We start from the raw sequence: 144,179 nt of genomic DNA on the forward strand, positions 1-144,179 counted from the left end.
ATGATGGTAATGCGAAAGCTGCTATTGCCGAATATCACCTTCGGTATCCTAATCGTAGGATTCAGTGCCAAAACATTTAGTTAAACATATCGAACATTGCCAGAAACTGGTACTCTTCCCAGTATTCGTATCCACTCTGAAACGCATCGTGACGTTCAAGAAGAGGAAATCTTTCTTAATAGATTTCCGGAAGGCTTTCGACACTGTTCCTCACAAGCGTCTTCTAACCAAACTGCGTGCCCACGGAGTATCGCCTCAGTTGTGCGACTGGATTCGTGATTTCCTGTCAGAAAGGTCACATTTCGTAGTAATAGACGGAAAGTCATCGAGTAAAACAGAAGTAATATCCGGCGTTCCCCAAGGAAGTGTTATAGGCCCTCTATCGTTCCTTATCTATATTAACGACGTAGGAGAAAATCTGAGTAGCCGTCTTAGATTGTTTGCAGATGATGCTGTCATTTACCGTCTTGTGAAGTCATCAGATGGCCAAGACGACTTGCAAAATGATTTCCATAAGATACCTGTATGGCGCGAAAAGTGGCAATTGACCCAGAATACGGAAAAGTGTGATGTTATTCACATGAATACTATAAAGAAATCAGCTAAATTTCGATTACGCGATAAGACACACAAATCTGAAGGCTGTAAATTTAACTAAATACTTAGGGATTACAATTACAAGTAACCTAAATGGGAATGATTACATAGATAATATTGTGGGTAGAGCAAACCAAAGACTGCGATTCATTGGCAGAACACTTAGAAGGTGCAACAGGTCTACCAAAGAGACTGCTTACACCACACTTGTCCACCCTATTCTATTGATGTGCGGTGTTGGATCCGCATTTGGTGGGATTGACGGATGGCACCGAAAAAGTACAAAGAAGGGCAGCTCGTTTTGTATTATCGCGAAATAGGAGAGATAGTGTCACAGACATAATACGTGGATTGGAGTGGCAATCATTAAAATAAAGGCGTTTTTCGTTGCGACGGGATCTCCTCATGAAATTTTAATCACCAGTTTTCTCCTCAGATTGCGAAAACATTCTGCTGTCACCCGCCTATATAGAGAGAAATGATCATCACCATAAAATAAGAGAAATCAGGGTTCGCACAGAAAAATTTAAGTGCTCGTTTTTCCAACGCGCCGTTCGAGAGTGCAACGGTAGAGAGACAGCTTGAAGGTGGTTCATTGAACCCTCTGCCAGACACATTATTGTGAATAGCAGAGTAGTCACGTAGATGTAGATGTAATTCGGTAGAGCGCAGTCCTCGCTCAAGTACAAGACGCCTAGCTACCCGACTGAACATTTCACAATCTAAAGTATGTAGGATTCGTCATGAGAGTGTACTGTATCCTTTTCATGTGCAGAATGTTCACCATTTAGAGCCACATGATTGTGCCAACCGTTCGCACTTTAAATGGAAAACGGCAGCTCTATCGCTTCATAATGTTCAGTGATGAGGCAACCTGTACAAGAGATGGCATCAACAACATGCATAACATGCACGAAGGCCGGCCGGTGTGGCCATGCGGTTCTACGCGCTTCAGTCTGGAACCGCGTACCGCTACGGTCGCAGGTTCGAATCCCACCTAGAGCATGGATGTGTGTGATGTCCTTAGGTTAGTTAGGTTTAAGTAGTTCTAATTTATAGGGGACTGATGACCACAGCAGTTGAGTCCCATAGTGCTCAGAGCCATTTGAACCACTTTTTTTGGACAGACGAAAATCCCGATGCCACGGTAGTATCTCAGTTTCAATACAGATTCAGTCTCAATGTGTGGTGTGGTGTTGTGTGTGCCCAGTTACTGGGGCCGTTTATTCTCCCGGGAAATTTAAATGGTGAGATGTACGGTAACTTTTCACGAGAAGACTTACCGCAACTTCTTGAAAATGTTCCTCTGGAAATAAGACGCCACATGTGCGTCCCACGTAGCGGGACACCTGCACACTTCCAGCATGTGGTAACGGCTTATCTTAATCAGCAATTCCCACATCGATGGACAGGTTGCGGGGGCCATATCAACTGGCCTGCCAGATTGCCAGATTCAACACCCCTAGATTACTCCATTTGGGGGTGGATGAAAGACATCGCGTACGAAGGTGGGAACACGAGAAGAAATGACACAACGCATTTTCAATGCTACGTCGTCAAAAAGGAACGAGCATGTGAATTTACGGAATGCTACTCGAGCGTTCACTCCAGTGCGAATATTTGCCTTCAAATGCAGGGAGGAAATTTTGAACACTTCCTTTATACCCACTCTAAATGCAAGTGGCTGCTACAAAATCGTTTAAATTAACTATCATGTGCATAATGCAGATGAATAGGAAAGAGAATCCTGTAATGTTTGAATACTCAATTAGTAGTGTTGTGCTTGACACAGCCACTTCGACTAAATTTTTGTGCGTAACATTTCAGAGCGATATGAAGTGGGACAATCATGTAACGGCAGTTGTGGGGAAGGCGGATAGTCGTCTTCGGTTCATTGGTAGAATTTTGGGAAGATGTGCTTCATCTGTAACGAAGACCGCTTATAAAACACTAATACGACCTATTCTTGAGTACTGCTCGAGCGTTTGGGATTGAGTGAAGACATGGAAGCAGTTCAGAGGCAGGCTGCTAGAATTGTTACTGGTAGGTTTGATCATCACGCGAGTGTTACGGAAAAGCTTCAGGAGCTCGGCTGGGAGTCTCTGGAGGAAAGGAGGCGTTCTTTTCGTGAGTCGCTACTGAGGAAATTTAGAGAAGCAGCATTTGAGGCTGACTGCAGTACAATTTTACTGCCGCCAACTTACATTTCGCGGAAAGACCACAAAGATAAGAGAGATTAGGGCTCGTACAAAGGCATATAGGCAGTCATTTTTCCCTCGTTCTGTTTGGGAGTGGAACAGGGAGAGAAGAGGCTAGTTGTGGGACGAGGTACCCTCCGCCACGCACCGTATGGTGGATTGCGGAGTATGTATGTAGATGTAGATGTGGTAGATGTAGAATTCTATCGTATAAACATTTTTGATAGTGAAATCCTACAATAAAAGCTTTGCTGCCATTTTCTTGAGTTTTTCAATTACTGTAGGTCCATAAATATGGACCTGATCCCATTACTTTATTTACATTTTTTGTTCCACCGTGTACAGTGCTTCTCAGTTGACAGTGCGAGGCCTGTTTCAGTTTTGGTTGAGGAATCTGGAGGAGAAAGGCGGATGGAAATTGGACCCCCTAGTGGCTTGACCAGTTGGACACCTCGCCCAGACTCCTCACCAACGACGCGCCGCGGTCAGCAACAACGCCTCGACAGGCACGCTTTGGTGTCGCTGTCAGCGTCTAATCAGAGCTGATAATCGCGCGTCGCGTGAGGTGCTCCTCCAGAGCAGATAAGATGGCAGGAGGTGTACCTCTCCAACCGATAAGACGGCACGTACAGTCAGAATCGGTGGACATCGTTTGCGTAAGTGTCCGTCAGGTTGAAGTGGCACCAGAGACTGACAGAGAGGGGGCGCGGAGGGGCGGGGGGGGGGGGGAGGTGGGGGGGAGGCGGTAGCATTTGGGGGCAGGTGCCGGGGGCTCCAGCACAAGGCCAACGGCGGCGCCACAGATAGCCCGTGGGCCGGCCACAGTCTCGCAGACACCGGTCTGGGCTACAGCTGGTCCAGCGTGACTACTCCGCTCTCCGGGGAATCCAACGACTCTGCAGGTGAGCCTCTAAACGCCACGACACACCCCCAGCTCGTTCTGTTCGGCCCTTGACATTGCGCCGTACACAACAGATCCTGAGCTGATGGCGTGTTCTTTGACTTGTGGGTGGCGTTCGGCGCAATTCCCGCGTCTGCTTCTACACTGCTACTGTGCAAATCATAATTAAGTACCTGACAGTGGGTTCATCGAACCTCCTTCACAATAAGTTTCTGTACGTCCATCCTTGTGTCGAGATGTGTGCGGGGCTACGGTAGTTCACTATTGTAAGAAAATGAAACACCTACAGCCGTCCTTATGATTCCATTGTGTAGCTACCTGTTTTGACGGTTCATTGCACCATCTTCAAGTCTTAGTTGATGATGCAAACGATCCATATTACGATGCGTCACTGGCCAACAACTGGTTTACGCAGTCTAGCTGTAACTGTGATGTCGTCTCTCGAACCACAACTGTCAACTGAGTACCAAGCTCGTGGTCCAGAGGCTAGCGTTGCCGCCTCTGGATCACGGGGTCCCGGGTTCGATTCCCGGCCTGGTTGGGGATTTGTCTCTACCCCAGGACAGGGTATTTGTGTTGTCCGCATCATTTCATCACCATCGTCATCATTTGTGGCAGTGGCTACATTGTTTAACAACGCTACCACAACAAAGATCAAAAATTAATTATGATTGTAGTGTTGCCCACGCTGCTAAATATTGCATTTTCGGGCAACAACAAAATTATATTATGTGGCAGGTGTCATTAGAGCACAGTTAATAAAGTCATTTCATGAAATAATGGATAAACTAGGCACTCATCTTTTCGTGTTTCCCACGCTGGTCTCGTTGTGAACTCATGGCTCAGTCGTCGAAAATCTAGGTTGTTATGATTCCAAGGCACAACTTAGTCATAGGTAACACTTGGTTTAAGAATCATGAAAGAAGGTTGTATACGTGGAAGAACCCTGGAGATACTAAAAGGTATCAGATAGATTATATAATGGTCAGACAGAGATTTAGGAACCAGGTTTTAAGTTGTAAGACATTTCCAGGGGCAGATGTGGACTCTGACCACAATCTATTGGTTATGACCTGTAGATTAAAACTGAAGAAACTGCAAAAATGTGGGAAATTAAGGAGATGGGACCTGGATAAACTGAAAGAACCAGAGGTTGTACAGAGTTTCAGGGAGAGCATAAGGGAACAATTGACAGGAATAGGGGAAAGAAATACAGTAGAAGAAGAATGGGTAGCTCTGAGGGATGAAGTAGTGAAGGCAGCAGAGGATAAAGTAGGTAAAAAGACGAGGGCTGCTAGAAATCCTTGGGTAACAGAAGAAATATTGAATTTAATTGATGAAAGGAGAAAATATAAAAATGCAGTAAATGAAGCAGGCAAAAAGGAATACAAACGTCTCAAAAATGAGATCGAGAGGAAGTGCAAAATGGCTAAACAGGGATGGCTAGAGGATAAATGTAAGGATGTAGAGGCTTATCTCACTAGGGGTAAGATAGATACTGCCTACAGGAAAATTAAAGAGACCTTTGGAGAGAAGAGAACCACGTGTATGAATATCAAGAGCTCAGATGGCAACCCAGTTCTAAGCAAAGAAGGGAAGGCAGAAAGGTGGAAGGAGTATATAGAAGGTTTATACAAGGGTGATGTACTTGAGGACAATATTATGGAAATGGAAGAGGATGTAGATGAAGACGAAATGGGTGATACGATATTGCGTGAAGAGTTTGACAGAGCACTGAAAGACCTGAGTCGGAACAAGGCCCCCGGAGTAGACAACATTCCATTAGAACTACTGACGGCCTTGGGAGAGCCAGTCATGACAAAACTCTACCAGCTGGTGAGCAAGATGTATGAGACAGGCGAAATACCCTCAGACTTCAAGAAGAATATAATAATTCCAATCCCAAAGAAAGCAGGTGCTGACAGATGTGAAAATTACCGAACTATCAGTTTAATAAGTCACAGCTGCAAAATACTAACGCGAATTCTTTACAGACGAATGGAAAAACTGGTAGATGCGGACCTCGGGGAGGATCAGTTTGGATTCCGTCGAAATGTTGGAACACGTGAGGCAATACTGACCTTACGACTTATCTTAGAAGAAAGATTAAGAAAAGGCAAACCTACGTTTCTAGCATTTGTAGACTTAGAGAAAGCTTTTGACAATGTTGACTGGAATACTCTTTTTCAAATTCTAAAGGTGGCAGGGGTAAAATACAGGGAGCGAAAGGCTATTTACAATTTGTACAGAAACCAGATGGCAGTCATAAGAGTCGAGGGGCATGAAAGGGAAGCAGTGGTTGGGAAAGGAGTGAGACAGGGTTGTAGCCTCTCCCCGATGTTATTCAATCTGTATATTGAGCAAGCAGTAAAGGAAACAAAAGAAAAATTTGGAGTAGGTATTAAAATTCATGGAGACGAAGTAAAAACTTTGAGGTTCGCCGATGACATTGTAATTCTGTCAGAGACGGCAAAGGACTTGGAAGAGCAGTTGAACGGAATGGACAGTGTCTTGAAAGGAGGATATAAGATGAACATCAACAAAAGCAAAACGAGGATAATGGAATGTAGTCAAATTAAATCGGGTGATGCTGAGGGAATTAGATTAGGAAATGAGACACTTAAAGTAGTAAAGGAGTTTTGCTATTTAGGAAGTAAAATAACTGATGATGGTCGAAGTAGAGAGGATATAAAATGTAGACTGGCAATGGCAAGGAAAGCGTTTCTGAAGAAGAGAAATTTGTTAACATCGAATATAGATTTAAGTGTCAGGAAGTCATTTCTGAAAATATTTGTTTGGAGTGTAGCCATGTATGGAAGTGAAACATGGACGATAACTAGTTTGGACAAGAAGAGAATAGAAGCTTTCGAAATGTGGTGCTACAGAAGAATACTGAAGATAAGGTGGATAGATCACGTAACTAATGAGGAGGTATTGAATAGGATTGGGGAGAAGAGAAGTTTGTGGCACAACTTGACTAGAAGAAGGGATCGGTTGGTAGGACATGTTTTGAGGCATCAAGGGATCACAAATTTAGCATTGGAGGGCAGTGTGGAGGGTAAAAATCGTAGAGGGAGACCGAGAGATGAGTACACTAAGCAGATTCAGAAGGATGTAGGTTGTAGTAGGTACTGGGAGATGAAGAAGCTTGCACAGGATAGAGTAGCATGGAGAGCTGCATCAAACCAGTCTCAGGACTGAAGACCACAACAACAACAACATGATTCCAAGCTCGGGTGCAAAGAGGCCTAGGTGTTATTCTGCGATATTCAAAAGTATTATAAATGTGTTTCATAAATCATTCTTTAAGATTATACTTTTGCAAGTTATCACAATGGTGACGTAAAAAAGTAATCAGCACTCCGAATTTAAGTTACACTTCTTTTTTATTACTTTTGTTGCAATATCACGTAACTCACAAAACATCACTTCACATTATAAAACATACTTTAAAATATCTTCCTCACTGTCAAAGTTCAAATTTCATAAACTGACTACAATTTACGTCTTTTCAACATGACGACCAAGACTTGACTCTCTCATAGCCGCTTACGCGCCGAAAAATCAGAGTTACAATACGTCAAAGATCATAGTGACAAAAGAAAGAATACACATAAGAATAATATCATTGCAATATAAACATATCGATATATCAAAGTACGTCTATATTAATGAAATCAAATCTGAATGTTGTCACAGAAAAATGTTAACTATTTTACAGGAACACAGCAGAATATTGCTGGTATCGAGAGGCTGAGGTGAGGTGCAGTAATGGTTACGTAATTCAAGTACCATTACAGTACGCAGCTTGTGGTCTTGTGGCTAGCGTTACCGCCTCTGGATCATGGGGTCCCGGGTCCGATTCCCGGCGTGGTTGGGGAGTTGTCTCTACCTGAGGACTGGCTATTTGTGCTGTCCTCATCATTGCATCATGATCATCATCATTATTTGTGGCAGTGGCTATAGTGGACTGTGAAAAAATTGGGCAGTGTAAGAATTTGGACTTTCACGGGCTCTGATAAACGCGCAGTTGAGCGCCCCACAAACCAAACATTATCATTGTTGTAACTGAGTAGGTCAACTGTCAACTGGCTGTAGGTGTTTCATTTTCTAACAACCTTCACAATAATTCTGTCATTCCACTCTCGAACAGCGCGCGGGGAAAACGAACACCTCTATCTTTCCGTGCGAAGTCTCATTTCCCTTACTTTATTAAGATGATCGTCTCTCCCTATCTCGCTCGGCGTCAAAAAAAAAAAAAAATTTCATTCGGTGGAGAAAGTTGGTGACTCACATTTAGTGAGACAAGCCGGCCGTTGTGACCGAACGGTTCTAGGCGCTTCAGTCTGGAACCGCGTGGCCGCTACGGTCGCAGGTTCGAATCCTGCCTCGGGCATGGACGTGTGTGATGTCCTTAGGTTAGTTAGGTTTAAATAGTTCTAAGTTCTAGGGGACTAATGACCTCAGATGTTAAGTCCCATAGTGCTCAGAGCCATTTGAGTCATTAGTGAGACGTTCCCGCCGCAACGAACACGTCTTTGTTTCAGTTATGTACACCCCAAATCCTGTTTCATGTCCGTGACACTCACTCTCCTAATTCTCGATAATACAAAACGTGCTGCCCAACTTTGAACTTTCTGGATGTACTACGTTCACCCTGTTCGTAAAGATCCCACATCGCGCAGCAGTACTCCAAAAGTAGTCTAGGCGGTCTCTTTAATAGATCTGTTGCATCTTCCAAGTGCTCGTCCAATAAAACGCAGTCTTTTGTTCTGCTTCCCCACAACATGATCTACGTGTTCTTCCCAATTTAAGTTGTTCGTAATAGTAATTCCTAGGCATTTAGTTGTTCAAATCAAATGGCTCTGAGCACTGTGGGACTTTAACTTCTAAGGTCATCAGTCCCCTAGAACTACTTAAACCTAACTAACATAAGGATATCACATAAATCCATGCCGGAGGCAGGATTCGAACCTGCGATCGTAGCGGCCGCGTGGTTCCAGGCTGTAGCGCCTAGAACCGCTCGGCCGGCTATTTAGTCATATTTACTCCTTTAGTTTTTATAGATTTATTGTGTAAGTGTAGTTTAACGGATTCCATTTAGCATTCATGTGGATGACCTCACACTTTTCATTATTTAGAGTCAATTGCCAAATTCGCGCTCTACAGGTATCTTACCTGTATCGTTTTGCAAATTGTTGCCGGCCACAGTGGTCGAGCGGTTCTAGGCGCTTCAGTCCGGAACCGCGCGACTGCTACGGTCGCAGGTTCGAATCTTGCCTCTTGCATGGATGTGTGTGATGTCCTTAGGTTAGTTAAGTTTAAGTAGTCCTAAATTCTAGGGGACTGATGACCACAGCTGTTAAGTCCCATAGTGCTCAGAGCCATTTGAACCATTTGTAAAAATCGTAGAGGGAGACCAAGAGATGAATACACTAAGCAGATTCAGAACCATGTAGGCTGCAGTAGGTACTGGGGGATGAAGAAGCTTGCACAGGATAGAGTAGCATGGAGAGCTGCATCAAACCAGTCTCACGACTGAAGACCACAACAACAAGTGCTCAGAGCCATTTGAACCACTTTTTTTTTTTTTTGCAAATTGTTTTGATCTTCTGATGACTTTACTAAGCGATACATGACAGTATTATCTGCAAACAACCTAAGATGGCTGCTAAGATTGTCTCCTAAATCGTTTATCCAGATAACTAACAACAACAACAAAAAAAGTGTTCAAATGGCTCTGAGCACTATGGGACTTAACATCTGAAGTCATCAGTCCCCTAGAACTTAGAACTACTTAAACCTAACTAACCTTAGGACATCACACACATCCATGCCCGAGGCAGGATTCGAACCTGCGACAGTAGCCGTCGCGCGATTCCAGACTGAAGCGCCTCTTATCGCTCGGCCACCAGCGGCCGGCTAGAGGGCCTACAACACTACTTTCGGGAACGGTAGAAGTCACTTCTGTTTTACTCGAACTGTTACCTCTCTTCCATCAGCACGCAGTTTCATTACAAGCCGCTTCTCACATACAGTGTCAGAACCCTTCTGGAAATCAAGAAATACGGAATCAATTAGTTGTCAATAGCACTCTGCACGTCGTGTGAATAAAAGAGCTAGCTATGTTTCACAAAAATGATGTTTTCTAAATCCGTGTTGACTTTGTGTCAATGGACCGTTCTCTCGTTTAGTGAGCAATATACGAGGTTAGCGAGTATAGGACCGGACTTGTGACTGGATTCGGGACCTCCCTGAGAACCCCACGCATCATTCGTAAACAAACCAAACACAGGCAGATCTAATTTTAGGAGTACCCCAAGGCACCATTCTAGACCATTCATTGTTTACATTAAGATAAGAGGCCCTGATAGCGTGCCTGCTTCTAATTTCGTGTCCCTGTCCGTCCCCGGTAGCTGAGTGGTCAGCGCGACAGACTGTCAATCTTAAGGGCCCGGGTTCGATTCCCGGCTGGATTATTATTTCGTGTCCCTAGGAATTTCTGGTTTCCACAATTGGTAACGTATATTTAGCTGCGAGTACTTCCGTGACCTCAGTCCATTGTTCTGCTGAGAGAGTCTGTTGTGTCCAGCACGTTTAGCTTCCGTGTCGCTGGGACTTTCCTGCTTTAGGTTGTCCCTAAATCGCTTCAGGCAAATGCTGAGGTGGTTCCTTTGAAAGGGCACGCCCGACTTCCCTAATCCGATGGGGGCATCACCTCTCTGTTTGGGCCACTCCCCCAAATAAAACAACCAACCTTCCTTCCCTGAGGTATGTTACTGCAGTAGTCAAATTCCCAGTGTGAGCACTGATTTGTTTTCAAATAGAGTGGTATTCACTTCAGCCGATATGTAATCGCTGAAGTCAAAGGTCCGGCCTATATTACAGTAGGGGCCAGTACAATTAACCTGGGGATTTTCGTAATTTCGTCCACCTTACAGTTCCTATTTTCGTCACGAATATAAAATTTTGAACAGTTACTGAACACTTGTTTATTTTAAAGGTTGTTTTACGTTTCTCATACGGGGAAACGCAAGCGAACAAGAAACGCTTGGTTTTCTTTATGACGAAAGATGCTATTCATACATACAGTCATATAAATTCATACTGTACACACGCTTAAAGGGCTGAAAATGACTTCAAAACATTGTTCATTCACGGCCTTCAAGCGATTTATAGTAGTGACAGTGTTTGGCAATGTTAGAATGGAGAACTACATTTAAATGAATTGTATCTTTGCAAACTTTTGTGGCAGACGAAATTACGAACTTCTTTATTTCTCTTTTTGAAATGTTAACATTTGCGTCGAATACTGGCTTCAGTATATTATAACAATTTAACTGTAACTTGCCTTCAAGTAGATAATAAATTCATATAGATACGCTATGTGATCAAAAGTATCCGGATACATGGCTGAAAACGATTTAAAAGTTCGTGAAGCCCTCCATCGGTAATGCTGGAAGTCAATATGGTGTTGATCCACCCTTAGCCTTGATGACAGCTTCCACTCTCGCAGGCATACGTTCAATCAGGTGCTGGAAGGTTTCTTGGGGAACGGCAGCCCATTCTTCACGGAATGCTGCACTGAGGAGAGGTATCGATGTCGGTCGTTGAGGCTAGGCACGAGGTTGGCCTTCCAAATCATCCCACAGATGTTCCAACGGTTTCAGGTCAGGACTGTGCAGGCCAGTCCATTACAGTGGTGTTACTGTCGTGTAACCACTCCGCCACAGGCCGTGCATTATGAACAGGTGCTCGATCGCGTTGAAAGAGGCAAATCGCCATCCCCAAATTGCTCTTCAATAGTGGGAAGCAAGAAGTTGCTTAAAAAATCAATGTACGCCTGTGCTGTGATAGTGACACGCGAAACAAGAAGGGGTGCAAGCCCCCTCCATGGAAAACACGACCATACCATAACACCACCGCCTCCGAATTTTACTGTTGGCACTACACACGTTGGCAGATGACGTTCACCGGGCATTCGCCATACCCACGACCTGCTATCGGATCGTACATTGTGTACCGTTATTCATCACTCCACACAACGTTGTTCCACTGTTCAACCGTCCAGTGTTTACGCTCCTTACATCTACATCTACATCTTCATCCATACTCCGCAAGCCACCTGACGGTGTGTGGCGGAGGTACCTTGAACACCTCTATCGGCTCTCCTATTTCAGTCTCGTATTGTTCGTGGAAAGAAGGATTGTCGGTATGCCTCTGTGTGCGCTCTAATCTCTCTGATTTTATCCTCATGGTCTCTTCGCGAGATATACGTAGGGGGCAGCAATATACTGCTTGACTCCTCGGTGAAGGTATGTTCTCGAAACTTCAACAACAGCCCGTACCCAGCTACTGCGCGTCTCTCCTGCAGAGTCTTCCACTGGAGTTTATCTATCGCGCCGTAACGCTTTCGCGTTTACTAAATGATCCTGTAACGAAGCGCGCTGCTCTCCGCTGGATCTTCTCTCTCTTCTGTCAAACCTATCTGGTACGGATCCCACACTCCTGAGCAGTATTCAAGCAGTGGGCGAACAAGTGTACTGTAACCTACTTCCTTTGTTTTCGGATTTCATTTCCTTAGGATTCTTCCAATGAATCTCAGTCTGGCATCTGCTTTACCGACGATCAACTTTATATGATCATTCCGTTTTAAATCACTCCTAATGCGTACTCCCAGATAATTTATGGAATTAACTGCTTCCAGTTGCTGACCTGCAATATTGTAGCTAAATGATAAGGGATCTTTCTTTCTATGTATTCGTAGCACATTACACTTGTCTAGATTGAGATTCAATTGCCATTCCCTGCACCATGCGTCAATTCGATGCAGATCCTCCTGCATTTCAGTACTCTTTTCCGTTGTTACAACCTCTCGATATACCACAGCATCATCCGCAAAAAGCCTCAGTGAACTTCCGATGTCATCCACAAGGTCATTTATGTATATTGTGAATAGCAATGGTCCTACGACACTCCCCTGCGGCACACCTGAAATCACTCTTACTTCGGAAGACTTCTCTCCATTGAGAATGACATGCTGCGTTCTGTTATCTAGGAACTCTTCTATCCAATCACACAATTGGTCTGATAGCCCATATGCTTTTACTTTGTTCATTAAACGACTGTGGGGAACTGTATCGAACGCTTTGGGGAAGTCAAGAAACCTGGGAACCCGTGTCTATGGCCCTCTGAGTCTCGTGGACGAATAGCGCAAGCTGGGTTTCACACGACCGTCTTTTTCGACACCCAAGGTGACTCCTACAGGGTAGATTTCTAGTCTCCAGAAAAGTCATTATACTCGAACATAATACGTGTTCCAAAATTCTACAAGCAAGGTTTCGTTTGGCATTTACCAGCGTGTGGCTTATGAGCAGCCGCTTGACCATGAAATCCAAGTTTTCTCACCTCCCGCCTAACTGTCATAGTACTTGCAGTGGATCTTTATGCAGTTTGGAATTCCTGTGTGATGGTCTGGATAGATGTCTGCCTATTACACATTACGACCCTCTTCAACTGTCGGCAGTCTCTGTCAGTCAACAGACGAGGTCGGGCTTTACGCTTTTGTGCTGTACGTGTCACTTCACGTTTCCACTTCACTATCACATCGGAAACAGTGGACCTAGGGATGTTTAGGTGTGCGGGAATCTCGCGGTTCTGAAAGATGATTTGTATTCAACTTTCTCTCCAGTCGCATAGGAGTGATACTAGCAGCTCCACTATGCGGATGCAAAGCAGGTTCAAAAATGGCTCTGAGCACTATGGGACTTAACTTCGGAGGTCACCAGTCCCCTAGAACTTAGAACTACTTAAACCTAACTAACCTAAGGACATCACACACATCCATGCCCGAGGCAGGATTCGAACCTGCGACCGTAGCGGTCGCGCGCCTCCAGACTGTAGTGCCTAGAACCGCCCCGCCATGCAAACCAGGTTTGCTTCAAATTCACACTGTAACGGTCGCGAGCGTTACCTTCGAGACTGGAGGTGGCGACTTGATTTTAGTCAAGAATGCTTTGACGGCACAACGAGGTTGTGTAACAGGGCTACGAGAGACTCAGTATTCCTTCTGCAATATTGCAGAAAGGCTTTGCAGGATGTGGCCACTGCACATGACTCTTGGCAGCGGTGGTGACGAAAATGTACAGTGGCAAGATGAACGGGCTGCGGGCGTCCACGTGGCATTTTCGCGAGGGAAGACCATCGTGTTTGGCGTATGGCTCTGGCACATCGTCTTGCAGCAATTCGAGCAGCAATTGGCACCACACTGTTACAAATCGGTTACTTCAAAAACAGCTTCGAGCCATACTCCCTTTTGCGTACATTCCACTGACCCAAAACAGCCCCCATTTGCGACTTCAGTGGTCTCAAGCGAGAGCTAACTGGAGGGTAGGGTGGAGGTCTGTTATGTTTTATGATGAAAGCTGCTTCTGCCTCGGTACCAGTGATGGCCGTGTGTTGGTCAGAAGGGGGCGAGTTGAGGGCCTGCAACCAACCTGACTGCATGGTACTCACACTGGACCTACACCTGGAGGTACGATCTGGAGTGCGATTTCGTATAACAGCAGGAGCACTCTCTAGTGGTTATCCCATGCACCCTGAATGCAAATTTGCTCATTAATCTGATGATTCAAAATCTTGTGCTGGCATTCGTGGACAGCATTCCAGGAGGTGTTTTCCAACAGGATAACGCTCGTGCACATAACGGTGCTGTAACCCAACGTACTCTACGGAGTGTCGACATATTGCCTTGGCCTACTCCATCACCAGATCTGTCTCCAATCGAGCACATATGGGACGTTATCGGACTACAGCTCCAGCGACATCCCCAACCAACATTAACCGTCTTTGTCTTGACTGACAATGTGCAACAGACATGCAACTTCATCCCACAAACTGACATCCGGCACCTACACACCATGCTCGTTTTCATGTTTGCATTCAATATTATGGCCATCACGCCAGTATTTCGCATATGCTATGGCTTATCTCGAGCTTACGTCAACCTGACATCTTTCAATGTCAAACACTTACATGCGTTACCTAGACAAATGTATTCCTGAGATTTCATTACTCTATAGTAATTATTTTTTCGGTGTTGGAATTTTTTTCTCATGAGTGTAAATGATGCCACTTTAAGTTTTAATACTAAACTGGAATCTTCATTCGTGAGAACTCGATATCTCGGCGTGATAACGTGCAGGAGAAACCGATGTGCGCAAATCGAAGGTTCAAGTGCCAGATTTCAGTTTCCAAGGTGAGCGCTAGCGATAAAACCGGCGTCTAAGACGCTGCTGCCCTCTCCCGCGATCCGATGTCGGCCACCACGACTTTTCCTGGGCATATATATATATATATATATATATATATATATATATATATATATATATATATATATATATATATATATATGGACAGAAGAAATAAGAGACGAACAAAGGGAAAGAATGAGAAATTACTGGAAAGAAAGAAAGGAGAAAACAAAGCATACTTAAGTTATTTCGTGGAATTCTTAGTAGGCCAAAATATATACTGGTATGTTAAATTCTTTTTGTTATCTTGTTTTTATCTGTACATAGAGTGTAACTCTTCTCTTTTATTTATACACTGGTTTGACCTTGTAAGAACTCCAAGAAATAACTTAAGTACGCTTTCTTTTCTCCTTTCTTTCTTTCCTGTAATTTGTCATTCTTTGCCTTTTCTCGTCTCTTATTTCTTCTGTCCATGTTGCACCTTTTTCCTTTGATTTCTCCTGGAAACCCTTGAAACGTTCTACTATTGCTCTAGACCTTTATCTTTCTCCTATTTATTCCTCCATTATTTCCATTTCCTTCATGCATGTTTAACTTCTTTTATCCACATCATTGATGTTTTGAGTTTCTGTCAAACAAGTTAAAAATTCTTTTTGTTATCTTGTTTTTATCCGTCCATAGAATACAACTCTTCTCTTCCTCGTCGTCTCTGATATCCCCTCTAATTTTTCATAAACTTCTTTATTACTTCTTAACTTCCATTTCCAATTCTCATATTTTGGCCCCAATATTTTCCTTTCCTTCTTTTCTATTTCACCTGATTGTTTGGCTATATTTAATGAAAGGCTTTCTGATGCATAAAGGCATTATAGTATAATGACAGTACTGTAGTGCCGAAGTCTTGCATTTATCGAAATAGATTTCTTGTTGTACAGTTTTTTTCCTTGCCCTTGCTAGGTTAGCTTCTTCGTCTAAACCATTTATTTGTACCATTTCACCTAGATATTTAAATTTTGTAGCCTTTTTTATTCTGCCATATGTACTAGTAATAAATTTGTGAAAGTGTCCTGTTTGAAACCGCTTCTCCAAAACTACTAGACGAATTTTCAAAGGAGTTTCGCAGGTTGAGGGCACCGAATAAGATTTAGTTCATAAAAATAGAATCACGGAAAAATATTCTGTCATTTAAATTTTCGCTTCAGTCTCTTTGCCTCTTAGAGGACGATAATATCTTTTATTGTGTTTTCATAGGTAACATGAGCATAGCTTGTTCACTGTATAGGCTTTATTTCATAAGACCGGATCACGAAAGAAAAAGGTATCGCGATTAAAAATTTTCGTATATGTCTGTGTGTTTCAGCACCCTAATCTCTTTCATGGTGTTTCCACAAGTAACTCGAGTATAACCTTGAAACACCGTATAGGCTTTTTGTCGATAACAACACACACAAAACACTGAAAGGAAGAAAGTTTGTGGCTTAATAAACTTTCATTATTGATGTAGTAAAACTTGAGCGTCAGGTATAGCGTTGCTAGTAACTCTACTGGAAACACAGATTACAGACAGTATCTACAAATGACACGCACAGTGGCCGCCTCCCTGCACATTTGTCTGCCTGAAAGGATCCATGATCACAAAAACGCCCAAAAAGGGCTTGAAATTTTGTGAGATATGACCTCCTATCCACGCAAAATTATGTCCCTGTACGACACACATTTCGGGAAATATGGCGTCTCAAAGACAAAGACAAAGAAAATTGCGTGAAAAGCTACATTTTGCTTACTAGGGGACGTATGAGAAAATACAGGGGTACGTATAAGATAGTTTAGCTTTTGCTGTTTGAGATATAATTAAACCAAATTGTGCACATATTGTCACTATGTTATTTGATATAATGAGGAATTTCTTCGTATTTTTTTGTTTCTATTAATACGATTAAAACGTTTGTGGATACTTTTAGAAGACATAGTATCACATGACGAACATTATCTCAAAGATTAATTTCCTTATCCCTTTCACAATGTGGCAGGTTATTCTTAGTAAACTGATAAAGAAATCTGTGCACCAGTTTCTTTAATATCAGTCTTAAGAGACTCGTAACGATTTTTTGAACTTGAGTGTATGATACACAGCAATTTTTATTTCACACAAATTTAGTTAACTTTGGCAGTAATGTACCTTGAAATATTTCGCACCGCAGGAAGTCAGTTACAGTGTATACAACGACTGTACAAATTTCACCGTTTTCTCTACAGTGATCCAGTAGAAAATGTTCCTTATATACTCAAAAATGAAAACTGAGGGAAAGGTAAAAAGGAGATAGTACTATCAATCTTCTTGGATAGTATTTCAGTGAAGCAAAGTGCATCAAATCCTAGTCCCGTACTGGTCCTGATGATTCCATTGTCGCCGTCATTGAACACCAGGCAAGCATAATATGAGGAAGTATTCACAGCAGTAGATGAGCAATATCTTTTGTTTGGGAATCTCTTCTACATGGGATTATTAAAGCTTTGTTTCGGGTTCTGTGTTCCAACGTATGTGTATTCCTTTAATAAACGTATCGCGAACAGGCTCACAGCCTTCTACATTCTTCAGGTGTTTCTGTGACGACAGGAAACAATAAACACAGAAAAGGAGGCATTGCACTGGGCATTGGTGGAAACAATATGGCTCACACCATTTATAGCACGAATTAAAATTTTAAAATCGGAAACAATATTTTTAGCATGATACAGAACTATCATTTCACCATTTTTACGTACATTCCTCTTTAAAAGGAGGATAAGTACTCATCGACTGTTTGACATTGAGACTACTTAGCGACTTGTAACAAACTTGAAACACAACTTCAAACGTTTTCTTTACTTTTTTCGGTGTTTTATACTTGGGAGTTTGATTCATGAAAGAAGGGCGAGGGATTACTGGCATCACTAAATTAAATCTTGCACGAAATTTCTACTTGACCGCGAGGTAGCGTAACTAGAAACGTGTCCCACCAAGATAACACAGCAGGCCGCGGTCAGCTGCTTTGGTCTTTCAATCGTGTCTTGTCCTGTCGGGACTACAGTAAACACTTGTGCGGAAATTATCCGAACGTAAATCTGCAGTTTGGTGCCAACTGTGATAGCGCATTATTTCCCAGACTGCTCAACTGTGTACTCGCCGTTTCACAGTGACAAGACCTTGCCCCCTCTCAAGTGTTTACATTTCAAAGCAGACACGCAAACATCTCTCGTCTTCCTACTGTATTATCTCCAACTACAAGGTAAACAATAACCACACGTGCTCTGTTATTGTGAATAATCCCAAACCGGCTGCGCAAAAATATATTTCGTCAGGAACGGCAACAAAGAAAATGTAATCCTTGAAAGGACATTGTAAATAATGTTCCGCTTAAAACGTTTATTGATTATTACAACAGCTGTTTCGAAAGAGCGAAAGAGTGGATACAAATGCTGGAGATGCCTAAAGACATAATCTCTGACCAAATTCTGGTCTAACATAAACTTAAAGCTTCTTTGGGTCAATTGTCATGAATTACGCTAAACATGTTACATTTGTACATTAAAATGTCACGTCCTGCTGTGTAAAACCTAACAGCATGAAATGAACGTGACACCGAAATTTCTTGAATTTCATATGAAATGTGGCAAGAACAATCACACTATATATTATTTATACATCAGAAGAACGGTTATGTAAGTTGAGAGCCAAAGACAGTTTACACATGCTTGACATATCTAAAGGCATAATCACCTCCGACTGTCAAAAAAATTACAGTAAATATTTACAAAATTATAACAACATATTACGCCACACTGTATAAAACAATACAAAATCGAAATGAAATCGATATTTTAAAATGTCATGTGAAATATAGCAAGAGCAGTCACCACACACACAATCACACAAGATGTTATATATACGTCGGGACAATGTAGATGTAAGTCTCCCTCTTACGTACGTAATTTAGATGTATAAAAATTAATTACAGCATGGTTTTTGTAATGCTCGATAATGAAATTTATGACCACAATATCAGTTATACCTCAATAATTCACAAAATTAAAAAAAGTCTAAAACTCCTATAGAACTTAGCACATTGCAAGTATCAAACTTTGTACACGCAGGTACTTGAAAATGGAAATCTTCCGAAACGGCTGTCGTAAATAATCATTAAATCTTCTAAGTGGTGATATTGGAACCTTACTTACAACGTCCTTTCAGGAGATATGTTTCAATATAGGCCCAATCATCAAGAAAAATATAAACCGTTTCTTGTTTTTTTCTGTAACCGGTCCAACGATACATTCGTGCTATTAAGATTACGGTTGCGCTCAACTGAATAAATACAAATAAATGCATATTTTTCCTTGGAAATTTCCTCTGCATTGATTAGGCTTGCAAAGCATATTCAATGGGCTGAGATATTTATTTTATTTACAGATTTTCGTGTTGTAATTTTCGATTATGAACAATGTTGTGGAACTCCCCGCGTTAAGCTTACATTCATTACTTACGAAACCGATATCGGGCATGGCGCTTCGATTTATTACCTCTCTCTTACTACCATCTCTATTCGAAACCCAAGTCGCAGACACTGTGCACATATAACACTGAATGTAGCTGCAGAATTGTATCGTTGTACCACTTGTAGCTTGTTCAGGAATTGTTGTGGAGCTACAACACATGTTGGATTAAGTTTATTGGAAAACACTTCCTGCCGATCTCATCGTGATATGCTTCTCACGTACGCAGTTATTTCAGTTTTTAAGTCACAAAGCGTGCGTAGTCGATTGCGATTGGTACTATAGGTTTTGCTGCTCCCCTAAAGAAAAAGTCTTGTAGAGTAATTGGCGAGAGAGAGGGCCATAGATTGTTTGATATGACACTTTCTCCAAAAACTCTTCCTAAGGACGCGTAGTGTTAAGTGAGGGCACAGTAGCGCAAACTTGATGAAACCATGAGGCTTGGCATAATCTTCAGTTGGCAGGAGAAATAGTGGATCATTAAAGAATAATTTTTACTGTTGTTCGTTTCTTCAAAAAATAAAGTTCCAATTATGCGCCGTCCAGGTATTGCTGCGCGTGATCCAGTTTTCTGATCGCGAATTAGTATTTCAAGGACAGTATGAGGGTCCTCCGTCGACCATAATCATACGTTTGGTGTGTTAAAATGACGAGAGGGCTGGAACCAAGCCTCGTCTGTGTAGAAGATGACACAAAGAACAACAGTTATATTTCTCCCAATAACAGATGTAAACCATTTACAGTAACGGATTCACTTCTCTTTGTTCGCGTCATCCGATTTTTTATTATTATAATTACCGAATCTTGTAAAGCGAATCTTTTTTTTTTCAGTGGTAACAGAATGCTCAAGGTTGGACATTCAAATATGGCAGAATTGATAGACAATTAGATTGTGAAAAACTGTTTGATATATGGGAGTTTGATTCGTTAATGAGTCGCTGGTGGGAGGGGGAACGGTGGCAGGGTTATTTTTCGCTTACCAGATTATCGCAGTTCGCATTTTGACTTTTTCAATAAACAATGAAACCGACAAATTACGGTTCTGCTTCTTACTCTTGAACTTTTCACATGCCTAACGTCAAATTTTAACTCATCTGTAAAATAATCTTACATTTGAAGGTGTTTCATGCGTGGGAATGAGTAGTCACTGCTGAACAGAGGTTTTCGATGAATCAACAACCCAGGTAGCACACAAGAAAGATTGAAACAGTCATATCTGCTGATACAGTTCTATCAACTAATGGAGCAGAAGTATTGCCTTTATTTATGGGCTCTTTCACATAATACCAACTCGGCTGCTATGAAATACACTCCTGGAAATGGAAAAAAGAACACATTGACACCGGTGTGTCAGACCCACCATACTTGCTCCGGACACTGCGAAAGGGCTGTACAAGCAATGATCACACTCACGGCACAGCCGACACACCAGGAACCGCGGTGTTGGCCGTCGAATGGCGCTAGCTGCGCACCATTTGTGCACCGCCGCCGTCAGTTTGAGCCAGTTTGCCGTGGCATACGGAGCTCCATCGCAGTCTTTAACACTGGTAGCATGCCGCGACAGCGTGGACGTGAACCGTATGTGCAGTTGACGGACTTTGAGCGAGGGCGTATAGTGGGCATGCGGGAGGCCAGGTGGACGTACCGCCGAATTGCTCAACACGTGGGGCGTGAGGTCTCCACAGTACATCGATGTTGTCGCCAGTGGTCGGCGGAAGGTGCACGTGCCCGTCGGCCTGGGACCGGACCGCAGCGACGCACGGATGCACGCCAAGACCATAGGATCCTACGCAGTGCCGTAGGGGACCGCACCGCCACTTCCCAGCAAATTAGGGACACTGTTGCTCCTGGGGTATCGGCGAGGACCATTCGCAACCGTCTCCATGAAGCTGGGCTACGGTCCCGCCATCCGTTAGGCCGTCTTCCGCTCACGCCCCAACATCGTGCAGCCCGCCTGCAGTGGTGTCGCGACAGGCGTGAATGGAGGGACGAATGGAGACGTGTCGTCTTCAGCGATGAGAGTCGCTTCTGCCTTGGTGCCAATGATGGTCGTATGCGTGTTTGGCGCCGTGCAGGTGAGCGCCACAATCAGGACTCCATACGACCGAGGCACACAGGGCCAACACCCGGCATCATGGTGTGGGGATCAATCTCCTACACTGGCCGTACACCTCTGGTGATCGTCGAGGGGACACTGAATAGTGCACGGTACATCCAAACCGTCATCGAACCCATCGTTCTACCATTCCTAGACCAGCAAGGGAACTTGCTGTTCCAACAGGACAATGCACGTCCGCATGTATCCCGTGCCACCCAACGTGCTCTAGAAGGTGTAAGTCAACTACCCCGGCCAGCAAGATCTCCGGATCTGTCCCCCATTGAGCATGTTTTGGACTGGATTAAGCGTCGTCTCACGCGGTCTGCACGTCCAGCACGAACGCTGGTCCAACTGAGGCGCCAGGTGGAAATGGCATGGCAAGCCGTTCCATAGGACTACATCCAGCATCTCTACGATCGTCTCCATGGGAGAACAGCAGCCTGCATTGCTGCGAAAGGTGGATATACACTGTACTAGTGCCGACATTGTGCATGCTCTGTTGCCTGTGTCTATGTGCCTGTGGTTCTGTCAGTGTGATCATGTGATGTATCTGACCCCAGGAATGTGTCAATAAAGTTTCCCCTTCCTGGGACAATGAATTCACGGTGTTCTTATTTCAATTTCCAGGAGTGTATATTACTACAGCACTGTAAAGTATTCTTATCTTACTGCTGGAAAACTGCCGCTGAGTTTGCAGCACTACAAACACACAGCACCTACGGAGCGTACCAACTTACATGGTCAAAACCACGGATACAGGAGAATTTTCTTAACTGGGTTCTTTCAGTTAAGGAAGTAGTGGTGAAAAAAGTTATTTGTGGTTTAATTAGTATTGAGAATCTTGCACACCAGTTGTGAAATGTGTAATGTATTTACCATAACATGTATCAGAACTACGTTATCCCAGAATCAAGTACTGGAAATTTCTATGCCTTTAGGCACACTCAGAAGTATAAGGCCTGCGGAAAACACGGACTGTCAAAAATGATACTATTCTCGGAACAGCCGGCCGTTGTGGCCGAGCGGTTCTAGGCGCTTCAGTCTGGAACGGTACTGCTGCTACGGTCGCAGGTTCAAATCCTGCCTCGGGCATGGATGTGTGTGATGCCTTTAGGTTAGTTAGGTTTAAGTAGTTCTAAGTCTAGGGGCTGATGATCTCAGATGTTAAGTCCCATAGTGATTAGAGCCATTTGAACCATTTTTTTCTCGGAACACCTCATAATATTCTCACAAGGCTCAATAATGTAATCTTAAGTTTAGCAGGGACATTTAAACCATTAGAGAAATAGTTTTTCTGATACATATTGTCAAAAAAGGCTAAAGAATTCAGCACTCAGTCTCGAATCCTATCTGTATTAAATTTCAGCTTCTGAATAACGGTCTTCAGTGAGTATAAATTGAGAATACGCACTGAAGTCAACGATTCAGTTGCTGAAATCTAGATACGCAACAAAATACAGATTGGATTTGCGGCTGATTGTTGGATACTTTTTATTAATGTACCGTAGTACAATCGCTGTACGCATATGTTCCACTAGAATCAAATTTAATTGGTATATATTATTTCCTCGTGTACATAATTTTAAACATCAATTGTACACGTAGCAATGTGCTGTTTTGTTTTCTGTCTCGCAGTTGTTTTCATCAGAAAACCGGTATATTTCCAAAATTATAATAAATGAAATGTATTTAGCGATTCAATGTTTTCTGTAGTTGTAACAGAACGCTTAAGGTTGGGCGTTCAAACATGGCAGAATTGGTGGACAGGCAGAACTTTCTCATTGTGGGAAATTTTATATGTTGTTTTACAGGTAATAAAGAAAGCTATTTCGTACACTTACCTTAAACTATTCAAAAAAACGAAAAATGTTGACTTAGAAGCTTTGTAATTGTAGGGAGTTCAAAAATTAATGATACCTCAAACACAATAAATTAAAACGAAGGGGTCTTCCTCATTCATGTTCTATATGACTTACTATATTTTCGAGTTGTGTGCCTTCAAGGACACCCCAGATTAGGACGTGTAACCAATTGCCCCACATATATTTAGCAACTGCGAAGCACTGCCGAGTTTGCTAGTATCAAATATAAATTTACGTGTTGCGAATTATTTTCTACAGGTATTTGTCTGAAGTGTAGTCTTGTACATAGTTGAAACATGGATAACAAGCAGTTCAGACAAGAAGAGAATAGAAGTTTTCGAAATGTGGTGCTATAGGGGAATAAGTAATGAGGAGCTACTGACTAGAACTGGAGAGAAAATAAATTTTTGATGTAGCTTGACTAAAAGAAGAGATCAGTTTCTAGGACACATCCTGAGACATCATGGAATCATCAATATTTTAATGGGGGAAGTGTGCGGAGGGGTTAAAGATTGTAGGATAATCTCAAGCTCTGATACGGTAATAAGGGTGAAACGGATGTAGGTTGCAGTAGTTATGTAAGGAGAAAGAGGAGTGCATAGTATAGGCTAGTATGGCGAATCGTGAATGAGAGACCACAACACAAAAGCAACACACCTGCTCTGCTATGCAATTTTTGTTTTGTTTTAGGAACTGGTCATACACCAAGATTTGATGATTTCCTAACCGTTATACTTTGTTGCAGGTCGTATAACCTATTACGCCATCACCTTCCACTAACTACATCAAGAGGCGAGAGCTCAACACAACACAGTTATCGAACCTCCGATTACCAGGAAACCTCCTCGGCTATAGCAGAGTCCTAGAGTCATAGGATAACAGAAAGGACGTGGAGGCTACTGTTTGAGACAATCATCAGTGAGTGTCACAGACTGCGTGATTAGAAGCAGAAAATTTGGGACACATCGAGTGACTGACGTATGTGAAAACTGCTTTCTGCTGCAAAGATACTGAAAAAAACTCTTGGAGCTACAGTTAATGCAGCTCAGTGTAACAACAGGTTCCCCTCCCTACTCTGAAACAGTTTGTCAGTTTGCAACAAGACGACAACCTCTGGTTGGGTGTGTGGTGAACACACAGAGTATTTGCTTGCGTGTAAAACACATCCAACAACAACGCTGAGAGATCAAATTTAAGAAGCAGTGTGGTATTCCTTACATTATTTCTTCGTACCTTGTACGTCACCTGAAGTACTCAACTGACAGTGCGGAACGGAAATACACAGCTAACAACGAATCAACTGAGTATAAGCAATTAGGCACTCCTTCGATTACTTCTGCATCCTTCATCATTTACAGGGGAAGTACCGAACTGAGACTTTTTTTTTAGATTTCAAGGAAGAACCAGCAGCTCTGGAAAGGAGGATCAGCTTTATCCTTAGCAAAGATCAAGGGTGCTTGGAATTCGATTTGTTATCTGGGCTGTTTCCAGGTGGGTAGGTGGCATCAGTTTTCATATATATATATATACACACCAGTAGAGGTTCATATCTTGGGACACTTAGTCTTGTTGAGAGTCAGCAGTACTGCATTGTGAAGCTGTCGTTAGGGCTGTGTTCTCCACGTGTGGTCTCCTTCAGTTGGACTAATGCCAGACGATAACTGAACCAGGTGGCAGGTGGTCTCCAGATTGTGGGACGTCGGTCGTCAGTGCGACATAGTTGACTATGGGGGACTACATGGTGCAGTGTGAGATGTACCACCAGCGGCCACTGCAGACTGGAGAAATCCTGTGGGGGTCGTCTGGAGATCAGCTGCAGACTCCAGTTCCAGTTGGCGAGCTCACAGAGGCTCCACCATCCAACAGCCTCAGCCAGCCGGTGACCTCCTCGGAGCTGAGCGCCATAGAGCTGATGCCCAAGAGGGACTGCGACCCCATAGCGGGCTACGAGACACCAGTGACCACTCCCGATGCCAACAGCAGCTCGCCCGATGCTCTCAGGTATGTACTGTCTTTGCTCAGATAGTTGTTGTTGTGGTCTTCAATCCCGAGACAGGTTTGATGCAGCTTCTTCATCTCTCAGTAGTTAATGCAGCCTACATCCTTCTGAATCTGCTTAGTGTATTCATCTCTTGGTCTCCCTCTACGATTTTTACCCTCCACGCTGCCCCCAATCCTAAATTTGTGATGCCTCAGAACATGCCCTACCAACCGGTCCCTTCTTCTTGTCAAGTTGTGCCACAAACTCCTCTTCTCCCCAATTCTATTCAATACCTCCTCATTAGTTATGTGATCTACCCATCTAATGTTCAGCATTCTTCTGTAGCACCACATTTCGAAAGCTTCTATTCTCTTCTTGTCCAAACTATTTATCGTCCATGTTTCACTTCCATACATGGCTACACTCCATACAAATACTTTCAGAACCGACTTCCTGACACTTAAATCTATACTCGATGTTAACAATTCTCTCTTCTTCAGAAACACTTTCCTTGCCATTGCTAGTCTGCATTTTATATCCTCTCTACTTCGACCATCATAAGTTATTTTGCTCCCCAAATAGCAAAACTCCTTTACTATTTTAGGTGTCTCATTTCCTAACCTAATACCCTCAGCATCACCTGATTTCATTCGACTGCATTTCATTATCGTCGTTCTGCTTTTGTTGATGTTCATCTTATATCTCCTTTCAAGACACTGTCCATTCCATTCAACTGCTCTTCCAAGTCCTTTGCTGACAGAATTACAATGTCATCGGCGAACCACAAAGTTTTTATTTCTTCTTGTATGCAGCACATTCTAAAGCCGTTTACATAGGAAATGAAGTACCCAGAACCATAGGGGCCCAAAGCACAGACATCAGTTTTGGGAAAAATAGCTGTTTGTGAAAATCACTTTTGTAGACAAACCACCAGTCTCATGTTTGACTTATTTCTCACCCAACATCCTATATTTCCTAATTAATAATGTTAATCCACAAAATTTTCATGTGTATGTTTTAGTTTAATTTTTGGTGTTGTGTAGGAAATATTAAATTGTGGTCTTCCTCTAAGTGACTCGAAGACAGTGGTGGCCTCCCACAACCCCAGTGAAAAATATGTTACTTTAAACAACAGTTCATGAGAACCTGTTGAACACTTCATTGTTGTAAAACTTCTGAAATGTTCCTTTTCACCACGAATATTTGGTTCAGTAGCGAGGTCGTTATACCTTAATAGTTCTTAAATCCTCAGCTTCTATTTATAGACTGAAATACTGAAACCATGGTACTTGAGGTTACAGTGGAGCATTTCTTCATAAGCTTCCAGAGTTTATTTAGAAATGAGCATCTGTGCAGCTAGTGACCGTTCTTACAGCAATTAAAATTCGTGCTTTGAACCGATACAGAAGTGAGTATGAGAGAAATGGGAGAGACAGCTTTCTGCAAATGTTTATATATTAAATGTAGGGGTACAGTACTGATAAAACTGGTTCACCCTAACATGAACAGATGCCAGAAGCCTGTATAGATGCTAAAATCTCAAATCGCCGTCGGTGTGCTTTGGCCCTTATGGTTCTCAGCATCTTAAACGTACTGACAGGAAGAGAAAGTGTTGCACCATGACACACGAGTCCGAAATTAGTAGAACTTTCAGGAAATGTTCTTCTCATAACCGGTACTAAATGAGCTGCATTTATCCATTACGAGAGAACTGGAAGCTATTTTCCTGCATTTACTCTGATGCCTCAGTTCAGGATGATTCACATCGTACTTTAGATATACAAAGGTCGATCGTTCTGCAATAAATGAAATGTAATGTGCCATCGGAGGTTGCCACAGATATCGTCACATTATTATCTTGGGGTGTGAGGACGCGCTTCCCACGAATCGTCAAGTAGAGCTGCACATATATATCCGTAAAGAGACGCCAGTTCATGTGTCTTGAAATCAAAGAAACGAGGAAGAGCTAATGAGGACTGAACTTTAACGTGCTGTTGACAACAGAGGCGTTAGAGAAGGAACAGAAACTGTATTGGGGAAAAACGAGGAAAGATACCAGCCATGTTGTTTTGAAAGGCACAGTCCCCGAACTTAACTCAGCAATTTAGGGAAACGACGTAGAACCTAGTCTGGATGGCCACATCGCAATTTTAAGCACCATCCAATGCTTTCCCAACTGTCACTAAACTTCCGTTATCTACTAATTGCCCAAGAATATTTTGATGCTACATTCAATCCCTGCTCATTCATCTGAACGAAAATCTCGCAACACAATTACTTTAAAATATTAACACATTTGTTTCGCAAATAACTTTGACATTCGACTTGCAGCATTACGCAGTTTATACCAAAAGACAAAAATAAAAACTTTGTGGAGGTTAGCACCAGCTCTGTATCCGGATGCTGACAGCTGTTCACCCAGCGTTGGCACCTTGTAACCCGGTCTGGGTTTCGGCATGCTCTTGGTCGTCATCTTCAGCAGAAACTGGTTGAATGTCTGCAGGTTCAACCAGGGCAGCTCGTCGGCATACTGGTCACAGGAGGGACCAGCGTCCCCGGCATCGGTGAGCACCGTAACCCTGGGTTCGCCGAGCATCGATCACCTGTACCTCGGCATCGGAGCCCCTACTACTCTGCTGCCGCCTTTTGCAGATCCACAGGTAAGCTCTGTCCAAAGACTTATTGAAGGGATACAAAACAGAAAAATTGTCATAATTATGCATCGTACCAATTTACTTCATTTTAAGGTTCTAAATACGGGACAAGGAAGTTATTTATGGATTATTAATGTGAATCATTTGGGAAAACGAAGAGAAACCCAAATCGAGATAGGTCTATCTGGTAAACAAACCCTGTATCATCTCAAACTAGCATCTTTCCAAAGTTCACAGTACGTATCTGTGACTTACAGTTGACAGTAATTAGCAAACGTCTTCTATATTATCTTCATGCATTCTACCCCGTGCAGACCGCGAAGGTGTTTACACTGCTGGCCTACAACATCAACGAGATTCTCTTCAAAGTGCGCATCCCTTGTTCATAGAACAATTCCTTTGAGCCATGAATCTTGGTATCGCCATGTTAGGTAATGGATCGACCAATGGAGGTAGCTTGAGGACCTTTGAAAGCAGTCATACCAATCATCAGCCATATGACTGAAACATCACTTAAGCCATGATAAGGTATTGAAATGTTAACACTACAGTTTCAGTAAATCGCTATTCAATAGTTTAATTAAATGAATCTCATGTATTCAAGTAGGATATGGAGGTAGTTCTGGATGTGACAAGTTTGCAAGTTGTGTTCATAAACCTGCTGGTTTGCCACTAATAGCATTCAGCTCATACTGAGCCCTATCAAAAACCTGTTCTGTAGCGCTGTGGTCACTGTTTTGTCAATATGTCATTGAAAGACTCCTCAGTAAGTTAACTGGAGTGCCATACTACCTTCGTGAAATGAGATCAAGTAAGACACTGACTATCAATTTTGGCCCAAAATTTTCTTGCCACTTGCATTAAAGTGCCTCAAAGGATAACTGTATAAAGCTCGTGTATAAATGACGCTAATTGTGGTCAATTTTCTATTCGTCAAAGTAGATGCTTCATTTTCTTCAGGTTGCAAGGAAGTTGCCATCTAAGCACAGTCCCAGGAACTTCGTAATTTTTCCTCTCTCATCGTACCACCATTGCAACAAGGTGGATTGTCAGTGGGAACACAATTATACATATCAGACACATTATTACCTGTGAACCAAAACATGACTACTCTCCAAAATACGAGGTGCTACGTTATTCATTTCCTATTCTATAATTATAAAAAATTATGCTTGTCATTTGAGAGAAAGGAGCATTAGAGCTAAATCTTATGGTGCTATGCAAGCTTGTAACCTACATAAAAAAAAGTGGTCGTTAAACGGAACCCTGAGGAACAGCACATGTTACAGTACCCTTGGATCGAAGCATGTATCGCACAAAGGAATGTAGGCTCGCTCGGCGAATTTCATTGATGATATCTCCTCGAGTTATCAGCTGAGCTGTGGCGCCATGTTGCAGCAACATTTCTAGCGTTTCTTACCTGTCATTTACGGTTGGGTGCCAGGCTCAGGTCCAGTTTGTTCCCTCGTAGCTGATGGACCACAAACGCCCAGCGGATGGACCAATCATATAGAAGAGATGGTAGTGGTGGTCTGGGCAGCCAGTCCTTGTACAGCCTTTTCGCCAGCTGCTCCCACCACTTTCACATCAAAGCATTCCTGACGTATCTTGTAGTTTACATCTGAGCTCCATATTGGATGTGGCGTTAGCAAAATTACTTCAGGAAAGGTCTGATATGGAAGAAGCAGAGGCAACGGGTGGAACATTCAGGCAGCATGAGGACTTCAAGCCCATATACCTGTCAATCGTATCAGGGCTGCCCCCCATCTCCAGTCAAGACATCTTTTCTGGAGGCAAGTGACTGGTCGACCAATTGGACGCTCGACGTAGGAGTCTGCAGTCCAACAGCTATAAAGGAACGATGTGGACCTGAACCCAACATTTCACCTGAAGGTAATCTCTAGGAAATTCGTCGAAGCGTTGCGACGACACGACACCACAGCTCGGCTGATAACCCAGGAAGATTTCATCAGTTTATATCCCGGGAATAGCGCTAATATTACGCCATTTTTGTACGATTGTATGCTGTTATGCAAATATAATGGGCGAAAACATGTTTTGTAGCCACCTCTCTGTGATAACAAGAAATCTTTCAGGAGTGCTAAAATGACTAAAATGACGGTCAGCTGTGCTACAGTCAACTCCGAGAAGGGGTGCGGGTGTAGCTGTGTTTTCGACTGCACATTCTCTGATGTGGCGTCATCCCCGCCGACACTAAGGGTCTATGTTCCTCACAGTACCAGATCAGTAGTTTTGTATGAAAATGTGTATAAAGTACTGTGCAAGCAACATGGCGGCTTCTGGAAATGAGCAGCTGAACAAGTCCTCTTCCACTACATAGCTGGAGGAGAAAGTGAAAGAGTTAGGCAGACCCAAAATTTAAATCTGAGGAGGAGAGAGTGTAGAATGGTGATCACCGATTCTGCTTAGACTATGTGACTGGGACAGATAGATACCCCTTTCAAGTTCCTAGAATATTACGCCAATGTGCGCCATAGGAAAAGGTAAAATGCCGTCTACAGATTTATGAGTACAGTGTGAGGGATTTTTGAACAAGTCCTGATGTCTCGAGGACCTGGTGCAATGGTCAAACGCACCAATTGGCAGTTCGTTGGCTTGCGTTCGACTTTTGCTGTCACCATCTCTTTTTTTCAGTTTATAATATTTCTCGCATATGTTAAAACTATTAATTATAAGTTAAAATACACCTTCAAATATTTCAATGTATATATGTAAAATTAATATATTACGTTTAGTTACAATTATTGCCCTTGTAGCTCAGAAGGCTTTAGCTGTTAGTTAAGAAAAAAGAGTAAACGAAGAAATTTAATATGGAAGTGTATGAAAATAGTTGGGTTTGTGGTGGGTGTGATGTATGCAATACACTTTTTTGTTCTCTGTGTTTGTTATTTAGGAACAGTGATACACGGGGTACAGTGTTGGGGGGGGGGGGGAGGGGGTGAAATATGTAGGACATATTGAAGCATTAATAAAAATCATAAACATAAAAACTTTATCACGGTGCATTAAATAAATCTAACATCGCAACTATATTAAGTCGCGTCTATCATAACGAAAAAGGAAAACACAATCTCTTTTTATATTGTAACACATATTTGCATGCGCCATCATTTCTTACACATCTTTTCACAATCTTTTAATTCATTTTGCAACGTACACTGAGGTGATAAAAGTCACGGAGTTCCTCCTAGTGTAGTGTTGGAGTTCCCTTTGACCGACATACTGCAGCAACTCGATGTGTCATGGAATCAAAGGGTCGTTGGAAGTCCCCTGTAGAAATATTGAGCCACGCTACCCCTGCAACCGTCATAATCGTGCGACCGTTGCTAGTGCAGAATGTTGTGGACGAATTTACCTCTCGCTTGCCTGCCGGGTGGCCGAGCGGTTCTAGGCGCTACAGTCTGGAACCGTGCGACCGCTACGGTCGCAGGTTCGAATCCTGCCTCGGGCATGAATGTGTGTGATGTCCTTAGGTTAGTTAGGTTTAAGTAGTTCGACGTTCTAGGGGACTGATGACCTTAGAAGTTAGTGCTCAGAGCCATTTGAACCATTTTTTAACCTCTTGATTATGCCCTATACATGTTCGATGGGATTCATGTCGAGTGATCTGCGCGGCAAAATCATTCACTCGAATTGCCAAGAATGTTTTTCTAACAACTGTGGCCTGGTCACATGACATCATTGCTTTGGAACATGAAGTTCATGAATGGCTGCAAATAGTCTCTAAGTAGCCCAACATAACCATATACAATCAGCGATCAATTCAGTTGGACTGGAGGAGCCAGTCGTTTTCATGATAAGAAAGCCCACACCATTAGAGAGCCAACATAATGTTGTACAGTGCATTATTGACAACTTGTTTCCATGGCTTCAAGGGGTCTGTGCCACAGTCGAATACCACCATCAGCTCTTGATAACTGAAATCGGGGCTCGTCTGACCACGCCACTGTTTTCCAGTAGTCTATGGTCCATCTGGTATGGTCACGAATGTAGGAGAGGCGCTACAGACGATGTGTTGTTAGCAAAGACACTCGCGTCGGTTTTCTGCTGCCACAACCTATTAACGCCATATTTCGCCGCACTGTCCCAACATATGCGCTCGTCTTACGTTCCACATTGATTTCTGCAGTTCCTTCACACAGTGCACTGACAATTCTACGCAAACGCTTCTTCCACTGCGTGGTGAGAGGCAATGCCTGAAATTTTCCATTCTCGACACCCTGTTAACGCTGTGGAACTCGGAAAATTGAATTCCCTAATGACTTCCGAAATGGAGTGTTCCATACCTCTAGATCTAGATTCAAAGTCTGTTTATTCCCGTCGTGAGATCACAATCACGCCATAAACCATTTCACGTGCTTTCACCATCAGATATAAAGAACATCTTTTGAGAAAGAACGGCACCAGTCCCCTAAATTCATCCTTTGCCGATCATCTCTTAATTACTGGACACCGTGCCTAAAGCCATAGGCGATAGCAATATTCTGCATACCGAAAAGAAGGGGCGAAGGTTAGATGTTTTTTGAGGAATTGGAGATTTTCAAACTTCTCTCTTGTCATGATGGCCTCACTCTCAACGAACAGCTGCAGCTGCGAAATAAAAACTTTTTCGACTGTATAAGCCATTGCTTGATCTTTGATTCAGATTTCCTCATGCAGTTTACGGAAATGTTGTTTTCCTGTTACATCTTTGCTGTTTTCTTGTATGTCATAACTGACGTTTTTTTAACGTTACAAAATGTATCTCTGTTTAAAGCAGATAAATATGTAACTTCATCCTATTATTATTAGTGCTTACGTTATGCCTGAATCAGCTTCATCACAATTTCATGTGTCTAATTTTGAATGTACACTAGCGTAGTTGTTTCTGCGGCTACTAGATGGCGCTCGTAGCAACACCATGTTTGTCTGCCCACACTTTCCAACGTGGGCACCTCAGTCTTGTTGCAACCCTTGTCCACTCAACTACGAGCAGCCCTTAGCGGCTCGCCATCTTATTTACAACTATGCATGACGTCGCCTTTCCGGCTTATATATTTTTTTTAAATGTGACTTGTAAGTACTGCATCTCTTTCTAGTCAGTACAAACTTTAATTTTATTAATGTATTATATACCTAATATGTTTCGAAGAGTTAGTTTAGTTCTGAAGACGACGCTCGTAGTAGCGTTGAAACCCGGTCAATTTTTACTTAATAACTAATGAGGAGGTACTGAATAGAATTGGGGAGAAGAGGAGTTTGTGGCACAACTTGACCAGAAGAAGGGATCGGTTGGTAGGACATGTTCTGAGGCATCAAGGGATCACCAATTTAGTACCGGAGGGCAGCGTGGAGGGTAAAAATCGAACAGCCGGCCGGGGTGGCCGAGCAGTTCTAGGCACTACAGTCTGGAGCGACCTCGCGCATGGATGTGTGTGATGTCTTTAGGTTAGTTAGGTTTAAGTAGTCCTAAGTTCTAGGGGACTGATGACCTCAGATGTTAAGTTCCATAGTGCTCAGAGCCATTTGAACCATTTGTAAAAATCGTAGAGGGAGACCAAGAGATGAATACACTAAGCAGATTCAGAACGATGTTGGCTGCAGTAGGTACTGGGAGATGAAGAAGCTTGCACAGGATAGAGTAGCATGGAGAGCTGCATCAAACCAGTCTCACGACTGAAGATCACAACAACAACATCTTTGACCGAGGGCTTATTTGTTCTAATATAATTCTGACACCGTCACTGAACCTTAGCAGCTATGTTCAAAGCTTTACATCTCACGTAAGTCACATGTCTACAAATGGCACCTCTGCCAATACACTGCATTCTTATTCCCTGCGTACGCAAAGCTACATCCGTCCGTATTTGTGAATATGCTACCCCACTACTTTTGTCACCTCAGTGTACTGTGTTCTGCACAGTCGCAAGCCTTTGTCTAGTCACAATGTGTCGAGGATTCTGTCAGGCTCAAGACTGTTCATCTGCACAGGACTGCTTCGGCAACGCCGGAGACTTCCTGTATGGAGCGGCGATGGCAGAGGCCGGCGTCACGTTTCCGGACAGTCAGTTCGCACCACCCACTCGAGACGCGTCTTCTGCTGGAGCTTTTGTCATGGACAAGTTCCTGTCTGCAGGTGACCAATCCAATAGTGGACAGGAGGAGGCCCAGCACACAGGGACCCTGGCAGCGCTCCACTCCACTGGGAGGTCCACCTCCCTGACCGACGTCCGGATGGCCGACAGCGGAGGGTCGCTGCCCAGCAGTCCACCTCCGCCATCGGTCTTGACCGCCACCGGCAGGTCCCACTCGGTCACGGACGTCTCCTGCGGGAGGGGCGACAGAGGAACCGTACTCGGCGGCCAATTGGGCGCCCTCGGCGTCAAGAGGCCGACGTCTGCAACCCCAGGATTCCAGCACGGAGGACTGGGGACGGTCCAGAGGTCGTCGTCACTCTGTGTGGAGGGAGGGCAGGAGCGGCTCAGGGTCACCGCCATACAGAGGTCCATGTCTCTGGCTCTGGACGAGAGACCTAGGTGAGTCCCAACTGTGACTATACAATGAAGGCTTTCACGACCGAATGGTACTGTTGGTGATAATTCTTCCGGGTTATATGGCCGTAGCCCATGGAATACTTCTATTCCTAACGTTTCGTCCAATACTACGTTGGACATCCTCAGAGGTATGGCTGGTTGCCTCAACAGGACCAGCCATACCTCTGAGTATGTCCAACGTAGTATTGGACGAAACGTTAGGAATAGAAGTATTCCATGGGCTACGGCCATATAACCTGGAAGAATTATCAACAACAGCACCGACTGTGACTGCTATGCCCTGTTGCTCATAAGTCTATTGCATACTCGAGGGCTTGCCAGTGCAGGTTCTGTGTCTGGAGTCAGCTGGGGCATATATAACCTCTTCACCTTATCTGTATATAGGTTAATTGCGATGTCGAACAAGTCACTTGGTCATGATAATGACATAATTGAGATTAGAAACGTCCTCAAACAAGAAAGTATGAGAGAAGAAATTGAAAGAAAGAGATTAAGATGGTATGGGCATGTTAAGAGGATGCATGGGCAGAGACTCCCCAAAATTATGGAAGAACTAAAGATGGATGGGAAAAGATCTAGAGGGCGCCCAAGAACACCGTGGAAAATGGGAGAGAATATCGGTTGAATGGAGAGGTGTGACCTGGCAGCAAGTGGAGGAAGAAAAGTGGTGGGAGCACCGAGCCAAATGGAGAGGACTCGTCAGCACCCAAACCCGGCAGTAGCTGGAGCGGGATTCGGATATAGATAGAATAACACAATGCTCTTTGTTTGGCTCATGGTATGACTTTTTTATTGTTTTGTTACCTGTTTATATCTTAGCCAGAGTGTCTTATTCACAATCACAAAGTGGCAGTGAAAGTAAATTAATGTGAGTGGATACAGTGACCTATTATAGTTGTATAATTGTACAGCTGAAAAGTGTGCTGGACTGGTTCAGCCATCATGCAGTGGAGTGATCAATGTTAAGATAGTGTGTTCAACATGACCACAAATTTAACCTGTTCAATGAACTTCTGAACAAATAGGATGTGTTCACAGTTACCAGAGAAAGTGTCAAAATCAATAATAAGAAACAGTTTTAATCACAGCTAAATACATATACATCTTTGGTGTGAGTGTGCAGCTGATAACCACTAACTTATTTTTTGTAAGTAAGATGATGTGTCTTGTACTGTACAGAGGTACTATAACGTGGTTTCTGGAACACGAAAGTAGCTTCCCAATGAAGTAGATAATAGGACAAGTAAGTGGCTATATGTTAACTGGGAATATTCTGTTTGGGCTTGGAACTGGAGCATACAGTCATTTTGACGCAATATTTGTGTAAGATCTTGAAGACAGGGATTTTTTTTAGAACCTCCCTGTTTTTCGTGGTACATTGACGATACGTTTGTGGTGTGTCCAGATAGAGTAGACGATCTCAATTGTCTCTCGAGTCATTTTCATTGCTCTAACCTTCCCCACCCACCCCCACCAACATCAAATTCCCAGTCGAGGTCTAAAGGGATGCAAAACTTACTTTTCTGGACTTGCTGGTCTACAGGAACGATAATGGGACTTTGGGACACATTATCTATACAAAACCAATGCATACAGACCAGTATCCACATGCAACGACTTGTCATCCACCGTACCAAGGCATGGAAGTCCTGAGGACGTTAGCAAAGAGCACTTAGCCACCTCAGACAAAACTTTGACACAAGAGCTGGAACATCTTAAGCACATGTTCGAGCAGAATGTCTATGCAGACGTACATGTCTGTCTTTATTAGGAGTACCAGTAGAAGACGTATGTAGGTTAGTTACTTTCCCACCACATACTGGTAGTCCCTCTTCAAAGATGGGAAACACTTCTAAAAGACAAAATATTAGAAGAGTTTTTCTCCCACCAGCTATGGTTAGAGCACACCTCAGCTCAGTTAAAGATGATCTAAGACCGAAAAAGCCCAGTGTTTATTGAATGCCTCACCATTGTGGGAAAATACAATGTATTGAGCACTATCGCAACGCATGGTTACTACAACCTGAGAAACCTGTTGTGGAGGAGCACTAATAGAGGGGTGGCATAGGATGATGCATGATGAGACACAGGTAATTGTCTGTGGGTCTCCTTACCGGACTTTGCCTTGAAGGAATCGATTAAAATAAGACTGGCAGATAATATTATGAATACAGATAAGGGCTAGTAAAAAGCGGAATTCGGTTTCATCTGACATCAAAAGAAAACAGTGTCTCAGCCAGCACCAGCAGAAGTGCATACCCAATAACGGTCCATTATTTCTGCAAGCTTTGACCACTGGGACGATGTAGCTTCAGTTTTCAGTACGGGGCAGCAACGACGATTTCTCTCACAAGAGCGTTTTGTTCTGTGTGTTATGAATCATGATAATGAATACCGCCCCACCCAGACAATGCAGCTAACATAACTGCATGGATTACCCTACAACATCAAGATGGGCTGAGGCATGAACTGGAGTTTGTTTTAGGGAGGGAGACGTACACTAAGATGGGCTGAGGGATGAACAGGAATTGGTTTTAGGGAGGGAGATGTAGTTGGATAATATATGCAACTGTGTCTGCTGCAGTGCCAGGGTGGTGCAGTGGTAAGCTTATCTGCCCAGTGGGCAGCAGAACTGGCTTCGAATACCAGTCTTGATATAAATTTTAAATCGTTGGTTTGTCCAATATTCATAAGATGCATGAAACGTCTCTGGAACATATAATTTCATCTGATTCATATGAATCAGTTTGGTCGAGGTTTAGCAGTATTCCCACCTGAAGATGGAGGCCATATTTACAGCTGAAATATTGTCAAGATGATTCTACAGGGTGAAAAGTATTTAAACCGGCAAACTCTGGGAGGTTGTAGGGGACATCAAAACAAATATTTTTCCCTAGTGTCATTTTTTTCCTATGGGGATTATTTAAACGAGTGGAGGCCGTATTACGCTCTTCAGTTGTTAGAGGCCATATTACGCTCTTCAGTTGTTAGAGGGCGTATTACGCTCTTCAGTTGTAGGCAACTGCTGTCCACCAGTGTAGTAGTGCATTGTCTCTGTTTACTAATGGAGCGATACACCTGGAGTGAGTACACTGATATGGTTGGTGCGTACTACGTAGCGCACCACAACGGACGAGCTGCACAGCGGTGTTATCAACAATAATATCCTAACTGCCGTATCCCGCATCATACGACCTTTGTTGCTGTGTACCAACGTCTGCGTGAGTCCGGGTCATTTAGCAGATTACCTGGACAGGGACGCCGTCGCGCAGTAAGAACGCTGTAATTTGAGAAAGCTGTCCTCCAGCATGTGGAGCGGAATCCTCCAATCAGCACTCGTGCAATTGCACGTAACATGGAGACGAATCAGACGACTGTAGGAACAGTTCTTAGAGAGCAATTGTTACGTCCATTTCACTTACAGCGTGTCCACAACCTGGAACCAGTTGATTATCCGCCCAGAGCACAGGTTTCGCTGTGGTACCTGGAACAGTATGAAATGTATCATACATTTCCATCCTCTGTGTTATTTACCGATGAAGCAACGTTCGGGCGTGATGGAGTCTTCAACATGCCACAGTTACTAGCGCTCATCAAGTGCGGTTCTTCGTTAATGTGTGGGTTGGTATTGTTGGGGACTGTTTAATTTGGCCGTATCTGCTACCTAGGCCATTAAATGGCAGGCACTATTTCAATTTTCTCTCCAGAGAATTGCCAGAATTGCTGGAAGACGTCCCGCTCCCTACAAGGCAACACATGTGGTTCCAACATGGTGGGGCGCCGGTACATTTCAGTCGTGTGCGTCGATTCCTGGACCGACGGTTCCCAGAAACGTGGATTAGCAGAGGTGGTCCTGTACCATGGCCTGCTCGATCCCCAGATATGCCCCCTCTGGACTTTTTTGTGTGGGGAGAGATGCGCAACCTTGTTTACGCAACTGCTGTTGCATCAGAAGAGGATCTGGTTGTCCGGATAGTAGCAGCAGCAGGAAAAATTCAGAATACTCCTGGGGTTTTTGCCAGTGTCAGGCAGAACACGATCCGACGGTGTAACCTTTGTTTACATGTCGATGGAGGCATTTTTGAAAATCTACTGTAATTGAAATTGGGTTGTGTTACTGTGTTGTCTCTTGGTCATAAAAAAATGGAAAAGTATTTGTTGGTTTAATTAATTTGCCGCCAGAGAAATCTTCCTCTACCGGTTTAAATACTCCTCATAGGAAAAAATAACAATAGGGAAAAATATTTGTTTTGATGTCCCCTAAAACCTCCCAGAGTTTGTCGATTTAAATACTTTTCACCCTGTATGACCTGACTTGCAAACATGAGAATATTATCATAATAGGGTAAGTAGTATTTATTTATATATATGTGTGTGTTTCAGGTTGAGCCCTCTGGTACTGGGAGAGCTCCAGACTCTAGGATCACCATCGACTCCCATGGAAACTGATGGCACCTCCTCCAACAGTCTGGCCGGATTCCTGGATGCTCATTCGCGGACACACGGACAGACCCCATCCAATAGCAGCGTCGCCAGTTCTTCGGCTCCCTGCACACCGTCCTCTGACAGCCCAGTCTTCCAAAGCAGTCCATTCTTCAGTGCCAACGAGTACCAGCATCGCACAGAAAGGACGTGTGAACCTGTAACTGCCAGCAGTGGGGTCGGGTACCCAGAGTTTCCCACCAGCACGGCGCTGCCAGCGCCACAAACGTCTCCCAACATGCACGCACCCCCTACTTTCACTTTTCTGACTGGAGAACCAGTGGCACCGCAACCGTCACCACAGAACAGCGTATTGTCTGGGGGCTATCCCCAGAGTGTGACCAATCTCCAAGCGAGGGCACCGCAGCCCCAGCACGTCCCCTGCATCGTGGGGCACCACCCGGTGGGACCGCCCGCAAACCAGAGCCACCAGGTGACGAACCCGAGCCGTGCGGTCACTCCCGGAGGGTCACCTCTGGCGCGACGGCCTCCACCCCCTGGTCCCAGGTATTTCGACAGGCCGGATGACGACATCCCAGGCCTCCCCATCCCCCAAACGAGTGCAGTGAAGGACTGCTGGAGGCCCCCGTATTGGGTCGGTGACCACCAACAGGGCAGTCACGGCCCGGCGTACTATCAGAACGGCGCCGACCGCTACGGACAAAATCAGTGTTGCCAGGGCTGTGACGGGGGTACCGGCGCAAAGCCACGGCTACGGCCAGCACCAGTGGCTGCAGATGCAACAACAAAGGGCTGCAGCCTGTCAACCACCTCTTCCTGTTACAGGTAGGACTAATTCACACTTTAACACTCTAGAACAGGCATTTCCAAACAACAACTACTGACAAAAAAACAGCAACACAAAAAATGATTAACGTAGAGTAGTGAAATTTTTAGAATACATTTCTCTAGGTAACATACACTATTGGCCATTAAAATTGCTGCACCAAGAAGAAATGCAGATAATAAACGGGTATCCATTGGACAAATATATTACACTAGAAGTGACATGTGATTACATTTTCACGCAGTTTGGGTGCATAGATGCTGAGAAGTCAGAACCCGGAACAACCACCTCTGGCCGTAATAACGGCCTTGATGCGCCTGGGCGTTGAGTCAAACAGAGCTTGGGTGGCGTGTTCAGGTACTGCTGACCATGCAGCTTCAACACGATACCACAGTTCATCAAGAGTAGTGACTGGCGTAATGTGACGAGCCAGTTGCTCGGCCACCATGGACCAGAAGTTGTCAATTGGTGAGAGATCTGGAGAATGTGCTGGCCAGGGTAGCAGTCGAACATTTTCTATATCCAGAAAGGCCCGTACAGGACCTGCAACACGTGGCCGTGTATTATCCTGCTGAGATGTAGGGTTTCGCAGGGATCGAATGAAGGGTAGAGCCACAGGTCGTAACACATCTGAAATGTAACGTCCACTGTTCAAAGTTCCGTCAACGCGAACAAGAGGTGATCGAGACGTGTAACCAATGGCACTCGATACCATCACGCCGGGTGATACGCCAGTATGGCGATGACGAATACACGCTTCCAATGTTCGTTCACCGCAATGTCGCCAAACACGAATGCAAACATCGTGATGCTGTATACAGAACCTGGATTCATCCGAAAAAATGACGTCCTGCCATTCGTGCAACCAGGTTCGTCATTGAGCGCTCCTGTATGTGATGCAGCGTCAAGGGTAACCTCAGCCACTGTCTCTGAGCTGATAGTCCGTGCTGCTGCAAACGTCGTCAAACTGTTCGTGCAGATGGTTGTTGTCTTGCAAACGTCCCCATCTGTTGACTCAGGGATCGAGACGTGGCTGCACGATCCGTTACAGCCATCCGAATAAGATGCCTGTCATCTCAACTGCTAGTGATACGAGACCGCTGGGATCCAGCACGGAATTCGTATTACCCTCCTGAACCCACTGAAGTCACATGCCGCTAACAGTCATTGGATCTCGACCAACGCTAGCAGCAATTTCGCGATAGGATAAATCGCAATCGTGATAGGCTACAATCCGACCTTTATCAAAGTCGGAAACGTGATGGTACGCATTTCTCCTCCTTACACGAGGGATCACAACAACGTTTCAGCAGGAAAGACCGGTCAACTGCTGTTTCTGTATGAGAAATCTATTAGAATCTTTCCTCATGTCAGCACGTTGTAGGTGTCGCCACCGGCACCAACCTTGTGTGTATGCTCTGAGAAGCTAATCATTTGCGTATCACAGCATCTTCTTCCTGTCGGTTAAATTTCGCGTCTGTAGCACGTCATCTTCGTGTTGTACCAATTTTAATGGCTAGTAATGTATGTAATGCAAGCCTGATTTGATCCTCTTATGCGACAGGCGTGAAATATGAATGGCCATCATCTTACAGATGAAGAAACATGCCTAACAAACTTTCGTTTATGTCATACAACTCTGTCCTGACGTTGCGGTTTTTTGACCCCTCAGTGTATGTTCTGCAGAACACTGGTGTTTCACAGGAAGTGAATGTGTTCAAAAATGGTTCAAATGGCTCTGAGCACTATGGGACTCAACTGCTGTGGTCATTAGTCCCATAGAACTTAAAACTACTTAAACCTGAATAACCTAAGGACATCACACACATTCATGCCCGATGCAGGATTCGAACCTGCGACCGTAGCAGTCCCCACGGTTCCGGACTACGCGCCTTGAACCGCGAGACCACCGCGGCCGGCAAGTGAATGTGTGTTTCGCGAAAACTATTAATACTCTAGTGGTTGCCGCGTAGGGTAGCCGCGTTGTCTTAGGCGCCTTGCACGGTTCGCGCCGCTGCCCCCGTCGGAGATTCGAATCCTCTCTCGCGCATGGGTGTGTGTGTTGTCCTTAGCGTAAGTTAGTTTAAGTTAGATTAAGTAGTGTGTAAAACTAGTGACCGAGGACTTCAGCAGTTTGGTTCCATGGGAACTTACCACCACCACCACCACCACCACCACCACCACCTCCACTACTCTGGTGTTTTTTTTTCGCCATTTTGACGCCACTTATGATTTTTTTGAAATTTTGTTATAATTTCTGTGATGTGATGCAACAAAGTGGATTTGTCTCTAAACAGGGTGTTTCAGAGCCTTTCCATCAAACGTCTAGAAGTGATAGATCACGTAACAGGGAAAAACCTTTGTTAGAGACAAAATATTCACTAACATATTTCTCGGCGACACTAGGCGTCACCAATCCTGGGACGAAGAGATTTCATCGAACAACCAGAGGTTACTAACCACGTGTGCTGCATATCAACTACAAGAGTGGGTGTCTCCAAGCAGAGAAAGATATTTTAGAAGCGAAGTAGGAATTTTAATTTTGCTCGACCCACCCCTTTTCATGTGAAGCAGATGACTGGATTATAGGCAAAAGACACTGCATATGCGCACAGCAGGTTGCCTACACACTGCTGCCTCTCAGGGGCATAACCTATGCAAAAGGACTGCTTGTGTGATGGAGTCTCAGTGAACATTTTTTCTGCAAAAAAAGTTATTCCCAGTGAGATGATCTCTCACTGCTAGATGTTTGATGCATGGGCTTTGGAACAGCTTGTAGGTAGCTATTGTGTTTCCCTCTGCGAACAATTTGAAATATTATGACTAGATACCGTAAAGTTGCAATATTTAAAAAGTGTACTGCGGATTTTTCTAGGGATAAAAGGCCCTTGGGGAGATGGACCCGGCACCTTCCACCCCCTCCCCTCCCCCCTAGTGCCGAAGCCACAAAAAGTTGCACTTTACTTGTTGTCCAGCCAATAGCTTGGTCATGCGCTTCTGCTGCAGACTAACTTTTATTTTTAGCTAATAACATTCGGCACCTTGTGTTTGAGGAGCATTTGAAGAAACTTTCTGCGTACCTCTGGACGAATTTCTGCTCGTAATTCTTGTTTAAAGGTTTTCAATTACGTTAGTCGCATGTGGGCATTGAAATGAATCAATAGTAATGGGTGAAAACCTGTGTCAGACTGGGATTCGAACCATTAGTGGGAATCGAAATGTGAAGCAAGGGATTCGTGTGTAGGTGACACAGTGCTGGTAGTACGTGTGCTTGGATGGCCGAGACTGTTAACGTAGCTGCTCGCATTAAGTGGGAGATCCAGACTCAAGTTCTGGTCTGGCACAAGTTTTGACTTTTTACCTTTGACACATTTCAATACCGAACTGCGGCCAACATCATTGAAATCCTTTGACGGAGTATCTGTAGGGCAGCTGAATTGCATAAGGTATCCTAATGAACACACACACACACAAACTATATATGAATCATGCTTGGCTGTCCACAAGGGGGTGGAGATCTCTTCTGAATAGCACGATGCAAGGCATCCCAAATATGCTCAATAATGTTCATGTCTGAGGAGTTTGGTAGTCAGCGGAAGTGTTTAAACTCAGAGGAGTGTTCCTGGAACCACTCTGTAGCAATTCTGGATGTGTGGGGTGTCGCGTTGTCCTGTTGGAATTGCCCACGTCCGTCGGAATGGACAATGGCCATGAATGGATGCAAGTGATCAGACAGGATGCTTACGTACGTGTCACCTGCCAGAGTCGTACCTAGACGTATCAGGGGTCCCATATCACTCCAACCGCACCCCCCCCCCTCCCACCATTACAGAGCCTCCACCAGCTTGAACAGTCCCCTGTTGACATGCAGCGTCCCTGGATTCATGACGTTGTCTCCACACCCGTACGCATCCATCCACTCGATACAAATTGAAGCGAGTCTCGTCCAACGAGGCAACATGTTTCCAACCATCAACAGTCCAATTTCGGTGAAGCTTCGTATCGTGCAATCATCAAGGGTACACGAGTGGGCCTTCGCCCACGAAAGCCAATATCGATGATGTTTCGTTGAATGGTTCGCACGCTGACACTTGTTGATGGCCCAGCATTGAAATCTGCTGTAATTTGCGGAAGGGTTGCACTTCAGTCACGCTGAACGACTCTCTTCAGTTGTCGTTGGTCCCATTCTAGCAGGATCTTTTTCCGGCGGCAGCGATGTCAGAGATTTGATGTTTTACCGGATTCCTGATATTCACGGTACACTCGTGAAATGGTCGTACGGGAAAATCCCCACTTCATCGCTAGCTGGGAGATGCTGTGTCCCATCGCTCGACCGCCGTCTATAACACCACGTTCAAATTCACTTAAATCTTGATAACCTGCCACTGTAGCAGCAGTAACCGATCTAAAAATTGCCCCAGACATTTGTTGTCTTGTATAGGTGTGGGCGGCGCTCCCGATTAGCCATGCGGTCTAACGCACGGTTTCCGGAATGGGAAGGAGCGCCTGGTCCCCGGCACGAATCCACCCGACTGACTTGTGTCGAGGTCCAGTGAGCCGGCCAGTCTGTGCATGGTTTTTAGGCGGTTTTCCATCTGCCTCGGCGAATGCGGGCTGGTTCCCCTTATTCCGCCTAGGATGCACTATGTCGCCGATTGCTGCGCAAATAAGTTCTCCACATACGCGTACACAACCATTACTCTACCACGCAAACGTAGGGGTTACACTCGTCTGATGTGAGACGTTCCCTGGCAGGTCCACCAGGGGCCGAACCGCACAATAACCCTGGGTTCGGTGTGGGGCGGCGGAGGGGCGAAGTGCACTGCGGTAGTCGTCGTGGGGTTGTGGACCACTGCGGCTGTGGCGGGGACGGAGCCTCTCCGTCGTTTCTAGGTCCCCAGTTAACATACAATACAATAGGTGTGGCCGAGCGCAGCGCTGTATTCTGCCCGTTTCCATACCTCTGTATTTTAGTACAAATGCCTATACCAGTCTCTTTGGCGCTTCGACGTATACTCGTATAGGCACGGACGCCTATATACCGCGCGCGCGCGCGCCTGCGTGCGTGTGTGTGTGTGTGTGTGGGGGGGGGGGGGGGGGAATAATTCAAGTGTATATAAATGAATAAGCAGACCGACACTAGTATGAGGTTCATTCATCAAGTGATAACTATCACTCAAAAGCAATTATGTTAGATAATTCATATTTTGTTTGTTTGTGCTGGTGGACTTTGAATCCCGTGAGTCTGGGTACTGTAGCACAACGCTGTGGAAGCCAAAACAAGTCGGGGCAGCGCATTTCCACTTGCAAACAAACAAAAAATTAATTATGTAACTTAATTTTTTTTCAGATAATATCCAAGACTTTGTGACTGTCCCTCGTACAATTTAGCAGTTTACAAAAATCCTAAAAGTTTATCAGCTGTACTAGGTCGATAGAACTTGTCCACTGTGTAGAGAGAAAAAAATTGCTATTAATGCTGATGACGTTTTCTGCCCATTCGGCAGGTTTCCACCGCTGCGTGCACCAATTCTCGGTTCGTCCCGGATTTCCGCCATTCTTTTCCTATCTGTGTACGTTGCTTTTATCTTGATGTTGTCAGTTAAGTCGTACAGGAGTTGGACACTGTATGGGAAGACCGCAAGAAATGCATGGTTGAATGTATAATCAGATTCTAGCCAAGCCTCTCCAGGCTGTGCTGTCGCAGTTGACCACGAACGGCAAACGCGTTAGATTCCCCTCCCGGTTGGGGATTTTCTCTGCCCGGGGACTGGGTGTTTGTGTTGTCCTCATCATTTCATCATCATTCGTGACAGCGGGTGGATTGCACTGCGTGAGAAATTCGACTGTGAAAAAAATTGTGACTTTGTACGGGCGTTGATGACCGCTCGCAGTTGAGCGGCCCACAAACGAAACATCATCATCATCATCATCAAGTGCAATGTCTTCAATACGTTGTAAGTTTCGATCGTACTCTCTGTAGTTGTCAGTGCATGAAACTGTATGAATGTGGAAGACAATTTTTTTCTGGTTGGACATGAATTCACGTGTGCTATGGTATTAATAACGGCAGATTGTTTGACACGTTCATACAGTTTCAGTTAACGTTATTACCATCATTTTTACAAATTTAAATTCTCTCCAACTTCTGTTGAATACTGTGACCATTGTTTGGAATTTTTTTTAAATTGGGCCAAGTAGTTAATAAATTAAAAATTTTACAAAATTGCGTCTTTGCTTGTCTGGATGTTCTGGAAACGGCCTGGACATGTTCTATTAGATTCACCAGACCAACAACAAAATAAATGGAAATCGTGCTTTAGTTTAACCTCGTACAGTTTTGCGATCGCTTCAAGCTAGCGAAGTTGCTAAATTTCAGGCAAAACCTTTTGTTAGTCGTAACTCCGTAACTAAAGATTTGCAGACCTATGTTTATATGGACTTTTTTCTTTATTTTTACTTGTAGAATAACAAATTAAAATTTTTGCATATCTTCGTGAATCACCCTGTATGTTATGAACTGTGCACCCGGTTATCGACGAGTTCGTTAACTGTATTCATATTTGTGTCTGTATCGTGTTGTGACGCCCATTTGCAACAGCGAGGTGTAAGTAACTCAAGACATATGTACCGAGCGAGGTGGCGCAGTGGTTAGCACACTGGACTCGCATTCGGGAGGACGACGGTTCAATCCCGTCTCCAGCCATCCTGATTTAGGTTTTCCGTGATTTCCCTAAATCGTTTCAGGCAAATGCCGTGATGGTTCCTTTGAAAGGGCACGGCCGATTTCCTTCCCAATGCTTTCCTACCCCCAGCTTGCGCTCCGTCTCTAATGACCTCGTTGTCGACGGGACCTTAAACACCAACCACCACCACCACCACCACAGACATATGTACCTCCCAGTTGTTTTACGCGAGTCCCACATGTTATGACTCTTCCGTTCCGCTTCGAAGTATTGACTCTTGAATTCCTGTGTTGTAACATGTTTGACACCCGTTTATTTGTTGTTTTCATTTCTGTGAAAGGCCTGTGCGGGAACTCGCCTGCTCTCTGTTCATCACATTTACGAGGGTGAGTCAAATGCAAACCTTAAATTTTTCTTAAATATTATTTATTGTGCCGAAGTGGTACAAAGCTGTATCACTTCTTAACGTAATCTTCCCCACGCTCAATGCAAGTCCGCCAGTGCTTACAAAGCTCATAAATTCCTTTAGAAAAAAATTCCTTTGGCAGTCCGCGCAACCACTGACCCGCCGCGTGGCGTACCTCTTCATCAGAACGGAACTTCTTTCATCCCGCTGCGTCTTTTAGTGGTCCAAACATATGGAAATCACTCGGGGAAAGGTCTGGTGAGTACGGTGGAAGACACTCAAAATGCAGGTCTGTGATTGTTGCAACTGTAGTACTGGCAGTGTGGGGCCTTGCATTGTCATGTTGCAAAAGGACACCTGCTGACAGCAATCCACGTCGCTTTGATTTGATTGCAGGCCGCAGATGATTTTTTAGGAGATCTGTGTATGATGCACTGGTGACAGTGGTCCCTTCAGGCATGTAATGCTCCAAAATGACGCCTTTTCCGTCCCAGAAGAGAGCATAACCTTCCCTGCTGATGGTTCTGTGCGAAACTTCTTTGGTTTTGGTGATGAGGAATGGCGCCATTCCTCGCTCACTCTCTTCGTTTCCGGTTCGTCGAAGTGAACCCAGGTTTCGTCCCCAGTAACGATTCTAGCAAGGAAGTCATCACCTTCTCGTTTAAAGCGCCGAAGAAGTTCTTCACAAGCATCAACACGTCGTTCTCTCATTTCAGGAGTCAGCTGCCGTGGCACCCATCTTGCAGATACTTTGTGAAACTGGAGCACATCATGTACAGTGTGGTGTGCTGACCCATGAGTAATCTGTAAACATGGTGCAATGTCGTTCAGTGTCACTCGGTCGTTTTCCTTCACTATGGCTTCAACTGCTGCAATGTTCTGTGGAGTCACAACTCGATGTGCCTGACCTGGACGAGGAGCATCTTCCACTGAAGTCACACCATTTGCGAACTTCCTACTCTATTCGCAGACTTGCTGCTGTGACAAACATGCATCACCGTACTGAACCTCCATTCGTCGACGAATTTCAGTAGGTTTCACACCTTAACTACGCAAAAACCGAATAATGGAACGCTGTTCTTCCCTGGTGCAAGTCGCAAGTTTGGCAGCCATCTTTATACTGATACTGCTACGGCATGTGTGCATCTGCACTACGCTGCCATCTACAGGCCATTCTGCACGCTGTTTGTAGCACGCTTACCAACTTACAGGATAACGGCGCAAAATTTCGATTTGTTACTACAAATTTAAGGTTTTCATTTGACTCACCCTCGTACTTGCGACAGGAATATATTCTTATCTCAAGACTCATATTCTACAACGAATGTATAGAACCAGAATTGCCATGACTACAGAAGGAGAAGAGGCACTTCAATGACCGGACAGAAAGTTCATAATTTTGTAGGAAAAAAGAATGGGCACCAAGAGATGTGAAGACGGATCTACCGCTTTGCAATCCAACGCCGTGGCCACAAAACCACGACGGCATTATTCTTTTAAAGCACTCAATGTTGCAACTCTTGAGCTTAGGCCGTTCATTGTTCTAATTTGCTTTTTCTTTCAGAGTCCAGTACACCTTCTTCCTGTTTTCATGCTTGATCTGTGTTCAGTTTTTGATGGGGTGTCCACTGGGCCATCTTACCGCTAAATTTGAGGGTTGTGTGATGGGGAGTTTCCCTTGTTAGCCACAACCGAGCGAGGTGGCTCAGGGGTTAAAACACTGGATTCGGATCCGGCCGGACGACGGCTCCAACCCGCGTCCGACCCTCCAGATTTAGGTTTTCCGTGATTTCCCAGAATCCCTTCTGGCAAATGCCGGGATGGCTCCTTTGAAAAGTGACAGCTGACTTCCTGGCCCGTCCTTTCCCAATGCGATGGCCGCGATGACCTTGCTGTTCGGTCCCTTTCCCCAAATGAACCAACCGGCCAACCTACAGAGCCGAAGGGCAGCCGCCTCGGCGCTCGTCCGACCGTCGACCCAGTTGCAGGCGGGCCGCTCGTGCTGATCGCACCGGTGAACACTTTGAGGCCGGTCTGTTTGCTCCGGCGCTAATCAAACAATTCGCGAGTAAAGCTGCCGACAGATGCGTACAGATGCGGCGCTGAGTACAGCGTTCGTCCCGGCGGAGAGATAAAAGGCGGGGCCGACCTACGCGCAGGGATCGAGCAACACCAGTCAGACTCCGTACTCAGTAACCAGGAAGCGGTCCGTCCTGGAGCCGAGGTCGTGACGAACCGTCACCCACGCCCATCTCATCGACCCGTGCGAGCCCACCGCACGAAATATTGAGAACCTCGTGAACCTGCAACAGTGGTAATAGACGACAGAGGATAGAGAAACAATTAAAATCCTTCAAAAGAAGAAAGGCCGCTGGACCTGATGGGATATCATTTCGATTGTACACAGAGTACGCGAAGGAACTTGACCAGCTTCTCGCAGCGATGTAGCGTTGGCCTCTAGGAGAGCGTAGCGTTCCAAAAGATTGGAAAAGGGCTCAGGTCATCCCCATTTTCAAGAAGAGACGTCGACAGATGTGCAGAACTATAGACATATATCTCTAACGTCGATCAGTTGTAGAATTTTGGAACACGATTTATGTCCGAGTATAATGAGTTTTCTGGAGACTAGAAATCTACTCTGTGGGAATCAGCATGGGTTCCGAAAAAGACGATCGTGTGAGACCCAACTCGTGCTATTCGTCCACGAGACTCAGAGGGCCATAGACACGGGTTCCCAGGTAGATACCGTGTTTCTTGGCTTCCACAAGGCGTTCGATACAGTTCCCCACAGTCGTTTAATGAACAAACTAATAGCATATGGACTATCAGACCAATTGTGTAATTCGATTGAAGAGTTCCTAGATAACAGAACGCAGCATGTCATTCCCAACGGAGAGAAGTCTTCCGAAGTAAGAGTGATTTCATGTGTGCCACAGGGGATTGTGGTAGGACCGTTGCTATTCACAATATACATAAATGACCTTGTGGATTACATCGGAAGTTCACTGATGCTTTTTGCGGATGATGCTGTGGTATATCGAGCGTTGTAACAATGGAAAATTGTACTGAAATGCAGGAGGATCTGCAGCGAATTGACGCATGGTGCAGGGAATGACTATTGGATCGCAATGTAGACAAGTGTAATGTGCTGCGAATACATAGAAAGAAAGAACCCCTATCATTTAGCTACATTATAGCAGGTCAGCAACTGGAAGCTATTAATTCCATATCCGAGCCAGATAGGGTTGATAGAAGAGATAGAGAAGATCCAACGGAGAGCAGCGCGCTTCGTTACAGGATCATTTAGTAACCGCAAAAGCGTTACGGAGATGACTGATAAACTCCAGTGGAAGGCTCTGCAGGAGAGACGCTCAGTAGCTCGGTACGGGCTTTTGTTCAGGTTTCGAGAACATACCTTCACCGAAGAGTCAAGCAGTATATTGCTCCCTCCTACGTAGATCTGGCGAAGAGACCATGAGGATAAAATCAGAGAGATTAGAGCCCACACAGAGGCATACCGACAATCCTTCTTTCCACGAGCAATACGAGACTGGAATAGAAGGGAGAACCGATAGAGGTACTCAAGGTACCCTCCGCCACACACCGTCAGGTGGCTTGCGGAGTATGGATATAGATGTAGATGTAGAAATGCTGTTTTTTTTTCCGTCCTGGCCTTCTGTTCGCAGCCACCGGTCATTTAACATACTCCAATGGTCACCGTAAGGTGCGAGGCGGAGGGTACCTTGTACCACTACTATTCATTTCCTTTCCCGTTCCACTCTGTTTCATTCCCACGAAACGCTGTTTTTTTTTCGGCCGGGCCTCCGGTGATAGTAGCCACCGGCGATATGAAAGCGTTTCTGCAGACGTTTATCGAGGACGTTGCAAATGGGATTTTCCGCTTCAGCATTTGGTCCGCCCGCATCTTATCAACAACGCGAGGCTGCTGTCTAGCAATTTCACGAGCTACAAATCTTGCCTCAAATTGCACCACCATGTCATACACAGGACTTGCGAATGAACGCGGATATTATTTCTGTCAATGAAATAAACGATTGTGGAGCACGTGGCTATAATATAGTTGTCTACAATACGAATTACAGGTGACTTGGTAAGGCCACATACACCATTATGAATATTTAATTCGTGCATTAGAGATGATGATGTTTGGTTTGTGGGGTGCTCAACTGCGCGGTCATCAGCACCCATACAAAATTCCAATTTTTACAACTCCAATTTTTATACAATCCAATCTAGCCACCGTCACGAATGATGATGATGATGATGATAATGATGATGATGATGAAGAAGAAGAAGTTGATGAAAACACAAACGCCCAGTTCCCGGATAGACAAAATCCCCCACCTGGCCGGGAATCGAACCCAAGATCCCGTGATCCAGAGGCAGCCACTTGACCACAAACTTCAGACGTGCAAAGATATGGAGTGGCATTTTCTTGTTCTTACTTTCGGAAGGAACTCTATATTGCCGTGATGCATTTCGTTCCAGAAGTTTGGCAGATACCTACAAGTGCGTCTACACTACTGGCCATTAAAATTGCTACACCACGAAGATGACGTGCTACAGGCGCGAAACTTTAGCGACAGGAAGAAGATGCTGGGATACGCAAATGATTAGCTTTTCAGAGCATTCACACGAGGTTGGCGCCGGTGGCGACACCTACAACGTGCTGTCATGAGGAAAGTTCCCAACCGATTTCTCATACGCAAACAGCAGTTGACCGGCGTTGCCTGGTGAAACGTTGTTGTGATGCCTCGTGTAAGGAGGAGAAATGCGTGCCATCACGTTTCCGACTTTGATAAAGGTCGGATTGTAGCCTATCGCGATTGTGGTTTATCGTATCGCTACATAGCTGCTCGCGTTGGTCGGGATCCAATGACTGCTAGCAGAATATGGAATCGGTGGGTTCACGGGGGTAATACGGAACGCCGTGCTGGATCCCAACGGCCTCGTATCACTAGCAGTCGAGATGACAGGCATCTTATCCGCATGGCTAGAATGGATCGTGCAGCCACGTATCGATTCCTGAGTCAACAGATGGGGCCGTTTGCAAGACAACAACCATCTGCACGAACAGTTCGACGACGTTAGCAGCAGCACGGACTATAAGTTGGGAGACCACGGCTTGCGGTTACCCTTGACGCTGCATCACAGGCAGGAGCGCCTGCGATAGTGTACCCAAGGACGAACCTGGGTGCACGAATGGCAAAACGTCATTTTTTCGGATGAATCCAGGTTCTAATTACAGCATCATAATGGTTGCATCCTTGTTTGGCGACAACGCGGTGAACGCACATTGGAAGCGTGTATTCGTCATCGCCATACTGGCATATCACCTGGCGTGATGGTATGGCGTGCCATTGGTTACACGCCTCGGTCACATGTTGTTCGCATTGACGGCACTTTGAACAGTGGATGTTACATCGCAGATGTTTACGACCCGTGGCTCTACCCTTCATTCGATCCCTGTGAAACCCTACATTTCAGCAGGATAATGTACGACCGCATGTTGCAGGTCCTGTACGGGCGTTTCTGGATACAGAAAATGTTCGACTGCTGCCCTGGCCAGCACATTCTCGAGACAACGCCATCCAAGGTCTGTTTGACTCAATGCCCAGGCGTATCAAGGCCGTTATTACGGCCAGAGGTGGTTGTTCTGGGTACTGATTTCTCAGGATCTATGCACCCAAATTGCGGGAAAATGTAATCACATGTCAGTTCTAGTACAATATATTTGTCCAATGAATACCCGTTTATCATCGGCATTTCTTCTTGGTGTAGCAATTTTAATGGCCAGTAGTGTACATCTCACACGATCGGATGGATTCCGGTGATAAGACTTACTGCAGTGGGCAAAAATATGGAAACTCGGCTACAAATGCAGGCTTAAAGAGAAATGCCTACAGGTTGAGCAGTCGCCTTTAATCACGAATTTCGCACCTGTTCAAAGTCATCAGTACGTTCCAATTGTGAGTCGTGGTCAGAATGATGATTCTGTGTGGTTGCGAGTGCATTATGTCGCTACTAAGTGAATCAGACCGTCGGCGAATTGTCGGCTCTCGTATCGCGGATGCTTGCGTAACCGAGGAAGCTGAAGTGTTTTGTGTTTCAAGAGGTACCGTATCGAAGACGGGTACCGCATACAGGGAAAGCGGAAAAGCAGCATCCGCAAAGTCACAACGCCTGTGTTGAGTCATCGTGACGAACGGTGTCACAGATGGTTCGTTCGCGAACTGACGGTTACAAAGGAACGGTTCACCAAGACGAACGGAACGAGCGAGGAACGCTTTCTAAGGAACTGTCTTTCATCACTTCCGTCGCGGCTTTCTACTTCTAGTTCCCGGGATGGGAAACGGTCGGTCTCGTTCCCGAACGGCACGTCGGCCTGTTTCGTTCCAGCCTCGGTCCCGTTCCCGTCTGTCTCGGTTTCGCTCGGCTGAACTCGTCCGTCTTCGCTTGGCCACTCGTCGCATTTCCACTGCCGATTGCTCATAGTCCAGTATCGAGTTGTTGTTCGTTTCGTTCGCTTCACACGCCCATTCTAGATCTGTTTCAAACCTTTTTTAACTGAACTTCTAGTTATTTTCGTATTCTATTCAGCGTCCACTACCGGTAATTAAAATGTATTTTATTGTTACGTAAATTACATAAAACTTACGTGGTATGTAATACGTACATCTTTTTAGGCAACAAAATGGCATATCAGCTTGCTTCACTATTTCGATAAACAGCAGAAGAAATACTTGTAAAAAGGCAAGTTTTTTTGTTATTACACATGCAAAGGAAGTCGGCACGGCACACACGAGTAGCCATTTTCCGTCTTTTTTTGATCCATGGTACAACAGCATGTTCATTGTTACGGAAGGAGGGCCGACTTACAAGCGAATGAAGCCGGTGATTCGTAATCGAGTGTCTGGTATCACATTTTCTAGAGAGAATACGGTAACTTCTACAATATTATTTAGTGGTACAGGGTGGCGATATAAAGTCGGTCCCGAGTACTAGACTGCTCATTGCCGCTTACCAATCGCCATCTATTGTGTCTAAGTTGTTTATTTGTTACTTCTTCACTGGCTAATTATTATATCTTTATCTATTCTGTTCGTAGCGGTCAACAAATCGTGCGTAACTGGCGAGCAGTCTTCAGTCGGGGCCTGTTTTTCGTGCGCCACGCTATATTATTTCACTGCGATCAGCAACACAACGCTACAATTGGCTAAACGAGATGTTCTGCAGAATCACAGAAATTAAAAGTGTGAGAGAAATCTGTCATATATAAAAACTCTGTACTTTGGGGGGGGGGGGGGGGGGGCAGAGTCAAGTGCCCCCTTTTCGCGCCTCCCATCTTTAGCCACCTATGCTACTAATTTTCAGTTTTTCATAAGAACCATATACAGAGCACGGCGAACGGTGAACGAGTAAAAATGAATGGTTTCCAAAACAGAGCGATCTCCAGTGAGCTAGTTACCAAGGATGAACGACTTTGCCCACCTCTAGAACGGTCATTGGAGAGGATTGTGAGGAAAAATACGAGGGTGCCAGCTGCAAAAGTCACTGCAGAAGTGGATGTCGCACTCGTGAACCCTGTCAGCTGCGAAACAACACGGAAGGAGCTCCACAAGCACGGAAGTGGAGTGCCAGCTGTAATTCCAAAACAAGGAACCGTGGGGCCGACACTATAAAACATGGACTACGAGGCATTGGGAGAATGTTTGGTCGGATGAGTCTCGTTTCACACAGATACCAGCTTAGCCTAGTTTTCAGGCCAAGAGTGAAACACAACGGGGCGTTGTGTGGCGATTTGGAGAGCCACATCGTAGTATTTCATGCGCCCTACCCGTTCTTGCCAAAAATTACGTGACCATTCCCGCTAATCGGGTTCATCTCATGGTACAGTGTTTGTTCCTCAATGGTTATCTTGTGTTCCAAGCATAGAGTAAATATCTCTGGAATCAGCATTCACATGCGCAGAACAGAGTTTGTCACGTGTTCTCGGGACGTGTGTTTGTCCGTATAGCGCCCTGTATATTTCGAATGTCACTACATCCTAGTACAGACGGATTCTTTCCGTACGTGTCATGGATTATTTATATATGTTGCGCAGACATTTTAACAGTATCCATTTGATTTTGGGAATAAAGCAGCAACGTAACTTTTAAGGGCAAGTGATATTGCATTCTGCTTCTTTGCGATAGGTGTCATAGTTCACGTGCACTCGATTTTTGGTAGTTTTCGGTATGATTCGGCACTTTATAGTATTAGGAGACTGGCGTACATTTTTGCAGAGACTGGCGTACATTTTGACAGTACGCTAGTACTTTTGCAAATGTCCGAAAAACACCGAATTTTCCACACATTAGCGATCATATCCCGGCTAATTCGTCCTTTTTTTTCTGCCATTTCTGCGTATTTATTTTCTCGTTTTTGCGACCTAAAGCACAATTTTTATTACTGGTGACACTATGAAGTATTTATTTAACGCATTTTACGTACTTGCTCCCAGTTTATTAAACAAATAGTAGACTGAGTAAGAAGGGAGGGAAAAGGCGATCGGAGAATAAATGTACTGTAAAGCAAGTACAGTTGGTCATATAACAGTCAACCCAAATAACACCATTATGGGAAGTGCAAAGTGACTCAAATGAAAGAGTTTGGGGACATGTTTACTAATATTTTACGCTTCTTAATCAAATGGTGAAGAAAATAAATTGAAGGCAAAATACACCAAAGAAGATGAATGTGTACTTTGATTAGCTACACTATTGTGTTTTTTATTTCATTTGTGCAGAAAATGTATTTAAGCTGAATGCAGAAATTGGTAGTAGGTGCTGTGGAAAATTAAAAATAGTTGGTATAGCATCTACCTTCCGCCACACACGTCGAAATTTTCTGTCTAAACATTCCTCTTCAAAGTGTTTTGAACATACTTTGAAATATTTTTTGAGGACAAAATTACTCCTCCTTATTTTCTGGAGCCACATCTTTACGCGTTGTTCATCCTTCGGGAAACTAAAATATAAATCACACATAATCATTCTCCATGTGCTAGACACACTTAAATGGTCTCCTACTGTAACTTTATAGTAAACAAAAAGGATTTATTATACGAAGACAATAACAGACTCCCACTCTATTGAATTTGTCTGTCTCCCTTCTTCCAAATCCATATACGTAATCGACAAGTCACTGATAAATGTATGGAGGATAGTATTTGCTGAAACAACTAACCATTCCCTTTCCTGTTCCACTAGCAAATTTACGAGAGGAAGCGATTGTTTGTAACCTTTTGTACGAGCCGTAATATCTGTTATATAGTGATAAAATCGTACAAAGTAGGTTTACAGAATCAAGCCTTAATTATAATGCATCTCGAAATTTTTAAACAAGGTACCCATGAAAATTTACTATCCCTTCTTTCACATATTTTTCTTTGCATCCGTAGCAACAACAGTAATTCATCATCGCTATTACACTATCAACAAACGGTGAAAACACAACAAAAACTCTTGACATTATAAACTTCAAACTCTGCGGAAAGCACAGACGCACAGCGAAGTCCTGAAAACACGTGCCAAACCTGGTTTAATGTTGACAGCATGCCCCGAACGCAATGCTGACTCCAGAGATATTTACTCGATGGTTCCAAGATGGCAGCGTCCCAGTTCACACAGCTAGCATCGTCCAGTACTGACTGCTTTGGTGAGCACGAGGATGAATTATGGCCTCTCCCCTGACCCCTCCAGTCACCAGATCGCGATATTACTGAGATTTTTTCGTCTACGTCTGCGTGAAAGCTACAGACCTCCATGATCGTTCCCTTAGCTAGGCACTGTTTTGCAGGAAGAATGGCATAGGACTCCCTGGTTGGGAAGGGAGTGAGACAAGGTTGTAGCCTCTCCCCGATGTTATTCAATCTGTATATTGAGCAAGCAGTAAAGGAAACAAAAGAAAAATTCGGAGTAGGTATTAAAATCCATGGAGAAGAAATAAAAACTTTGAGGACTCGGAAGAGTGTCTTGAAAGGAGGATATAAGATGAACATCAACAAAAGCAAAACGAGGAAAATTGAATGTAGTCGAATTAAGTCGGGTGATGCTGAGGGAATTAGATTAGGAAATGAGACACTTAAAGTAGTAAAGGAGTTTTGCTATTAGGGAAGCAAAATAACTGATGATGGTCGAAGTAGAGAAGATATAAAACGTAGACTGGCAATGGCAAGGAAAGCGTTTCTGAAGAAGAGAAATTTGTTAACATCGAGTATAGATTTAAGTATCAGGAAGCTGTTTCTGAAAGTATTTGTGTGGAGTGTAGCCATGTATGGAAGTGAAACATGGACAATAAATAGTTTGGACAAGAAGAGAATGGGAGCTTTCGAAATGTGGTGCTACAGAAGAATGCTGAAGATTAGATAGGTAAATCACATAACTAATGAGGAGGTATTGCATAGATTTGGGGAGAAGAAGAGTTTAATTTTTGACAGCGATATCTCGATTTCGCCTGTTTCCATCACTGGCGGCGGGGTATGTCTACTGCGCTAGAGGGCAGTTACGGCACCTTCTCGCGCACGCGTTGTGGGTCTTCTGCGGCCTATATAGGGGCCGCCGCTTGCGCTGGCCATCATTAGTATTACACTAGACAAATCAAACACAGTTCATATACCCGGGGAAATCCCCAAACCATTACAGACAAACAAAGCCAATCCTAACCAAAAGGTGCCATCTCGAAAGTCAAGGCATCAATCGGTTGCCGGTACTTCAATAACAAAAAGGGGGAGAAAACCCCAAACATATCAGGTTGGGAAGTCAGTTCCGGCGAGATCGTGCACCAGCACTCTCATCTGAAGATGGCGGCTAGTTGGACCGCGGAAATATTGTGTCATGAAGACGTTATGATCCGGCTGCATACCCGAGAAGAATATTATCAACTGCTGAGACTACTGTCAGACTTGGTGGAGACATTTTTGAATATTTGTTGTGAATGTATTGGGACACTGATGTACACTGTACAACTTCCACAACACTGAGCTTTGTTTTTTCCGGTTTAACATGAATGCACGTGTGCTATGGTATTAATAAAACAGATTATCTGACACATTCATACAGATTCAGTTATCGTGATTACCATCATTTTTCCATAATTAAATTGTCTATAACTTCTGTTGAAAATTTGTGCAATTGTCTGGAATTTAAAAAAAACAAATTGAGCCAAAAATTTTCCTAAATTACGTCTCCGCTTCTCTGAATGTTCTGGAAAGCTACTGCGGATACACTTCTGGGACATGTTTTATTAGATTCACCAGACCAACAACAACAAAATAATTGGAAATCGTGCTTTACTTTGGCCTCGTACACTTTTGCGATGGCTTCATATTAGCGAAGTTGCTAAATTTGAGGCAATATCTTTTACTAGCCGTAGCTCCGTAACTAAACATTTGCGGACCTATGTTAATATGAACTTTTTTCGTTAGTTTTAACTGTAGAATAACATAATGAAATATTTGCATATCTTTGTGAATCACTTTGTATATGTCCACCCCCTGTACTTTAGGAACCTTCCATTGGAAATTTCTATGACCCGCCCGTGCTGACTAACAGATCCCTAACCAACTGCGCGTGAATACAGTGGATGCGATCCGAAAGAACCGAGGGTTCTACTACAGCATGGCTTGCCCTTTCGAGTGGGGAACGAAAGTATCCAAAAGAAGGAAAAGAAGTCAATTTAGATGAGTTGTCGAAACATTTGGTAAAAGCACACTTTCAAACTTGGTGGGAAGTCAGTAGTATATTTTCCGCGATTTGTTAACCTGGAAACAGCATTTCGTCCATTGCATAATTCTTGAAATTTCAAGAAGTCACTGTCTGCGAGTGCTACACTCATCCTGTTGGTTCGTGGTCATAATCTTATCGGATTTTTCAGCGCTGCTCCTGTTGTTCGGCGTTCTCGACGTTTCGTAAGAATGTTTTCGCGCTATCGTCGGTAGCTGCCTTAAGTTGCACGTGATAAAAAATCACGCCAAAGAAGTCTGCTCTCCACTCACCGGGATTTTTTTCCTTTTTTGCGTCCGATTCGAAGGACAGTACTCGTGGCAAGTTGATAGTGAGAAATGCGTCTTCTACTACAAAATGTTCAGCTTACAGTACACCCGCAAGATAAAATTAGATTCAGTTGTTCTGACAGAGTAAATGATAGCGCAAGAGACTGCTCAGCCTTTGGCTCGTATTCAATCCTTACTACATTCCTATGTCCAGTTTTTGTATCGTTCTCTTGCGTGGTTTTAGGAAACCAAACGAAGAACACATTTGGCAACACCGTCTCTGGCGGGCCACTTGAATCATCCCTCGCAACGGTCTGATTGGCTAACTTCAATGCTAATTAACTCATATCCAAGTTTTTCCTAAAATTGTTGTATTTTCAGTACAGCCTGCCACACTTAAAGCCAACGACCTTGCTCCAGTGGTAACACCGAAGTTAAGCGCTCTCGGGCTGGGCTAGCACTTGGATGGGTGACCATTCGGTCTGTCGGGCGCTGTTAACAAGCGGAGTGCAGTCAGCTCTTGTAAGGCAAACTGAGGAGCTACTTGACTGAGAAGTAGCGGCTCCGGCCTCGGAAACTGACATACGGCTGACCGCACGCCCGTCCATATCCGCATGCTGTGACGCCTGTGGGCTGAGGATGACACGGCGGCTGGTCGGTACCGTTGGGCCTTCATGGCCTGTACGGGCAGAGTTTACTTTTACCATACTTAAAAGCTTTTCAGACAATTCTCGCACAGAAAAAAACTACCAATGTTCTAATAATATAGTTTTATGTTTTTTTGGGTTACTGTCTGGCAAGAGACAAAGGGTTCATACAATACTGGCCCTGATGGAAAGGCTCAGACCGTAAACCAATTCCAAAGTATTTCTATGTCTAACTGTGAGCCTTCTTTATTGTTAGGCCTACTGCAAACGAATCCTTGCTTCGCTGTAATTGAATGGTTAAATCGTTTGGAATCATTGGCATACGGGATATCGGAAAGATTTCTTCAGCTCCTGGCTTGAATGACATTTTTTGTATAGTTTTTGTCCGTGAACAGGTAGCATTATAAATGTTTCGGACGATTCAGATTGTAAAGTATTATCCTATTCATAAGACGAAAAGCCATAAACACAACGTTTCTAATATACTGGTTTTCTGTTAAAGCCGACTGTGAGGAAGAAAACAGCACATATGTTGTGTGTACAACAATGTGCTGTTTTCTTCTTCATACACACACACACACACACACACACACACACACACACACACACACACACACACACACACACACGACGGCCAGCTCCTGCATCTCCATCTGGAATGCTGGAGATCCTGGAGCTTTGTTTGCTTGTGTGTATGAATATACATATTGTTTACAGATGTTTGTTTTTGTGGAAATCCACTTTTCGCTTTGTTATGTAAACAGATGTGGTATTGTGTGCCGTATCATGTAATAAGCATCTGTGAGCAATATGTGTATGGACAGGGCGCTGTGTGTGTTTAAATATTTTAGTGATGACAGACATTTATAATGTGCCTAGTTTTACCCAATTGATATCTTGTGCATGAGGTTCAGAGTAAAATGAACATACCTTACTAAAGAAAAAAAAAATAAGACCTGAAGTTGGCAGCTAAGACTGTTGAAATCGGTTGTCTCAAATTAAAAATATTTTGTACAGACTTGGCTTTTGAATGGTTTTTAACAATTAAAACAGATCATCCTTCTATAGTCTCACAGTGAGAAAATTCAATTCCCCTGTTAACCATATTGGTTTTGTACAATGTATTAGGGTTGGTAATGTGTTTGAGGTGTTTCATATGTTTGTCCGTCCCCTGAACTCCCATTACCAAACTGGCAGCTTTTTGTTCCCGCAAGTTGTCTTACACACTCATTCCTCCTTATAGGGAAGCCGTGCCATGTTTTTCTCCAAACTCTATTTAGTACTTCGTCACTAATTATCAGATTACTTACCTAGTTTTCAGTATTCTTCTATTGCACCGCACCACATTTAAAATGCTTCTATCCTCTCCCAAAATAAGTAGAAGTTCAGTCTTTACTACCCTCTCAGATGTAGATTTAATAGGTAGAAGTTTAAATTTACCGAGTTTTTAAGAGGTGTCCTTTGTTGTCTGTAGCCATATGGGGAGAAGGCAGACGCCTGGAATGTAGAAGAAAGCTACTTATCAGATCCACCTGTGTGCGAACAGCCTTCAGTTTTGAGACGTCTGTCCACAAACACAGATAGCAGTGGACACCTGCAACAGATACGTTTTTCCTTGAAAAGTACACTACGTAACATCGAGAGTTACAATGGTTGAAAATACATCCGAACAAACCTAAGCTTTCCAGAATTAATACTCACTCAACAGCGAAGTGTGCGCTGATTTGAAACTTCCTGCCATATGTTAGCTATGTGCCAGACAGAGATACGAACCTAGCGCCTTTGCCTGTTCGCTGTCTGAATTAATGCTTCCCAGGAGTCTTACATGTTGTATTGTGTGTGAACCGGGGACCTAGAAACGCCGGAGAGGCTTCGTCACCGCCGCAGCCGCAGTGGTCCACAACCCCACGACGACTACCGCAGTCCACTTCACTCCTCCACCGCCCCACACCGAACACGGGGTTATTGTGCGGTTCGGCCCCCTGTCGACCCTCCAGGAAACGTCTCACACCAGACGAGTGTAACCCCTATGTTTGCCTGGTTGAGTAATGGTGGCGTACGCGTACGTGGAGAACTTGTTTGCGCAGCAATCGCCGACATAGAGTAACTGAGGCGGAATAAGGGGAACCAGCCCGCATTCGCCGAGGCAGATGGAAAACCGCCTAAAAACCATCTACCGACTGGCCGGCTAACCGGACCTCGACACAAGTCCGCCGGGCGGACCGCACGGCTAACCGGGCGGGCGTCTTACACATTCTCCTGCATAGTACACTGTTGACGATACAACTAATATGCGTGTACGAGGGACGTTTAATAAATGATGCAACACGTTATTTTTTCTAAGAGCAGATTGGCTTTATTTGGGATTCCAACGCGCTATATTATTCCCCTCTCTTTTGGCTACGAAGCCCTTTTTTCAGCATAACCTCCGATCAATGCATCGGCCTTCCACAAGCTTACTGGGAAGACCTGTATAACCGCATGGTAGAAGTCTACTGGTTGATGTTGAAGCCAGCGTCTTGCTGCATCAATAACCTCCCCTATCATCCACGTACTGCTTCTGCGGAGTCCATCCTTCATTGACCCAAACAGTTGTTGCTGTTGTGGTCTTGGTCCTAAGACTCGTTTGATGCATCTCTCCATACTACTCTACCCTGTGCAAGCCTCTTCATCTCCCAGTACCTACTGCAACCTACATCCTTCTGAATCTGCTTAGTGTATTCATCTCTTGGTCTCCCTCTACGATTTTTACCCTCCGCGCTGCCCTCCAATGCTAAATTTGTGATCCCTTGATGCCTCAGAACATGCCCTATCAACCGGTCCCTTCTTCTTGTCAAGTTGTGCCACAATCTCCTCTTCTCCCCTATTATATTCAATACCTCCTCATTAGTTACGTGATCTACCGATCTAATCTTTAGCATTCTTCTGTAGCACCACATTTCGAAACAGAGGGAAGTTGAAAAGTGCGAGATCCTGGTTGTAGGATCGATGAGGAAGAACAGTGCAGCGAGGTGTTCAATTGTGATCCGTCAATCTCCTCCAATGAGGGTGTCCGCACGTTCCAACATTGCAGGAGTCACAACTGTTTGAGACCGGCCGGCAAGCGGGAGATCGATCAGGGTTGCTCGACCTTGTTGCCATGACGACGGAGGCCTCGCCCAATGACTCACCGTGCTTTTGTTAACTGCCAGGTCTCCGTAGACTTTTATTTATTTACGCGTCAAGTTCCGTAGGACCGAATTCAGGCGCAAATCTTGAAGGTCGTGGAACATGTCAGCACACGAAATTAATAACAGATAAAAATAATATGTTTATGAACCCGAAAAAAGTCAGTCCTTAAGTTTAAGTAGACGCAATCAACAATACAACAAGAATCAACTTAATGTTACAAGCAACTCCTCGACAGAATAGAGTTTCGTTTTGAAAGCCCGTGGATTATTGCTAAGATTTTTGAATTCGAGTGGTAGCTTATTGAAAACGGAAGCAGCATTACACTACACATCTTTCTGAACAAGACTTACGGAAGTCCGAATGCAGGTTTGATTTCTGCCGCGTATTAACTGAGTGAAAGCTGCTTATTCTTGGAAATAAGCTAATATTGTTAACAAGAAATGATAGTAAGGAATATATATACCGAGAGCCCAACGTCAAAAAACCCACACTCGTGAACAGGGGTAGACAGGAGGTTCGTGGACTTGGACCACTTATTGCCCCAAACGCCCGTTTCTAAAATATCGTTTTACAATGGCAAGAGTTACCCCAAAACTTTATACCATACGACATAAGCGAATGAAAATAAGCAAAGTATACTAACTTTCGCGTCGAACGATCTCTCACTTCAGATACCGTTCGAATAGTCAAAATGGCAGCATTAAGTCTATGAACAAGATCCTGAACGTGGGCTTTCTACGACCGTTTACTGTCTATCTGAACACCTAGAAATTTGTTCAGTTTCACTAATCAAATGCCCGTTCTGTGAAATTAAAACGTCAGTTTTTGTTGAATAGTGTGTTAGAAACTGTAAAAACTGAGCCTTACTGTGGTTTAGCGTTATTTTCTACAAGCCAATAAATAAGTCAAATCTAAAGGCCATAAATTCAACACCTACGTATTTCAGCTACGAACAACTCAAATTAGAAGGAACACACAGAAAATGTTGTGGGAAAGGCCAACCAAAGACTGCGTTTTATTGGCAGGATACATTGGAAATGTTATAGATCTAATAAGGAGAATGCCTACACTACGCTTGCCTGTCCTGTTTTAGAATACTGCTGCGTGGTGTGGGATCCTTACGAGATAGGACTGACGCAGTTCAAAGAAGAACAGCACGTTTTGTATTATTGCGAAAAAGGGAGGCAAGTGTCACTGAAATGATACAGGATTTGGGACGGACGTTATTAAAACAAAAACTTTTTCGTTGCGGAGGAATCTTCTCAAAAAATTCCAGTCACCAGCTTTCTTCTCCGGATGCGAAAATATTTTTTTGACGCCGACCTATATAAGGAGAAACGACCACCATCAAAAATAAGGGAAACGAGAGCTCGTACGGAAAGATAGAGGTGTCCGTTCTTTCAGCGCGTTATAGGAATAATAGGGAATTGTGAAGGCGGTTCGATGAACCCTCTGCCAGGCGCTTAAATGTGGTTTGCAGAATGTCCCTGTAGATGAAGGCGTAAATGCAGAAAAAATAAAACTGAAAAGAGGACTGGACATTTATATGGAATGCATCGCTGACCAGTAGGTGTCACGATAGGCAGATTCCAAAGGAGAAAAGAATGCCAGGAAGACGGATAAGAGCAAATAAAAAAGGCTATACGGTGATGAGAATGATGTGGCAAAGTATTAGAAATTGTATATTAGAAATTAGATTATAGGCGAAACAAGCAGATTCCACACGAAAAAAGAATGCTAAGAAGAAAAATAAGAGCAAATAAAAAATCAATACGATGATGAGAATTATATGGCAAAATATTAGAAATAAAGAAAATTACATTTAAACCAATTAACTGAATGAAATTGATTGGGATTAGAAAAATGGAAGATTTCGCTGCATTTTAAGAGTTCCGAACCTTCGACTTTCTACTCGTTAGGCTTATACGCTAACCACTACACTATGCCGTGACGCTTCAAAAGCGTTTAGTATTTTCGACTCTGGTGTCCCTGTCACAATGATTAGTTGACAGGCTTCAGAAATTCGGTTTCACGCAATGCTGTGCAAAGCTTATTTAATGTAAGCCATGATTATAATAATTGTACAAATGACTCTGAATGACGTCGTGTGCGGAACGATCTAGTTGCGTGTGATTATTGCTAAGTATTTCGTTAGCATCGTTGTGCGTTTGGGGGGGAGGGGAGGGTAGTTGTGCGTAGTTTTTGGTGTGGTTATCAAGTGTAAATAAATTTCTATATATAAAAGTCACTGTTCCGACTGACTGACTCATCACCGCCCAGCCCAAGCAGCTAAGGATAGGAACTTGAAATTTGGAGGAGGCGTAGATCTAATACTGTAGGCGTCGTTTAGGGAGAGATTTTTCGAATTTCCACCGCTAAGGGAGCGAAATAGGAGATAAGGTTTTTCTAAAAAAATGTCGTTATTGAGACAATTTTGATGCTTGACCTACGAAAATTGGTATTTGGTTTCTAAGTCAGTAATAAAGAAACGTATTTCAGCATTTTTGGAAACATAACCCTATGGGTATTAAATAGTGAGAGACTTTTTGGAAAATATATCATTATTGAAGAACTGTTAAAGTATTTTGAGAGCTACGTCTATGAACACTGATATTTGACTTCTCGGTTGCAAATAAAAAAAGTTTAGTGTTTTTGGAAACTGAACCTCTTGAACCTCTAAGTGGGTGAAATAGGGTATGAGATTTTTGTTATAAAACTCTTTTATAACTTAACAATTTTTAAAGATAATCCATTACAATTTAAACTTGGCATCTCTGCTAGAAATAAAGAAATGCGTGTTTTTGGAAATTCAACCCCTATGAGGATGAATGGGGGAGGGAGGGGGGGGGATGAAAATTTTTATGGAAATATTTCGTTGTGCGAGCATTTTTAAAGTTAAAACTACAAAAAATTGTATTTGGCTTCTCTGACAGAAGTAAAACATACTCTTGTAGCTGTTTTTGGACATTCAGCCCCTAAAGGAGTGAAATTGGGGATAAAACGTTTTAAGCAAGTATTTCGTTGCGAAAGCATTTTTAAAGCTAAATCTTTGAGTATTGGAATTTGACTTCTCGGTTGGAGATGAAAAAATACGTGTGTCACTGTTTTTGGAAATTCAACCCCTAATGGGGTGAAGTAGGGTCAGACTGATTCACTGACTTGTCATCGCCCAGGCCAAACCGCTAAGGATAGAAACTTGAACGTTGGAGCGGGTATGGATCTTATATTGTAGGCATCGTTTAAAAACGGATTGTCCGAAATTCCACTGCTAAGGCGTTGAAACAGGGGATGAAAGGCTTTTTGAAAATATATCGCTTTTAAGCGAATTTTGAAGATGAAAATACGAAAACTAGTATTTGGTTTCTCAGCCAGAAAAAAGTGCGTGTTTCAGCATTTTTGGAAATTCAGCCACTAAGGGGGGTAGAATAGTGGGTGAAACTTTAGTTGAAATTAAATATTACTAAAGAAATACTAAAGAATTTTTAAGGCTACATGCGTGATAAATGGTATTTGATTTCTCGGTTAGAAACAAAAAGAAATACGTGTTTAAGTGTTTCTGCAAATTCAAGACACAAGGGAGTCCTATATGGGATGAAAATTTTTAAGAAAATATTTCGTTACACTACAAAAATTTTAAAGCTGCAATCATGTTAGTGCCAATGGTGAAGTACAGAGTAGGGTGGAGGTAGTGTTAAGATGAGCAGTTATTCCGAGATGATAGAATAGCGTGATGAACTTTAGTGTTCAGACTAAAGACAACAGCAACAAACAACGCTTAGCCTACACCATTCGCCACAGCCACGTCCCGACCACGGCCTCATAATACATCCGTTTGATACGTTTCTCCTCCTCCATCATTCTTTGATGTTCATGTCACCAACATCGGAACAGGCTGCACATCTTTTAGCATATCTTCATCGTAATGACCTTTCGTGACTTTATCCGTGTGACCGTGTGAACTTCTTAAGTCACTCCCGTGTTTGCCTATTGTCTCCATACGCGTGTCTTTGTTCACTTACCGCGGACAGCTCGTGTGCAAGTCTTCTGTTTCGTCGTCTGTTGTTATCACAAGAGCTATTGGGGCACCGTTCACAAGTCAAGCACTCTGTAATCTTCGTGGTGACGTAAGGGGAAATACCTTAAACGTTGCGAAATACATCTTTGTGTGGTGTTCAACTTTTCCGTGGATTTCTCGTGCCCTTTGAATGCCATGCCTATTGCAAAAAATTAGCTACTATTTTCCATAAGGAACAATTAACTTTCAGGTATTTCATGTTGCGGAATTTCAGACAGAATGCATAGCTAACTGGGCACCTGCTACCCAATAAATCCCGTTGCGTCTTTGCCGGTGCAGAGGAGATGTGAAGGTGGTTTCATGCATGCCTTGATAACATGGTACAGGGCCTTTACAAACTGAGTGCCCAAAACATTATTGACCATCTGCTTAACTGCACTGGATATCTGCGCACAAGTCACGTAGATTCGAAATTATGGTGATTTGTGGGTGCGGAATTGGCGCGCAATAGCGTTGCAGATGTCTTCCATAGGCTTCAAATCGGGCCAGTGTGGTGGACAAGACATGAAAATGAGTTCACTATCGTGCTACTCAAAGTACTGTATCACTATTCTGGCCTTGAGACACAGACAGGTGTCCTGCTGTAAGATGCCATCTCTGGTCAGAAAGACACCAATGTTAAAGGCATGTAAGAGGTCCGTAATGATGTTCACGTACTCCATAGCTGCCATGGCGCCTCCGATTATTGCCTCAGGTCTCGTGGAAGCCCAGGTGAATGTCCCCCACAGCGTAATACACTGAGCTGACAAAAGTCATAGGATAACGATATGCAGACATAAAGATGGCGACAGTGTCGCGTACACAAGGTTTAAAACGGCAAAGCATTGGCGGAACTGTCATTTGTACTCAGGTGATTTCATGTGAAAGGTATTCGACGTGATTTTGGCTGCACAACAGGTATGAACAGACTCTGGTGGTTGAAGCCAGACACATGGGACATTCCATTTCGGAAACCGTTAGGGAATTCAATATTCCGAGATCCACACTATCAAAACTGTGCCTAGAATACTAAATTTCAGGCATTACGTTCCACCACGGACAGCACAGTGGCCGGCGGCCTTCACTTGACGACCAGAGCAGCGGTGTCAGTGCTAACAGACTAGCAACACTGTGTGAAATAACATAAATCAATCTGGAACGTACGGCGAACGTTAATGGGTTATGGCAGCGAGTGTCTATGATAACAGCGCAACATCGCTTACAGTGTCTCCCCAGGTCTCGTGACCACGTCGATTGGACCCTACACGACCGGAAAACCGTGGCCTGGTCAGATAAATCCAGATTTTAGTTGATAAGAGCTGATGGCGGGGTTCGGGTGTGGCGCAAACCCAAGTGGTCAACAAGGCACTATGCAAGCTGGTGCTGGTTCCATAATGGTGTGGGCTGTGCTTAAATGGACTGTTCTGTGTCCTGATTATGTCCAGATTTTTGCAGACTATTTGCAGCCAGCCATTAATGGACGTCGTGTTCGCAAACAACGACGGAATTTTTATGGACGATAGCGCGCCATGTCACCTGACCACAACCATTCTGGACAATTCGAGCGAATGGTCTGACCACCCAAATGGCCCGACATGAATTCCATCGAAGGTTTGTGGAACGTAATCGAGAGGTCACTTCGTGCACAAAATCCTGCAATGGCAACGAATTGACAATCATCGACGGCTACAGAGAGAGCAAGGCTTACCACTTCTGCAGGGGACTTCGAATGTCTTGATGAGTCCATGTCACGTGGATTTGCTCCACTATGCTGGACATCATAAAGTGCGGATTATTATTATTATTATTATTATTGTTGTTGTTGTTGTTGTTGTTGTTGTTGTTGTTGTTGTTGTTTTCTTCTTGCAGAGTTGACCTGTCTCAGCAACTAAATAACAGACTGTTTGTGTATATGGCATATTTGCTTCGCTTCCTTTCATTTAGGAACTATCTTCAGTGTAGTAGATAGACATTGCTGATACGGAGCCAATGATGACTAAAAATCTTAAACATAGCTACGATTAAGCAACTGTATAAATTTGAAGAATAATGATCGAAGCAGACGAAATGAATTAAGATTTGTGCTGTAGCTAGGACTTTTTTTCCGATATAGTTCGTTGCGTTTGGTCTGGGCGGACGTCACAAGACATCCGTTAAACTTGATCGTTGATTCCATGACTCAGTTTTTTTTATTACAGACAGCACGCAGCCCTCTGACCGAACACGCTGAGCTACCGTGCCGGCGACAACTGAGCTATCCAAGCACGACTCACGCCCCGTCCTCACAGCTTTACTTCTGCCAGTACGTCGTCTCCCACCTTCCAAACTTTACAGAAGCTCTCCTGCGAACCTTGCGGAACTATCACTTCTGAAAGAAAGGATATTGCGGAGACATGGCTTAGCCACAGCCTGGGGGATGTTTCTAGAATTCATTTTTCCCTTACATATTGCCACTACTGCCAGGGTACTCCAATACTGGCAAGCACCCCAGCATTGGACGTAATGCGACGTCCTTGTACCATTGGTGATCTTATAGATCTTATAATTAAATGTTTCCCTCAGACATTTAAGTCTTTTTTTTTATTATCTACGATAATGATCGAAGCAGACGAAATGAATTAAAATTTCTGCAACTGCCGGGACTCGAACGCGGGTCTTCTTTTTTTTCCTGTCGGTCGTTGATCGTTGTGTTTGGTCGTTGCGGACGTCACATGACATCCGTTAAAGTTCTTTTACTGATCCTCCCACTCAGTTTTTTTTTATTATAGAGGCCATCCAGCTCCCTGACCGAGCACGCTGAGGTACCGTGCCGGCTGTTTTTAAAAATCCCTCTCCCCGCCGGGAATCGTCTTGCTAGGTAGAAATGCTAACCATTACACCACCGCAGTGCGATGGTCAACATTGCTACACGAAGTACCTAAGCTGAGTGCCCTCCCCAACGTCCCATTACGTCCGTAGTGACAACATGTAAGGGAAAAATGCATTGAAGGGAGGGCACTTAGCTTAGGTAGTACGAGCAGCAATGTTCATTATCGTACTGCGGTGGTGTAATGGCTGCCGGTACGGTAACTCAGCGTGTTCGGTCAGAGGGTTAGCTGCCCTTTGTAATGAAACAACTGAGTTAATACACTCCTGGAAATTGAAATAAGAACACCGTGAATTCATTGTCCCAGGAAGGGGAAACTTTATTGACACATTCCTGGGGTCAGATACATCACATGATCACACTGACAGAACCACAGGCACATAGACACAGGCAACAGAGCATGCACAATGTCGGCACTAGTACAGTGTATATCCACCTTTCGTAGCAATGCAGGCTGCTATTCTCCCATGGAGACGATCGTAGAGGTGCTGGATGTATTCCTGTGGAACGGCTTGCCATGCCATTTCCACCTGGCGCCTCAGTTGGACCAGCGTTCGTGCTGGACGTGCAGACCGCGTGAGACGACGCTTCATCCAGTCCCAAACATGCTCAATGGGGGACAGATCCGGAGATCTTGCTGGCCAGGGTAGTTGACTTACACCTTCTAGAGCACGTTGGGTGGCATGGGATACATGCGGACGTGCATTGTCCTGTTGGAACAGCAAGTTCCCCTGCCGGTCTAGGAATGGTAGAACGATGGGTTCGATGACGGTTTGGATGTACCGTGCACTATTCAGTGTCCCCTCGACGATCACCAGAGGTGTATGGCCAGTGTAGGAGATCGCTCCCCACACCATGATGCCGGGTGTTGGCCTGTGTGCCTTGGACGTATGCAGTCCTGACTGTGGCGCTCACCAGCACGGCGCCAAACACGCATACGACCGTCATTGGCACCAAGGCAGAAGCGACTCTCATCGCTGAAGACGACACGTCTCCATTCGTCCCTCCATTCACGCCTGTCGCGACACCACTGGAGGCGGGCTGCACGATGTTGGGGCGTGAGCGGAAGACGGCCTAACGGTGTGCGGGACCGTAGCCCAGTTTCATGGAGACGGTTGCGAATGGTCCTCGCCGATACCCCAGGAGCAACAGTGTCCCTAATTTGCTGGGAAGTGGCGGTGCGGTCCCCTACGGCACTGCGTAGGATCCTACGGTCTTGGCGTGCATCCGTGCGTCGCTGCGGTCCGGTCCCAGGTCGACGGGCACGTGCACCTTCCGCCGACCACTGGCAACAACATCGATGTACTGTGGAGACCTCACGCCCCACGTGTTGAGCAATTCGGCGGTACGTCCACCCGGCCTCCCGCATGCCCACTATACGCCCTCGTTCAAAGTCCGTCAACTGCACATACGGTTCACGTCCACGCTGTCGCGGCATGCTACCAGTGTTAGAGACTGCGATGGAGCTCCGTATGCCACGGCAAACTGGCTGACACTGACGGCGGCGGTGCACAAATGCTGCGCAGCTAGCGCCATTCGACGGCCAACGCCGCGGTTCCTGGTGTGTCCGCTGTGCCGTGCGTGTGATCATTTCTTGTACAGCCCTCTCGCAGTGTCCGGAGCAAGTATGGTGGGTCTGACACACCGGTGTCTATGTGTTCTTTTTTCCATTTCCAGGGGTGTAGATCAACGACGAACTGCAACGGGTGTCTTGCGAAGTCTGCACCGAGCAGATGAAACGAACAAAATGAGAAAACGAGCCTACAAACAAAAGAAAAGAAAAGAAAGGCTATCATTTCTGCCTAGGAAGCAAGAGGAACCGCGTTCGAGTCCCGACCGCAGCCGAAATTTTAATTCATTTCGTCTGCTTCGATCATTATCGTAGATAATAAAAAGAGACTTAAATATGTCAGCGAAAGATTTAACTATAAAATTTGAAGAAGCTGAAAAAAATGAGCCAACGAGTTGCAAACCAAAGATTTATTTAGCCCAAGACCTAGGTTTCGATGTTGTTGCTGTTGTGGTCTTCAGTCCTGAGACTGGTTTGACGCAGCTCTCCATGCTACTCTATCCTGTGCAAGCTTCATCATCTCCCAGTACTTACTGCAAACTACACCATTCTGAATCTGCTTGTGTATTCATCTCTTGGTCTCCCTCTACGGTTTTTACTCTCCACGCTGCCCTCCAATGCTAAATTTGTGATCCTTTGATGCCTCAGAAAATGTCCTACCAACTGGTCCCTTCTTGTCAAGTTGTGCTACAAACTCCTCTTCTCCCCTATTCTATTCAATACGTCCTCATCAGTTACGTGATGTACCCATCTAATCTTCAGCATTCTTCTGTAGCACCACATTTCGGAAGCTTCTATGCTCTTCTTGTCCAAACTATTTATCGTCCATGTTTCACTTCCACACATAGCTACACTCCACACAAATATTTTCAGAAACGTCTTCCTGACACTTAAATCTATACTCGATGTTAACAAATTTCTATCCTTCAGAAACGCTTTCCTTGCCATTGCCAGTCTCCATTTTATATCCTCTCTACTTCGACCATCATCAGTTATTTGGTCCCCAAATAGCAAAACTCCTTTACTACTTTAACTGTCTCATTTCCTAATGTTATTCCCTCAGCATCACCTGACTTAATTCGACTACATTCCATTATCCTCGTTTTGCTTTTGTTGATGTTCATCTTTTATCCTCCTTTCCATACACTGTCCATTCCGTTCAACTGCTCTTTCAAGTCCTTTGCTATCTCTGACAGAATTACAATGCCATCGGCGAACCTCAAAGATTTAATTCTTCTCCTTGGATTTTAATGCCTACTCCGAGTTTTTCTTTCGTTTCCTTTACTGTTTGCTCAATACACAGATTGAATAGCATCGGGGAGAGGCTACAGCTCTGTCTCACTCCCTTTCCCACCACTGCTTCCCTTGCATGCCCCTCGACTCTTATAACTGCCATCTGGTTTCTGTACAAATTGTAAATAGCCTTTCGCTCCCTGTATTTTACCCCTGCCACCTTCAGAATTTGAAAGAGGGTATTCCAGTCAACATTGTCAAAAGCTTTCTCTCAGTCTACAGATGCTAGAATCGTAGGTTTGCCTTTTCTTAGTCTTCCTTCTAAGGTAAGGCGTAAGTTCAGTATTGCCTCACGTGTTCGAACATTTCTATGGAATCCAAACTGATCTTCCCCGAGGTAGGCTTCTACCAGTTTTTCCATTCGTCTGTAAAAAAAATCGCATTAGTATTTTGCAGCTGTGACTTATTAAACTGATAGTTCGGTAATTTTCACGTCTGTCAACACCTGACTTCTTTGGGATATTTATAAAAATATGTTCTCCAGAAGATCGTCATGTGATATAACAAGGCCCACTCCCTCTGAAGAGGATACTTATATAAATATCGAAACCTAGATCAAGGGCTAAATAAAGCCTCCAACTGCTTGGCTAACTTTTTCAACCTCTCCCAACGATGGCTATAGTGACGAGCCTGGCAGCAGTTTCTAAACCTCCCGGAGCCGGAATCGCAGCCCCAAGTCCGCGATAGCCCAAGTCGCGGAGTTATCAACCCATCTGAGATTCCGCTGTCAGAATCGGTTCGCGCTGCGATACGGGTAACGCTTATCAGGAGCCCTTATCTCTTTATACGGGAGCTCTCAGGAGAAGGAGGAGCTGGTCCGGGGTATTTGTCTCGCGATAGCGCGACATCCTGGAACAGCCACTTGCGGGGGACATGACAGCCCAGAATCGCCCACCTGCGAAGACGGTCTTCGCTTCCCACATGAACATCTGTTATCATGCACCAAGACGCTTCCGACACCTGGCACCGTGATGAAACACGTCCTCGGCAGTTCTTCCAGGGTCATTCCTGCTGTTTCTCTGACATCCACATCTATCTGATTACCCTGAAATTCATAATAAACTGTTTGGTAGAGAGTTTGTACAACCACTGTTGGATTTCCACTGATGGAAAAATATCGCAGCGCCAATTAGTAGTGTACACAAATTAAATTTCGGTAATACATTTGTCTATGTAACACTAAGTGACTGACATTTGCAAGTTAACAGGTAAGCGCGGGATAATCAAGTGCATATTTGAAATGATAGTACATTAATAACCGCCGGCAGCTGTGGCCGAGCGGTTCTAGGCGCTTCAGTCCGGAACCGCGCTGCTGCTACGGTCGTAGGTTCGAATCCTGCCTCGGGCATGGATGTGTGTGATATCCTTGAGTTAGTTAGGTTTAAGTAGTTCTAAGTTCTAGGGGACTGATGACCACAGATATTAAGTCTCATAGTGCTCAGAGCCATTTGAGCGATTTTTACTCATTCGAACATACATCTGGCACCAGCAGCGCGCTCACAAACCACCGTCTCGTAATTTGCAGGAATTAAGTAAGCTCTGAGTACACATCTGGTGCTACATGCTACTGGAAACCTATCGAGTACTTGTAGAATCCATGGCAATAAGAATCACTGCTGTACTGTGTTTGAAATGTGGACCAGCTTTATATCAGACATGTGGTCGTAATGTCTTGGCTCATCGGTGTTTTTATAAGCTCTACAAGAGCGTAGCGTTCCAAAGGATTGGAAAAGGGCACAGGTCATCCCCGTTTTCAAGAAGGGACGTCGAACAGATGTGCAGAACTATAGACCTGTATCTCTAACGTCGATCTGTTGTAGAATTTTGAAACACGTATTATGTTCGAGTATAATGACTTATCAGCATGGGTTTCGAAAAAGAACAGCTCGCGCTATTCGTCCACGAGACTCAGAGGGCCATAGACACGGGTTCACAGGTAGATGCCGTGTTTCTTGACTCCCGCAAGGCGTTCGATACAGTTCCCCACACTCGTTTAATGGACAAAGTAAGAGCATATGGACTATCAGACCAATTGTGTGATTGGATTGAAGAATTTTTAGGTAACAGAACGCAGCATGTCATTCTCAATGGAGAGAAGTCTTCCGAAGTAAGAGTGATATTAGGTGTGCCACAGGGGACAGTCTTAGGACCGTTGCTATTCACAATATACATAACTGACATGGATAACATCGGAAGTTCACTGAGGCTTTTTGCACATGATGCTGTAGTATATGGAGAGGTTGTAACAATGGAAAATTGTACTGAAGTGCAGGAGGATCTGCAGCGAATTGACGCGTGGTGCAGGGAATGGCAGTTGAATCTCAATGTAGACAAGTGTAATTTGTTGCGAATAGATAGAAAGAAAGATCCTTTATCATTTAGCTACAACATAACAGGTCATCAATTGGGAACAGGTAATTCCATAAATTATCTGGGAGTAGGCATTAGGGGTGATCTAAAATGGAATGACCATATAAAATTCATCGTCGGTAAAGCAGATGCCAGACTGAGATTCATTGGAAGAATCCTAAGGAAATGCAATCCGAAAACACAGGAAGTAGGTTACAGTACACTTGTTCGCCCACTGCTTGAATACTGCTCACCGGTGTGTCCAGGGATAGGGTTGATAGAAGAGATAGATAAGATCCAACGGAGAGCAGCGCGCTTCGTTACAGGATCATTTAGTAATCGCGAAAGCGTTACATAGATGATAGGTAAACTCCAGTGGAAGGCTTTGCAAGAGAGACGCTCAGTAGCTCGGTACGGACTTTTGTTGAAGTTTCGAGAACATACCTTCGCCGAGGAGTCAAGCAGTCTATTGCTCCCTCCTACGTATATCTCGCGAATAGACCATGAGGATAAAATCAGAGGGATTAGAGCCCACACAGAGGAATACCGACAATCCTTCCTTCCACGAACAATACGAGACTGGAATAGAAGGCAGAACCGATAGAGGTACTCAAGGTGCCCTTCACCACACCATCAGGTGGTTTGCGGAGTATGGATGCAGATGTAGATGTAGAGTTCACTGCCCACGGTGTGATGGCGTCACTCGTGGATGCGTCACGCAGTTCCGTCTGGAGATTCCGAGAAACTGGTACGAGCGCGGCTCGCCGCCTGCGGGCAGAAAAAGTCCATTATGCGGAGGTGTGTGTCAGGGGCCGTGCGTGTCACCGACGCAACGGCTGCCGGATGTACGCACAAAATGACGCCTCCGTCTCCTGAGAGTACACTCCTCTGACAAAGAGATCCACCGATTTCGACGCGCTTCACTATTGGTCTGACATTATTCGATTCGTGCTGGGAGACAAAAATAACAGTGGTCTAAGCCCACCAACGACCGCACTCGAAACTGGGGTTTCGCTCCCTATGATTCTAGTAAAGCCAACCGGTACCTTCAAACAGAAGTAGCAGACACTTTATTAATCAAAACTAACTGCAAAATGACCTAGTCGAGATATCTGTGTGGTGCGACAAGTGACAATTGGCTCTAAATAATGAACAGTGTGAAGTGAGTAATAAAAGGAATACGCTAAATTACTGTTATCACACAAACCTAAACACTCTACATTCAACTAAATACACTACTGGCCATTAAAACTGCTACACCAAGCAGAAATGCAGGTGATAAACGGGTATTCATTGGACAAATATATCATACTAGAATTGACATGTGATTACATTTTCACGCAATTTAGGTGCATAGATCTTGAGAAATCAGTACCCAGAACAACCACCTCTCGCCGTAATAACGGCCTTGATACGCCTGGGCATTGACTCAAACAGAGCTTGGATGGCGTGTACAGGTACAGCTGCCCAAGCAGCTTCAACACGATACCACAGTTCACCAAGAGTAGTGACTGGTGTACTGTGACGAGCCAGTTGCTCGGCCACCATTGACCAGACGTTTTCAGTTGGTAAGAGATCTGGAGAATGTGCTAGCCAGGGCAGCAGTTGAACATTTTGTGAATCCAGAAACGCCCGTACAGGACCTGCAACATGCGGTCGTGCATTATCCTGCTAAAATGTAGTGTTTCACTGGGATCGAAAGAAGGGTAGAGCCACGGGCCGTATCACATTTGAAATGTAGCGTCCACTGTTCAAAGTACCGTCAATGCAAACAAGAGGTGACGGAGACGTGTTGAAACGTCCCCTTTGAACAATTATACACGACTGTGCTTAAACTGACACAATATATTTTTAGCGCAACGCAATCTGACTTTCAAAAATCACTACAAAAGAATGGCCCTGACTAACATTAACCTATAAGTTTCACAAATCACTTACCTCACAAAGTTCTTGGTTACTCAAACTACTGCAATACAGCGAGCGCCACTACTGCCAGCTAAATAAAAGATTGAAACTACGGAAGGCACTAACTACTGATAGGGGTAGTTAGCAAATGAAAGATTTTGATAGAGAACAAACAATGTATTTACCTTAATAGTCATAATATATATATATATATCAGTTCATGACACCAATTCTTACAAATTTCAAAACTCCGCCATCTGTCTCCCCACGTCCACCACTGCTGGCGGCTCACATCCAACTGCGCAATGCTACGCGCTGTTAGCATCCAGCTGCCGCTGCCGAACACTACAATGGCAGACAACAATGCAAACTAAACACAGACTGCGCACGGCACAGCCAGTGATTTTTCATACCGAGCGCTAAGCGGCGTTACCAATAAAGAAACCTAAACAGCCTACTTATATAGCCCCCATGCTCCCCACAAAAAAATTTACAAATTGTTTTGGGCAGTGGCCAACACAGATTAGAAAAAATTTTTGATAATTATGATTACAATAACAAAGAAATCAAATGCACACACTTATTGATACAATGTTGGTCAAAAGCTAAAATTTTCTCACAGTCCATATAGACAGTCCTGATCATTCATCAAAGTAAAATTGCAGTGTTTTTCTCGAAGTCTGAGTAGTAAAAGAAAATGCACATGGAAGTAGTGGATTTCCATGCAGTCTTGAAGAAGTAGTGTTGTCCTTCCAACGGAAAGACAGTGCTGACTCTTGACATGCAGACAGATAATGGGCCACAACAGAGCAAACCCACAGCAGAGTCAGTCGAAGTTTTAAAGAATATTGGTAGGTAGGTCGTCACAGAGTAGACCCATTGTAGTCCTGGTAGAGATTACGGTATTGGTGGGCCACCAGAGGTGCAAACCCACTGCAGTCCTTGTAGAAATAATGGTATTGGTGGGTCATCAAAGGTGTAGACCTACTGTAGTCCTTGTAGAGAAGGCCAGCAGCCATCTGTTTGACTGTGCAGGCGCACAATCACCATTGAAGAGTCTTGCGGATAATATAGCAAGTCCAAAACCACCATTTGTGCATTCACAAAAATTGTTTTTGAAATGTCCTTAGAACCAGCAATGCTGCTATCCAGTCCCTTACTGAATTATTAACACACGTGCAAACACTATCAGTCCCTACTTCTCACATATTGTCCATATACTATGACCAACAGAAACGTGTGCAGTGAAATGTAATTTACAAGTTACTTAATTTGATGAACTGGTGTCAATTACAATTTTATAACATAAGAATACAATAACAAAGGTACAAAATACATCTTTAAAGAACATAACAATACAGGTAACAATTGCAATAGTACAGGCTTTACAAAAGAATCGAAATAGCAAATACATCAGTGTTACAAAAATTACGGCATAAGTACATACATAAAAGATCAGAATAACTTTTGAAACATCAACTTCACACATGAGCATTAAAACAGAACAGAATAAATAATTTCTAAACATATTTACAAAGAAAACGACATATTATTAATGCAAATTATATTTGAGGATAAGAGTATTCCTCATCATAGTGAATGTAGCTGAATTTTAGAAAATTCTACAACATAAGTCTTATCAGATGAACATATAAAGACAGGAAGAACATAAAGACACAAGGGTACACAAACACATAGTGGGATAACACAAGGAAAGGACAGGGTTTGTTTTACTGCAGTATTTTGCAAACAAAACTTTCTTTACTTCTCAGAGATCTCCCTTCGTTCTTCATTATTTCCAAAAAGTCCTATCTATACCTGATTTCTGTACTTTTTTCGTATAACTTCTCAATGCATTTCTTCCAATCCATCGCAAATCATTCTCTTATATAGGCTACCCCCTCTTAAGCAAACTTAAATCTACTGAGCTCAGATGCTTAACTAAGGGACGAGGCAAAGCAGCGGCACAAAACAATTAATACAAACAGCAATGACAAAAAAAATGCAAGTAAGCATAGCGAGCAGCAATAAATGTAATAATTTATATCTAAACATGACAAAGCTGAAACAGAAAAAGTATTACAGTAAAAATGTGTAATACCTATGTCACATCTTAACACTACAGTGATGCATCACTAGAACATAGCAGATAAGTTACCAAATCGTAAAAAAATTATTTTTGCAATTCCCATGAAGGGAAATGTCTATTTGTGCTCTCTCTTCCAAGAAAGTACAAAATAAAATGATTCTTTACTGGGTCTGTAGACAGAAAATAGTGATATTAGTACATCTATTACATTTTATTTTAACCAATGCTGCAGTGCAGATAGAAACTGAATATTAAACAAAATTAGCAATCTCTCAGCTAGAAAGACAATAGATATAAAATGTTTCTCATCATTTCATTTCAGTAAATATCATAAATTAAGAACTCTACAGTGTAATCATCTTTTCAAGTTTGAGGGTGTCGTATTTACGATGCTTTCTACAAAGGAATGTCAATAGCGAGGATAATGGCCTCTTTCTTTTCTCCACCTGTGCCTCTGACAGGCACACACTAATGGCTTTCTTTTGTCAGGTGGTTGTCGCGCAGCTGGGTCCCACAGCGCATTACGTGCAGGTGGTCACTTAACTGTCTTATCGAAATATTTACGACACCAGTTTCCGCTACAGTGGCAGTCTCATATTAAAAAAAAATCACAGGTCAAGAATTTGCGTTACAAATCTGTAGAAATAAAATCATTTAAATATAATAGTGACCAAAAAATTTTCGCCAGCATAGTGATACATTCACGCATATACACACATTTCATAACTCTTAAAGTACGATTCTTGGTTTCCAACCACCTTTTTCACAAACCAGAATCCCTATCCACTACTCATTATTCCTTACCTTATTCGTCGACACTTCTTCAATATTTCATCATAACAGATATGTAGCATAATCAAATAACTCATATAGCATCAGCTTATTGACCATAAACATACCACAACAGCATAATACACATAGTCATCGTAATAATAACATCATAACACCTCAGTCAACTCTCAAAATCGTCGTAGCTTCCTCCAATAATTTCAAAACCTAAAAAAATTCTCTGCTCATGTCAAAAGTGTCGCCTACCTCAAACGTACTCTAAAAATCATGATCCCATACCAAATACGTCATTCAAAGCTCTCATAGTATCACAATGGTTCTGAAAAAATATGAACAGTTCACAAAGTACAGAAAAAAATACAATTTCGTAAGTGTGAAGTTATCCAACTGTGTAATTACGTAAACATCTGTCACTGATGTAGTATAATAAATGTTTGTCTCTCTCAGTTAAATGATCAGATAGCTGTGTAATTTATGTGTTAGAGAAATATGGTACCGATGTGTAAAGTTGTATAAGCAAATACCATATTAGCTAGGGCTCCTTGTGCTTGCCAAACACATGGTACACAAAGTAAGCGTGTACCCCCCTGAGGATTAATGTAATTATATCCTCAGATGTTACAGGTTACAGCAATGGAATGAAATGTATCACGGAAAACCTTTGTATCATTGTATTTCAAATATATTTAAAAATAAATGTTTTAAGTACAAAATTAGGCACTCAAATATGCGTACTGTAGCGCTAAACTGTGCGTCGTGTTGTAAGATAATCTCTGTGGAAGTGTCGTAGTTATCGTCCTTCGAAAGCTAAGTTCTACAGAAGTCAATGTACTTACCTCATGATAAACGAAGGTGAAATGCTTTGCATATAGATATCGTAGTTACTACGCTTATTGCCGTGATGAAGTAAGTACTGTACTGTAACGTACTGTTGTGCTACAGAAAAGGCTGTCTCATTGTAGCTATACCACAAAGTTAGTACTAAAACATGTTTTACTTTCCAGAATAATACAGAAAAACTGTGCAGATATAAAACAGATACACCGCAAAAGCACAATGTAAATTGTGTCACACATTAGTAGCGTCGTGATATAATCGTGTAGCTATGAAAGAAACCAAATGCTAAGTCATCTTTAATCTCCCAGAAAGTACTTCAAATAAAGAATGTCTTTTCAACTAAACCAAAATGTTGCATTAAAACCTCATTAACAGTATATGTTCTAAATATGTAAGCCTTATAGTCGTTACATAATCGTGCAACTAACAAGCAAGAATGTACAAATAACAACACTGTGTCGTCTGTTCACTATAACAACGCATTCGTAATTTCTGTTTAAAAATGTTTCCTAGGTTCTAGACTGGATAGTTAACTTCAAAACATTGTTGCATGTTAACAGTTTCTCAGTGTGACAAAGCATACTAGAAATGTGAAGTGAAATGTTTTATGACAAAGACAAAGTTAAAAAGCAGATTATATTTCAATAACGGTTTTACATGTGAATTGTGGTGCAATCTTTTACTCTTCCTAGTGCGCAGAGTTTGTCTCAACGCAATCATCATGTGGTTATGTCGGTAAGGAACACTGGAATTTTGCTCAAGGTTAGCTTATGTTATTTTTCTCTGAGCCAGCCGGCGCACGCGGCTGCCTGCGGTGCGAGTCATTGTCTGTCTCTTTGTTGGCGCGCGCCGTTATTGGGATTTAGAAGCCTAACTTCTACAAATTCACCTTGACGAGAAGGCCCTGCCCTGTTTGAAGCTCGCCAGTTCTCATGGAATTCAGGCCTGTCGTTACGATCATATTGTCTGTCGTCATGTCGGTAATTTCTGTAATTAATTTCTTGTCGGCCACGTGGTGGAGAATTTCTCCCTGAATCGTAACTGCTCACTGGACCGTTGCGTGTGAAGTTATTCCGTCTCCCTTGATAATAATTATTTTGCTTTCCATATTGTCTGTTCTCTGATTGTCTCCGTGATAGTCATTACTACGGAAATGCGATCTTTCTCTGTAACTAGTATTACTCCGCCAGTGGTTGTCATACGGGTGGTGTCTGTTTTGGTCACGATTTGTATTGTGAGAATTGCCTTATCGTGTCCAGTTATTGTTTCTGTCGTCACGGAATTGTGACGGATGTGAACTGTAGTGATTGTTTTCCTGTTTTCACATTCCGCGACTGTCTGTGTCAATTTCTAATTCTTGTAAGAGTCCCTGAAAAGCTTCAATGTCGTCTTTGCAACGCCCTGCCAAAATAATATTCCTTAAATGTTCAGGCAATTTCATTATGCAAATGCGGATGAGTTCTGAAGGGCTATATGGGTTTGAAAGATATTGATCCTTATGTAACATGTCTTCAAAATATTTGACGAGACTGGAAAATTCAGATTGCTCAAAGTGTTTCATCATCATGATGCTATGTTTTACTCGGTCTTGTGTGGCTTGGGACCAATATGCTGAGAGGAAGGCATGGTAAAATTCTCCTTCACTGTGGCAATCGTGAATGACCGATCGCATTCTTACAGCTGATTCATTCTCTAAGTAGCCACACATAAATTCTAATCTGTGCTCTAGTGACCAGTTGGGAGGAAAACAATGAGAGAATTGATGGAGCCACGCTTGTGGATGAATGTCGTTGCCAGAATTCTTAAATGTTTTGAATTTACGTGTACTAATGAATAGCTTATAGTCAAAATCATCGTCTCGGCGGGTAGCATATCGGTCATTGTTACGTCGTGTCGGCGGTTCCATCTCAGAATTCGGTGTACCTTGCCAATTTCTTTCATAATTTCCGAAGTGCCCTGTGATATTATGTTGTGGCTGTTCCGTATTTCTATGTCCCTCTTCCCGTATTGGAGCGCGAGTGTCCTCTAAAATACGTAATTGTTGTATTACCTATGTCAGCTGATCTTGTACTTCCCGGATTTCTCTTTGGTGTTGCGTACTAATTTGATTCAGACTTTGTTTGAATTTCCTAATTTGTTCGCACTCTTCTGTGTCATTAAAGACTACCGGTTTTGTGTCATTCAAATTATCATCTACCTTCGTAGATAAATTATTTAGCTGATCCGAAAGTTCAACTACTTTCTCTGATAATGAACTAATGTCCTCCATGTGTCTTTCTGAACCAATTTTCAGAGTATCTACTGTGTCCTTTAAGTTTTCTTGAGTTTTTGCAAGTTGTGTAACCGAATCGGTAGATGCAACTGAGACAATTTTAGCTTGCAAGGTCTCATGATTTTCATGAACAATTGTTTGCAGTTCTTTTATGGCTGCTTCGTGATTCTGTAATGCATTTTCATGCCGCGAAAAAATAGGTTGGAAATGCTCACAAATTTGTGTTTTTACGTCATTACAGACTTTTTGACATTTCGATTCAATTTTATGTAATTCAGTAGTTAAATCTTCACGTGTTTGTTCAAGCGTATGTTCCACTGAGTCTAACTTTTGAAGCTTTTGCTCCATTGCGTCTAACTTTTGCTCTGTTTGTCTCTGATTTTGTTCCATTGCGTCTAACTTTTGCTGTGTTTGTCTCTAATTTTGTTCCATTGTGTCTAACTTTTGAAGATTTTGTTCCATTGTGTCTAACTTTTGAAGCTTTTGTCCCATTTGTTTCTGATTTTGTTCCATTTGTTTCTGATTTTGTTCAAGCCTTGTGTCTAACTTTTGTAGCCTTTGTCCCATTTGTTGCATTAACTGTAATAACAGTGCACTGGTGTCTGAAACATGTTCCTCAGTGCTTTTTGGCAGTGCATTTGAACCGGCAATATTCGCATTTTGAAAAGCAGAAAATGTGTCTTGATTTATTTGAGAAAACGGTGAGGACGCAAAATCTGAATGTACAGTATTTGCAAGATTGTGTCCTGTCATTTCGGAATCCTGAGGCAAGCTGTTGCCGACCGATCGATCGATAACGCTTCCCTGTTCACTAATTGTTTCACTGCCTACACCATTATTTGCAACCCGCTCCATTTCCCTACACACAATTACCAAATTACTACTTTGAACATTAGTTAATTCATTACATGGTGGCGCTAACACAATGCTTTCGTCTTCACTGTCATTTCTCAGTTTACTTTGGAGCCTAGTATTACGTTTTTCACACGCCATTATTGTCACAATATTTCACCCGACAACACAGAAAAGCACAATTTGAAGAGCAAAAATAAGAAAACACATTAACATAGCACTGAAAATAATATCTAGTTAATTGCAAGCGCAGCTGCGAAATACTTCGTGCAAAACTACATGCATGCCACAACTATTTTACTGTACAACAATGGAAAACTGCAACTACAAAGGAAATTCTCTCTATGATTACGCGCTAGCAGTAAATAAAAGCTACACTAATTACACAAACTACAAGAAAGAAATCAGAAGATTGCAGTGAGGTATCCTCGGCTAAGGGTCGACATATGAAACGTCCCCTTTGAACAATTATACACGACTGTGCTTAAAAAAACACAATATTTTTGGCGCAACGCAATCTGACTTCCAAAAATCCCTACGAAAGAATGGCCCTGACTAACATTAACCTATACGTTTCACAAATCACTTACCTCACAAAAATCTTCGTTACTCAAGCTACTGCAATACATCGAGCGCCACTACTGCCAGCTAAATAAAAGATTCAAACTACTGAAGGCACTAACTACTGATAGGCATAGTTAGCAAATGAAAGATTTTAATAGAGAACAAACAATGTATTTACCTTAATAGTCATAATATATATATCAGTTCATGACACCAATTCTTACAAATTTCGAAACTCCGCCATCTGTCTCCCCACGTCCACCACTGCTGGCGGCTCACCTCCAACTGCGCAACGCTACGCGCTGTTAGCATCCAGCTGCCGTTGCCCGACACTACAATGGCAGACAACAATGCAAACTAAACACAGACTGCGCACAGCACAGCCAGTGATTTTTCATACCGAGCGCTAAGCGGCGTTACCAATAAAGAAACCTAAACAGCCTACTTATAGTGTAACCAATGGCACCCCGTACCATCACGCCCGGTGATACGTCAGTATGGCGATGACGAATACACGTTTCCAATGTGCGTTCACCGCGATGTCGCCAAACACGGATGCGACCATCATGATGCTGTAAACAGATCCTGGATTTATCCGAAAAAACGACATTTAGCCATTCGTGCACCCAGGTTGGTCGTTGAGTAGACCATCGCAGGCGCTCCTGTATGTGATGCAGCGTCAAGGGTAACCGCAGCCGTGGTCTCCGAGCTGATAGTTCCTGCTGCTGCAAACTTCGTCGAACTGTTCGTACAGATGGTTGTTGTCTTGCAAACGTCCCCATCTGTTGACCCAGGGATCGAGACGTAGCTGCACGATCCGTTACAGCCAAGCGGATAAGATGCCTGTCTTCTCGACTGCTTGTGATACGAGGCCGTTGGGATCCAGCACGGCGTTCCGTATTACCCTCCTGAACCCACCGATTCCATATTCTGCTAACAGCCATTGGATCTCGGCCAACGCGAGCAGCAATGTGGCGATACTATAAACCGCAATCGCAATAGGTTACAATCCGACCTTTATCAAAGTCGGAAACGTGATGGTACGCATTTCTCCTTCTTACACGAGACATCACAACGTTTCACCAGGCAACGCCGGTCAACTGCTGTTTGTGTATGAGAAATCGCTTGGAAACATTCCTCATGTCAGCACGTTGTAGGTGTCTCCACCGGCGCCAACCTTGTGCGAATGCTCTGAAAGGCTAGTCATTTGCATATCACATCCTGTCGGTTAAATTTCGCGTCTGTAGCACGTCATCATCGTGGTGTAGCAATTTTAATGGCCAGTAGTGTACTTAGACATTACAATTACTCTGTGTATGATTTCTTACCATGGAGAACGACACTCTGAGCTCTATCTGGTAGTGAGTCCCGAAAATGACAGTGTCCAGTCATGAGGCTAGTGCGATATTTCGTTATCTCGTTGTTTGTTAGGTAACCGGCAGTGATAAATTCTCTCGAGTGCCTAGAGCGGAAGTGAAGCAAGAGGACATCAACCAATGTCCAACAGTGACCGCCTACTCCCTGGGTCTCACAAACGCACAATTACACAACATCTCCGCATGCAGACTCCATTTTGATTTTACGTATACATTTACATCTACATCTACATCGATGATGCTAAAGCCACCGTATGGCGTGCGTGGCGGAGGGTATCGTGCACCAATACTAGCCATTTCCTTTCCTTAATGAGATTTTCACTCTGCAGTGGAGCGTCCGCTGATATGAGATTTCCTGGCAGATTAAAAGTGTGTGCCAGACCGAGACTCGAACTCGGGACCTTTGCCTTTCTTTGGCAAGTGCTCTATCAACTGAACTACCCAAGCACGACTCACGGTCCTACCTCACAGCTTTAATTCGGCCAATAGCACGAGAGCCAGTTCTGCAAGATTCGCAGGAGGGCTTCTGTGAAGTTTGGAAGGTAGGAGACGAGGTACTGGCGCAGCTGGATCTCCCGAGTTCGAGTCTCGGTCCGGCTCACAGTCTTGATCTTCCAGGAAGTTTCATTTCGCTTCCACTCACAAATAGAGGGTGGAAAAAACGACTGCCTGTATGCCTCCGTGTCAGACTTCGCCGGCCGCGGTGGTCTAGCGGTTCTAGGCGCGCAGTACGGAACCGCGCGACTGCTACCGTCGCAGGTTCGAATCCTGCCTCGGGCATGGATGTGTGTGATGTCCTTAGGTTAGATAGGTTTAAGTAGTTCTAAGTTCTAGGGGACTGATGACCACAGATGATAAGTCCCATAGTGCTCAGAGCCATTTGTCAGACTTAAATTCTCCAATTTTGTTTTCATGGTCCTTAAGCGCAATGTATGTTGGTGGCAGTAGAATCGTTCCGTAGTCAGCTTCAAATACCGGTTCTCTAGATTGTCTCAATAGTATTTCTCGGAAAGAACGTCGCCTTCCCTTCACGGATTTCCATTTGAGTACCTGAAGCATCTCCGCAACACTTACGTATTGTTCGAACCTACCGGTAACAAATCTAGCAGCCTGTAGCGTTGCTCTTGGGGGGCAAAAAGAAAAAGAATTGTTTTTTTTTTAATGTCGGGAAAGTGAATATTTTGGTGGGCCACTTGGCAACAGAATCAGGGATTGATTACACTATTATAATAACATACGTTGAGCATTAAATACCTGAATAAGAGAAGCATTATCATTTCTGGGCATTTTTATATTCGCGATGTTGTCACATCCGAAACAAGGTACCAGAAGATTTATAGACTTTAAAAGAAATGCAACACTAAACAGTTAAAAAGAGCTGATTCAGAAAGAATATGGAAACGATAATGTTCCTTCTGCCTCATGCTGCGTTCGGCCCATCAGCGTGATCGTAATTTCTGGTGATGAACTTACACAAAATAATTATCAATTAAGTAAATGAAGAGATGGAAATCGTCAAGGTTAATTTACTAAAATAAGCACACTTATCTTTAACACACTTTTTAATGCTACGTACCTTTTCATATTAATTACAGTCTGTTCGTAATCAGTTACAAGAAACTACATATTTTCTGATTGGAAAAAGAACAATTACCATATTCACTCAATATTTTCACATGAAATATAAAATGCCGTTGCGGAACGCAGCAAGTATGCGTCCGCCTTTCATGAAACACAAGCAGTAAAAAGTGAGGCGCCCAATGCCTCATCTGTCTTGAAACAACAAAATTTCTTTTCTATATCATTGATCGATACATGTACATAGAGATTTACAGACACCGCGCAAGAATGGCAAAGATAAACAATAATAGATTCTGTCGCTACTATGCGATGGTTCATTTCTTTTACTTTACAATTGTTCGATAACTTTAGGCCATTAGGCGTTTACTATTGAGCGTATATTAATGTCTGCGAGGCGCAAATTACTAATATTACAAGCCCGCCCAGAATCGCCTCGATGTCTTCCTTCAATCCGACCTGGTACGGATCCCAAACACTCGAGCAGTACTCAAGAATAGGTCGCACCGGCGTCCTGGATGCGGTCTCCTTTACAGGTGAACCACTATTTCCTAAAATTCTCTCAATAAACCGAAGTCCACCATCTCACATGCTCGTTCCATTCACATCGCTTTGCGGCTTTCCGCCGAGATACTTAAAAGACTTGACTGTGTCAAGCAGAACCCTAGTAATACTGTATCAGAACGTTACAGATTTGTTATTCCTACTCATCCTCATAACCTTACATTTGTCCACATTTAGAGCTAGCTGTCGCACATCACACCAAACTAGAAATTTTGTCTAAACCGTCTTATATCTTCCTACAGTCACTCGACTTCTTACCATACACCACAGCATCATCATCCTTTAAAAAGAATCACAAAATTTTGCTTTAAACGGCATAATCTGTCACTGCTGCCACAAAATACTTTCGTCGTTTCGACCGTGTTCATCGTGGGAGGTCTCGAAGCAAAATGACGAGAACGATAATTCTCTCGCATTCATGGCACTTGTTTTAGACAAGGCGTGGAAGAGCACCGCGGCCGAGATTGTGGCAGATATGCAGGCTGCAGAGACAAATAATAGTGAAGTGGCCGATTTCGACATTCGTGATAACTCTATCGGTGTTGTCGCGTCCTCTGCCGGTGTAAGGGTACCGTCGCGAAGCGAAATGAATTCCCACCCAGGAAGGTCATAGTTCGACGGCAAATCATCGAGTAAAACTGAAGTGATATCAGGTGTTCCCCAGGGAAGCGTCCTGGGACCTCGGCTGTTCCTGATCTATATAAATGACCTGGGTGACAATCTGAGCAGTTCTCTTAGATTGTTCGCAGATGATGCTGTAATTTACCGTCTAGTAAGGTCATCCGAAGACCAGTATCAGTTGCAAAGCGATTTAGAAAAGATTGCTGTATGGTGTGGCAGGTGGCAGTTGACGCTAAACAACGAAAAGTGTGAGATGATCCATATGAGATCCAAAAGAAATCCGTTGGAATTCGATTACTCGATAAATAGTACAATTCTCAAGGCTGTCAATTGAACAAAGTACCTGGGTGTTAAAATTACGAACAATTTCAGTTGAAAGGACACATAGATAATATTGTGGGGAAGGTGAGCCAAAGGTTGCGTTTCATTGGCAGGACACTTAGAAGATGCAACAAGTCCACTAAAGAGACAGCTTCAGCTTACACTACACTCGTTCGTCCTCTGTTAGAATATTGCTGCGCGGTGTGGGATCCTTACCAGGTGGGATTGACGGAGGACATCGAAAGGGTGCAAAAAAGGGCAGCTCGTTTTGTATTATCACGTTATAGGGGAGAGAGTGTGGCAGATATGATACGCGAGTTGGGATGGAAGTCATTACAGCAAAGACGTTTTTCGTCGCGGCGAGACCTTTTTACGAAATTTCAGTCACCAACTTTCTCTTCCGAATGCGAAAATATTTTGTTGAGCCCAACCTACATAGGTAGGAATGATCACCAAAATAAAATAAGAGAAATCAGAGCTCGAACAGAAAGGTTTAGGTGTTCGTTTTTCCCGCGCACTGTTCGGGAGTGGAATGATAGAGAGATAGTATGATTGTGGTTCGATGAACCCTCTGCCAAGCACTTAAATGTGAATTGCAGAGTAGTCATGTAGATGTAGATGTAGAAACGTGTTTAGCAGCGCTAGTGATGGGACTATCGAGTGGTTTTACCTATTTTATGGTCAATAAGACGCACTTTTTCTTCCAAAAATTGTCTCCTAAATTCAAGTGCGCTTATATTCGAAATTAATATAAAAATGTCCATTGTTTGATTTAAAAATCCCTCCAGTCTTAAAAATGGCCATATATTCGATGCCGCGGGAAACCTTTCTCTATCTGGCAACACTGGATCGAACTGGCAGAAGCAGTGCACCGATGCGACGGACATGAGTTGCAGGGATCCACAAGCTTGCTGACACTGGCTTTCTCCCGCCCCGCCATTGTTGAAACCCAGAACACTGTCCATCCTACGATGGGTCATGCAGTCTACAGGGCCAGCGAACTTGCATTGAAAGTGATTTTTGTTATCAGTAAGAGAACAATATTTTTGTTAGTAGCTGTTTTCGTAATGGATAAAAATAAAAAGTATTCACATGATACGGGCTATAAATTGAAAGTAATGGCATATGCAGAAGAACATGGACTGGTTGAGCGGCATTTCGGCCCTCCACCAACGGAAGAAAAAAACATTCGCGATTGGTGGGCTAGTAAAGAAGAAATGAAAAAAATGAGGAAGCCTAAATGTGCAAATAAAGGATTGGTTGACAAATGGCAAGAGCTAGAACATGACGCACTTAAGTAGATTCTAGGACACCATCAAAATGGCATTGCAATTAATACAAAAATGATTCAAATATACTGTCCTCAGCTAGCGTTACAGTGCAACTTAACAGACTTTAAGTGTGCGGTTGGTCGGTGCTACAGGTTTATGAAGCATCATGGACTTAGCATGTGAGCCAAAACCAAAACATCTCAGAAAATGCCACAAGAGTATGAAGAGAAAATATTATCTTTCAATCGCTTTATTATTTGACATCGAAAGAAAACAGGAACTAAGCCAGATAGCGAAGATGAACGAAACTCCTCTGGATGTTCTGAAAAACTACTGCAGATACACGCCTGGGACATGTTTTATTAGACTCACCAGACCAGTAACAACAAAATAAATGGAAATCGTGCTTTACTTTAACCTCGTGCAGTTTTGTGATAGCTTCTTATTAGCGAAGTTGCTAAAGTTCAGGCAAAATCTTTTATTAGCCGTAACTCCGTAACTAAACACTTGCGGACCTACGTTTATGTGAACTTTTTCCTTTAGTTTTACTTGTAGAATAACATATTAAGATATTTGCATATCTTCGTTAGTCACCCAGTATAAGTGATGTGTCGCAACGTAGATGTTGGTGAAACCTACTTAGACACTGGACTATAAACATGTTAATTGGATTGACTTAAACTATTCTAATATTTGTCTTAATGTAACTACCGTATCCTACATCAGTAATACTTTAAAAATTTACACGTGTTATATTCGTCTGATGTGCTTGCTTGCGAAATAGACGATAAGAAATAGTCATACATCAATACGTTATTCAGAAAGCAATATCTGAAAAAAATTGATATTTTCATGGTATTTTTCAAATATGCGTATGTACATTTTTGTTTTGATTTACGGACACGTCAATCGCTGTTCCATTTTTAAGAAGAAGGAGAATTCTTTCCGCTGCACACCCGAAACTTAATGGAGCAGCGCCGCCAAAACCTGAAGATTCACGTCAATCGCTGTTTGGAAATTAATATATCATGAGTGACGTTTGCAAAATTTTCATGCCTAAACGGTCTTTGGCGTTCCCTGAAAAATTATAATTTCGCAGAAAGCGAGTTATGACAACCGTTCTCAATTAAATTTGGCCGTGTGTTGTACCACAAACAAACCGCGGAACGGAAATTTAGCTACTGGACTTCAGAGCGACCGATCTGGAAATGAACATCATTAAATTCTTCCTACTATTTTTCTCTTACTGGGTAAATGAGGTTAATGAGCATAGTAGGGTTGCAAGATCCGCTCGTATCCGCATTTGGGAAAAGTTTAACGAATTGATTCCATATTGGCATTTATTTTGAAAATGAAGCGTACTCGTCAACTTCAGTGAATATGTAATACTTGTAAAACCCTAACACTGTGATTCCTTAAGGGAAACCTCTTCATCGTAACACACTCCAAGGCGAAAAAAAACCGCGCAAAACGAAAGAATTACAATTTCAGGATAACTGTATGATTTATTGAAGAGAAAGAGCTTCACAAATTGAGCAAGTCGATAACGCATAGGTCCATCTCTGGTCCAGATGCAAGCAGTTAATCGTGTTGACACTGACATGCAGAGCTGTTGAATGTCCTCCTGAGGGTTATCTGCCAAATCCTGTCCAGTTGGCTCCTCAGATCGTCAAACTCCATAGGTGGTTGGACGGCCGCATCGCCCTAGACGATAACGTCCAACATCAGTACCTTCTCAAGTTTCGGCGTTGGAGGAAGAATAGGTTGCCATTCCTCGGCAGACATTCAGACAGCTCACTGAATATGTCCTGAGAACATTTCAAGCCGTCATAAAGGCGTAGTGTGAACACGGCCCATTCCAAGGTATAGTGACTGCTGTCCATATACTTTACAGTAGATAGCGTAGTTATTATACATGTTCCCGCCGATAGATAAATGTTTTGAGTCTCCCTTTCTTCCTGTGCGCCACCCGTGAATAGAACGCGAAAAGAGAATGGGTGATAAGCGTCCACTAACGTACTCTGCGGATGCAGATTTACTGGGAGGGCGCGGAGGGGCGCCGTGGTTTCCTGCAGCAGCTGTTTGTCAAAGCCGCCTGGCTCCAGAAGCGGCGTCCGGCCTTGCAGACGCCTCCAGGCGGAGACGCCGATGGCTATCTGGCGACACGCAAGCGCGAACTCCAGAATTAGAAACTGGAGACTCCAGCTGCCATCCGGGAAACGCCCTCTGCCCGTCTGCGCCATGACGAGTCCCCAGATGTGGAGCGGAATTCTGAAAATGCCGAAACGGAAGGACCAGAGAAGGCGCGCTGACGTCCAGATACCACCGCACACTGTAACTGGACATCTCTGCCTAACAGGAGTGCCATATATACTGTCAAATCAAAACTATCCATACACCTACCAGTGGAGGTTAATACGAGATGCTTCCAGAATAAAATTTTCACTCTGCAGCGCAGTATGCGCTGAAACTTCCTAGTAGATTTGAAACGTCCCCTTAGAAAAATTAGTGAATTACTGTGCTGGTAAACCCCTTACGTTATTTGATTTTCAAACAGCTGAGCAAAACTGAACGTACTCAAACATTTCTCTCTTTACTTAATCTGATCATCATTAAACTGACACACAATATTTTTAGCGCAACGCTATCTGACTTTAATAATCCCTACAAAAGAATGGCCCTGACAAACAATAACCTATACCTTTCACGAATCACTTACCTCACAAAAGTCTTCATTACTCGGTCTACTGCAATACAGCGAGCGCCAATACTGCCAGCTAAATAAAAGATTCTAACAACTGAAGTCACTAACTACTGATAGGCATAGTTAGATTTTGATAAAGAACAAACAATGAGTTTACCTTAATAATGTTCAAAAGTCATTATATACATAATCAGTTCAGTTGGAAGAACCACATAGATAATATTGTCGGGAAGGCGAGCCAAACGTTGCGTTTCATTGGCAGAACACTTAGAAGATGCAACAAGTCCACTAAAGAGACAGCTTCAGCTTACACTACACTCGTTCGTCCTCTGTTAGAATATTGCTGCGCGGTGTGGGATCCTTACCAGGTGGGATTGACGGAGGACATCGAAAGGGTGCAAAAAAGGGCAGCTCGTTTTGTATTATCACGTTATAGGGGAGAGAGTGTGGCAGATATGATACACGAGTTGGGATGGAAGTCATTACAGCATAGACGTTTTTCGTCGCGGCGAGACCTTTTTACGAAATTTCAGTCACCAACTTTCTCTTCCGAATGCGAAAATATTTTGTTGAGCCCAACCTACATAGGTAGGAATGTGCATCAAAATAAAATAAGAGAAATCAGAGCTCGAACAGAAAGGTTTAGGTGTTCGTTTTTCCCGCTCGCTGTTCGGGAGTGGAATAGTAGAGAGATAGTATGATTGTGGTTCGATGAACCCTCTGCCAAGCACTTAAATGTGAATTGCAGAGTAGTCATGTAGATGTAGATGTAGATGACATCCAGTCTTACAAATTTTCTGTCTCTGATGGACACACGTCCAGATCATCCCCTCTCAAAAACTCCGCCATCTCTCTCCCCACATCCACCACTGCTGGTGGCTCACCTCCAACTGCGCAACGCTACGCCCTGTTCACATCCATCTGCCCAACACTAAAATGGCGAATATTCCAACAATGAGTCCAACCAGCCACAGACTGCACACAGCACAGCCAGTGATTTTCATACAGAGCGCTACGTGGCGTTACCAACATAAAAACCTAAACAGCCTACTTACAGATTAAATCTGTGTGCGGAACAGAGACTCTAACTCGCGACCGTCGCCTTTCGCGGGCAAGTGCTCTACAAACTGAGCTACCCAAGCACGACTCACGGCCCGTCCACCTATCCGCAATATCCTTTCTTCCAGGAGTGCTAGGTCTGCAAGTTTCGCAGGAGAGCCTCTGTGAAGTTTGAAGGTACTGGCGGAAGTAAAGCTGTGGGAACGGGTCCTGGGTCGTGTTTGGTTGGCTGAGTTGATCGCCGGCAAGGTAGCTCAGCGTGTTCTGTCTGAGGGCCGATTGTCCTCCGTAAGAAAAAAAACTGAGTAAAATAATCGACGATCAACTTGAACGGATGTCACGTGACGTCAGCCCACACCAAACGAAGCTAACAACACCGAACAAAATAAAAAAAAAAGTTGGTAGAGCACTTGCCCGCCAAAGGTAAAGGTCCCGAATTCGAGTCTCGGTCTGGCACGCACTTTTAATCTGCCAGGAAGTCTCTTATCAGCGCACACTCCGCTGTAGAGTGAAAATTTCATTAAGGAAAGGAAATGAGTAGCGTTGGCACACAGTTTCAACCTGCCAGGAAGTTTCAATACAGTATCTGTCCACTCTTCGCTTTTATGAAGCCTTGCACTCTGCTGGGGACACTTTTAATGACGTGTGTGAACGTCTGTGGGGGATTGGCGGCCTATTCTTCAAGAGCCAGAAACAGAGAAAGCGGTCATGTTGCACGCAGGGGTTTGGAGCGCAGGCGATGTTGTAACTCATCCCTACGTTGCACTGTAGGAAATACTCTGATCAACCACAATTTTTCTTTAAATGATTTTATTGTACCGTTTCTAGTCCGGGACTGAGGCCATTGTCAGACTGTAGTGTTGTTGACTTCTCCGCAAGTTTTACATTCGTGTCCTGAAATTTAACATAGTTTCCGTGACTGCATAATTTAACAAAGATTTTACATTTGCGTTCTAAAATTTAACAAAGTTTTTGTGATTACATAGTTTTACACGCACACATTGTACAGGGTGTATATAAATGGATATTTAACGCTTCATAATATTTATTATATTAAACTTACTGTTTTAAATGATATGTCAAATGAAAGAGCAGCTCAAACAGTTTTGCCAAGAACCTTATAAATGTTCAATGTGAGCAGCATTTGTCACAAGGTACACATCAAGTCTATAGCTGAGTTCTTCACAATCGTTGCCGGTCGGAGTGGCCGAGCGGTTCTAGGCGCTTCAGTCTGGCACCGCGCGACCGCTACGATCGCAGGTTCGAATCCTGCCTCGGGCATGGTTGTGTGTGATGTCCTTAGGTTAGTTAGGTTTAAGTAGTTCTAAGTTCTAGGGGACTGATGATATCAGAAGTTAAGTCCCATAGTGATCAGAGCCATTTAAACCATTTTTTCCCCAATGTTGATAAGTGTATCTTCGGCGATCGTAGCAACAGCTGCTTCAATCCGGTTTCCTAATTCAGGGAGGTCTGCTGTTAGCGGAGGCACTTACACACGATCCTTGAAGAAGCCCCAAAGGAAAAAGTCGCACGGCGTTAGGTCGGGTGGAGGCCATGCAAAGAAAGTCCTGTCATTGGGCCCCTTGCGATCTATCCAGCGCTTGATTATAGACTTGATGTGTGCCGTGTGACAAATGGTGCTCACATTGAGCAGTTATAAGGTTTCTTGGTAAAACTGTTTGAGTTGCTCTTTCATTTTACATATCAATTATAACTGTAAGTTTAATATAATAAATAATATAAAACGTTAAAGCCCCGATATTCATATATAAACACCCTGTACTTATGTCACGAAAAACCCTCCTTTACATATTACGAGACAGAGATTCGAGTTTCACTTTACGATGCCGTGGCTTGTCTCAGGCTGAACAGCGTAAACAACTCAAATCACGTTGCTCGCTTGGCCCAAAGCGGAAAGACAGATATGAGGATTGAAGAAAAATTGGAGATATTACATTTTCGCGAAAAAAGTACAGGTTAATATGTTGCAGGAATTACAAGTATACGGTTACATTAGCAGTAAACATGACTGCATACTGAACGGTCAGCTAGAATTAAAAAAAAATATATATACCTCTAAAATATCATAAGACTCCTATAATTCGAAATGATACAAACGATTAAACAGAAAGAAAATTTTTCATTGGCCATTACCAGTATCTGTCAAACCTGAATAACTAAATGCCTAACTGTATAAAATTATCTCTACTACTAAGAAGCTTCTTTGCAGTAACTCCAGAAGTGTGTCATATCTGTGCACATACCAAGTTCTTTGGCACATCATATCAGCAGCCGATCTAGACAAATGTATCCGCCACGTTGTATACAGTTCAGTTCACTGATCAGTGTGCATTGAAGAAGAAAATCAAATCTCTGTCTTGTAATGCCTGAAGAAACAAAACTTCGCCCGAACAGACGATGAAGGCCCAACGGTACCGACCGGCCGCCGTGTCATCGTCAGCCCACAGACGTCACTGTATGCGAGTATGCAGGGACATGGCGTCAGCACACCGCTCTCCCGGCCATTGAGAGTGTACGAAAACATTAACTCGGTATGCAGCAAAAGAAACAGACTTTGGGCTAAAAATGACCTGGAATGCTTTTGGTAACATAGATACAGCTTTCAAAACTGTACCTGCAAGCGAGAGGTTTGTATCAGTTTATTTTACAGCTTTGAAGGTGGAAGCTAGATACACTATGAGATCAAAAGAATCCGGACACCGCCAATAACCTATTGGCAGGTACTCCATATCAGTGATCTCAGTAGTCGTGAGACATCCTGAGAGAGCAGGTTGGGGCGCTCCGCGGAATTCACGGACTTCGAACTTAGTCAAGTGATTGGGTGTCACTTGTGTCATACGTCTGCACGCGAGATTTCCACACTCCTCAACATCCCTAGGTACACTGTTTCCGATGTGTTAGTGAAGTGGAAATGTGAAGGGACATGTACAGCACAAAAGCATACAGGCCGAACTCGTCTGTTGACTGAGAGAGACCGCCGACAGTTGAAGTGGGTCGTAATGTGTAAGAGGCAGACATCTGTCGAGACAATCACACAGGAATTCCAAACTGCGTCAGGATCCACTGCAAGTGCTATGACAGTTAGGTGGGAGGTGAGAAAACTGGATTTCATGGTCGAGCGGCTGCTCATAAGCCACATATCGCGCCGGGAAATGCCAAACGGCGCCTCGCTTGGTGTAAGGTGCGTAAACACTGGACGATTCAACAGTGGAGTGACGAATCACGGTACACAACGTGGCGATCCGATGGTAGGCCGTGTGTATGGCGAAAGCGCAGTGAACGTTATCTGCCAACATGTGCAGTGCCAACAGTAAAAGTCGGTGGTGTTATTGTGGTCATGGAGGAGACTTGCACCCTTTGTTATTTTGCATGGCACTATCACAACAGAGGCCTAAATTGATGATTTTAAGCACCTTCTTGCTTCCCACCGTTGAAGAGCTATTCGGGGACAGGGACTGCATCTTTCAACACGATCGAGCACCTCTTCAAAATTCGCGGCCTGTGGTGGAATTGTTACACGACAGTAACATCCCTGTAATGGACTAGCGTGCACTGAGTCCTAACCTGAATCATATAGAACACCTTTGGGGTGTTTTGAAACGCCGACTTCGTGCCAGGCGTCATCGACCGACATCGATACCTCTCCTCAGCGCAGCAATCCCTGAAGAATGGGTTGCCATTCCCACAGAAACCTTACGGCACCTGACTGAACGTATGTCTGGGAGAGCTGTCATTAAGGCTAAGGGTGGGCCAACACCGTACTGAATTCCAGCGTTACCGATAGAGGGCGCCACGAACTTGTCATTTTCAGCCAGGGGTCTGGATAATTTTGATCACATAGTGTATGTTATAATACGTACTGTATGTAATACGTTGCTCGGAAAGTGCCTCGTCTAATTCTTATTTAAGAAACAGTATGCGGAAAGCTACCCTAGGCTGTTCCTGTAGCACGAAGTGGGAGTCTGGTCCCTTTAATCCCACAAACCAACCAACCAACCACAGAGTGGGACGCCACAGGATCAGGATGTGGAGAAATTACAAAGGGGGCCACAAAGGGGGCCTCACAGGGTTCGATTGTTGGCTAGTTACTGTTCTTGGTATATGTCAGTTATGAACCATTTTATTTGAATGACAAGCCAGTGTCAGTCCTTTTGCTGGTGATACAGGTGTTGTTGTGTAGCCGAACAGAGATAGATCTACAGATAAAACATTAAATGATGGTTACTGAATGGTTATGCGCAAATGGGCTAGTTTTAAACTTTCATAAGCTGCAGTTCATTCCGTTTTATCCTGTCAATAACATTTTCACCTCCTATTTACCTAATATTAGCGGATTAGAAAATTGTAAGTCCTTAGGCGTTGATATTGATGGAAACTGGGAAAAACAGTATAGTAGAGTTGCTAAAACTTTTCGTTTGGCTACTCTTCATATAAGAATAATTAACTATGATAATGTTAGAAGCTGAAATTTGTGCCACGCCCGGGACTTGAACCCGGGTCCTGTTGTTTACTTGGCAGAAATGCTGACAGTTACACTACTGCAGCACTATTGCTGCACGAACTACCCAAGTCGAGTGCCGTCCCCATCACAAACAACTGTCAACAGTGAAGACAGAGACGTCACTAAGATAACATACTTGACATATTTTAATTTATCGGTACTCTGAAGTAAATCCTAGCTTAGGCAAAAGTATCCACTACACAAAAGAAAGAAATTAGAATTATGTGTGGAGTTCACACACGAACTTCTTGCAGGAATCTCTTTAAGCAAATGGAAATATTAACCACAGACTTATACTAAACTTATTCACGTATGCAATCTGTTACCAGCAATCCATCAATGTTAGAGAGTTCAAAATGGTTCAAATGGCTCTGAGCATTATGGGACTTAACATCTATGGTCATCAGTCCCCTAGAGCTTAGAACTACTTAAACCTAACTAACCTAAGGACATCACACAACACCCAGTCATCACGAGGCAGAGAATGTTAGAGAGTAACAGAGATATGCACAAGTGCAGCACTAGAAGGAAAAAGGATCTCCATTACTGTCCAATGTGTCTAACTTTGTCACAATAGGGTGACATTTGGAGCTATAAAATTCTGTTCCAGAAGCCAAATTCTGCTTGTGAAGCAGTTCTCTTGGCATGTGTTTTTCAAATAGTTTTTTTTCTTGTGTGTCCTACAGGTGGAGACAGGCAGAACGCGGCAGCGCCGTCGACGACGACGACACAGACGTCGACGGGCAAGTCGCGAAAGGAGCGGACGGCGTTCACCAAGTCGCAGATCCGGCAGTTGGAGGAGGAGTTCTGCCGCTCCAACTACCTCACCAGGCTGCGCCGCTACGAGATCGCCATCCTACTGGACCTCAGTGAGCGGCAGGTCAGTCGACAGTCTGCATCTGCATCTGAATCTGCATCTACACCTACATCTACAGCCGCACTCTGCATGCCACTCTTCACTGAGGTGGCAAAAGCCATGGGATACCTCATAATATCAAGTCTGACCTCCTTTTACTCGACTTAGTGCAGCAACTCCACGTGGAATGGATTGAACAAGTCGTTGATGATGATGATGTTTGGTTTGTGGGGTGCTGAACTGCGCAGTCATCAGCGCCCATGCAAAGTCCCAATTTTTTTACACTCCATTTTTTTACGCAGTCCAAACTAGCCACTATCACGGATGATGATGATGATGATGAAATGACGAGGTCAACACAAACACCCAGCTTCTTCATCTCCCAGTACTTACCGAAACCTACATCCTTCTGAATTTGCTTAGTGTATTCATCTCTTGGTATCCCTCTACGATTTATACCCTCCACGCTGCCCTTCAATACTAAACTGGAGATCCCTCGATGCCTCAGAACATGTCCTACCAACCGATCCCTTCTTCTAGTCAAGTTGTGCGACAAACTCCTCTTCTCCCCAATTCTATTCAATACTTCCTCATTAGTTACGTGATCTACCCCTTCTAACCTTCAGCATTCGTCTGTAGCACCACATTTCGAAAGCTTCTATTCTCTTCTTGTCCCAACTATTTATCGTCCACGTTTCATTTCCATACATCGCTACACTCACACAAATACTTTCAGAAATGACTTCCTGACACTTAAATCTATACTCGATGTTAACAAATTTCTCTTCTTCAGGAACACTTTCCTTGCCATTGCCAGTCTACATTTTATATCCTTTCTACTTCGACCATCATCAGTTATTTTGCTACCCAAATAGCAAAACTCCATTTATTACTTTAACTGTCTCATTTCCTAATGTAATTCCCTCTCCATCACCTGACTTAATTCGACTACATTCCATTATCCTCGTTTTGCTTTTGTTGATGTTCATCTTATACCCTCCTTTCAAGACACTGTCCAATCAATTCAACTGCTCTTCCAAGTCCTTTGCTGCCTCTGACAGAATTACAATGTCATCGACGAACTTCAAAGTTTTTATTTCTTCTCCACTGATTTTAATACCTACTCCGAATTTTTCTTTCGTTTCGTTTACTGCTTGCTCAATATACAGATTGAATAACATCAGGGAGTGGCTTCAACCCTGTCTCACTCCCTTCCCAACCACTGCTTCCCTTTCATGTCCCTCTACTCTTATAACTGCCATCTGCTTTCTGTACAAATTGTAAATAGCCTTTCGCTCCCTGTATTTTACCCCTGCCACCTTTAGAATATGAAAGAGAGTGTTCCAGTCAACATTGTCAAAAGCTTTCTCTAAATCTACAAATGCTAGAAACGTAGGTTTCCCTTTCCTTAATCTTTCTTCTAAGATAGGTCGTAAGGTCAGTATTAGCTCACGTGTTCCAACATTTCTACGGAATCCAAACTGATCTGCCCCGAAGTCGGCTTCTACTAGTTTTTCCATTCGTCTGTAAAGAATTCGCGTTAGTATTTTACAGCTGTGTCTTATTAAAGCGATAGTTGGGTAATTTTCACATCTGTCAACACCTGCTTTCTTTGGGACTGGAACTATTATATTCTTCTTGAAGTCTGAGGATATTTCGCCTGTCTCATACATCTTGCTCACCAGATGTAAACAACATTATGGAGCCACCACCAGCTTGCATAATGCCTTGTTCATAACGTGGGTCCAAGGCTTCGTGGGATCTGCACTACACTAGACTCGTACCATCAGCTGATACCAACTACAACTGGGACTCATTCGACCAGGCCACAGTTTTCCAGTCATCAAGGGTCCAACTGATACATTCGCGAGACCAGGTGAGGCACTATACATGACATCTTGCTGTTAGCAAAGGGACTCTAGTCCGTCGTCTACTGCCATAATCTGCTAGCGCTAGATTTCGTCCCCCGCCCCCCCCCCCCTCTCCCTTGTCCTAACGGATATGGTCGTCGTACATCCCACATTGATTTACGTGGTTATGCTTGTCTGTCAGCACTGACAACTCTACACAAACGGTGCTGCTCTCGGTCGTTAAGTGAAAGCCGTCGCCGCTCCATTGTCTGTGGGTCAGCAAAGGGACTCTAGTCCGTCGTCTACTGCCATAATCTGCTAACGCTAGACTTCGTCCCCCGCCCCCCCCCTCTCCCTTGTCCTAACGGATATGGTCGTCGTACATCCCACATTGATTTACGTGGTTATGCTTGTCTGTCAGCACTGACAACTCTACACAAACGGTGCTGCTCTCGGTCGTTAAGTGAAAGCCGTCGCCGCTCCATTGTCTGCGGTGAGAGATAATGCGTGAAATATGATATTCTCGGCAAACGCTTGACACTGTGGATCCTGGGAAACTAAATTCCCTAATGATTTCGGAGATGGAATGTCCCATGCATCTAGCTTCAATTACAGTTCTGTGTTCAAAGTCTGTTACTCCTATTTCCCTTTTTGGGTATCGGTGTGACTTGAGCAATTTTCCAGTCTTTAGGTGCGCGTCTTTCTGTGAGCGAGCGGTTGTGAATGACGCAACCAGCCACGAATACTTTTTGAATGTTTTATTTTACTGCCATAACCGGTTTCAGGCTACCAAGCCCATCCACAGATGGCTAACATTTTTCGTTACATAGATGTTGTGGTTAACAGCATGTACGTCTGCTCCACACAGCACAAGGATATTTGAGTATTTAGCGCCACATTATCAGTTGTTTCATCAATAAAATAAGATAAAGTGCTTCCATTTATGGAATTCAAGAACATCTACATCGCGCTAGAAAACTACGTGGACCACAAAAAAACGAACCGCAGTCTCCTGGAATGTATGTAAGTGAGCACAAAAGAGTTACATGTTTGAACCTGTTATTGTTGTTCAAAGTGGTCACCAGCGTTGTGTAGACCCCCTTGCCAGCGATGTGGAAGGGGTAGTATACCGTTAGCGCAGCCTGTTCTGTTGATGGTGCGAATGGAGCGGTCTAAAGACTCGTGTACGGCTGTCATGGTGTTATCCTAAAGCATTACGTTCCTCCACGGCAGAACGTCAGTGCACACTATTACTTTTCCTTTTTTGGAGCATCACCTGCGAGCAGCTTTGCGAAAGAAGCGGCGACACTTTTTACGCAACCCACCCATCATTTTGCTCGACAATGCGCGGGCGCATACAGCGCAAGCTGTGGCTGCTCTGTTCGGTCGATGGGAGTGTGAAGCACTGTACTATCCACCATACTCCACGGACTTGAGTCCTTGTCACTTTGATTTGATTCCGAAGATGAAGGAACCACTTCGTGGCATTAGCTTCAGAACTGTTCCAGAGATTCGACGGGCAGCACACCTCTCCATTCGCACCATCAACAGAACGGGCTTTGCTAACGGTATACTAGGCCTTCAACATCGCTGGCAACGGGTTCTACACAACGATAGCGACTACTTTGCAGAACAGTAACAGGTGCGAATATGTAACTCTTTTGTATCGGTTGTGAATAAATACACTCCTGAAAATGGAAAAAAGAACACATTGACACCGGTGTGTCAGACCCACCATACTTGCTCCGGACACTGCGAGAGGGCTGTACAAGCAATGATCACACGCACGGCACAGCGGACACACCAGGAACCGCGGTGTTGGCCGTCGAATGGCGCTAGCTGCGCAGCATTTGTGCACCACCGCCGTCAGTGTCAGCCAGTTTGCCGTGGCATACGAAGCTCAATCGCAGTCTTTAACACTGGTAGCATGCCGCGACAGCGTGGACGTGAACCGTATGTGCAGTTGACGGACTTTGAGCGAGGGCGTATAGTGGGCATGCGGGAGGCCGGGTGGACGTACCGCCGAATTGCTCAACACGTGGGGCGTGAGGTCTCCACAGTACATCGATGTTGTCGCCAGTGGTCGGCGGAAGGTGCACGTGCCCGTCGACCTGGGACCGGAGCGCAGCGACGCACGGATGCACGCCAAGACCGTAGGATCCTACGCAGTGCCGTAGGGGACCGCACCGCCACTTCCCAGCAAATTAGGGACACTGTTTCTCCTAGGGTATCGGCGAGGACCATTCGCAACAGTCTCCATGAAGCTGGGCTACGGTCCCGCACACCGTTAGGCCGTCTTCCGCTCACGCCCCAACATCGTGCAGCCTGCCTCCAGTGGTGTTGCGACAGGCGTGAATGGAGGGACGAATGGAGACGTGTCGTCTACGGCGATGAGAGTCGCTTCTGCCTTGGTGCCAATGATGGTCGTATGCGTGTTTGGCGCCGTGCAGGTGAGCGCCACAATCAGGACTGCATACAACCGAGGCACATAGGGCCAACACCCGGCATCATGGTGTGGGGAGCGATCTCCTACACTGGCTGTACACCTCTGGTGATCGTCGAGGGGACACTGAATAGTGCACGGTACATCCAAACCGTCATCGAACCCATCGTTCTACCATTCCTAGACCGGTAAGGGAACTTGCTGTTCCAACAGGACAATGCACGTCCGCATGTATCCCGTGCCACCCAACGTGATCTAGAAGGTGTAAGTCAACTACCCTGGCCAGCAAGATCTCCGGATCTGTCCCCCATCGATCATGTTTGGGACTGGATGAAGCGTCGTCTCACGCGGTCTGCACGTCCAGCACGAACGCTGGTCCAACTGAGGCGCCAGGTGGAAATGGCATGGCAAGCCGTTCCACAGGACTACATCCAGCATCTCTACGATCGTCTCCATGGGAGAATAGCAGCCTGCATTGCTGCGAAAGGTGGATATACACTGTACTAGTGCCGACATTGTGCATGCTCTGTTGCCTATGTCTATGTGCCTGTGGTTCTGTCAGTGTGATCATGTGATGTATCTGACCCCAGGAATGTGTCAATAAAGTTTCCCTTTCCTGGGACAAAGAATTCACGGTGTTCTTATTTCAATTTCCAGGAGTGTAGTTGCCACTATTTAAGTTCCAAACCTTGTATATAAATGCAAGCACTTTGGCGTATTTTTATTGATGAAACAACTGATAAAGTGGGACTAAATACACAAACGTAGAACAGCGACATACTGTTCACCAAAGCATCTATGTAACGAAAAATGTTAGCCATCTGTAGATGGTAGCCTGAAACCTATTATGGCAGTAAAATAAAACATTCAAAAAGCACTTGTGGCTGTTTGTGTCATTCACCAACTTGGCTCTGAGCACTATGGGACTTCTGAGGTCACCAGTCCGCTGGAACTTAGAACTACTTAAACTTAACTAACCTAATGACATCACACACACCCATGCCCGAGGCAGGATTCGAACCTGCGACCGTAGCGGTCGCTCGGTTCCAGACTGTAGCGCCTAGAACCACTCGGCCACTCTGGCCGGCAATCACCAACTATCAGTAACGGCCGCGAGGTTCACAACATCCAACATGGATAAAATAACTTTCCAAGTTTACTATCATACATTTGCTGTATTTAAAGACATGTTCAAGATTTTAAAATAAATACCTCCCCCTCCTCAGACTTCTCCAAAAAGGACGCGGCGTGTGCTAATCGCAGGCCACGAACTCGTACGTTCGGTTAGCGGCAAGGCAGCTGACGGTATACACACTGAGGGTGTGTTGCTCGACAGACCGAGTGATCGCGTTTGTTAGTGCCGGCCGGATGTTTGGCTGTCCGTCGCTCTTCCGTGCTTACCTCACGACCACCAAAGCACGGCCTGCGTCACGACCAGCGCAAAACGCCGACCACCGCGCCGACACCTTTCGCAATTCTACTGACTTTATAGACTGAGGTCACTGCGACGCGACATATCGGATCTAGCACTGGTGTCGAAAAAAGACCCTTGGAGTGTTAAGAGCTACTGATAGCCTTGAGAGAGCCAGCCGTGACAAACCTCTCCCATCTGGTGAGCAAGATATATGAGACAGGCGACTTACCCTCAGTCTTCAACAAGAATGTAATAATTCCAATACCAAAGAAGTCAGTCGTTGATAGGTGTGAATATTACCGAACGATCAGTTTAATAAGTCACGGCTGCAAAATACAAACACCAATTCTATACAGAAGAATGGAAAAACTGGTAGAGCCGCGCAGGATTAGCCGAGCGGTCTAGGGCGCTGCAGTCATAGACTTTGTGGCTGGTCACGGTGCAGGTTCGAGTCCTCTCTCGGGCATGGGTGTATGTGATTGACCTTAGGGTAGTTTAGGTTAAGTAGTGTGTAAGCTTAGGGACTGATGACCTTCGCAGTTAAGTCCCATGAGATTTCACACACATTTGAACATTTTTGAAAAACTGGTAGAAGCCGGCCTCGGGCAAGATCAGTCTGGATTCCGGAGAAATGCAGAAACACACGAGGCCATACGGACGCTGTGACTCCTCATAGAAGATAGGTTAAGGAAATTCTTTTGACAATGTTGGCTAGAATATCGCCATTCAAACCCTAAATGTGGCACGGGTGAAATACAGGGAGCGATAGGCTACCTATAACCCGTACACAAACCAGTCGGTTGCTACAAGAGGTGAGTGGCATGAAAGGGAAGCAGTGGTTGAGAAGGGAGTGAGACAGGGTTGTAGCCTATCCCAGATATTATTCAAGCTGTTCATTGAGGAAGCATTGAAAGGAACAAAAGAAAAATTTGGAGTTGGTCCAGCAAACAGTTTTAATCTGCCAGGAAGTTTCATATCAGTGCACACTCCGCTGCAGAGTGAAAATTTCATTCTGGAAACATCCCCCGATGCTGTGGCTAAGCCATGTCTCCGCAGTATCCTTTCCTTCAAGAGTGCTAGTTCTGAAAGGTTCGCAGGTGAGCTTCTGTAAAGGTAGGAGACGAGGTACTGACAGAAGTAAAGCTGTGTGGACGGGGCGTGAGTCGTGATTGGGTATCTCAGTTGGTAGAGCACTTGCCCGCGAAAGACAAAGGTCCCGAGTTCGAGTCTCGGTCCGGCACACAGTTTTAATCTACCAGGAAGTTTCGTATCAGCGCACACTCCGCTGCACAGTGAAAATCTCATCATATTGCAAGACTTTCTGCCTACTGTCTATCACTGTGAAAAGTCCCGTTTGCTGTCAAAGGGGTTGCATAGTGGCAGGCGCCAGCGCCTATAACTCCGACGCTCTGTGGCGTCATTAGGTGACATTTCTGGATATGGGTTCTTATCCTTGATTTATTCGACTGATGACCTCAGATGTTACGTCTCAAAGTGCTTAGAGCCTTGATTTATTCCTCAAGCCACCGTCTACAGCCCCTCGAACTTTGTAGCAACGTTTCAGTGACCCCTGCATTATATATTGTTCTTAGTGTAAGAAAATTACACAGAGGAACTGTCTAGCTATAGATTCGTTGTTCATCTAAATGTTCTCTGATATTGGATGTGTACTGAATTCCACTTCCTTCATGTTCTCGTCTCTGTCCATCAGTAGCCTTCACATAAACATAGGTCTCTGAATTTACTGTTCCAGGTGAAGGTGTGGTTCCAGAATCGGCGTATGAAATGGAAGCGCACGAAAGGTGTGGCAGGAAGTGGTAGCCGGAAAGAGAAACGTGAACAGAAGCAACAGCAGCAGCAGCAACAGCAACATCATCATCAACAACAGCAACAACAACAGCAACAGCAGCAGCAGCAGCAGCAGCAGCAGCAGCAGCAACAACAACAACAACACCAACAGCAGAAGCATACTATCAGCTGGCCCATACAGCTACACCCTTGACGACGACGACAACAAGAACAACAACAACAATGGCAATACATTTTCTACCAGTACCTGACTAGCAAGTGAACTTTAAGGACATTTTTGCATTCTGTGGATACCAGATGAAACACACTATTGTTACCATGTTTGATCCCAGTGTGCATATGTGTCATGCACTACAGTTGTGAACTCTCTGTGAGAACAAACATGCATTCGTGTGTCCCAGCTGTGGTCCATATCTGTGTTCATATGTGTGATGCAATAAAAAGCCAGTGTCAGTCTGCACTCCTGGATGTCTAATTTTATTCAGTTTATCACAAAGACTGGTTCAAACACTGTGTTACCAGCAACCATATGACACCACCTGATAAGTCTACAGGTAGCCTACTGCTGTTATGTTGTGTATGGTTTATTTAGCCAGTCAGACTCAAAATTATTTATTTGTCTCCACAACACACACACCACAACTAGTAGGCCTATACAAAAAAAAGTGGATTGTGAAATGTTTCTTTTGAGTCATACAAGGCTTCTATTATAAGGTGTAGAAAGGTAATATTATGGTCAACAATCCAAATCAGACACATATTTTAATAAACGAGGAAATTGTAATACTTAAACCCAAAATTTCAATAAGTAATTTTTTCATTACCTTTTTCAAGGGATCAACTTTCACCTGTGCTATTGATTTTGCAGTTAACTATGGGATACATATTAACAAGAAAATCACTTCTTCACATTAATGTTTACGAAAATAAAGGTCAAAGTCGGTGTCGTTAAAGCGATAAAGAAAGTGGTGATTGATGAGAAATTATCCCTTATTGTTGTATTAGCTGACAATAATATTTTTGTTGACAGTATTATGCATATTTTGCAAATGGTAGAAATGACATCATGCAATATGTTATACTGTTGTTCAGTTTATTCTTTATTATGCGACTGGCTTTGATCAAAGAGCGTTATGCAGCACAGATTTCTGTTGCCAGCAAGACCTACATATATGCACCAAAAAACACGATATTGGAAACAAGATACTTACAAATATTACTTACTTACGCAGAAGTAGATGCATGAGGGTTGTTGGTTAATGCTACAGTTTTCTGTGGGTGTAAATATTCTGTGGTGTGCAATAAACATTAACAGCATCACAGGTAATGAAATTCGATAAATGAAAATTCAGTGGTAACCAGTTTACAAACGAAGCTGCCCATGCCATTGAGAGGAGCCCATGCATCAAAGAGAGAACTTCCACATGACATATCTCCTGATGATTTAAATGTTTATGTCATGAGTGACACTGTTTCTCTTCTCCTACTACTTTGCTGTTCAGTTACTTCCAGCAAATTTACACGATCGCATTGTTTACATTTCACCATTTCCTTTATTAAAGATGATGCTCTGATAACCGATTATGAAATTATCACAGTATCCTCTCTTTCTTCACGCCCCAGAATTTTATACATAATAAGGAATGGATCAGAATTCTATTGCTAAGCAGATGCAATTTATTTTAAGCGATTTGATATTTATTTATGTTAAGTATAAGTATCTCTCTAGCAATGTCGAAGCCCAAAAAAGAATTTAATAGTAATTTTTGCTGGGCTATGTGGACATAAATATAATTAATATTAAGAAGCAAGAATGCCAGGAGGTAGGTTGAAGATGAAGAAATTCAACAGGATGAAGAGTACTGTTCAGGAATGTTCTGAGGCACAATTTATTATCATCGAGAAAACAATACAAAAAACTAACTGATTAAAAAAAGGGTAAGTGCAAACTTTATTACGTATACAGACAGTTCATTCATCCCGAGGACCGCGAATATGGATGATTGATATTGGCAAGATAGCAGTCCCAGTGACTAAAAGACTTTCGAACATGCTTAAATTTCAAGACTGAAGTCGTATAACCAATAAACAAATAAATATATTTTCATGTGATATAATTATAAATTAACAACGTCAGATGTTTTCACTTTATTTGTACTGGGAAACACTTCGTCTTGCTGAATTTTATGATTCTAGAACAACGAGAGGTACCATATAGGTCTTGGTGAGAGAATTTGCGAATGTCCAAACGCGTGAAGAAAATCGCCGCATCTTTTCGTTATTTGGACTCACAAGTTAACGTTTACTTTATAGCCAAGGGACCACAGACTTTAGAACGTGACATAAATTTAAACTTGATACGGCTACCCGTTCCTGAGAAAAAAGTGGTCTTAACAGATGGACAGACAGTCGGATAACAAACAACAAATTTTTTTTGTGTGATACAATTACAAATTAACCATTTTCGGACTTTTTCCTTTGGTTTGATGCAGCCGTCCATGCTACTCTATCCAGCGCAAGCTTCTTCATCTCCTAATAACTACTGCAACCTACATCCTCCTGAATCTGCTTAGTGTATTCATCTCTTGGTCTCCCTCTACTATTTTTACCCTCCACGCTGCCCTCCAATACTTAACTGGTGATCCCTTGATGCCTCAAAACATGTCCTACCAACCGACCCCTTCTTTTAGTCGTGCCAAAAATTCCTCTCATCCCCAGTTCTATTCAGTATCATGTCATTAGTTACGTGATCTACCCATCTAATCTTCAGCATTCTTCTGTAGCACCACATTTAGAAAGCTTCTATTCTCTGCTTGTCTAAACTAGCCATGTGAATTAATTTGCGGTATTTTTTGATTGCATTGTCTTAGACGCTTCACTTTTTTACATCGCCAAGGAACCGTAGGCCGTAATATACGACATAAATTTCAACCTGATACGTCAACAAGTTCATGAGAAGAAAGGTTCTGAATAGTCGAACAGACAGACAGAATAACCGACCCTCTAAGGGCTCCGATTGTACTGATTGAGGTACGCATCTCAAAAAAAATATTGTTTTCGTGTGATATAATTACAAATTAATAATTTTCAGATTTTTCCCTTACTTGTACTCTACAAACATCATGATACTAGTTCAGCGCGGAGTACCGTATAGGTTTTTATGATATAGTTTGGAAGTATCAAAATACACTAAAGAGCCAAAGAAACTGGTACACTTGTCTAATATGGCGTAGGGCAACCACCAGCACGCATAAGTGTCGCTACACGACGTGGCATGGACTCGACTAATGTCTGAAGTAGTACTGGAGAGAAATGACACCATCAATCCTGCAGGACTGTATCCTTAAGATTTTTGAGGAGGTGGAGATCTCTTCTGAACACCACATTGTAAGGTATCCCAGGTATGCTCAATAATGTTCGTGTATGGGGAATCTGGTGGCCAGTGGAAGTGTTTAATCTAAGAAGAGTGTTCCTGGAGCCACTCTGTAGCAATTCTGGATGCGTGGGGTGTCGCATTGTCCTGTTGGAGTTCCCGAAGTCTGTCGGAATGCACAATTGAAATGAATGGATGCAGGTGATCAGACAGAATGCTTTCGTGTCACCTGCCAGACTCGTATTTAGACTATCAGGGGTCCCATATCAATCCAACTGCACATCATTACAGAGCCTCCACCAGCTTGAACAGTCCCCTGCTGATATGCAGCGTCCATGGATTCATGAGGTTCTCTCCATACTCGCACACGTCCATCCGCTCGATACAATTTGAAACGAGACTCGTCCGACCGGGCAACATGTTTCCAGTCATCAACAGTCCAATGTCGGTGTTGACAGACCCAGGGGATGCGTAAAGTTTTGTGTCGCGCCGTCATCAAGGGTACAAGAGTGGGCCTTCGGCTCCGAAAGCCGATATCGGTGATGTTTCGTTGAGTGGTACAGAAGCTGACACTTGTTGATGGCCCACCATTGAAATCTGCAGCAATTTGCGGAACGGTTGCATTTCTGTCACGTTGAACGATTCTCTTCAGTCGTCGTTGGTCCCGTTCTTGCACGATCTTTCTACGGCAGCAGCAATGTCGGAGATTTGATGTTTTACCGGATTACTGATATTCACTGCACACTCGTGAAATGGTCGTACGGGAAAATCCCCACTTCATCGCCACCTCGGAGCTGCTATGTCCCATCACTCGTCCCACGACTATAACACCACGTTGAAACTCTCTTAAATCTTGATAACTTGCCACTGTAGCAGCAGTAACCGATCTAACAACTGCGCCAGACACCTGTTGTCTTATATAGCCGTTGCCAACTGCAGCGCCGTATTCTGCCTGTTTACATTGTATTTGAATATGCATGCCTATACTAGTTTCTTCAGAGCTTCAGTGCATATCACACAAATGACCGTATCCTTTGATATACCTCGATGGGGAGAGCTGCAAATGTGTGCCCCGACCGGGACTCGAACCCGGGACCTCCTGCTTACATGGCAGACGCTCTATCCATCTGACTCACCGAGGACACAGATGAATAACGCGATTGCAGGGACTTATCCGTTGTACGCTTCCCGTGAGACCCACATTGCCAACTGTCCACAATCGACATACTTAATGTACCCAATAGAAATTTGCCTATCCACTGATTACTCGCGCACTCTAAGGTGACGATTCCCGTAAGAGTTCTGGCAACCTGTGCGCATTCGCACAGACAAAGGTCAATGGCCGGGTAGCCTTTAACTATATATACACTCCTGGAAGTTGAAATAAGAACACCGTGAATTCATTGTCCCAGGAAGGGGAAAATTTATTGACACATTCCTGGGGTCAGATACATCACATGATCACACTGACAGAACCACAGGCACATAGACACAGGCAACAGAGCATGCACAATGTCGGCACTAGTACAGTGTATATCCACCTTTCGCAGCAATGCAGGCTGCTATTCTCCCATGGAGACGATCGTAGAGGTGCTGGATGTATTCCTGTGGAACGGCTTGCCATGCCATTTCCACCTGGCGCCTCAGTTGGACCAGCGTTGGTGCTGGACGTGCAGACCGCGTGAGACGACTCTTCATCCAGTCCCAAACATGCTCAATGGGGGACAGATCCGGAGATCTTGCTGGCCAGGGTAGTTGACTTACACCTTCTAGAGCACGTTGGGTGGCACGGGATACATGCGGACGTGCATTGTCCTGTTGGAACAGCAAGTTCCCTTACCGGTCTAGGAATGGTAGAACGATGGGCTCGATGACGGTTTGGATGTACCGTGCACTATTCAGTGTCCCCTCGACGATCACCAGAGGTGTACAGCCAGTGTAGGAGATCGCTCCCCACACCATGATGCCGGGTGTTGGCCCTGTGTGCCTCGGTCGTATGCAGTCCTGATTGTGGCGCTCACCTGCACGGCGCCAAACACGCATACGACCATCATTGGCACCAAGGCAGAAGCGACTCTCATCGCTGAAGACGACACGTCTCCATTCGTCCCTCCATTCACGCCTGTCGCGACACCACTGGAGGCGGGCTGCACGATGTTGGGGCGTGAGCGGAAGACGGCCTAACGGTGTGCGGGACCGTAGCCCAGCTTCATGGAGACGGTTGCGAAAGGTCCTCGCAGATACCCCAGGAGCAACAGTGTCCCTAATTTGCTGGGAAGTGGCGGTGCGGTCCCCTAAGGCACTGCGTAGGATCCTACGGTCTTGGCGTGCATCCGTGCGTCGCTGCGGTCCGGTCCCAGGTCGACGGGCACGTGCACCTTCCGCCGACCACTGGCGACAACATCGATGTACTGTGGAGACCTCACGCCCCACGTGTTGAGCAATTCGGCGGTACGTCCACCCGGCCTCCCGCATGCCCACTATACGCCCTCGCTCAAAGTCCGTCAACTGCACATACGGTTCACGTCCACGCTGTCGCGGTATGCTACCAGTGTTAAAGACTGCGATGGAGCTCCGTATGCCACGGAAAACTGGCTGACACTGACGGCGGCGGTGCACAAATGCTGCGCAGCTAGCGCCATTCGACGGCCAACACCGCGGTTCCTGGTGTGTCCGCTGTGCCGTGCGTGTGATCATTGCTTGTACAGCCCTCTCGCAGTGTCCGGAGCAAGTATGGTGGGTCTGACACACCGGTGTCAATGTGTTCTTTTTTCCATTTCCAGGAGTGTATGAAGATAGTAACCGTTGTCGAAACAACAGGTACCACTGATGACCGTGCAGCTTCTCTAGAATAAATGATAATTAACTGAAACTCTCAGCTGCCGACAGGTGTTGTTCATATACCTCGATGGGGAGAGCTCAGATGGGTAGAGCGTCTGCCATGTAAGCAGGAGGTCCCGGGTTCGAGTCCCGGTCGGGGCACACATTTTCAGCTGTCCCCAATGAAGTATATCAGGAACACCTGTCTGTAGCTGAGGGTTTCTATTAATCATCATTTATTGTAGAGAAGCTGCACGGTCATCAGTGGTAACTGTTCTTTCGACAACAGTTACTTACTTTACTTTACTTTTTCGTGTCTGGAGATTTGTTTCAAAGCCTTTCAGCCCAATGTCGGGCCAAGTCCAATGTTTCTCTCTTCTCAAGCCATAGTTCATCAAGGGTACACCTTGTGGGGCAGATGGAACACTGTAGAAGGTGTTCCACATCCTGAACTTCACCACAGTCGCATTTGTTGTCTCCTTCGTCCTTGATGCCCCATTTGACTAGGTTTGCTACGCCTGTTCTGATGCGGTTCAGTGTTCTCTGTTCTCCAAATCTTCCAGCTTGATGCACTGCCGCTGGGTATTTTCCGTGAGGCAGGGTAGTCCTTCGGAGGCTCGTTCAATTCACTAGTGAGGAATCTCTTGCAGGATTTAAGTCTGCTACGTCCACATGAAGAACCATGCAGAGGGTGGCGCTCGTCGAAAATCTGTTTAAATTTTTCTGTATGTTCGTGCGCAATTCTTCGTGATTCAGGAGATGAGACTCCAGCTGCTTTGTATATACAGTATGTGAGATAAATTTCATATTGATAAGTCTATCCATTCGTGAGAACAAAGAGTCTAAACAGTCGGAAAGACAGACATATCGACAGAAGGACAACAAAGCGATCCTTGTTCATCGTGCGGATGGTAAGCCGCGGTTCCGTAGCCTTCCAGGAGAACGGCTGCTCAACACCAGTGCAGCGTGACGGAGACAAGCTGGCAGCGGCTCCATTATACTCTGAGTAACATTCACGTGGGCATCAGTGGGTCCAGTGGAGAACGTGCAAGGCACCACGACGGCCAAGGAGTACCGTACATATCGTACACTGGTTGCAGACCACGTACACTCCGACATGACGGTCACTTTTCCCGACGGCAGCAGTATTTTTCAGGAAGACAATGCGCCATGTTACAAGGTCAGGAGTGTGGCAGAGTTCAAATGGTTCAAATGGCTCTGAGCACTATGGGACTTAACATCTATCGTCATCAGTCCCCTAGAACTTAGAACTACTTAAACCTAACTAACCTAAGAACATCACACACATCCATGCCCGAGGCAGGATTCGAACCTGCGACCGTAGTGGTCGTGCGGTTCCGGACTGAAGTGCCTAGAACCGCGAGACCACCGCGGCCGGCTGTGTCGGAGTGGTCCGAGGAAAACAATGGCGAGTTCCAAATGATGTGCTGGCCCCCCTAACTCGCGAGATATGAACCCGATCGAACACGTGACTGGACGTAGAGTCTGAGCCAATCGGCCCTCTCATTAATTTACGTGAATTAGGTGCCTTGTGTGTGCAGATGTGGTGCCAAGCCCCTCCAAGGCCTCATTACTTCCATACTACAAGGCATCTCCGCTGCTGGCCGAAGGTGAACATACCACCTGTTAGGTAGGTGGTCGTAATGTTGTTCCTGATCAGTTTAAACGGCTTACTCACTCAAGGAATCGAGGATATTAACGATTTTTGCCCAATATCGACATTGATACTGGCAAGATATGAGGGTTGGAACTTAAATAGTGGCAACTATTTATTCACAATTGATTTAAAAGGATTGCATGTTTGCACCTGTTACTCTCCTTCAAAGTGGTCTCCACCTTGTGTAGAACCCGTTGCCAGCGATGTGGAAGGTGCAGTATACCGTTAGCGGAGCCTGTTCTGTTGATGGTGCGACTGGAGCGGTCTACTGGCTGTCAAAATAAAAATGTCGTGTGACTAGAGCCTCCCGTCGGGTAGACCTTTCGCCGTGCCCAAGTCTTTAGATTCGTCACCACTTCGGCGACTTGCGCGTCGATGGGGATGAAATGATGATTTGGACAACACAACACCCAGCCGCTGATTGGAGAGAATCTCCGACCCAGCCAGGAATCGAACCCGGGCCCTTAGGATTGACATTCCGTTGCGCTGACCATTCAGCTTCTGGGAGCGGACTACTGCTTGTCGAATCTCTGGAACAGTTCACAAGTGAATGCCACGAAGTGGTTCCTTCATCTTCGGAATCAAATCAGTCACAAGGACTATGGTGGATGGTACAGTACTTCCCAGTCCCATCGACCGAACAGAGCAGCCACAGCTTGCGCTGTATGCTCCCGTGCATTGTCGTGCAAAACGATGGGTGAGTTGCGCAGAAAGTGTCGCCGCTTCTTTCGCAAAGCTGGTCGCAGGTGATGCTCCAAAAACGAACAGTAATACTGTGCATTGACGGTCTGACGTGCAGGAGCGTAATGCGTTAGTATAGCACTATCACAATGCTACACGACAATCACCATAACTTAAGACCGCTCCATTCGCACCATCAACAGAACAGGCTCTGCCAACAGTATCGTCCTACGGCTTCCACATCGCTGGCAACGGGTTCTACACAACGCTGGTGACTATTTTGACGGACAGTAACAGGTGTAAAAATGTAACACTTTTGTATCGGATGTGAATAAATAGTTAACACTATTTAAGTTCCAACTCTCGTCGTATCAGTCCAAGGGATTTCAAGACTTTCGAGATTGTTTGTATTTCATGTCTGAAGTCGGATAACCAATAAGCAAATAACAAACAATGGAAAATCCAGGCTGGAATTTAAGAATATTATGAAAAGGAAAGTTGCTACTCAGCATGTAGCAGAGATGCTGAGTCCCAGATAGCCTCAACATAAAGAGTGTCACAAATATTCTTCGTACATCCCTATTTACATTGGATGAGGGTGGGACACCTGGTACAATTAATATTAAAAATTAAACTCCTCCAGCTGTACTTGAGATTTCATATTTATTTGACTACTAGTTTCGACGTTGCGTCAACGCCATCTTCAGGCCCAAACGCTATGATGATATCAATTGTGTGTGGCGGCTGAAGTCCACAGTGAGACTATTACATAGTCCACATGGATGGCAGGCAGTCAAATATCTTTCGGCCAGTAAGGCTTTCGTCAAAATTAGACGACAAACAAACAAGTACACACAGACACACACACACTCACGCAAATGCAATTCACACACACGTGACTGTGGTATTAGGTTACTGAAACCACACTGGAAGCAGCAGCACCAGTGCATGATGGGAGTGGCAACTGGGTGGGGGTATGGAGGAGACTGGGGTGGGGAGGGGAAGGGGTAGAAAGGGTGCGGGTGGCGGACAGTGACGTGCTGTTGGGGAGCGCACAGGGACCAAGTGGAAAGAGGGTAGGGGAGCTACGTGCAGTTGGGGGGTTTGACAGAGGGAGTGGAGAGGTGAGGACGGGCGAGGGATAACAGAAAAGGAGAGAGGTAAAAAGACTGGACGCGATGGAGGAATGAGGGCTGTGTAGTGCTGCAATGGCAACAGAGAATGGGCTGGATGGCAAAGAACAATGACTAACGAAGGAGCTGCTGTTTGCAGCGTGGCCTCAGGTGTCTGAGACTGCAGGCATGTGTGTGTGTGTGAGTGGGTATGTGTGTGTTTGTCGTCTAATTTTGACGAAGACCTTACTGACGGAAATCTACGTTTGTGACAGTCTTTTTGTTGCGCCTGTCTGTGACTCAGCATTTTCACTATATGATGAATAGCAACTTTCCTGTTCACAACACTGCTACAATAACCAAATAACTATTTTTTCTTGTAATATAATTATAAATTGAAAATTTCCGATTTATCCGTTTACTTGTTCTGTGAAACCTTTCGTTTTGCGAAAATTCCTGGCCAACGAGAAATATCGTATAGGTTTTGATGAGTGTGTTAGCGAGTATCAAAATATGTGACATAAATAGCCATATCTTTTGAATGCTTTCGCTTAGAAGCTTACATTTACTATACCACCAACTGACAATAGACCTTAGTAGTTGACATAAATTTTAACTTGATAAGTTTACCTCTCAGGTTTTAAGTTGTAAGACATTTCCAGGGGCAGATGTGGACTCTGACCACAATCTATTGGTTATGACCTGTAGATTAAAACTGAAGAAACTGCAAAAATGTGGGAAATTAAGGAGATGGGACCTGGATAAACTGAAAGAACCAGAGATTGTACAGAGTTTCAGAGAGAGCATAAGGGAACAATTGACAGGAATAGGGGAAAGAAATACAGTAGAAGAAAAATGGGTAGCTCTGAGGGATGTAGTAGTGAAGGCAGCAGAGGATAAAGTAGGTACAAAGACGAGGGCTGCTAGAAATCCTTGGGTAACAGAAGAAATATTGAATTTAATTGATGAAAGGAGAAAATATAAAAATGCAGTAAATGAAGCAGGCAAAAAGGAATACAAACGTCTCAAAAATGAGATCGACAGGAAGTGCAAAATGGCTAAACAGGTATGGCTAGAGGACAAATGTAAGGATGTAGAAGCTTATCTCACTAGGGGTAAGATAGATACAGCCTACAGGAAAATTAAAGAGACCTTTGGAGAGAAGAGAACCACGTGTATGAATATCAAGAGCTCAGATGGCAGACCAGTTCTAAGCAAAGAAGGGAAGGCAGAAAGGTGGAAGGAGTATATAGAAGATTTATACAAGGGCGATGTACTTGAGGACAATATTATGGAAATAGAAGAGGATGTAGATGAAGACGAAATGGGAGATACGATACTGTGTGAAGAGTTTGACAGAGCACTGAAAGACCTGAGTCGAAACAAGGCCCCCGGAGTAGACAACATTCCATTAGAACTACTGACGGCCTTGGGAGAGCCAGTCATGACAAAACTCTACCAGTTGGTGAGCAAGATGTATGAGACAGGCGAAATACCCTCAGACTTCAAGAAGAATATAATAATTCCAATCCCAAAGAAAGCAGGTGCTGACAGATGTGAAAATTACCGAACTATCAGTTTAATAAGCCACGGCTGCAAAATACTAACGCGAATTCTTTACAGACGAATGGAAAAACTGGTAGATGCAGACCTCGGGGAGGATCAGTTTGGATTCCGTCGAAATGTTGGAACACGTGAGGCAATACTGACCTTACGACTTATCTTAGAAGAAAGATTAAGAAAAGGCAAACCTACGTTTCTAGCATTTGTAGACTTAGAGAAAGCTTTTGACAATGTTGACTGGAATACTCTTTTTCAAATTCTAAAGGTGGCAGGGATAAAATACAGGGAGCGAAAGGCTATTTATAATTTGTACAGAAACCAGATGGCAGTAATAAGAGTCGAGGGGCATGAAAGGGAAGCAGTGGTTGGGAAAGGAGTGAGACAGGGTTGTAGCCTCTCCCCGATGTTATTCAATCTGTATATTGAGCAAGCAGTAAAGGAAACAAAAGAAAAATTTGGAGTAGGTATTAAAATTCATGGAGACCAAGTAAAAACTTTGAGGTTCGCCGATGACATTGTAATTCTGTCAGAGACGGCAAAGGACTTGGAAGAGCAGTTGAACGGAATGGACAGTGTCTTGAAAGGAGGATATAAGATGAATATTAACAAAAGCAAAACGAGGATAATGGAATGTAGTCAAATTAAATCGGGTGATGCTGAGGGAATTAGATTAGGAAATGAGACACTTAAAGTAGTAAAGGAGTTTTGCTATTTAGGAAGTAAAATAACTGATGATGGTCGAAGTAGAGAGGATATAAAATGTAGACTGGCAATGGCAAGGAAAGCGTTTCTGAAGAAGAGAAATTTGTTAACATCGAATATAGATTTATGTATTAGGAAGTCGTTTCTGAAAGTATTTGTTTGGAGTGTAGCCATGTATGGAAGTGAAACATGGACGATAACTAGTTTGGACAAGAAGAGAATAGAAGCTTTCGAAATGTGGTGCTACAGAAGAATACTGAAGATAAGATGGATAGATCACGTAACTAATGAGGAGGTATTGAATAGGATTGGGGAGAAGAGAAGTTTGTGGCACAACTTGACTAGAAGAAGGGATCGGTTGGTAGGACATGTTTTGAGGCATCAAGGGATCACAAATTTAGCATTGGAGGGCAGCGTGGAGGGTAAAAATCGTAGAGGGAGACCGAGAGATGAGTACACTAAACAGATTCAGAAGGATGTAGGTTGCAGTAGGTACTGGGAGATGAAGCAGCTTGCACAGGATAGAGTAGCATGGAGAGCTGCATCAAACCAGTCTCAGGACTGAAGACAACAACAACAACAACAAGTTTACCTCTTTGCGAGAAAAAGCTGTCTTAACGGATGGAGAGACAGATAGACAATCAGATAACAAATGACAAAAAAAAAAAATTTTCGTGTGATGTAATTGCAAATTAACCATTGTCGGATTTTCTCCTTTAGTTTTCAGTGAAACCTTCCTTCTTCGCAAATTTCATCATTCTATGCCAACGGAGAGGCATGGTTTTTTTCTTTTTTTTATGACTGGGTTTGCTAGTATCAAAATTGTGACGTAAACTGGCGTATCTTTTGACGGCATTAACGTACAAGCTTCACTTCTTTACATAGCAGTTCCTGAGAAAAAGGGTCCTGAACACTCGGTCAGACAGGGAAACAAACAAACAAAGCGCTCATATAAGGGTTCCATTTCTACCGACTGAGGCACACAACAATAAAAAAAAGTATTTTTTTCGTATGATATAACTACAAATTAACAATTTTCAGAGTTTTCCATTTACTTGTAATGTTTCTTGTCAATTTTCATGGTTTTAGGTCGAGGGGAAGTATGCTATATGTATCTATGACTGCCTTTGCACGTATCAAATGGCTCTGAACACTATGGGACTTAACATCTATGGTCATCAGTCCCCTAGAACTTAGAATTACTTAAACCTAACTAACCTAAGGACATCATACAACACCCAGTCATCACGAGGCAGAGAAAATCGCTGACCCCGCCGGGAATCGAACCCGGGAACCTGGGCGCGGGAAGCGAGAACTCTACCGCAAGACCACGAGCTGCGAACAGAACGTATCAAAATATGTAACATACATAACCGTGTCCTTTGACTGCACTGAGTTAGAAGATTAGATTTCCTTCAGCATGAATTGTAACTTGATACCTCCAACCCTTCCTGAAAACAATGGGTCGCACAGGCGGACAGACAAATACAGAAAACAAATGGGAAAAAAGTATTATTTGTTTGATGTAATCACGATTCACCCATTTGCGGATTTATTTCCTTACTTACATTGTGAAACATCGCTTCTTGCCGAATTTCATGATTCCCGGTCAACAGGAAGTACCCTACACAATACCGAAGTAGGACTGTTGATGTTTTTGAAGATATCTACAATGCTATATATCGATATTTAAAAAAACTATCATTACCGGAGCACGATTTACAGAACAGGTATCGATATATTGCCGACTTACCAGCCCAAAAACGTATCGACTGCGCATCGTAGCTGGCCGCTGTGACCGAGCGGTTCTAGGCGCTTAGGTCCGGAACCGCTCTGCTGCTACGGTCGCAGGTTCGAATCCTGCCTCGGGCGTGGATGTGTGTGATGTCCATAGATTAGTCAGGTTTAAGTAGTCCTAAATCTAGGGGACTGATGACCTCAGATGTTAAGTCCCATAGTGCTAAGAGCCATTTGAAACAATCTTTTTTTTTGCGCATCGTAAATGCGGGATGTATAAAAAAGAATCGTCCAATTTAAAAAAAAATCATATCTATTATGTTATTTGAGATATGTGAGTAAACGAGGTACCGTTGGAAAGAGCAAACTCTCGTCGTGTTCTACATTGTTCCCGCTAGGTAGCGCCAGTGTGCGCCCACTTCAGGTCTAATAAAAATGGTGTCGGGACAACGGAAAGCGTTATGTGCTCTACGTTTTGCGCCGTAAAGGTCAGTAATAGCTGTCTGGCGTGACTTTCGTACTAGGTATGGTGTGGATCCTTCTACAGCACAGAGCACGAACCATTCCGAAAAACAGGTTGTTTATGTAAAGGCAAATCGCCGGGAGGTCCCTGAGTGTCTGACACAGACGTCGAACGCATCCGCCATAGTTTCACAAGGAGTCCGCAGAAATCCGTTCGCCGTGCAGCTCGACAGCTCAACATGTCCCCGATGTCCGTCTGGCGTGTGTTGCGTCGTCGTTTACACGTGAAACCACACTGGCATCTGCAAGTGGGGGAATTTTTAAATCAAAGGATTACTGAACGATGGATCGGTAGCACGGGACCAAATGATTGAACCTTACATTACTGCCCTCCAACGTCACCGGACCTGACTGTATGTGATTATTTCTTGTCTCCGTTAGCAACAACAATGAATGAACTGCGACATCCTATTACAGCAACTGCGGAAGCTGTAACTCAAGACATGCTCGCTGCAGTGTGGGAACAATTCGAATACCGCATTGACATAATATGCTGCGCGCCTCAAAGCGGGCATATTGAACAACTATGAAACGGTATGTAAAAAAATTTTCAAGTTTCTGTTCATCAAAAAACTAAATTTATTGTATATGTTTATTATTTTCAGAATTGTAAACGTGCCAAATCGGCTGATTCTCTTTGATACGCCCTGTATACTGCTGGTTTTAGAGATTAGATTAGATTAGATCAGTACTTGTTCCATAGATCATGAATACGACACTTCGTAATGATGTGGAACGTATCAGGTTAATAAAAGGTGTCTATACAAGATATTACATTACATGTTAATAAAAGGTGTCTATACAAGATATTAAAATGGCTCTGAGCACTATGGGACTTAACATCTGTGGTCATCAGTCCTCTAGAACTTAGAACTACTTAAACCTAACTAACCTAAGGACATCACACACATCCATGCCCAAAGCAGGATTTGAACCTGCGACCGTGGCGGTCACGCGGTTCCAGACTGAAGCGCCTAGAACCACACGGCCACACCGGCCGGCCATACAAGATATTACATAACACAAAATATTACATGACACTAAATATTTTTTTTTTTTGGTGGGGTGTGGGGAAATTACCCGCTTACTATATCCAAAAATTTATCTAATGAGTAGAAGGAGTTGCCATTCATAAATTCTTTTAATTTCCTTTTAAATGCTATAATTATGGCTATCTCTCAGACTTTTGATGCTATTAGGTAAGTGAACAAAGACTTGTGGCAGCATAATTTACCCCCTTCTGAAGCAAAGTTAGATTTAACCTTGAGTGGTGAAGACCATCCTTTCTCCTAGTGTTGTAGCCATATACTAAAAATAGTTTTTAATGTAACTGGTGGATTATATCTTCGATCGGCAATCTTGTTATTCTACTCTCACCGCCATTCCCCAGAGCAATCGTACTTCTTCTTTGTAGCACCTATACTTACTTCACACAGTAAACGAGAAAGACTGGACGTGATGAAAGCTCAAAAATAAGTAATATTCCTCACACAGTGAAAGTAAATTATGTTCTACTACAATTTTAAAAGAACACCTTCAAATATTTACCGAAAACTGGGAAAAAATATAATACGAAATGAGAATGTCGTTACTTGATACTGCCATTTCGATATCAATATATCGGAAGAAACAAATCTCTGATACATATCGATACTCCATGGAAGAGCATCGATATGTCGATGTTTTATCAACAGTCTTATATCACAATATAGTATGTGGCGCAACTGCTCTTTCATTTAGATTACACTGCCTTACAAGCTTAAATATTTTACATCGCCGAAGGACCATATACCTCAGTTGGACAGACAGATACATGGACAACGAAACAATGCCATAAGGATTCCGTTTTTACAACTGAGGCACGAAACCCAAATCATTAATGTCAAAAAATGCGAAATGGGATATACTGTACCGCAAAACAAAACAAGAATCCATAGACAGTTTGAAAGAAGTACGTAAGTTTTAATACCCATGTAAAAATACGCTGAAGAGCCAAAGAAACTGATACACCTACCTAATACCGTGCAGGGCAGAAGTGCCGCAGCACGACGTGGCGTGGACTCAACTGATGTCTGAAGTAGTACTGCAGATAATTGACTCCATTAATCCTGCTGGGTTATCCATAAATCGGTGACAGTACGAGGGGGTGGAGATCTCTTCTGAAAAGCACGTTGCAAGGCATGCAAGATATGCTCAATAACGATCATGTCTGGGGAGTTTGGTGACCAGCGGAAGTGTTGAAACTCAGAAGAGTTTTCCTGGAACCACTATGTAGCAATTCTGATCGTGTGGCGTGTCACATTGTCCTCCTGAATTACCCAAATCGGAATGCACAATGCGCATGAAAGGATGCAGGTGATCAGACAGGATGCTGTCAGAGTCGTATCTAGACGTATCTGGGGCCCCATATCACTCAAACTGCACACGCCCCACACCATTACAGAGCCTCCACCAGCTTGAGCAATCCCCTGCTGACGTGCATGGTCCAGGATTCACGAGGTTGTCTCCATACCCGCACACATTCATCTGCACGATACAATTCGAAACGATACTCGTCCGACCAGGCAACATGCTTCCAGTCATCAACAGTCATTGACAGGCCCAGGCGAGGTGCAAAAGTTTTTGTAGTGCAGTCATCAAGGGTACACGAGTGGACCTTCCGCTCCAAAAGCCCATATCGATGATGTTTCATTGAATGGTTCGTACGCTGACACTTGTTGATGGCCCATCATTGAAATCTGCAGAAATGTACGCAAGGATTGGACTTCTGTCTCGCTGAACGATCCTCTTCAGTCGTCGTTGGTCCCGTTCTTGCAGGGTCTTTTTCCGGCGCAGCGATGTCGGTGATTTTATGTTTTACCAGATTACCAGATTCCTGATTTTCAGGGTACACTCGTGAAATGGACGTACGGGAAAATCCCCAGTTCGTCGCAACCTCGGAGATGCTGTGTCCCATCGCTTGTGTGCTGACTATTAACATCACGTCGAAACTCACTTAAATCTTGATAACCTGCCATTATAGTAGCAGTAACCAATCTAACAACTGCGCCAGATACTTGGTGTCTTATACAACCACTGCCGACCACAGCGCCGTATTCTGCCTGTTAACATACACTATGTGATCAAAAGTATCCGGACATTCCCAAAACATACGTTTTTCACATTGGGTGCATTGTGCTGCCACCTGCTGCCAGGTACTCCATATCGAACGCCAGTAGCCATTAGACATCGTGAGAGAGGAGAATGAGGCGTTCCGCGGAACTCACAGAGTTCGAACATGGTCGCGTGATCTGGTCTCACTTGTGTCATACACCTGTACGCGAGATTTCCACGCTGCTAAACATCCCTAGGTCCACCGCTTCAGGTGTGATAGTGAAGTGGAAACGTGAAGGGACACGTACAGCACAAAGGCGTACAGGCCAACCACGTCTGTTGACTGTCACCGTCGACAGCTGCAGAGGGTCGCAATGTGTAATAGGCAGACATCTGTCCAGACCATCACACAGGAATTCCAAACTGCATCAGGATCCACTGCAAGTACTATGGCAGTTAGGCGGGAGGTGAGAAAACTTGGATTTCACGGTAGAGCGGCTGCTCATAAGCCACACATTACGCCGGTAAATGCCAAACGACGCCTTGCTTCGTGTAAGGAGTATAAACATTGAACAATTGAACTGTGGAAAAACGTTGTGTGGAGTGACGAATCGCGGTACAGAATGCGGCGATCCGATGGCAGGCTGTGGGTATGGCGAATGCCCGGTGAACGTCATCTACCAGCGTGTGTAGTGCCAAAACTAAAATTCTGCGGCGGTGGTGTTATGGTATGGTCGTGTTTCTCATGGAGGGTACTTGCACCCCTTGCTGTTTTGCTTGGCAGTATCACAGCACAGGTCTACGTTGATGTTTTAAGCACCTTCTTGCTTCCCACTGTTGAAGAGCAATTCGGGGATGGCGATTGTACCTTTCAACACGATAGAGCACCTGTTATAATTCACGGCCTGTGGCGGAGTGGTTACACGACAGTAACATCCCTGTAATGGACTGGCCTGCACGGAGTCCTGACCTGAATGCTACAGAACACCTTTGGGGTGTTTTGGAACGCCGAATTCGTGCCAGCCCTCACCGACCGCCATCGACACCTCTCCACAGTGCAGCACTCCGTGAAGAATGGGCTGTCATCCGCCAAGAAACCTTCCAGCATCTGACTGATCGTATGCCGGCGAGAGTGGAAGCTATCAGCAAGGCTAAGGGTGGACCAACACCATACTGAATTCCAGCATTACCGATTGAGGGCGTCACGAACTTGTGAGTAATTTTCAGCCACGTGTCCGGATACTTTTGATAACATAGTGTATCTCTGTATTTGAATACGTATGCCTATACCAGTTTGTCTGGCTCTTCAATGTATAAACTACTGATTAAATGTATTTGCTTAGTGATCTTAGTTCTAATGTTACTTAAATGAGTTTTTCCTCGCTCTTGTGTGTGCAGAACGGTGCATTGCTTTGTAAAAATCATTACTTCGTGCTCTTTCATTTTACACATAACTTTACATCTACAATACTTCTCTATTTTCTGAATCACTGTAAAGTTCGTGGTGGAGAATACTTTTTGCTCTTTCGTTCGTGGATGATTGGTGGGAAGAATGAGAGCTTCTGCGCCTTGGTGTGAGCTGTTATTTCAGTAGTTTTATCTGCACGATCCCTACATCGTATTGCTTCGCGTTCTGGAATGTAAGATTTCTCAATGCTTTTGCAAGACCCGTGAGTTGTGTTCTTATCAACATTAGCTGTGCAGGAAGCAGAAGGCAAATGTATTGAAAAACTTAAGTGGATCATTTTTAAGATCTTTGTCATAGGCGGTAGATATGGCAAAAGCTTGCACTTCCATGTATGCGTCGATAACGTAGTTCATTTCTTAAAACCAGATATTCAGTCGCGAATAAATGTTACGAATCATTTTACAAATAAGTCATTCTGTCGCAGTTGCGAAGCTCATAAATTTATTTCTCTACTGCTTTAATTCATTTATTACGCATTTTACTAATTGTGTAACCGTAGACCACACATGACGGGAATTTGAAGAAATAATACCGACAGTAGTCGAGGGATCTGTACTACATAAGTTAATGAGAGACAGAACTGATCCTGCATGGCAAACAAAGCAGGTCAAAACACATTTGCAGAAGCAACAAAAAAGGATGCCAAATTTAAAAGAACGCGATATCTTCAATATTGGTTGACTTGGGGGACGAGACGAAACAGCGAGGTCATCGGTCCCATCGGATTAGGGAAGGAAGTCGGCCGTGCCGCTTTAAAGGAACCATCCCAGCATTTGCCTGAAGTGATTTAGGGGAATCACGGAAAATCTAAATCTGGATGGACAGACGCTGGTTTGAACCGTCGTCTTCCGAATGTGAGTCAAGTGTGCTAAACATTGCACCACCTTGCTCTGTATATATCGAAGACTGGCGATAATTTACCCTCGACATGCTGGAAAAATTATAATTTTAAACCCGGCGGCAGGCATAAAACGTCATCCGAAATTGAACTTAATGCTTCCTCAGAAAATTAATTTGAACAATTAGTTCATGAGACCACTCGAAGCGTAAATGGTTGGCGAAAGCATAGTTGACCTTTTAGCAACAAATAATCCTGGACGAATAGTGAGTAGTGTGACGAATAGGGATTAGCGACCACAAGACAGTTGCTGCTAGGCTGAATATCGTAGCACCTACAACCATCAAAAAGAAACGCAAAGTATATCTATTTAAAAAAGCTGATAATAATGCTCTAAACGCCTTTTTAAGAGGCACTCTTCACTCATTCAGATCTGATCATGTAAGTGTAGAAAAGTTGTGGAATGTTTTCAAAGAGATCGTATCAACAGCAATTGAGAGATATATACCACATAAATTAATAAGTAATGGTACTAATCCCTCATGGTACACAAAACGTGTCAGATCTTTGTTGCAAAAGCAACAAAAAAAAGTTTGCCAAATTTAAGAGAACGCTAAATCCCCAAGATTGGTAAAGTTTTACAGAAGTTCGAAATATAGCGCGTACTTCAATGCGAGATGCTTTTAATAATTTCCACAACGAAATTCTGTCTCGAAATCTGGCAGAAAACCCAAAGAGATTCTGGTCATACATAAAGCACACCAATGGGAAGACGTAATCAATACCTTCACTGAGCGATAACAACGGTGAAGTCACTGAAGACAGTGCCACTAAAGCAGAGTTATTAAACACGGTTTTCCGAAACTCCTTCATCAAAGAAGACGAAGTAAATATTCCTGAATTCCAATCAAGAACAACAGCCAAGATCAAAAACATAGTAGATGTCCTCGGTGTAACAAAACAGCTTAAATCACTTAATAAAGGCAAGGCCTCCTGTGCAGATTGTATACCAGTCAGGTTCCTCTCAGAGTATGCTGATAAAGTAGCTCCATATTTAGCTATTAAATACAGCCACTCGCTCACAGAAAGATCCGTACCTAAAGACTGGAAAATCGCTCAAGTCACACGAATACCGAAAAAGGGAAGTAGGAGTAATCCGCTGAATTACAGGCCTATATCACTAACGTCGATTTGCAGTAGGGTTTTGGAACATATACTGTATTCGAACATACCTCGAAGAAAACGATTAATTGACATATAGTCAGGACGGATTCAGAAAATATCGTTCTTGTGAAACACAACTAGCTCTTTATACTCATGAAGTAGTAAGTGCTATGACAGGGTATCTCCGGTTGATTCCATATTTTTAGATGTCCAGAAGGCTTTCGTCACCGTTCCTTACAAGCGTCTTCTAACCAAACTGTCAGAAAGGTCACAGTTTGTAGTAATAGACGGAAAGTGATCGAGTAAAATAGAAGTAATATCCAGCATTCCCCGAGGATGTGTTATAGGCCCTCTATTGTTCCTGATCTATACTAACGACATAGCAGACAATCTGAGTAGCCCTCTTAGATTGTTTGCAAATGATGCTGTCATTTACCGACTTGCAAAGTCATCAGATTATCAAAACGATTTGCAAAATGATTAGTTTTGTGTTATAGCGAAATAGGGGAGATAATGTCACAGACGTGATACGTGAATTGGAGCGGCAATCATTGAAACAAAGGCGTTTTTCGTTGGAGTCTGGATCGTCTTATGAAATTTCAATCACCAATTTTCTCCTCCGACTGCGAAAACATTCTGTTTCCACCCACATACATACATAAATGATCATCACGATAAAATATGAAAAATCAGGGCTCGCACAGAATAATTTAAGTGCTCGTTTTTCCCGAGTGCCGTTCGAGAATGGAACGGTAGAGAGACAGCTTGAAGGTGGTTCATTGAACCCACTGCCAGGCACTTTATTGTGAATAGCAGAGTAATCACGTAGATGTAGAAGTTCGAAACTTATTAGGGAGTTCAATGCGAGATGCTTTTAGCTGTTGCCACAACGAAACTGTCTCAAAATTTGGTGGAAAACAGAGAGATTCTGGTCGTACATAAAGTACGCCAGCGGCAAGGTACAATCAATACCTCCACTGCGCGGGAGCAATGGTATTATTAGCGGTGATAGTGCCTCTTAAGCGGAGTTACTAAACACGATTTTGTGGAATACCTTCACGAAAGAAGACGAAGTAAATGTTTCAGAATTCGAGTAAAGCGCACCTGCAAACATTCTCCCCTATGTACAGAACTAAATCAGATCACTTAACAAAGGTAAGTCTTATGGTCCATATCTCTCACTTTCAAAAAGCACTGCATGAAATGGAAGTCGAAAGTCTCCACCAGGAACAATCTCCTACGGAAAATGGCCGGGTCGCAGTGGGATAGTCAACCTGGAACAATGCGAACACCTGCAGTGGCACTATGCTATTCTGCGGCAGATTAGGTCTGTCCTGTTTGGCATAATTCAGCTCATGCCAAACAGGTGGATGTAGCGCTCAACGAATCTCTCCCTTACAAATCGCTACCCTTCTATCTTCTTCGTCCACTCTCTGTCTTCTGATGGACCATGTCAATGAGTAATCCTACCCAGACGCATGGACAACATCACAGCCCGCATCCTGTGACTCCTAATTCGAAAACTAACTGTTATACGGAGGTGACGGTAGAACTTTCGGTTTGGTCACCACGTCGGTGTGGGCGTGGAGTAGTAGGGAACGTTCTGGCATCACAAAAAAGGAGGCCTAAGAACAAGAAATACACTACTGGCCATTAAAACTGCTACACCGCAAAGATGACGTGCTACAGACGCGAAATTTAACCGACAGGAAGAAGATGCTGTGATATGCAAATGATTAGCTTTTCACAGCATTCACACAAGGTTGGCGCAGATGGCGACACATACAACGTGCTGACATGAGGAAAGTTTCCAACCGATTTCTCATACACAAACAGCAGTTGACCGGCGTTGCCTGGTGAAAAGTTGTTGTGATGTCTCGTGTAAGGAGGAGAAATGCGTACCATCACGTTTCCGACTTTGATAAAGGTCGGATTGTAGCCTATCGCGATTGCGGTTTATCATATCGTGACATTGCTGCTTCCGTTGCTGATCCAATGACTGTTAGCAGAATATGGAATCGATGGGTTCAGGAGGGTAATACGGAACGCCGTGCTGGATCCCAACGGCCTCGTATCACTAGCAGTCGAGATGACAGGCACCTTATCCGCATGGCTGTAACGGATCGTGCAGCCACGTCTCGATCCCTGAGTCAACAGATGGGTACGTTTGCAAGACAATAACCATCTGCACGAACAGTTCGACGACGTTTACAGCAGCATGTACTATCAGCTCGGTGACCGTGGCTGCGGTTACCCTTGACGCTACATCACAGACAGGAGCGCCTGCGAGGGTGTCCTCGACGACGAACCTGGGTGCACGAATGGCAAACGTCATTTTTTTGGATGGATCCAGGTTCTGTTTACAGCATCATGATGGTCGCATCCGTGTTTGACGACATCGCGGTGAACGCACATTGGAAGCGAGTATTCGTCATCGCCATACTGGCGTACCACCCTGCGTGATGGCATGGAGTGCCATTGGTTACACGTCTCGGTCACCTTGTTCGCATTGACGGCACTTTGAACAGTGGACGTTACATTTCAGATGTGTTACGACCCGTGGCGCTATCCTTCGTTCGATCCCTGCGAAACCCTACATTTCAACAGGATAATGCACGACCGCATGTTGCAGGTCCTGTACGGGCCTTTCTGGATACAGAAAGTGTTCGATTGCTGCCCTGGCCAGCACATTCTCTAGATCTCTCACCAATTGAAAACGTCTGGTCAATGGTGGCCGAGCAACTGACTCGTCACAATACACCAATCACTACTCTTGATGAACTGTGGTATCGTGTTGAAACTGCATTTGCAGCTGTACCTGTACACGCCATCCAAGCTCTGTTTGACTCAATGCCCAGGAGTATCAAGGCCGTTGTTACTGTCAGAGGTTGTTGTTCTGGGTAATGATTTCTCAGTATCTGTGCACCCAAATTGCGTGAAAATGTAATCACATGTCAGTTCTAGTATAATATATTTGTCCAATGAATACCCGTTTATGATTTTTCATTTCTTCTTGGTGTAGCAATTTTAATGACCAGTAGTGTACATGTTATTATACAGGGTGATACAAAAAGGTACGGCCAAACATTCAGGAAACATTCCTTACACACAAATAAAGAAAAGATGCTATGTGGACACGTGTCCGGAAACGCATAATTTCCATGTTAAAGCTCATTTTAGTTTTGTCAGTATGTACTGTACTTCCTCGATTCACCGCCAGTTTTACCAATTGAAGGAAGGTAATTTTGACTTCGGTGCTTGTGTTGACATGCGACTCATTGCACTACAGCATCAACAGGTTAGTGTTCATCACAAACGTGGTTTTGCAGTCAGTTTACAAATGCGGAGTTGGCTGATGCCCATTTGATGTATGGATTAGCAAGGGGCAATAGCTGTGGCGCGGTACGTTTGTATCGAGACAGATTTCCAGAACGAAGGTGTCCCGACAGGAAGACGTTCGAAGCAATTTATCGGCATCTTAGGGAGCACGGAACATTCCAGCCTATGACTCGCGACTGGGGAAGATCTAGAACGACGAGGACACCTGCAATGGACGAGGCAATTCTTCGTGCAGTTGACGATAACCCTAATGTCAGCGTCAGAGAAGCTGCTGCTGTATGGTTCATCAAACAATGTGTCAATCCTCATTTCAGTTCAAATGTTCTCTTTATGGATGATGCTTCATTCCAACGTGATGAAATTGTAAATTTTCACAATCAACATGTGTGGGCTGACGAGAATCCGCACGCAGTTGTGCAATCACGTCATCAACACAGATTTTCTGTGAACGTTTGGGGCCAGCCGCGGTGGTCTCGCGGTTCTAGGCGCTCAGTCCGGAGCCGCGCGACTGCTGCGGTCGCAGGTTCGAATCCTAACTCGGGTATGGATGGGTGTGATGTCCTTAGGTTAGTTAGGTTTAAGTAGTTCTAAGTTTTAGGGGACTAATGACCACAGCAGTTGAGTCCCATAGTGCTCAGAGCCATTTTTTGAACGTTTGGGCATACATTGTTGGTGATGTCTTGATTGGGCCCCATGTTCTTCCACCTACGCTCAATGGAGCACGTTATCATGATTTCATACGGGATACTCTACATGTGCTGCTAGAACATGTGCCTTTACAAGTTCGACACAATATGTGGTTCGTGCACGATGAAGCTCCTGCACATTTCAGTCGAAGTGTTCGTACGCTTCTCAACAACAGATTCGGTGACCGATGGATTGGTAGAGGCGGACCAATTCCATGGCCTCCACGCTCTCCTGACCTCAACCCTCTTGATTTTCATTTATGGGGGATTTGAAAGCTCTTGTCTACGCAACCCCGGTACCAAATGTAGAGACTCTTCGTGCTCGTATTATGAACGGCTGTGGTACAATACGCCATTCTCCAAGGCTGCATCAGCGCATCGGGGATTCCATGCGACTGAGGGTGGATGCATGTATCCTCGCTAACGGAGGACATTTCCTGTAACAAAGTGTTGGATTCACGCTGGTATGTTCTGTTGCTGTGTGTTTCCATTCCATGATTAATGTGATTTGAAGAGAAGTAATAAAATGAGCTCTAACATGGAAAGTAAGCGTTTCCGGACACATGTCCACATAACATATTTTCTTTCTTTGTGTGTGAGGAATGTTTCCTGAAAGTTTGGCCGTACCTTTTTGTAACACCCTGTATACATCTGAAAGAGCGACTGACATACTACTTTTCCACATAGTCACAAAACACATTGAGACAAGCTCTGAAAGACCTTCGTCATAGAATTCTGCCGCCTGAGACTTCAGCCAGTGAGTCACGCCCGCCTGCAGTTCCGCATCATCATCAAAGCGCTGTCCGCCCCTGGTAGCTGAGTGGTCAGCGCGACGCAGTGTCGTACCTAACGGCCCGGGTTCGATTCCCGGCTAGGTCGGAGGATTTTCTCCGCTCAGGGACTGGGTGTTGTGTTGTTCTAACCATCATCATTTCATCCCCACCGATAAGCAGGTTCCGGCCGAAGTGGCCAAGCGGTTCTAGGCGCTACAGTCTGGAACCACGCGACCGCTACGTTCGCAGGTTCGAATCCTGCCTCGGGCATGGATGTGTGTGATGTCCTTAGGTTAGTTAGGTTTAAGTAGTTCTAAGTTCTAGGGGACTGATGACCTCACAAGTTAAGTCCCATAGTGCTCAGAGCCATATTTGATAAGCAGGTCGCCGAAGTGGCGTCAACTCGAAAGACTTGCACCAGGCGAACGGTATAGTCGACGGGAGGTCCTAGTCACACGGCATTTCCATTTTATCAAAGCGCTGCGTTGAAAGCCAGTTCTTCATCTAGGGAAACAAGTGGAAGTTGCTTGGTGCGATATCGAGGCTGTACGGCGGACGAGGGAAAATATTCCACTTGAATGAATTAAGAAGTCCTTTATTGCGGTTTGCTGTGCGAGGTCGGTCACTGTCGTGCAAAAACAAATTTTTAGACTTCCGCTTTCCTCGGCGTTTGTTTCGAACTTCTCTTATAAGGCTGTCTCTTGTACGTCGGCCGTCGTAATTTAATATATTATTTATTGGTGATATTGACTGTTGCCGACTTACGTGGTGGGCCTTAATCAAAATGATACTTCATTTTATTTTGATCTGCAATTAAACGCTTTTGTGAAATTCTCTTTTTTATAATAATATTAATTTTCAGTATAAATTATTTTTTTACGTTAATGAACGTTAGACTCACTGAATCTTAAAGCATGAACATATAAGATGAACAAGGGAATAAACTTTTCATATTAATTTTCTAGGATAGTCAGTTCACTTTAAAGCAAAAAATTTTTTTATTAATTACAATTGCGGCCCACACACGCGCGAGAGTATTTCTTGTTACCATTGCGTTGCAGTCGGAGTCCTGGCTTTGGCTCCCGGCTGTTGTACTGAAAATAAGAATGTTAAAGCTACGTATTTTCTGCGGCGTCGGGTGGCTGTGGAGAAAAATGTATATTATGTTAATAGCTGGCGAGTTTTTCGCTTCCGCTAAATTTTATAAGTTAATATCGCCACATAATGGCGTCGTTGACTGCATCGGCCGCTGCGATTGTTGCACTGTAAATTACTCGAATGCAGGTTAATTCAAAGGAAGGCGGACATGAAGTCGGGATCACCTCTTAAAAATTAAAAGTGAACAATAATATTAAATCAATATATTATCTGCTTAATTAGAATAAATATTCTTACATTTGGCAGCACTCGCAAGATGTCCGTCTACACTCAACCAAGACAAGAGAAGAAGTGAAGACGACTAAAAAATTAACAAAAGAGCGTATCTTGTCGTCTCTTTAGATCATTTTGTTATATTTATTTGCCCTCGAAACTTACACAGAAAAATTATTATAATACGGATACATGATAAAAAATTATATTATTCAATTTTTAAATGTCTCTTCTTTATGAGTACTGTTTTTTTTTAAGTCTTACCTTATTATTTCGCTGGGAACGCTATATCTGTGTAAAGTTTGTCAGTACCGGGCAGAATGTATGGTTGCTCCACGTTCGAGAAAATCAATAGTAAGCACACATTGCCTATCCCAAAACTCTGTCGCCATCAACTTTCGTCCTGACAAGGTTTGCAAACATTTGCTTGGTTTTTGGGAGGACCTTGTGTGCCCCCACTCCATGCGCTGTAATTATGTCTCGCAATTGACGTGTTTCACCCAAGTCCCGTCACCGATTACGATTCGATCCAGTAATTAATCACCATGTTTGTGGTAGGCCTCCAGAAATGTCAACGTTGCCCCCATTCGCTGTTCGTTATGGTGCTCCGTAAGCATTTTGGGCACCCATTGTGTACAAAATGTGTGGTAGCCTAGCTTTTGAATGACAATTTCATACAACAAAGTCCGTGAAACTTGTGGAAAAGAAAGCGAAAGCTCCCTTCTTGTGAAGAACGGATTTCACGAATCGTTTCATCAACTTTAGCAACAAGATCGTCAGTCACAATGGTCGGTCGTCGACTCTTCTCTTCATCATGAAGGTTGTTTCGGCCATTTTCAAACCTAATGCACCATTTCCTTACGGAACATTCACTTATTACGTTGTTTCACCATAAATTTTTTATGTTGTTGTTGTTGTTGCCGTGGTCTTCAGTCCTGAGACTGGTTTGATGCAGCTCTCCATGCTACTCTATCCTGTTCAAGCTTCTTCATCTCCCAGTACTTACTGCAACCTACATCCTTCTGAATCTGCTTAGTGTATTCATCTCTTGGTCTCCCTCTACGATTTTTACCCTCCACGCTGCCCTCCAATGCTAAATTTGTGATCCCTTGATGCCTCACAACATGCCCTACCAACCGGTCCCTTCTTCTTGTCAAGTCGTGCCACAAACTCCTCCCCAATTCTATTCAATACATCCTCATTAGTTATGCGACCTACCCATGTAATCTTCAGCATTCTTCTGTAGCACCACATTTCGAAAGCTTCTATTCTCTTCTTGTCGAGACTATTTACCGTCCATGTTTCACTTCCATATATAGCTACACTCCATACAAAAACTTTCAGAAACGACTTCATGACACTTTAATTTATACTCGATGTTAACAAATTTCTCTTCTTCAGTAACACTTTCCTTGCCATTGCCAGTCTACATTTTATATCCTCTCTACTTCGACCATCATCAATTATTTTGCTCCCCAAATAGCAAAACTCCTTAACTACTTTAAAGGTTTCATTTCCTAATGTAATTCCCTCAGCATCACCCGACTTAATTCGACTACATTCCATTATTCTCGTTTTGCTTTTGTTGATGTTCATCTTTTATCCTCCGTTGAAGACAGAGTCCACTCCGTTCCGTTTTATATATATCTGTGTGTGTGTGTGTGTGTGTGTGTGTGTGTGTTGTATGTAAGAAGGAAAGAACGAGGGAGAAAAGAAAGAAAGAAATAATAATAATATGTTACATTATAATTGCCCCCATTGTGCACTGACGTCATTCAGAGGTGCACAGTGTCTGAGCTTATTTCTCTTTTCATGGGTTGATAACCCTGGTCGGCAAGGGCATAACCTTTATTTTTCGGCCATTGCAGTTAGCCTCTATGATTACTAATTTATATAGGAATGTCAGCTTCCTTAACACACACATACATATTTTCTTCTTCCTAACAAAGTGTTTGCTGTAAGCGCATAGTCCCATTAGTCAGTCAGTATCTGCCCAGCGTCTAGTTGGGAAGCATGCACACGCTGCTCGACGGCCGTTACCGACCCTGTGCTAGCTTTCACGTGTTCGACACAAAGTCGGAGTGCGCGCGTCGTGCGTTCACATAGTGTTCACTGCCACAAGCTCGTAAAGCTCGTGTTTACCGGCGTGATCCGGTGTGAAATCTTCGATGCGATTACAACTGGTTGCCATATCAGCGGCCCGAGGGATGTACTTCACCTCCTTGCTCGCACATTTTCAATGAGGACACCAGACGTACATCCGACATCCGCCGACAAGGTAAGTTTCTTGACGCTTCTAAGACGTTGTAGAGCATAGAAAATTCATGTCTTTACGACTTTGTCGGGCGCAGAAAATTCATGATTTTACGACGCTGTCGAGCACAGAAAATTCATGTTACACGAAGTACTGTCATTTATTAGTTCATCACGTGCACACTCACATATCTCACACGCACACTGAACACTTTGCAGGCCGGTCTCGTATGTTTTTGAGCTCTGTTTTTCAGCGTTCTTCATACCGTTGCATTGCACAAAGTTTTTGTATCGTCCTTTCGCATACTATACACATAAGGAAAGAAATAATGTAGATACAACTACAAAAATAAACTTACCCTATTCATTTGCTGACATGCCATTATCGTTGCCATTACAGTCTGATCGTCATTTTGTTTAGTACATTTTGTTAAATTATAATTTCGTTACACTGTTCTGCTGTTTCAGTTACATGAGTACACTTTTTGCCCTCGTTCGGTTTTACATTCTTTACGTAACATTCGTACAATAACAGATTCGTTTTTCCTTTATGGCAGAAATTGACATACATTTCAATTTACAGTGACTTCTTGTCGTAGCATATTTATCAGTTTCAATGAATTAAAGCAGTAAACAATAGTCGCTACAACAGATTCTACGCGCTGCTTAAATAACTACGTGTGGCCTCGCCTCTCTAGCATTTTCCAGGAAGGATCTACACACTACAGGGTCGAGGAAATTTCACGGAAAGGCATTTATGTGCTCAGTTACGTCTCGTTACTAGACTTAATTGTGATCTCCAGAAAAAAAATAGTTCTTTGCTTATAAACACAACGCAATCATGACTATACCAATCGTATCGAATACTTGTTCAGTGTTTAAAGTGCGCCTCGGTATTTACTAATTATGTTCATCGTATAAAGGATAACAATTTCATATGCTGAGGTCTACAGAGTTATCATCAATGCTATACAACGTGTATAAAAATTTCAACGTAAATCAGGTGTTTGACGCTTTCATGCGTAGCCGACGCTCGCAGTAGTTACGTTTCAACCCCTTGATTATTTGGTAGTGCTCCATGTTAGTTCAGAGCATCATGGTATGAGCCGTACTGCAGCTGTATTCTTCTACACATATTTTTCACACTGCCACATTCATACACGTCATAAACTTACAATTATATTTACCAGCGGTGCCGTCCTTTCTTATGTTTATATGATACCTAACACTCGACTAGCATTTATATTTCTCCGGTTTACGACGTGTCGATGCATCGTTCCCTGGAAGAAAAGAAAAATTTAATACTAATTTAAAACTAAATCTTCATAGATAAGTGTACAGTGGCTCGTTGCTCACTAATACCTCCTTTATATATTTGACCATGTATTCGTTTACTTCAGTGTGGAGTCGTGCTACCACAAACGCATTTAATGTCGTGTGTCCGCCTCTACATACCTTATAAATCTGAAAAACTAGGTGTGGTGGGACCTCTCAATCAGCTTACCACGTACATTGTACTCGCTTGTTTACCTGCAGCACGTGTTTTCTGGTCCCTCAATTATAATTAGTGCGTGTACTTTCAATATTTAAATTTGTAAATATAAAGATACTATCGCAACTTTAGTAAATATTTCGTGGTATAGGATCCCTTTCCGTATATATAAACCCTTAGCTTATATTTGTTTGTGTGTACTGTGTAGGTAGTTGTAGTATAGACTCCCCCTTAATTTTCTATGTCCCAGTTTAAGCAATTGGCTTTAAAACGCTAGTGCAGGCTGTAGTTCATAGGGTTTGTTTGTTTTGGATACTCCAGCACTTTCAGCTGTCGGGCGCGCACGCCCTTGCGGTTTGTTGACGAACTTCCTCCCCAGTGAACATGCGGTGCGCCGTTATGTTGCGTATTGGAGTGTGCGCTACCGTTTGTTTATTCATTTACAACTGGGCTACGCGCAAGGAGGAGCGTTGTGTTTGAAGTATCGTCATCTCTAGACACATGAAAGTAAAATTCTTCCTTGTTACATCCACTCACCTTATCATTTACACATTTGACATATAAAGAATTATATAAACAATAATTTTCCTTATCGACTAACAAATAAATTCTGAAATGTGATTTTCCAGCATCCTAAATTTAATATTATTATACGTATGTACAACTTAGAGATGCACAAATGGCTACATACCCTCCTCTTTGTTATGTTAATAATACTTCCATTTTGTACACGAAATCCTTAGTAATACCTGGTCTTTTTTCAAATATATGTACATATGCAAGTCTCAGTTCCCTAAGTTCCGCCTGCTGTTCTTTAGACAAACAGTTTGTTTCACTCACCTTTGTGCTTATTTTGTCGACGTTTATTCCTTCTGCTGACGTCTGTTCTTTACTGTATGTATTGACAAACTAAGCTATGGGATTTACCAATTGAACTTAAAGTCGTGAGTAACTTCAGTTTTACATCTATTAGTACTTCCCCTGATCAGATCTATTACAAATAACTGCTTAAGTACAGTGAAATGACATTGGCACTTTCCTACATCAATTTGTACTTGGTATGTCTTAAATGGTTTCCATACCGATTAAACAATCAACTGTTAATATCTCTACTACCAAAAAATTGCATCGTACAGGAAACTGTCCTAATTGTACGGCAATTAAGGCTTGTATCTTGACTCCTTTCGATTTATGGCCAGTGTCAGTTTGTACCTAACAATTTTGCACTGGCAGTGTGGGTATACGTCCACGTTTCTTCAGTTCTTAAAAGAATCCCTGTGACATCAAGTTAGTCCTAGCACCTGTCTCAAGCACAATGGGTACGTCAGGGTCAAATATTTTGGCTTTAATAGTTGCTTGTACCTTGCTCTCTATCAAGTTTTTCTGCATACCCTCATTACCCTGATACACATCATCTCTCACATCATTACCATGATCGTATCTAATAAAGCAAGTGTCGATCAAGCTCGTTTCCCCACTCCCCAGCAAGGTCACAGAACGGGGGCCTACCTTGACCGGTTCAAGTTTTCCGGCGTCGCGGTGGTTCAAATGGCTCTGAGCACTATGGGACTTAACATCTGAGGTCATCAGCCCCCTAGAACTTAGAACTACTTAAACCTAACTAACCTAAGGACATCACGCACATCCATGCCCGAGGCAGGCTTCGAACCTGCGAACGTAGCGGTTCCAGACTATAGCGCCTAGAACCGCTCGGTCACAGCGGCCGGCCGTCGCGGTGACATCGACCTCTAGGTTGGGCGTAACTTCCACTATGTCGACCCTTGGTGTTTGGTTACGCCAATTATTGTCCTGAGAGGCTCTCGACTGAAATTCTCTTTGTCTCTGCGCGTTATTCGGCATATGTGTGTTACTTTGCTGGCCGAATTCCGCTCGCTGTTATTGTTTGGCACTTGCCTAGCGATCGGCTGATTGTTGCCGGTAGCTCGTGTCTGTACATATTGTACAGGCTGGCCACACACTACTCTTCACAGAATGTGGGGTTTGGAGGCGCGTCCGCTCTGTAAAGTAGGATAGGTGGTGATCTGTGGCACTTCTGGCGAAAGAGCATAGTGCTGGTGCACGCACAAGTGTTTCGGAGCACACATCGTTGAACATGGAGCTCTGCAGCAGACCACCCTTGCGTGTTCACATGTTATCCAAACGAAATCGTCACTTACCATTGCAGTGGGCACGAGACCTTCGGGATTCGACCGTCAATCAATGGAAACGTGTTGCCACTTCAGGCGAATCACATTTTTGCTACACTAGGTCGATGGATGGTGGTCTCCACAAACTTCGTCATAGTGGTGAACAGCGGCTCGGAACGTACAGCTCGCCACGGACGCAGGCTGGTTGGAAGAATATTACGCTAAGGGAGACATTCCCTTGAACGTTTAGGATAGAGCATTGCAGCACCATTCCCCCTTTTAATTATAGAACAAACGCAGGGATGGCTGACGTAGTGATTAGTGTATGTGGGATTGTATAACAGTTAAGATCCTTAGACGCCAGGAAGGCATCTGGCCCAGACGGTATCCTCGTAAGATTATATGTTGGCTATGCTACAAATATAGCACCATTCTTATCCATCATCTATCAGAGATCATCGGGACTGGAAGAAGGCCCAGGTCATAGCAATCTATAAAAAGGGTAGAGAATCGGATGCACACAATTACCGGCCAATTTCACTGACATGTTGTAGAGTCACGAAACATATTTTGTGTTCAGACATAATGACCTTTCTAGACTCTTGAGAAGCTTATCTGCAGAAACCAGCACGGTTTTAGGAAACAGCGGTCATGCGAGACACAGCTGGCCCTCTTTGTGCCCGATATACAACAGGCTCTTGATACCGGCTCCCAGGTTGATGCCATATTTCTCGACTTTCGAAAGGCGTTCGACTCTGTTCCGCACAGTCCCTTGCTACAAAAAGTGCGAGCTTACGGTCTGTCCAATGACATATGCGGTTGGATAGAAAGTTTTCTAACAGACAGGGAGCAGTATGTCGTCCTGAACGGGGTAACTTCAACAGAAACAAGAGTAACTTCAGATGTGTCCCGGGGCAGCGTAATAGGTCCTCTGCTTTTTACGCTTTACATAAACGATCTGGTTGATGGTACTGACAGCGGCCTTAGACTGTTTGCTGATGATGCTGTAGTCTACAGGAAAGTAGTATCACACGAAAGTTGTGAACAAGTCAATGAGGATTTGCAGAAAATAAATGCGTGGTGTAATGACTGGCAGTTATCTCTGAATATTAGTAAGTGTAACCTACTGCATATAACAAGGCGAAAATCCCCACTAATGTAAGAGTACAAAGTAAATGATCAGTCTTTGGGAGCGGTAACATCAGTCAAGTATCTGGGTGTGACTATTCGAAATGATCTCAAATGGAATGATCAGATTACACAAGTAACGGGTAAGGCGAACTCTAGATTGCGGTTTATTGGTAAATCCTGAAGCGATGCAGTCCTTCAACAAAGGAATTGCTCACAATACGTTAGTTCGTTCAGTCTTGTTCATCTGTATGGGACCCTTACCAGTTGGTCTGATTCAGAACATTGAGAAGGCACAAAGAAGAACGGCAAGATTCGTGACTGGTACATTTAGCCATCGCGAGAGCGTTACACATCTCATTGAAAGTGGGACACACTTGCAGATAGACGACGCTCTGAACGGAAGGGGCTGCTCACTAAATTCCGAAATCCGATCTTTGCCAAGGATGTAGAGCACATATTATTACCTCCAACTTTCAAATCGCGCAATGATCACCACTCAAAGATAAGGGAAATTAGAGCTCGTACTGAGGCGTTCAGACAGTCGTTTTTCCCTTGCCCAATCCACGAGTCGATTGGAGGGGGTAGGGGGGGGGGGGGGCTTTTACGCGAATTGTGCCCTCCGCCACACACAGCTTGGTGGCTACCGGAGTATATATGTAGATGCAGAGAACCTGTGTTAGTAATAGAAGACATGCACACAGCGGCAAACCATATGCGCTGGATGTCTTCCCCGAAGTCGATGTTATCTCTCAGCAGTATAATTGTCCGTGCCTGGGAGCCAGAACCGTGCTACAGTGGTTTGAGGTGTGTTACACTGAACTCACGTCGATGTTTTGGTGATTGCTCTGATCGATATCCTTTGAAACCCATCTGGGTTGACGCTAAATAACGAAAAGTGTGAGATGATCCACATGAGTTCCAAAAGAAATCCGTTGGAATTAGATTACTCGATAAATAGTACAATTCTCAAGACTGTCAATTCAACTAAGTACCTGGGTGTTAAAATTACGAACAACTTCAGTTGGAAGGACCACATAGATAATATTGTGGGGAAGGCGAGCCAAAGGTTGCGTTTCATTGGCAGGACACTTAGAAGATGCAACAAGTCCACTAAAGAGACAGCTTACACTACACTCGTTCGTCCTCTGTTAGAATATTGCTGCGCGGTGTGGGATCCTTACCAGGTGGGATTGACAGAGGACATCGAAAGGGTGCAAAAAAGGGCAGCTCGTTTTGTATTATCACGTTATAGGGGAGAGAGTGTGGCAGATACGATACACGAGTTGGGATGGAAGTCATTACAGCAAAGACGTTTTTCGTCTCGGCGAGACCTTTTTACGAAATTTCAGTCACCAACTTTCTCTTCCGAATGCGAAAATATTTTGTTGAGCCCAACCTACATAGGTAGGAATGATCATCAAAATAAAATAAGAAAAATCGGAGCTCGAACAGAAAGGTTTAGGTGTTCGTTTTTCCCGCTCGCTGTTCGGGAGTGGAATAGTAGAGAGATAGTATGATTGTGGTTCGATGAACCCTCTGCCAAGCACTTAAATGTGAATTGCAGAGTAGTCATGTAGATGTAGATGTAGATGGGTCGCCATCACCCGCATGCAAATCAGCAGCCCGGTAAATACGCGAATTATATGACCTGTACGTAGACTTCTAAAGCGGCATACCATCGCAAACCTACCAACAACCTGTCGGATTCCTGATACGCAGTATCAACGCTGTATTTCGTTCAAAAGACGTAAAAACAAGCTATTAAGGAGGTGGTCATAATGTTTTGGCTCATAAGTGTATATCTTTACATTAGAATGATTTCCAAAATAAACTGTCATAATAAGATTGATATCAATAATGCCCCTCTGTGTACAGCAATCGTCGAATCTAGGTAATGGAGAACAGGACAGCAATAGATCGCTTATCCGTCGATTTATTGTAGTGACTCTAAATTTCAGCGAAGTCGTGAGTTCACTTTAGACTCCCATATGCTCTACATCAACCAACACTGTTTACTACATGCCACGTTGGACTTAAATTGTCCATAGTTATAGGCTCTGAAGTTGAGACTATGTAATAGCTGAAAACTAGATCCGCTGTGATAAAACGACAAATTTAGCGATCCATAGCTGTTCTTCTCTCCATTGTCTACTGTCTTTCATTCGTTTAAAATGGCGAAAGACTTCTCTTAACCGATCTATTTTACTTCTTTTCCTTTCAATTTTATTTTTTCCTATTTTTTTCAAAATTCCAAAGGCATCTTGTTTTCGGAGGCCGTTGGTGCGATCATCCCATTCCACTCGCACCCCTACTATTATCTGTGTGTAGTTTCCTTAATTGTACTGTGCTTATTTTCCGCATACAAAGGTACCTTTCACACCGAAAACAAACTCCAACAAACAAAAACATACAACTGTTGTGAGGTTTACAAACTTGCAACAGTTGTGAGTGTGGCAAACAAACAATCATTGAACAACTGTTGAAAAATGTTGACAACAGTTTCAAACTCTTGTAAACACACTTCTGGCGTTTTTATTTTTTGTTACATAAAAGCAATGGAAATAGATTCTGATTGTGAAGATTTGCCATTTGTTATGGTGGGAGATGATGCGTTCGCTCTTTCAGAGTACATGATGAAACCATATGCAGGATGGCAAGAGAAAGGCAGCCAGGAAGAATGTTTAGTTGCCGAATACCTCGCGCTAGAAGAATTGTGGAGATTTTTTTATTTTTTTTTAGAATTTTGTAAGCAGTTTTTCGGTGTGTTAGAACAACTGTGTACTTAAGTCCTGAAAAACCAACATTAGTGTCTTCTGCAACTGAGTCTTTGCGCCGTTTTCTTAGAAGAGATAAAGAAAGTGCCAGTTTACTCACCACCTGGCAGTTTTGATGTGGAAGATCCAGAAAAAGGCAGGGTTTCGGATGGCAGTTGTAGGATGCCTCCGCAAAATACGAGGGTTGGAACTTTAATAGTGGCAACTATTTATTTACAGCTCGTACAAAACAGATACGAGTTTCAAAGTTTTACTTACCTTTAAAGTAGTCACCAGCATTGTGTATAACCCGTTGCCAGCGATATGGAAGTCGTAGGATACTCTTAGCAGTGGTCGCAGGTTGTGTTCCAAAAATGAACAGCATAGAGACAGAAGTGATGACACTTTCTGCACGACCTGACCATCATTTTGCAGGACAATGCTCAAGCACTGATTTGTTTGACTGATGGGGCTCCTACGTGCTTTACCACCTACTGCACTCCCCTGACTTAAGCCCTCGTGACTTCAACTCGATTTCTAAACTGAAAGAAACACTTCACTGCATTCGCTTCAGAACTGCTACACAAATTCGTCGGGCAATAGACCGCGCCGCTCGAACTGTCAACACAACTGGCCACTATTAAAGTTCCAACCCTCGTAAATGTCTTCAGAGAAAGGGAGGCAACGCAGGAAGAACTGCAAATAATATATGGGATGAATTTGCAGTCTACTTTGTATTGGATCTTGGTAAAGTGAAATGGAAAGAGAACTAGAATAAATAAAATGTAATT

At 43.8% G+C, this 144,179-nt stretch overlaps 1 protein-coding gene across 1 annotated transcript; it reads left to right on the top strand.

The window, feature by feature from the left end:
• The first annotated feature begins 25,010 nt into the window (after positions 1-25,010).
• On the top strand, positions 25,011-106,724 carry LOC126293647 (uncharacterized). Its single transcript, XM_049986926.1, has 6 exons — positions 25,011-25,442; positions 27,926-28,082; positions 34,068-34,612; positions 39,014-39,898; positions 99,007-99,200; positions 106,637-106,724. Exons 1-5 carry the CDS (start codon positions 25,168-25,170, stop codon positions 99,191-99,193), a joined length of 2,049 nt encoding a protein of 682 aa, XP_049842883.1. The 5' UTR covers positions 25,011-25,167; the 3' UTR covers positions 99,194-99,200; positions 106,637-106,724.
• Positions 106,725-144,179: the final 37,455 nt, after the last annotated feature.

This window comes from Schistocerca gregaria, chromosome 10 (assembly GCF_023897955.1).
Source record: "Schistocerca gregaria isolate iqSchGreg1 chromosome 10, iqSchGreg1.2, whole genome shotgun sequence".
Classification (NCBI taxonomy): Eukaryota; Metazoa; Arthropoda; class Insecta; order Orthoptera; family Acrididae; genus Schistocerca; species Schistocerca gregaria.

What these genes read in the sequence shown, in the direction of transcription:
- LOC126293647 (XM_049986926.1), top strand. Translation starts at nt 25,168, where the DNA reads ATGGGGGACTACATGGTGCAGTGTGAGATGTACCACCAGCGGCCACTG. An exon ending in CGCCTTTTGCAGATCCACAG is followed by an intron (nt 28,083 to 34,067) that starts GTAAGCTCTGTC and finishes TCATCTGCACAG; the next exon opens with GACTGCTTCGGCAACGCCGG. An exon ending in GCTCTGGACGAGAGACCTAG is followed by an intron (nt 34,613 to 39,013) that starts GTGAGTCCCAAC and finishes TGTGTGTTTCAG; the next exon opens with GTTGAGCCCTCTGGTACTGG.